This window comes from Coregonus lavaretus (genome assembly GCF_964263955.1).
Source record: "Coregonus lavaretus genome assembly, chromosome: 27".
NCBI classification, from domain to species: Eukaryota; Metazoa; Chordata; class Actinopteri; order Salmoniformes; family Salmonidae; genus Coregonus; species Coregonus lavaretus.
Genome location: NC_140014.1, coordinates 23,060,811 through 23,204,989, shown reverse-complemented (window position 1 = coordinate 23,204,989; position 144,179 = coordinate 23,060,811). Strand labels below are relative to the sequence as shown.

The window sequence follows — 144,179 nt, the reverse complement described above, 5'->3', positions numbered from 1 at the left end:
GCGACTTACAGTTAGTGAGTGCATACATTTTCTTTCATAGTGGCCCCCTGTGGGAATCGAACCCACAACCCTGGCGTTGCAAGAGCCATGCTCTACCAACTGAGCTACATAGCAGTTGACTACTCCTCTGTTATCATTAAATCAGTAGACCTATATCAATATCTTTGAAAATACCATATAAGTATCCAGGGGCGCAACTTTGGTTTTAGAAGTGGGGGGGGACATCATTATTATTATTATTATCAATTTTTTTATCCTTTCAGATAAACTCTCCAAACAGCCTACCAGACTGCTTGGAGGTGTCCACATGGTCCTAAAGCACACCGTTACCTCGTTTTGTATCACATTCCAATTATAAAACTGGGGGGGGACAAAAATGCAATTTCAGAATGTGGAGGGAACATATCCCTGTCGTCCCCAGTGAAAGTTGTGCCCCTGTAAGTATCATTAGCTTTTAAAACAATTCAATACGTTTTCTTTTATCACATTTTGGAGCAGAGTGACTGAGGCGCTCTCTCCACTAGCCTACCTGTTGTTCCTGCAGTGAGGAGGATTCTCCAGCTTCATTTAATGTTTTCATAATTTATCTGCAGATAATCACCAAAAAGCCAGTATGCAAATTAGGGAGCCAAATGCGATTACCAAGGCTACTGAAGAGTCATTCACTTTAAAGGGACACGTCAGGATTTGGGCAATGAAACCCTTTATCTACTTCCCTAGAGTCAGATGAACTTCATGGATACCCTTTTTATGTCTCTGCGCGCAGTTGAAATAAGTTTCTAAGTAGCGTTAGCACAATTGCTAACGAGCGTTAACAATGCTCATTAGCATTGGCTCACAAAACTACCTCTTAACTTCCTTCATACGGGATGCAAAGACATAAAAATGGTATCCATGAGTTTCTGACCCAAAATCCCGAAGTATCCCTTTAACGTCACTGTCTGGCAAGTCCTGGTGGACTTTATATCAAAAATACAAACAACCATTTTTGTTTACTTGTCCCAATGTGATACCACATATAATGCATTTGGAAAGTATTCAGACCCCTTCACTTTTGCCACATTTTGTTACATTACAGCCTTATTCTAATTACAGCCTTTTTCTAAAATTGATTAAATTGTCCCCCCCCCCCCCCCCCCATATCAATCTACACACAATACCCCATAATGACGAAGCAAAAACAGGTTTTTAGAAATGTTTTCAAATGTATTAAAATTAAAAATAAATGTTACATTTACGTAAGTATTCAGACCCTTTATTCAGTACTTTGTTGAAACACTTTTGCCAGCGATTACAGCCTCAAGTGTTCTTGAGTATGACGCTACAAGCTTGGCACACCTGTATTTGGGGAGTTTCTCCCATTCTTCACTGCAGATCCTCTCAAGCTCTGTCAGGTTGGAAGGGGAGCGTCACCGCATAGCTATTTTCAGGTCTCTCCAGAAATGTTAGATCGGGTTCAAGTCCGGGCTCTGACTGGACCACTCAAGAACATTCAGAGACTTGTCCCGAAGCCACTCCTGCGTTGTCTCGGCTTTGTGCTTAGGGTCGTTGTCCTGTTGGAAGGTGAACCTTCGCCCAAGTCTGAGGTCCTGAGCGCTCAGGAGCAGGTTTTCATCAAGGATCTTTCTGTACTTTGCTCCGTTCATCTTTCCCTTGATCCTGACTAGTCTCCCAGTCCCTTCCGCTGAAAAACATCGCCACAGCATGATGCTTTCACCACGATGCTTCACCGTAGGGAAGGTATTGGCCAGGTGATGAGCGGTGCCTGGTTTCCTCCCTGCCCAAGGCCCTTCTCCCCCGATTGCTCAGTTTGGCCGTGCGGCCAGCTCTAGGAAGAGCTTTGGGGGTTCCAAACTTCTTCCATTTAAGAATGATGGAGGACACTGTGTTCTTGGGGACCATCAATGCTGTAGACATTTTTTGGTACCCTTCCCCAGATCTGTGCCTCGACACAATCCTGTCTCGGAGCTCTACGGACAGTTCCTTCGACCTCATGGCTTGGTTTTTGCTCTGACATGCACTGTCAACTGTGGGACCTTATATAGACCGGTGTGTGCCTTTCCTAATCATGTCCAATCATTTGAATTTACCACAGGTGGACTCCAATCAAGTTGTTAAAACATCTCAAGGATGATCAATGGAAACAGTATGCACTTGAGCTCAATTTCGAGTCTCAAAAAAAAAAAAAAAAAACTGTTTTCACTTTGTCATTATGGGGTATTGTGTGTAGATTGATGAGAGGAAAACATTATTTAATCAATTTTAGAATAAGGCTGTAATGTAACAAAATGTGGAAAAAGTTAAGGGGCCTGAACACTTTCCGAATGCACTGTAACTACCTTGTATAATTTATGAATGGTAAGGATATATGAGATTTACTTTATTCAGTCAGTTTGACACCTTTTATAAACTAGTCAAGTTTGCCATGTGTCAATCAAACCACAGTAAATAGCTTATGTGCCACCATTTCGTGGCTGCATATGAAACACGCCATGGTCCAATGCCAATTTTTTTCCCTCACTGGCCCGGTCAGGCCAGTTGGCCAAAAATTGACTGGCCGAACAGAATTTCTACATGGTGTAGTTCTTAAATGTATTGGGGTCACGCTGGGCCTATAGGTTGGCATGCTTTCTCTATATATTCAGCTATTAATAGGCTACATTTGGTTATTATGATATGCATTAAAGAGTGGTGTAATATAATTTAGCAATGCAAGTCATTACTTTATTCTTTAGAATTGCATTGTATTAATTGCATTCATTTTTGTTTCTAAAGTATGTCATTTTGAGAAGATTTGAAAATAGGACGCTGCCCCTTTAAGACAAGATAGCGACATGGCTACAGTAGGCTAGCCAAGATCAATGCTAGGTGTCTTTTTTTAGCTTTCTTTTTGCAGACTATCAACAGTAGCCAGCATATTGCTAGTATGTTCACTATTGAAGGTTTACTTTTCAAAATCACTTTCCGTAAAATAAATAAGCTCAGCGTGTAGATTGATGGGCGCTTATTTTTGCTGTGTGAAGGCATCAACTCATGGAGTGCTCGAGAAGTTGTGACTCGTGGGAGCATGGTGGTGCTTGAATGAACGGCCAAACATATTGTTCAAATACAAATTGCATGACATTTACTTCAGTATTCTTCAATGGTTTTCAATGGTAGACTCCGACAGAGCAGGTAAATGTTGAACTGGAATGCAAAAATGCGCTGAAAAGTTAGACTGACGAAATCCACTGGCCCAACGTTTTTACTGGCCCTGGGCCAGTGGGCCATCATTAATGTTGGACCCTGCACGCGAAATAAAATAAATGCATGTGCAAGAAAACTAGCCTTAGGCATTATACCGTATACCGGGGTATTTGGAAATATCCACGGGGAGGTTTTTCTATGCTGTCAATACTGTTTAAACTATTTATTTGAAGTTTTTTAATAAATGTGAATATTTGTACCTACTTTTTAAGTAAGTACCTGCAGTCAACTTGTGTAAAATGTTAGGAGACCAGAGCCTTGTGCGTCACTCACTGTTGTGTAGCAAGCGCCAGGTGAGCTAGTTACAGTATGGAAATCACAACTAAATGTTTGCCAGCTAGATACACTATATATACAAAAGTATGTGGACACCCCTTAAAATTAGTGGATTTGGCTATTTCAGCCACACCTGTTGCTGACAGGTGTATAAAATCGAGCACACTGCCATGCAATCTCCATAGACAAACATTGGCAGTAGAATGGCCTTACTGAAGACCTCAGTGACTTTCAACGTGGCACCATCATAGGATGCCACCTTTCCAACAATTCAATTTGTCAAATTTCTGCCCTGCTAGAGCTGCCCCAGTCAACTGCAAGTACTGTTATTGTGAAGTGGAAACGTCTATGAGCAACAACGGCTCAGCCACAAAATGGTAGGCCACATTAGCTCACAGAATGGTCCCGCCGAGTGCTGAAGCGCGTAATAATCGTCTGTCCTCGGTTGCAACACTCACTACTGAGTTCCAAGCTACCTCTGGAAGCAACGTCAGCACAAGAACTGTTCGTCGGGACCTTCATGAAATGGGTTTCAATGGCCGAGCAGCCGCACACAAGCCTAAAATCACCATGCACAATGCCAAGCGTCGGCTGAAGTGGTGTAAAGCTCGCTGGCATTGGAAATGCGTTCTTTGGAGTGATGAATCACGCTTCAGCATCTGGCAGTCCGACTGACAAATTTGGGTTTAGCGGATGCCAGGAGAACGCTACCTGTCCGAATGCGTAGTGCCAACTGTAAAGTTTGGTAGTGGAGGAATAATGGTCTGGGGCTGTTTTTCATGGTTCGGGCTAGGCCCCTTAGTTCCAGTGAAGGGAAATCTTAATGCTACGGCATATAAATCAAATCAAATCAAATTGTATTTGTCACATGCGCCGAATACAACAGGTGTAGACCTTACAGTGAAACGCTTACTTACAAGCCCTTAACCAACAATGCAATTTTAAGAAAAATAAGTGTTAAGTAAAAAAGAAAAAAAGAAAAAAAAGAAATAATTAAAGAGCAGTAGTAAAATGACAATGACATTCTAGACGATTCTGTGCTTCTAACTTTGTGGCAACAGTTTGGGGAAGACCCTTGCCTGTTTCAGCATGACAATGCCCCCGTGCACAAACCGAGGTCCATACAGAAATGGTTTGTCGAGAACGGTGTGGAAGAACTTGACTGGCCTGCACAGAGCCCTGACCTCAACCCCATCGAACACCTTTGGAATGAATTGGAACGCTGACTGCGAGCCAGGCCTAATCGCCCAACATCAGTGCCCGACCTCACTAATGCTCTTGTGGCTGAATGGAAGCAAGTCCCCGCAGCAATGTTCCAACATCTAGTAGAAACCCTTCCCAGAAGATTGGAGGCTGTTATAGCAGCAGGGGACCAACTCCATATTAATACCCATGATTTTGGAATGAGATGGTTGACGAGCAGGTGTCCACATACCTTTTATCATAACTGTTAAATTAACCATCTAAAATGTGCTAAATGCTCTGCAAATGTGCATTTATTTGCTAATTTTGTAGCTTGTTAGCTATCTAGCTAGCTAGCTAAGTGGTTAGCTTCTTCCAAAATCAAGCTACACTTGGTTACAGCAGAGAATCCCCTCCTGGTTCAAGAGTGTTGCTGTCTAATATTTGTTTTTTGCGTGCAGCAAACTGTGAGTAGCATTTTTGAGTTACTTGTATGAGATGTTTATCCTGCAAATAGTTTAGGTCAGAGACTGCATAAAATGTTCGCATTGCCCTCGTTATCATTTAGTTAGCATTCTCTATGGGATTCTACATGTAATTGTTGGCATTGCTAACTTTCAGATTACAGAGGCTCAGTGGGGTTTGAAAAGAGCGCCCCTAGAGTTAAGTGCCGGTAGTACCAAATATCCTGGCATGGCACAAGGTCGGTATTAAGGTATGACAATCTGGATACCGCCCAAGCCTAAAGAAAACAATAGGCTAAGTGAATTTCGACTCGCTACCACATACAGTGGGGAGAACAAGTATTTGATACACTGCCAATTTTGCAGGTTTTCCTACTTACAAAGCATGTAGAGGTCTGTAATGTTTATCATAGGTACACTTCAACTGTGAGAGACGGAATCTAAAACAAAAATCCAGAAAATCACATTGTATGATTTTTAAGTAATTAATTTGCATTTTATTGCATTCAGAAAAGCAGAACTTAATATTTGGTACAGAAACCTTTGTTTGCAATTACAGAGATCATACGTTTCCTGTAGGTCTTGACCAGGTTTGCACACACTGCAGCAGGGATTTTGGCCCACTCCTCCATACAGACCTTCTCCAGATCCTTCAGGATTCGGGGCTGTCGCTGGGCAATACGGACTTTCAGCTCCCTCCAAAGATGTTCTATTGGGTTCAGGTCTGGAGACTGGCTAGGCCACTCCAGGACCTTGAGATGCTTCTTACGGAGCCACTCCTTAGTTGCCCTGGCTGTGTGTTTCGGGTCGTTGTCATGCTGGAAGACCCAGCCACGACCCATCTTCAATGCTCTTACTGAGGGAAGGAGGTTGTTGGCCAAGATCTCGCGATACATGGCCCCATCCATCCTCCCCTCAATACGGTGCAGTCGTCCTGTCCCCTTTGCAGAAAAGCATCCCCAAAGAATGATGTTTCCACCTCCATGCTTCATGGTTGGGATGGTGTTCTTGGGGTTGTACTCATCCTTCTTCTTCCTCCAAACACGGCGAGTGGAGTTTAGACCAAAAAGCTCTATTTTTGTCTCATCAGACCACATGACCTTCTCCCATTCCTCCTCTGGATCATCCAGATGGTCATTGGCAAACTTCAGACGGGCCTGGACATGCGCTGGCTTGAGCAGGGGGACCTTGCGTGCGCTGCAGGATTTTTAATCCATGACGGCGTAGTGTGTTACTAATGGTTTTCTTTGAGACTGTGGTCCCAGCTCTCTTCAGGTCATTGACTAGGTCCTGCCGTGTAGTTCTGAGCTGATCCCTCACCTTCCTCATGATCATTGATGCCCCACGAGGTGAGATCTTGCATGGTGCCCCAGACCGAGGGTGATTGACCGTCATCTTGAACTTCTTCCATTTTCTAATAATTGCACCAACAGTTGTTGCCTTCTCACCAAGCTGCTTGCCTATTGTCCTGTAGCCCATCCCAGCCTTGTGCAGGTCTACAATTTTATCCCTGATGTCCTTACACAGCTCTCTGGTCTTGGCCATTGTGTAGAGGTTGGAGTCTGTTTGATTGAGTGTGTGGACAGGTGTCTTTTATACAGGTAACGAGTTCAAACAGGTTCAGTTAATACAGGTAATGAGTGGAGAACAAGGAGGGCTTCTTAAAGAAAAACTAACAGGTCTGTGAGAGCCGGAATTCTTACTGGTTGGTAGGTGATCAAATACTTATGTCATGCAATAAAATGCTAATTAATTACTTAAAAATCATACAATGTGATTTTCTGGATTTTTGTTTTAGATTCCGTCTCTCACAGTTGAAGTGTACCTATGATAAAAAATTACAGACCTCTACATGCTTTGTAAGTAGGAAAACCTGCAAAATCGGCAGTGTATCAAATACTTGTTCTCCCCACTGTATGGGACGTGCAAATTCACTCACATTATATGGGACGTACAAATTCATGCGCTCTCCCTCGGTGTAAAGAACTTTGACTGCAACCACAGTGCACACAACATACACACCCAGGTACCAAGAGGCGGGACAGACAATAGACTGTCAAACCAGCAGTTTCCCTGTCATCGCTCACTTTGTGACTGACAGGCACCTGTCCTATCAATAGATCGCTAGATTATGTATATCGTTCATTATAGCGTTTCTCTACGCGTGATAAGTTATCTTAATTCTAGCAGGAGAGGGCTCAGCATACTTTTTGTCTGACTAGCAAATTGAAAAGTAGCCTAGTTAATTTAAGTGGAAAAAGTACTGACAATTAGTCTGGAATCTGCTGTATAGCCAACAGCCGGCGCTAGTGGAAAACACTGAAACAGAAGGCAAATAAATACAGAGCATGTCCACAACATAGTTGGTATGTTATGTATGATTTCATTGAGTGTACAAACACAGCATTCACCAGTTTTGAGTCTTGAGAATAAGTGCTCATTTCAATGAATTCCAGAGAGTGAGTAACAATAGATAGTGCTGCGCCTGAAGCAAACAAAGTCATTCAAAGTAAACCCCTTTGCTGTAAACAAATGCAGAGCAGGGGAGTGCCTACTAGTACCTCAGACCTGACTAGTGAAGCACCAGACACAAGGAATAATGACCCAACCCATCATGGCATCAAAGGATGCGTTGATTCTCCACCTTCTTTGGCTGTGGATGAATAGTGATGAGAAAGCGAGGGGACTGTACCAGTTTGCCAGCCAATTCAAATAGGCAAACAGCAGGACATGATGCTTCCTGCCAGACAGGCCACCGTCACGGCAACTGTTGCCACGGTACAGAGCTGCCAGGCTTGGTTTGATCAGCATGCGGAGCGGAGGCTGGGATGTGATGTCAGGATGAGAGGAGGGAGTAAGGGAGGGACGGAGGGGGGCTTAAATGTTGTGTAATTAACCTCTTCACTTCGCCGCATTCCACTTCAGAAATCTAAACGATTGACAGCTTCCTGTCAGCAGTCTACACCAATCAGCCCCTAATCACCCTGACAGAGAGAGAGAGAACACAAAGACAGTGTTGGGGCTGTCACCGCCGTGGTGTCACTGACAGAGAATGAGGAGACACACTGCTGACGTATCAACGTCTTCGTTTTGACAATAAAAGGGCTTCTCACTGCTGAGATGGAAATTTGGGGCAATTTAAACAAATGATCCTCAGTAAGCATCCTCATCATATGGGTGCATATTAAAAAGAGACAAAACAAGAGGGAGAGTCAGACAGAAAAGCAAAAGAGAGGATGGCGTAAGGGATGGTTCCACCTCAAAAAGCACAAGAAAGAGGATTTCAACACCCACCATCTCAGATTGTTCTGAAATTGTTTCTGTTGTTAGAAACAGATAAGATTAGCATTCCTGCAACATTTGTTGAAATATAATTTGATCTCCGAAATTAAGCTAATTGATTGCATCCAAATTGCAGTTTTGAATTTATAGGATTCATATAATATTAAATAATTATAGTACCTAACATGCGATTTAGACTAAACTTTTTTCTAACAATGAGTTAGACAGGAATGGTCAAAAGCCAGCCATGGACCCGCCACACCCCACGCCAATCCCACCCCAACAATGAGTATATAGTATCAATTCTCTGTGTCTGACAAGTAGTATGGAGCTGCGGCTCTGAGTATTGTTTCTTCTTCCTATGTAATGTATTCCCAGTGAATTTGGTGATGTTTCTTTTTCTGTTCAGAGAAATTAGTCATTGAAGCTGTTAGGTTTATGTCCCATCCTATATCCTGATATTACCATATTCTGACCATTAGATGGTGCTGTTTCTGCTATTAGGTGAAAAAGGTTTGAAGATTTCTCCCCCCCCCCCCCCTAATGTTAAAGAGATAGTTCTACCCCTCAACCCCCACCCCCTTTGTCACTTTGTTATACCCTAGGTTTAGCCTTGTCTATTGACAAGGTATGACAGCAACCCATGCTTTGGTTTTGTAGGCCACTGTTTAAAATGCTAACTGTGCCACAAATGCTTAGGATGCTATGGTAAGGAAACCAATATGTCATATTGTAATTTGGGTGAACTATGCCTTTAACAGGGGATTATTTAAAGAAAAACACCTAACAGCAGGAACCATGTAGTGGTCAGAACCTGGTAATATCAGGATGTAGGATGGGACATAAACCTAACAACTTAAATTAATAATTTATCTAAACAGGGGTTAAAAAACATCACCAAATGAACTGAAAATACATTACATAGGATGAAGAAACAATACTCTTAGATGGCAATTACTTCACTCTCTCCCAATTTGCCACACAGTTACTATTAGAAGTCATAACAGAATTATTGACTGTGAGAATGAATGGTGCTGGTCAAGAAACAATTGAGGCCTGGACAAATATAATTGACTCGAAACAATAATTTCACCTTGTCACGACCGTCTTCAAAGGGAGCAGACCAAAGCGCAGCGTGTTGAGTGAACATGACTTTATTTGAGTAAAGACACGAACGACAAAAACAATAAACAAAGACGGCTAGTGAAGTCCACAGTTACAAATACTGAATACGGAACAAAAACCCACAACCCCAAGGTGAAAACACACAGTATAAATATGGCTCCCAATCAGAGATAACGAGCCGACAGCTGACACTCGTTACCTCCGATTGGGAGTCATCGACCAAACATAGAAAACAACAACCTAGACACCCAACATAGAACATAAACACATAGACTGCACACACCCTGGCTCAACAATAATGAGTCCCAGAACCAGGGTGTGACAGTACCCCCCCCTAAAGGCGCGGACTGCGACCGCGCCTCAAAACCCCCAAACAGGGGAGGGCTGGGCGGGCATACCTCCTCGGTGGCGGTTCTGGCTCCGGCCTAGACCACCACCCCACCATAGTCACTACCCGCTTACGTAGCCTCCTCCAAATGACCACCCTCCACCTTAACCCCACTAGATTAAGGGCCAGCACCGGACTAAGGGGCAGCACCAGGCTAAGGGGCAGCACCGGACTAAGGGACAGCACCGGACTAAGGGGCAGCACCGGACTAAGGGGCAGCACCGGACTAAAGAGCAGCACCGGACTGAATGGCAAATCCTGGCTGGCTGAAGGCTCTGGCTGATCCTGTCTGGCGGAAGGCTCTGGCTGATCCTGTCTGGCGGAAGGCTCTAGCGGCTCCTGTCTGGCGGAAGGCTTTAGCGGCTCCGGTCTGGCGGACGGCTCTGAAGGCTCATGGCCGACGGGCGGCTTATGCAGCGCTTGGCAGACGGACAGTTCAGACGGCGTTGGGCAGACAGGCAGTTCAGGCCCCGTTGGGCAGACGGCAGACTCTGGCCGTCTGAGGCGCACTATAGGCCTGGTGCGTGGTGCCGGAACTGGTGGTCCCGTGCTGAGGACACGCATCTCAGGGCTAGTGCGGGGAGAAGGAACAGGCCGGACCGGGCTGGCGACGCGCACCGTCAGTTTGGTGCGAGTGGCAGGAACAGGCCGGGTCGGGCTGGCGACGCGCACCGTAGACTTGGTGCGGGTGGCAGGAACAGGCCGGACCGGGCTGGCGACGCGCACCGTCAGTTTGGTGCGAGTGGCAGGAACAGGCCGGGTCGGGCTGGCGACGCGCACCGTAGACTTGGTGCGGGTGGCAGGAACAGGCCGGGTCGGGCTGGCGACGCGCACCGTAGACTTGGTGCGGGTGGCAGGAACAGGCCGGACCGGGCTGGCGACGCGCACCGTCAGTTTGGTGCGAGTGGCAGGAACAGGCCGGGTCGGGCTGGCGACGCGCACCGTAGACTTGGTGCGGGTGGCAGGAACAGGCCGGGTCGGGCTGGCGACGCGCACCGTAGACTTGGTGCGGGTGGCAGGAACAGGCCGGACCGGGCTGGCGACGCGCACCGTAGGTTTGGTGCGAGTGGCAGGAACAGGCCGGGTCGGGCTGGCGACGTACACCGTAGGCTTAGTACGTGGAGCAGGAACTGGCCGGGCTGGGCTGGCGACGCACACCGTAGGTTCTGTGCGTGGAGCAGGAACAGGCCGGGCTGGGCTGGCGACGCACACCGTAGGTTCTGTGCGTGGAGCAGGAACAGGCCGGGCTGGGCTGGCAACGCACACCGTAGGCCTTGTGCGAGAGGCAGGAACAGGTCGGACCGGGCTGGAGACGCGCACCGTCCCTTTGGTGCGAGGGGCCGTACCAGGCCGGACCGTACTGGGGACACACACCACTGGCTCTACCCCGGGAACTGGAACGGGCCGGACCGGACTGGATACACACCTCAGTCTCTCACGCCGTGCCTCTACATCTCCTTTCCCTCCTTTAACCAGTAGCCCCCGTAACCTGGTGGCCTCTTGAATTCGCCCCTTCTCTGCCTCCGTTAGCCCCGTCGTCCAAGCCATGTGCCCCCCCCCAAAAACTTTTTGGGGTTGCCTCTCGTCCTTCCAACGATGATGGCCCTGCTGACGCCGTTGCTCCTCTCTCGCCAGGGCCTTGATCTTCCCCCAAGGTCCCTTGCCCCCGAGCATGTCCTCCCAGGACCACGATTTGCCCACCTGGGCCATCGCCAGCCTCTCGATCTCTTTACCAGGCGCTTCCTCCCATGTCCAGCTGTCTTGCTCCTGGACACGCTGCTTGGTCCTTCTATGGTGGGTTTTTCTGTCACGACCGTCTTCAAAGGGAGCAGACCAAAGCGCAGCGCGTTGAGTGAACATGACTTTATTTGAGTAAAGACACGAACGACAAAAACAATAAACAAAGACGGCTAGTGAAGTCCACAGTTACAAATACTGAATACGGAACAAAAACCCACAACCCCAAGGTGAAAACACACAGTATAAATATGGCTCCCAATCAGAGATAACGAGCCGACAGCTGACACTCGTTACCTCCGATTGGGAGTCATCGACCAAACATAGAAAACAACAACCTAGACACCCAACATAGAACATAAACACATAGACTGCACACACCCTGGCTCAACAATAATGAGTCCCAGAACCAGGGTGTGACACACCTAAAGCCCAACACATACAAATAAACAATCCATATATATTGTACATACACACACACATACATACAGTATATACATTTACAGTACATACACTGAACAAAAATATAAATGCAACATGCAACAATTTCAACGATTTTACTGAGTTAGAGTTCATATAAGGAAATCAGTCAATTGAAATAAATTCATTAGGCACTAATCTATGGATTTCACATGACTGGGAATACAGATATGCATCGGTTGGTCACAGATATCTTATACAAAAGGTAGGGGTGTGGATCAGAAAACCAGTCAGTATCTGGTGTGACCGTCAATTGCCTCATGCAGCGTGACGCATCTCCTTCGCATAGAGTTGATCAGGCTGTTAATTGTGGCCTGTGGAATGTTGTCCTACTCCTCTTCAATGGATATTGACGGGAACTGGAACACGCTGTCATACACGTTATTCCACAGCATCACAAACAATCTCAATGGGTGACATGTCTGGTGAGTATGCAGGCCATGGAAGAACTGGGACATTTTCAGTTTCCAGGATTGTGTACATGGGGCTGTGCATTTTCATACTGAAACATAAGGTGATGGCGGCGAATGAATGGCACGACAATGGGCCTCAGGATCTCATCACGGTATCTCTGGCGATTCAAATTACCATTGATAAAATGCAATTGAGTTCATTGTCCGTAGCTTATGCGTGCCCATACCATAAACCCATCGCCACCATGGGGCACTCTGTTCACAAAATTGACATCAGCAAACCGCTCACCCACATGACGCCATACACGCTGTCTGGCATTTGCCCAGTACAGTTGAAACCCGTGGCTATCGAAGGTGAACATTTGCCCACTGAAGTCGGTTACTTTTTTTATTTGTACCCATTTACCAATAGGTGCCCTTATTTGCAAGGTATTGGAAAACCTCCCTGGTCTTTGTGGTTGAATCTGTGTTTGAAATTAACTGCTCGACTGAGGAACCTTATAATTGTATGTGTGGGGTACAGAGATGAGGTACTCATTCAAAAATCATGTTAACTGTGACTGACGAGCAACCCTAGTTACTAGGGGGGGTGGGAAGGGGTGGGAAACATGTTTTTTGGGCAAAAATCGGATTTAAGGTACTATATTTATTGAATATTATATAAATCCTATAAATTAAAATGGCCAATTAGGGTGCAATCAATTAGCTTTATTTCTCAGGGATCAAATTATATTTCAACATTTGTTGTTGTTGGAGGAATGCTAATCTTATCGGTTTCTAACAAGATAAACTATTTCAGAAGAATCCGAGATGGTGGGTGTCATGGCTTACTGAAATGAGTTGAGTTACATGTAATTGAGTGGTTCAGCCTGTGCCAGTCTATCTAATCCAGATACTACATGTACAGTGAGGGAAAAAAGTATTTGATCCCCTGCTGATTTTGTACGTTTGCCCACTGACAAAGAAATGATCAGTCTATAATTTTAATGGTAGGTTTATTTGAACAGTGAGAGACAGAATAACAAAACATAAATCCAGAAAAACGCATGTCAAAAATGTAATAAATTGATTTGCATTTTAAAGAGGGAAATAAGTATTTGACCCCCTCTCAATCAGAAAGATTTCTGGCTCCCAGGTGTCTTTTATACAGGTAACAAGCTGAGATTAGGAGCACATTCTTAAAGGGAGTGCTCCTAATCTCAGCTTGTTACCTGTATAAAAGATACCTGTCCACAGAAGCAATCAATCAATCAGATTCCAAACTCTCCACCATGGCCAAGACCAAAGAGCTCTCCAAGGATGTCAGGGACAAGATTGTAGACCTACACAAGGCTGGAATGGGCTACAAGACCATCGCCAAGCAGCTTGGTGAGAAGGTGACAACAGTTGGTGCGAATATTAAACACAAAAGAACTGTAAATCTCCCTCGGCCTGGGGCTCCATGCAAGATCTCACCTTGTGGAGTTGCAATGATCATGAGAACGGTGAGGATTCAGCCCAGAACTACACGGGAGGATCTTGTCAATGATCTCAAGGCAGCTGGGACCATAGTCACTAAGAAAACAATTGGTAACACACTACGCCGTGAAGGTCTGAAATCCTGCAGCGCCCGCAAGGTCCCCCTGCTCAAGAAAGCACATATACAGGACCGTCTGAATTTGCCAATGAACATCTGAATGATTCAGAGGAGAACTAGGTGAAAGTGTTGTGGTCAGATGAGACCAAAATCGAGCTCTTTGGCATCAACTCAACTCGCCGTGTTTGGAGGAGGAGGAATGCTGCCTATGACCCCAAGTACACCATCCCCACCGTCAAACATGGAGGTGGAAACATTATGCTTTGTGGGTTTTTTCTGCTAAGGGGACACGACAACTTCACCGCATCAAAGGGACGATGGACGGGGCCATGTACCGTCAAATCTTGGGTGAGAACCTCCTTCCCTCAGCCAGGGCATTGAAAATGGTTTGTGGATGGGTATTCCAGCATGACAATGACCCAAAACACAGCCAAGGCAACAAAGGAGTGGCTCAAGAAGAAGCACATTAAGGTCCTGGAGTGGCCTAGCCAGTCTCCAGACCATAATCCCATAGAAAAACTGTGGAGGGAGCTGAAGGTTCGAGGTGCCAAACGTCAGCCTCGAAACCTTAATGACTTGGAGAAGATCTGCAAAGAGGAGTGGGACAAAATCCCTCCTGAGATGTGTGCAAACCTGGTGGCCAACTACAAGAAATGTCTGACCTCTGTGATTGCCAACAAGGGTTTGCCACCAAGTACTAAGTCATGTTTTGCAGAGGGGTCAAATACTTATTTCCCTCATTAAAATGCAAATCAATTCATAACATTTTTGACATGCGTTTGTCTTGATTTTTTTGTTGTTATTCTGTCTCTCACTGTTCAAATAAACCTACCATTAGAATTATAGACTGATCATGTCTTTGTCAGTGGGCAAACGTACAAAATCAGCAGGGGATCAAATACTTTTTTCCCTCACTGTAGGCCTGCTCTGTGCACATTTATACTTCCCATTCCTTACAGAAATACAGACTAGGTGTGCAGCTTGATTGGCTTCCCACTGGGCATAAATATCAAGTCAACATCTATTCCATGTTGGTTCAACGTCATTTCATTGAAATGATGTGGAATCAACGTTGATTCAACCAGTGTGTGCCCAGTGGGTTGCCTAAGTCCTTTGTTGATAAATACACTTCCACTTGCCTTCTCATAAAAACTGGCAGATATCTTATGAATTTCATATAGCCTAGATACCACTCTCCTCAAAGTGGGTATCTATATTCAGGTTTTTGTGAATGTGGATTATAATGTACTGACTGACACGTAATACAGTAAGAAAGATAATTCCCAATATAGCACTCCTGTTTGGACTTCAAGGTGGAGTTGGCACCACAGAGCAAATGAAACATTAAGGCACAGGAGGAACTATATTTGAGAGGCTGGGTGAGAAACTTGTGTGACTTGTGAAAGTTGTTTTTGTTCAGGCAGAACAGGCTATTCATCATGGAGGGAGATGGACAGACAGCAGAGTGACCTGCCTGCCTACTGCATAAGGGCTGCTGAGAAAGCAATCAAAGCTCTGTGAAATCAAATGTCTCCCTCCGACAACATGCTGCCTACAAAGAATGGTGAAAAGACAGAGTGAAGCCAAACACACTCCATTCTGCTCTGCTATGAGCAAAATGGGAAATCCAATAAATCTTATCTACTTCTATAATGGAGATCTGCAACCACAGTTAACCCAAAGAAATGGGACAAATTATGTATATGGGAGGGGCAAGCCGTATTTAAAATTACAAGGTGCAGGACACCAAAAAGTAATTCAAGCCAAATAAGAGTATATTTTTTGTACGATTTTTTCTTTGTTTTTACGGATTTAATTAGACAATAGACAAACTTACATTTTCACAGAAATAGATCCACAAAACTAGACATGACGTTGGCAAGGACTTATTGCACAAATGTCAACATTAAGAAAAAATACGAATAAGGACAAAAACACCAACTTAGACATATATTACATACATGTAGACAAACATTAATGACATCATACTTTCACAGAACATTTTAATGTATTTGCAAATATATTTAGAAATAATTATTTTTAAAAAATACACTGACTCAAATACATGTGTTTAACCCAGGTATTTGAAATAAGCATTTAAAAATCATTTTAAATACAGTTTGGTCAACAATTTGGTATTTACAAATAACCATTCAAATAAAAGTACTTTGGGCTTATGTATTTGAAAATACTCAAATACGCAGAAAGGTTATTTTTAATACCAAATATACATGTATTTGATCCCACGTCCGGTTCCAACACTCCCTCCATCTTGTACCAATATCAGTTATTTTTAGGTCATGGTTCCAATGGTTCATATTTGTTTGTAAGAGATTTCCAGTCAGATAGGATATATAAAACCTCACAGAGAGGCTACCTATCATGTTAGTATCATTTTCTGACTCAAATAGGATTCCCTCAACATTGCTTTGATGTCCAAAAGATTGCAGATCTACATTTTGTGATATAAAACTTTTAAGTTGTATGTACTTGAACATTTCTTCATTGGTCAGTCCAAAATTGCTTTTTAAATCTGTAAAGGAAATAATTTCCTATTTCCTATTACCAGGTAATTTACTCTTTCTATGCCTGTAGTTTTCCATGTGGGCCAATTTATCTGTGAATTATGCAATGCTTTCCAAGGATTGTTCCATATGGGTGTGTTTTTAAGGAGTGATATTGATTCTTGTAAAATCCAGTTCATTTTCTTCCATATTGCTAGAGTGTTCTTAACTATGAAGCTGTTAATGTTCTTAGCTTTATTTTTTGAAAATAGACACGTGAAAAGATTCTGGGGATGAGAAAGCGAATCTTCAATATGTCCCCATTGTTCCTCTTTTGTGCATTGAACAATATGTTGCAAGTAAAAGCCAAATCAGATTCTTCAACCCCTAGATGTGACAAATAATATGCCTATGTCTTCAATTCATGTCTCTACCCTCTTTAGTGTTGAGATCAACACGCATGACACAAACCAAATGGTTATCTCAAAATAACAGAATGTGACCGTGGAGCATGAGCTAAAAATATAGAATGGAGGCAATAAGGGAAAAGTATTGTCAGGTTACTATTTGAAGTTCCATTATTGCCAAAAATAGGCAGGATGCACAGCTGTTGATGAGATCCCCAGGAGTTATAGCATAGAGAGCTTATCCACAGTATTTTCCCCACACTGCTTACCAGATCTGATCTATAGATAAACATGAGGACAGAGCCAGATAAGCCTGTTACACATCTCCTTATCTGTAACTAATGCATATTGGAGTAAGGGACGCTCAAATATCATAATCTGAACAAATCCAACTGACTTTGAGTTCAGTTGAGAACATTACATCCATTCTCTATCTGTGGCCCTATGCTCCACCTCAATAACCAGAGTTGGTTCAGAAGGTAATGGTATAGACCCCAATCCTGACACGGACCCCAAGTGGCTTTGTGGCCTGCTGACAAGAAAGTCACCAATAGAGAACAACAAAGTAGGCCTCCCTTGGAGCCAGCCACTCGCCTGTGTCCTTGGACCCCTTTCCGGCTCACTGGAGTGGGAAGAACAAGTGAGCCACCCTGTAGCCCTGGTTCTGCTGTCCACCAGATGGTGGCTGCTGGGAGCCAGCTAAGGGCCTGCTTGGTGGTGGTCAATGAAACTTTATTGGGGAGGGGGCCATCCGATATGAATAAATGTCTTCAGACAGACTAATTAAAAAGGGTCTCTTCATTACTGCATCCCATCTGTTAAGGGAAGGACCTGATTGAATTACTCACTGACTAGTCAGATCCACAACAGAACAACCTGAAGCAGCCCCAACGCTGCACCTCTTGTCCAATAACATTATTTAGGTATGTATATGGGACTAATGAGATTTCTTTATGGCCACCAGGTCATAGGAGGGCCATCTACAGATCTTTAACTGGGCTGGCAACTTTTACACACCAAAGCCCTGGCAGAGGGACACAGTCATTAGCCTGATTTCCTCTGATGTAGAGCAACCTATCTGTTGGATATAATTTAACTAAATGCACACACTCAATTAGGTTTTCAGCCAATTAGAATAGTTTAATCACAAAAACCCTTGTGTATGCACTACAAATAGAAGATGACATTGACTTAACATTTACATCCGTATTCTAAAAGTATGTCACATTACTCTTTAAACAAAAGAGTATCTTTATGGAAATCTTCAGTTAATCTACATTAATCAATCTACCCAGGGATACAAAGACCACCAAACAAAAAGGGCACTGTGATAGAGACAATGGTTCCCCGCCCTCATCAACATTTTCATAAGGTCAAGAATTCTGTGGTAGTCTGGTTGATTTCTGAAAATGTTTTGTCTGTGCATAATTTGAGCGTTAGATCCCCATCGGGCCCAGTCTCTCCAACCTGCTGTAAAATACAATAATAGAGGCTGATTAAAATCCTCTGAGATGAGGAGGATTAGATATGACACTGAGGGGCTAGCAGGTGACCACACTCATTTGCTTTAGTATCTTACTCATCTATTCATGGACTGCACTGCTAGAAGCCTTATCCACAAGGTCTAGTACAGGTCAGTGGAAATCCATTGAACAATTATTATTTTAGGGGTGTGAACGTTTAAAAGAAATCGTTAAGACAAATCCCTAACCGAAAAACAAAGTGTGTGTGTCCCCCTCCCCCCACAGAAAATTAAAATCCCAGTGCAGTTATCACAAAACATTATTTTCCATGTTAAAGCCTAACTAGACGATGGGCTATAAAGGCATGGGGAAAGTTGTGTAATTGAAATGTAGACTCAGCGATATGAAGTAGATGCAGAAAGTAAACAGCATAGTGGGTCAATTTCCGCAACAAATAGCATTAAAGCATGAGGCTCACATGCTAACCAAACCGCTCACGTTGCAAAATAAATGGACACATATGTTAGTCAATCATTTAATCCAAACTGCTCGCGCGTGTCAGTGAGCATCTGCGTAGCCAGGTGCTAAAATAGAACTTGGTTCTATTTTTGACGCTTGACACGCTGCAAGTCCCGCCTCTCCCATCTCCTCATTGTTTTTTAGGAGCATATACCCACGTGGGTGATTGAAATCTGAACTGAGGTCCACACTCCAGCTCAGTTGGTCCAGAAGAGTGAAGGAGGAGAGATTATTAGAAACTAACTAGGTTTACCCTTTTATCTGTGGAATAATTGTCTGAGTAGAGGACCTTGTGCATTTCAGGTAAGATAATAACCCAAAAATTCTAGCAAAATGTATAGCGCATAGAATTAAAAAGGTATTGTCGGATATTATTCATTCTAATCAGACAGGTTTTTTACATGGAAGGTACATTGGAGATAATATAAGGCAAGTATTGGAAACAATAGAACATTATGGAAAATCTGAGAAACCAGGCCTGCTATTCATAGCAGACTTCGAAAAGGCATTTGATAAAGTACGACTGGGGTTATTATACACTGCTCAAAAAAATAAAGGGAACACTTAAACAACACAATGTAACTCCAAGTCAATCACACTTCTGTGAAATCAAACTGTCTACTTAGGAAGCAACACTGATTGACAATACATTTCACATGCTGTTGTGCAAATGGAATAGACAACAGGTGGAAATTATAGGCAATTAGCAAGACACCCCCAATAAAGGACTGGTTTTGCAGGTGGTGACCACAGACCACTTCTCAGTTCCTATGCTTCCTGGCTGATGTTTTGGTCACTTTTGAATGCTGGCGGTGCTTTCACTCTAGTGGTAGCATGAGACGGAGTCTACAACCCACACAAGTGGCTCAGGTAGTGCAGCTCATCCAGGATGGCACATCAATGCAAGCTGTGGCAAGAAGGTTTGCTGTGTCTGTCAGCGTAGTGTCCAGAGCATGGAGGCGCTACCAGGAGACAGGCCAGTACATCAGGAGACGTGGAGGAGGCCGTAGGAGGGCAACAACCCAGCAGCAGGACTGCTACCTCCGCCTTTGTGCAAGGAGGAGCAGGAGGAGCACTGCCAGAGCCCTGCAAAATGACCTCCAGCAGGCCACAAATGTGCATGTGTCTGCTCAAACGGTCAGAAACAGACTCCATGAGGGTGGTATGAGGGCCCGACATCCACAGGTGGGGGTTGTGCTTACAGCCCAACACCGTGCAGGACGTTTGGCATTTGCCAGAGAACACCAAGATTGGCAAATTCTCCACTGGCGCCCTGTGCTCTTCACAGATGAAAGCAGGTTCACACTGAGCACATGTGACAGACGTGACAGAGTCTGGAGACGCCGTGGAGAACGTTCTGCTGCCTGCAACATCCTCCAGCATGACCGGTTTGGCGGTGGGTCAGTCATGGTGTGGGGTGGCATTTCTTTGGGGGGCCCCACAGCCCTCCATGTGCTCGCCAGAGGTAGCCTGACTGCCATTAGGTACCAAGATGAGATCCTCAGACCCCTTGTGAGACCATATGCTGGTGCGGTTGGCCCTGGGTTCCTCCTAATGCAAGACAATGCTAGACCTCATGTGGCTGGAGTGTGTCAGCAGTTCCTGCAAGAGGAAGGCATTGATGCTATGGACTGGCCCGCCCGTTCCCCAGACCTGAATCCAATTGAGCACATCTGGGACATCATGTCTCGCTCCATCCACCAACGCCACGTTGCACCACAGACTGTCCAGGAGTTGGCGGATGCTTTAGTCCAGGTCTGGGAGGAGATCCCTCAGGAGACCATCCGCCACCTCACCAGGAGCATGCCCAGGCATTGTAGGGAGGTCATACAGGCACGTGGAGGCCACACACACTACTGAGCCTCATTTTGACTTGTTTTAAGGACATTACATCAAAGTTGGATCAGCCTGTAGTGTGGTTTTCCACTTTAATTTTGAGGGTGACTCCAAATCCAGACCTCCATGGGTTGATAAATTTGATTTCCATTGATAATTTTTGTGTGATTTTGTTTGTGGGCAGAACTGAAAAATCGTGTGCGAGCAAGGACAGGGAATTTTTACTAAGATGAAATGTCAGGAATTGTGAAAAACAGAGTTTAAATGTATTTGGCTAACGTGTATGTAAACTTCCGACTTCAACTGTAGTTGGTTCAGAGTTTCGTTCAATCACTTCTGGTGTGGATGGACAAAATCAACATGCGCAAATACTGTGTGTGACCATGTGAGAGCTAAGTGTTGCATCTCGCTCATCTCAATATCCTAGCCTATTCATTGATGATAGGCCCTCATTGATGATAGGCCCAATTTCTTGCAAGCCAAGAAATTGCGAGATATAGCATTCCATTGCGAGATACAGCTTTTGATTACCGATAGATGGGCCTAGTGCACGGTTCAGACTGCTTGCCTGGTGCCGTCCCCTCTCTCTCCGTCCCTCACTAGCACGCTATGAAAGATGCGAGTGTTTGTGTTCTCGGAAGTACGGCAACTAATCAGACTCCTCCGTTCCAATAATACTGAATCTTGACACAGAAATGGGAATCGACACCGGGAGTCAACTCCCCACCACAACGTCATCGTCGTTAAAAGTTGGAAAGGCAACCGACATCAGATCAATCCTGTATGGCAATACTTTGAGAAGTTAAATGACGGAAAACTGATTTTAAAAAATGGTTGTTAGGAAATGTTTTCCATTTGTCACATCCCTAGATTCTGCAGTCTACTCAACAAGCTGACTTTGTTTTCAAAAAGTGGCACACGGGCCGACTGGGAGCAGAAATCGGCCCTGGCATTTCTTAAATATATATTTTTATTTTTTTACTTCTTTTTCTCCCCAATTTCGTGATATCCAACAGACTCGGGAGAGGCGAAGGTCGAGAGCCATGCATCCTCCGAAACACGACCCTGCCAAGCCGCACTGCTTCTTGACATACTGCTCGCTTAACCCGGAAGCCAGCCGCACCAATGTGTCAGAGGAAACACCATCCAGCTGGCGACCGAAGTCAGTTTGCAGGCGCCCGGCCCGCCACAAGGAGTCGCTAGAGCGCGATGGGACAAGGAAATTCCGGCCAGCCAAACCCTCCCCTAACCCGGACGACGCTGGGCCAGTTGTACGCCGCCTCATGTGTCTCCCGGGTCACGGCCGGCTGTGACACAGCCTGGGATCTTTAGTGACGCCTCAAGCACTGCAGTGCCTTAGACCGCTGCGCCACTCGGGAGGCCAGGGCCCTGGCATTTCTAACACACCAGACCATTTTTTACCTTGAGGCACCCACACCGGCCCATTTTTTTCCTCAAGGCCCTGACACCGATTAATTTGTTTAGTTAGACAGTCCCACTCGGCTAAAGATGGACCAGCCCATTTGGCATTTGCCCGAAATGTCAGATGGCTAGTCTGCCCCTGGTGGCACATGAGGTTAATTAAATGGCCTTTGAACCTTTAATGATCAAAGAAGAACCCAAACTCCACTCTGTAGCTACTAGCTGTTGTTTATTTCCCTACTTCAAATACTTGTCAACAGGACAGATTATAAATGGAGTCCGCAAGCATACTAATGAGTTTTAAATATTGTAAATCGAGTCAAAGTAAAGTACTCCCCATCTACGTAACCATGACAGCCAATTAAGAGTCAGACACTATGTGTCCATTCTACACAACCAGCAGGTCAGTCAGGCAAAATGAGAGTGTACAGAAGAGGATGACACTGCTCTGTTGTCTGATGCCACTGCCAGCCACCTGTCAGAAGTGATCAGAATTGGGCTGTGTGTGTATCTCCATTACCTCAGCTCTGGGCTCCTGGAGGTGGATAGACACAGCAGCTTGCCAACGCTCCCAGGTCAAAACACACCAGGCCAAGCCATCCACTGACCCATGTCCAGACCAGCCCCTCAGCCCTGTCCCTGGCTAAACACAAGCTGTTGGAGGGAGGCTAGATGGGATGGGGCTGTTTTCAAAAGGCTACAAGATGTTTCACTTTGAGGCTAGTGCCAAGATGACAATCTATTATGCACGTTATCTCAATCATATTCCCATTGTCACGGAGACCTAGCACATACCCTTACCCTCACCTCACCATGCTCTGCTTCTAGCAAGATTCCATAAACAAGGTTAAGTCTTTAGTTATAGATCACTCCAGATGTAGCCAAAAAGGCAATTCATTCCCTTTCACATAATGAATTGGTCTGGATTTGATTTGATTTTATCTGGACTCAATGTCAGAGTGTTAGACCTTTATGTCTATACACCCATAACTTAGAGCCCTTAGATGGTAAATCCAATGGGACCCTAGATCTTAAAGCCCTATTTAAGAGTGGAGGTGGACTCACTAATGTAATCTGTTTTGGGGAGAATTAGTCAATAGTTACGAGCCCCCTGAAGCAGGGACGGGAGGGAGATGTGTGAGCATTACATCTCCCCTAGCCTCTGATAATTTAAGGACATTTCCCCAAACCAGCTTGCTTTAATTACTGGGAAAGTGGAAGCATTTGGTCAGGTTTATGGCTCTTCTTGAGAGAGCAGGCTTGGGTTTAGACGGTGCAATCTGTGTGATTACAGTTGCTGCTGTAAATCCAAACATGAGCTGTCACTAACACTAACAATGCCCAGGGCAGCTCCAGCCTCCAGGTACCCCAACAGAGCATGGGGACTCATTCATTCTATTGTTTTCCATCTACATGGACAATGGATAGGGCAAACAACTGGTCAGTTTACTACTACATCAGATTGAGAGTGACAGAGACAGTCAGTGCTGTTGTTGTAAACAACTCATTGGGGTATTCTCATCTCATTTATGAAATGGTTACATTCAGTCACTCCTGGGAATATGTGCCATCAGCTGGGTAATGTTCTTCTCAATAAACTAGGAAATACAGACATCACATCAGTCTGTTTCACTCATGAATCAAAGCTGCAGTCATATGGGGGGGAGGGGGGTGGATGAGAAGGGGGGAGAGAGAGAGAGAGAGAGAGAGAGAGAGAGAGAGAGAGAGAGAGAGAGAGAGAGAGAGAGAGAGAGAGAGAGAGAGAGAGAGAGAGAGAGAGAGATGAAGTGGGACAGTATTAACATACAACTTTGGTTCAGTGTGAGGGAAAAAAACATATTTATTTTCAGATGACAGTGCTTGCTAACACAGCAAAGGGAACATCTAAACTATGATGAAACTTGTTTGAAGCGAGGGGCTCCTTGACTTCTCCATTAACCAATTTTTATTCTCATAAGATTTGACTCCTTGCTCGTATGAGGAGATCCCCTAAAGGGCAAACAGAGCAGGGGAAGACTGGGTCTAGTGGCCCAGGAGCACACGGACTTAGCAGCCGTCAGTACTCAGCGGCAGGCCTGACCAACTGTCTGCATGTAGACACAAAGCACCTCATTCAGAGCAGTAGGAAACCGTCCGAGCTGTCAGGGGAACGAATGACTTATCACAAGACACTCACTGTCCGCCAAACAACTGCTGGCTTAAATTTGGGAAGAAAAAAAACTCATACACAGTTCTTACCCAATGTAAATGAAAGTGTGCTGTGTAAAATAAGTTAAAAACAATAGTTTAAGGTAGAAATGTAAGAGAATGTGGATGATTTCTCTCATTTGGAACACCTGCTTGTCGAACATCTCATTCCAAAATTATGGGCATTAATATGAAGTTGGTCCCCCCTTTGCTGCTATAACAGCCTCCACTCTTTTGGGAAGGCTTTCCACTAGATGCCATCGTATGCTGTAGCATTAAGATTTCCCTTCACTGGAACTAAGAGGCCTAGCCCAAACTATGAAAAACAACCCCAGACCATTATCCCTCCTCAACCAAACTTTACAGATGCTTCCAGAGGTAGTTTGGAACTCAGTAGTGAGTGTTGCAACCGAGGACAGACAATTTTTCAACACTCGCTGGTCCCGTTCTGTGAGCTTGTGTGGCCTACCACTTCGCGGCTGAGCCGTTGTTGCCCTTAGACGTCTCCACTTCACAATAACAGCACTTACAGTTGACTGGGGCAGCTCTAGCAGGGCAGAAATTTGACGAACTGACTTGTTGGAAAGGTGGCATCCTATGACGGTGCCACGTTGAAAGTCACTTAGCTCTTCAGTATGAGCCATTCTACTGCCAATGTTTGTCTATGGAGAGTGCATGGCTGTGTGCTCGATTTTATACTCCTGTCAGCAACAGGTGTGTCTGAAATAGCCGAATCCACTCATTTGAAGAGATGTCCACATACTTCTGGCCATATAGTGTATCTAGTACTGTACATATGGTGCTTATCACCAGGAATCTAATGTGCAAGAGATAGAGATATTCTCTTCACCACTGAGAGCTCTGAGTTGGCCCTCCTTTCCTGAGTCAAAGAGCACCTAGACGGAGCTAAAGGCTGAATCCAGTCCACCCGTGGATTTGATTTGAAACACGGCGACCAGCTGCTCCTGCCAGGCTGCCACATCTCCCTCCTATGCTTTTAATCAAATTAAACGAACAGGGAGGAGGCAAGATGGTATAACTCAGCATGGCGGAAGGTCTACCTCTACAGCTCCCCTCATCTATATTACACACCTGGAATAACACAGAGTTGAGAACCATATTTGATAGCAGTGCCATTAATCTTGCTGCACTTCTTATATCTCTTTGATGGCTGCATATTTCACAATTTTTTTGTCATTACGCAAAAATGCTTATGTATGCACCTGGGAGATTAATCATCACAAGCAGTTATTTGGCAGCAATAATCAAATGAAATGATACATCTGTGGAAACAGGTTGTTTTTAGAAAAGGGGGTGATGTGAATATTGGTTAGTTACCAGTGTTGTGTTCAAGACCACCTAAAGCGAGACCGATTCAAGACCGGGAGGGAGGGTCGAGGGGTCCGAGACCAAGTCAAAACCAGAAGAATGTCAGTCCAATTCAAGACCATGATTGTAGTGGTGTCAAATTGCCACCATAATAGGATTTCAGTATTTCTGTGTTCATATTTCAGAAGAACATACAGATTTTTTAGACATTCAGACTGGTGAAAAAAATGCATGCTGTGGGCATATTGAGAGCCACTCTACAAATTATCACCAACACAAACAGGTCTATTATAATAGATAAAAAGACAAAATATGTTAATAATTCCCCCACTCTCCGCTTACTAATAGTGAGCTTGCAACTTTTCAAATGTCCCCCACTATTCCCTACCAGCGAATCAAGGAAATTATGACAAGCGCAACAAAGTTTGAAGATGTTTTTCAACTAAGGTAAAGGACCGTAATATTATGAGTAAAGTAGGAAGCCCAGGCTTCAATAGGCGATAAAATATGAATGTGTCATGAAAAGAGTTGATATTTGGCCTGGCAAAGTGGTTTTATGGCCTGACTGAATGGAAGCTGATAATTATGAGTTTTTCACTCCACTGGTCTCCGGAAGAAATTACGGTCCGGTCTCGAGTCCAGACTTACTACAAACAACACTGTTGGTTACTGAGGAGAGAACTTGAGGGTACTGTCCACTTACCAAACACAGTGACTGTGTGGAATTGAGGTAGGCTCCCAATCAAATCAAGCATCTGAGTGTGAAATGTTGAGCAGGTGGCAGGTGAGGCCAACAGGCCACCTGACTGTCTGTGTGTGGTGGTGGTCTAATAGAGAGATAGAATAGAAACCTATTTATGCAGTACCCTTCTCTCAGTACCACTAGCATACTCATCTCTCACTTTTTCTTCTGGCCACCAACCTAACTGATAAATCCCTACACGAGCGGAGAGTTGGCTCATAGGCCTATCGTGGTAAATGTAGGCTAGGCTACTGTCACGAATTCCGCCGAGACTGCTCCTCCTCCTTGTTCGGGCAGGCTTCGGCGTTCGTCGTCCCCGGAGTACTAGCTGCTACCGTTTGATGTTCTCTATGTTTGTTTGGTTTTGTCTGGTTGGTGCACCTGTTTCATATCATGTATTGATTATGTCACCTATAAGTTTCCTTTGGTTTTGTTTGTAGTTGTGTGTTGTTGTACGCCTGTCCGTTGGTGTAGGTTTATTGTTTTCTTGTTGTTCGTGCTTTACGCACTTTACGCACTTTACACACTGTTTGCGTAATCGCTCGCCTCCTGTTTGTTGAAGCCCGTTGTTTTGTATTTTGCCTCTGTGAATATTAAAGTCGGATCGACTAGGCTTCTGTGTCCTGCGCCTGACTCCAACACCGCATCCACATCAGCCTCTGACAGAACAACACACCCATTACAATGGAGTCAGCAGGAGCAGCGGCGGCGACCGAGTCGCTGGAGGATCGGGTCAGCTGCCAGGACGCCAGGATCCAGCAACTCGGCTCCGCCATGCAGGAGGTGATGAACACCCTGCGCCGATGGGAAAGGGGAGGCGTGCCCACACCTCCTCCTACATTACCACCACCATCGGCCAGTCCCACCAGACCAGCTCCGGAATCCAGTGGGATTCGGCTCTCGCTCCCGAGGGCGTATGATGGCACAGCAGCCGGGTGTCAGGGGTTCCTCCTTCAGGTGGAACTCTACCTGGCCACCATACACCCGGCGCCCTCGGGATACGAGAGCGTTTCCGCCCTCATCTCCTGTCTCTCCGGCAAGGCGTTGGAGTGGGCCAACGCCGAATGGAGGGGAATAGACGCCGCCACCATCAGCTACGCGGAGTTCTCCCGCCGCTTCAGGGCTGTTTTCGATCACCCTCCTGAGGGTAAAGCGGCGGGGGAGCGTCTGTTCCACCTCCGACAGAGGAAGAGGAGCGCACAGGAGTTCGCCCTGGATTTCCGGACTCTAGCGGCGGATGCGGGGTGGAATGAGAGGGCCCTCATCGACCACTATCGGTGTAGCCTGCGTGAGGACGTTCGTCGAGAGCTGGCCTGCAGGGACACCAATCTGTCCTTCGACCAGCTAGTGGACATGTCCATCCGTCTGGATACCCTGCTGGCCACCCGCGGACGTCCCGAGATGGGGCCGTCCATTCCATCCCCCAGCACCTCCGAGCCGAGCCCAATGGAGTTCGGGGGTGCTGGCGCTAGAGAGAGAAGGAGAGAGAACCCGAGGGGGGCCGTCCCCTGCACCAGCTGTGGCCGTGGAGGACACACTGCGGCTAGGTGCTGGGGAGGGTCTCAGGGGAATCGGGGCAACAGGTCGCACACTGGGGAGTCATTTCAGGTGAGTAGGCGCCCCACTCACCCAGAGCTCTCTGTTGTTCACTTGTGTATACCTGTGGTATTTCCTCAGGTTGCATCTCATTCCCAGCATAAGGCGCTAGTCGATTCAGGCGCAGCTGGGAATTTTATTGATCGGAAATTTTGTTCTAAGTTAGGGATTCCCCTCCTGCCCGTTGATGCACCCTTTCCTGTCCATGCCCTAGATAGCCGCCCGTTGGGATCTGGGTTGATTAGGGAGGTCACAGCGCCACTAAAGATGAAGACGCAGGGGGGTCATGAGGAGATTATTCAGTTGTACCTAATTGACTCTCCTGCGTATCCCGTGGTGCTGGGGCTTCCTTGGTTAATCACCGATGACCCCACCATTTCGTGGCAACAGAGGGCTCTCAAGGAATGGTCTGGCCAGTGTGTTGGGCGATGTTTAGGTGTTTCCGTTGGGGCGACCACGGTGGAGAGTCCGAACCAAATGCCCGCAATGCACATTCCCCCCGAGTATGAGGATTTGGCACTCGTGTTCAGCAAGACGAGGGCGACGCGTTTGCCACCTCATAGGCAGGGAGATTGTGCGATAAACCTCCAGACAGGTGCGGCACTTCCGCGGAGCCATGTGTATCCTCTGTCTCAAGAGGAGACGGCGGCTATGGAGACATACATAGCTGAGTCCCTGAGACAGGGATACATACGGCCCTCCACTTCCCCTGCGTCCTCGAGTTTCTTTTTTGTGAAGAAGAAGGATGGAGGTTTGCGCCCGTGTATTGATTATCGTAGTCTCAATCAGATCACTGTGAAATACAGTTACCCTCTTCCTCTGATTGCGAGTATGACTGAATCATTACGCGGAGCGCGGTTCTTCACAAAACTGGATCTCAGGAGCGCTTATAACTTGGTGCGCATTAGGGAGGGAGATGAATGGAAGACGGCATTTAGTACCACCTCAGGTCATTATGAGTATCTTGTCATGCCATACGGGTTAATGAATGCTCCTTCAGTCTTCCAATCATTTGTGGACGAGATCTTCCGGGACCTGCATGGGCAGGGAGTGGTAGTGTACATTGACGACATCCTAGTGTACTCTGCTACACGAGCCGAGCATGTAGCCCTGGTGCGCCGAGTGTTGGGTAGGCTGTTGGAGCATGACTTGTATGTCAAGGCAGAGAAATGTCTGTTTTTCCAGGAGTCCATCTCCTTCTTGGGTCATCGGTTGTCGGCGTCAGGGGTGAAGATGGAGATTGACCGGGTGTCAGCCGTGCGTAACTTGCAAACCCCAACCACTGTTAAAGAGGTGCAGCAGTTTTTGGGTTTTGCCAATTACTACCGGAGGTTTATCCGGGGTTTTGGACAGGTAGCAGCTCCCATTACTTCCCTGCTGAAGGGGGGCCCGGTGCGTTTGCAGTGGTCGGCTGAAGCGGACAGGGCGTTTTGTAAACTGAAGGACCTGTTCACTTCGGCTCCGGTGCTGGCGCACCCGGACCCCGCTTTAGCGTTCCAGGTAGAGGTGGACGCGTCAGAGGCCGGTATTGGGGCAGTACTGTCGCAACGCTCCAGCACACCTCCTAAGCTCCGTCCCTGCGCTTTTTATTCTAAAAACTCAGCCCGGCGGAGCGTAATTATGACGTAGGGGACAGGGAGCTGTTAGCCGTGGTTCAAGCCCTAAAGGTGTGGAGGCATTGGCTTGAGGGGGCTCAACACCCTTTTCTCATTCTGACTGACCATTGTAACCTGGAGTACATCCGGGCAGCTAGGAGATTGAACCCTCGTCATGCTAGGTGGAACATGTTCCTGACCCGGTTCGTTTTTAAGATCACTTACATCCCAGGGTCCCAGAACGGTAAGGCAGACGCCCTGTCCCGGCGGTATGACACAGAGGAGAGGTCCATTGAGCCCACTCCCATACTGCCGGAGTCTTGTCTGGTGGCACCGGTGGTATGGGAGGTCGATGCGGAAATTGAGCGGCCGTTACGCACCGACCCTACTCCCCCAGAGTGTCCAGTGGGTCGGACGTACGTGCCGCTCGAGGTCCGTGATAGTCTCATTTATTGGGCTCATACGTCACCCTCCTCTGGACATCCAGGTATTGGCCGGACAGTGCACTGCCTTAGTGTTAAGTACTGGTGGCCAACATTGGCTAGGGACGTGAGGGTTTATGTCTCCTCCTGCTCGGTGTGCGCTCAGTTAAGGTGCCTAAACACCTGCCCAGTGGAAAGTTACAACCCCTGCCTGTTCCACAACGGCCGTGGTCTCACCTCTCGGTGGACTTTGTCACGGACCTTCCCCCCTCTCAGGGGAATACCACTATTCTGGTCGTTGTGGATCGGTTCTCTAAGGCCTGTCGTCTCATTCCAATGCCGGGTCTCCCTACTGCCCTACAGACCGCTGAGGCTTTGTTCACCCACGTCTTCCGGCAGTACGGGGTTCCCGAGGATATAGTGTCTGATCGGGGTCCCCAATTCACCTCTAGAGTCTGGAGGGCGTTCATGGAACGCTTGGGGGTCTCGGTTAGCCTTACCTCGGGTTACCACCCTGAGAGTAATGGGCAGGTGGAGAGAGTGAACCAGGATGTGGGTAGGTTTCTGAGATCCTATTGCCAGGGCCGGCCGGAGGAGTGGTCGGGGTATATCCCCTGGGCAGAGATGGCTCAGAACTCTCTCCGCCACTCCTCTACTAACCTGACCCCTTTTCAGTGCGTGTTAGGTTATCAGCCGGTTCTGGCACCATGGCATCAGAGCCAGATTGAGGCTCCTGCGGTGGATGAGTGGTTTCGGCGCTCGGAGGAGACGTGGAACGCTGCACACGTACATCTGCAGCGGGCCATCCGCAGGCAGAAGGCGAGCGCCGATCTCCACCGCAGTGAGGGTCCAGTCTACGCCCCTGGAGATCGAGTCTGGCTCTCGACTCGAAACCTGCCCCTTCGCCTGCCCTGCCGGAAGCTTGGCCGGCGGTTTGTGGGGCCATTTAAAGTCCTGAGGAGATTGAACGAGGTGTGTTACAAGTTGCAACTGCCTAATGACTATCACATTAACCCCTCGTTCCATGTGTCTCTCCTCAGGCCGGTGGTAGCTGGTCCACTCCAGGAGAGTGAGATAAGAGAGACCCCTCCGCCCCCACTGGACATCGAGGGGGCTCCGGCGTACTCAGTCCGGTCCATCGTGGATTTGAGACGTCGGATGGGGGGTCTACAATATCTCGTGGAGTGGGAGGGGTACGGTCCGGAGGAACGGTGCTGGGTGCCTAGGAGGGACATTTTAGATCCATCCCTCCTGACTGAGTTCCACCGTAGTCATCCTACGCGCCCTGCTCCACGTCCTCCTGGCCGTCCCCGAGGCCGGGGTCGGCGCACGGCTGGAGCCGCGCGTCAAGGGGGGGGGTACTGTCACAAATTCCGCCGAGACTGCTCCTCCTCCTTGTTCGGGCAGGCTTCGGCGTTTGTCGTCCCCGGAGTACTAGCTGCTACCGTTTGATGTTCTCTATGTTTGTTTGGTTTTGTCTGGTTGGTGCACCTGTTTCATATCATGTATTGATTATGTCACCTATAAGTTTCCTTTGGTTTTGTTTGTAGTTGTGTGTTGTTGTACGCCTGTCCGTTGGTGTAGGTTTATTGTTTTCTTGTTGTTCGTGCTTTACGCACTTTACGCAATGTTTGCGTAATCGCTCGCCTCCTGTTTGTTGAGGCCCGTTGTTTTGTATTTTGCCTCTGTGACTATTAAAGTCGGATCGACTAAGCTTCTGTGTCCTGCGCCTGACTCCAACACCGCATCCACATCAGCCTCTGACAGCTACTAACAGCAAATGAAATGTTAATTACTTGGTCACAGAGAGCATCGTCTTTGTAGAAACATTTATAGACATACTAATGTATTAATTATTGTAGGCTATTTAGCATAATGTATAGTGCCTTGCAAAAGTATTCATCCCCCTTGGCGTTTATCCTATTTTGTTGCATTACAACCTGTAATTTAAATGGATTTTTATTTGGATTTCATGTAATGGACATACACAAAATAGTCCAAATTGGTGAAGTGAAATATAAAAAATAACTTGTTTCAAAAACTTCTAAAAGATAAATAACGGAAAAGTGGTGCGTACATATGTATTCACCCCCTTTGCTATGAAGCCCCTAAATAAGATCTGGTGCAACCAATTTACCTTCAGAAGTCACATAATTTGTTAAATAAAGTCCACCTGTGTGCAATCTAAGTGTCACATGATCTCAGTATATATACGCCTGTTCTGAAAGGCCCCAGAGTCTGAAACACCACTAAGCAAGGGGCACCACCAAGCAAGCGGCACCATGAAGACCAAGGAGCTCTCCAAACAGGTCAGAGACAAAGTTGTGGAGAAGTACAGATCAGGGTTGAGTTATAAAAAAATATCAGAAACTTTGAACATTTTTAAAAAATTGAAAGAATATGGCACCACAACAAACCTGCCAAGAGAGGGCCACCCACCAAAACTCACGGACCAGGCAAGGAGGGCTTTAATCAGAGAGGCAACAAAGAGACCAGAGATAACCCTGAAGGAGCTGCAAAGCTCCACAGCGGAGATTGGAGTATCTGTCCATAGGACCACTTCAAGCTGAACACTCCACAGAGCTGGGCTTTACGGAAGTGTGGCCAGAAAAGAAGCCATTGCTTAAAGAACAAAATTAGCAAACACGTTTGGTATTCGCCAAAAGACATGTGGGAGCCTCTCCAAACATATGGAAACAGTGGTCCTCTGTAGCTCAATTGGTAGAGCATGGCGCTTGTAACGCCAGGATAGTGGGTTCGATCCCCGGGACCACCCATACGTAAAAATGTATGCACACATGACTGTAAGTCGCTTTGGATAAAAGCGTCTGCTAAATGGCATATTATTATTATAAAGAAAGTACTCTGGTCAGATGAGACTAAAATTTAGCTTTTTGGCCATCAAGGAAAACGCTATGTCTGGCGCAAACCCAACACCTCTCATCACCCCGAGAACTCCATCATGGCAGCATCATGCTGTGGGGATATTTTTCATCGGCAGGGACGGGGAAACTGGTCAGAATTGAAGGAATGATGGATGCCGCTAAATACAGGGAAATTCTTGAGGAAACCTGTTTCAGTCTTCCAGAGATTTGAGACTGGGATGGAGGTTCACCTTCCAGCAGGACAATGACCCTAAGCATACTGCTAAAGCAACACTCGAGTGGTTTAAGGGGAAACATTTAAATGTCTTGGAATGGCCTAGTCAAAGCCCAGACCTCAATCCAATTGAAAATCTGTGGTATGACTTAAAGATTGCTGTACACCAGCGGAACCCATCCAACTTGAAGGAGCTGGAGCAGTTTTGCCTTGAAGAATGGGCAAAAATCCCAGTGGCTAGATATGCCAAGCTTATAGAGACATACCCCAAGAGACTTACAGTTGTAATTACTGCAAAAGGTGGCTCTCCAAAGTATTGACTTTGGGGGGGGGGTGAATAGTTATGCATGCTCAAATTCAGTTTTTTTGTCTTATTTCTTGTTTGTTTCACACATTTTTTTATTTTGCATCTTCAAAGTGGTGGGCATGTTGTGTAAATCAAATGATACAAACCCCCCAAAAATCAATTTTAATTCCAGGTTGTAAGGCAACAAAATAGGAAAAATGCCAAGGGAGGTGAATACTTTTGCAAGCCACTGTAGCTAGCTAAACTAGGCTACAGTGCTTATCTGCTCACCTGGTGTTCCATTTGCATATGGTCAGTTCCTCGTGCGCAAGCCCAATTCCCCCTTCGCGCTGCCAGAAAACATTGAAAGTCTAACAGATGTTTGACAAAAGCCAGGAACTAACCATATGCAAATGCAACACCAGGTGAGCAGATAAGCACTGTAGCCTAGTTTAGCTAGCTAGAATTACAGGAAAATATTTTTTAACCCTACCCTTTTCATTTCGCTAGTACTTGACTATTTGGATAAATTTGCACTCCAATTGAGGTTGCAAAAACCTAAACAACTGTAAAGCCTTCATTACATTCTCAACCTAACATGGTGACTTTCAATCTAGTTTGATGACCAATTATTGTGGTTTTGAATTTTGTAGGCCAAACCACTGGGCCTAACAGAATGGTTTGTTTCAAGACAACCTATGAAGAAAAATGTATTCACAATGTCAGCAATAAAAAGAAACCTATTTTATTCACAGATAAAACTCAACACGAGCTGCCATATCATACATTTATACACAGAGTCAGAAAATCCTATACAAAACCAAGGACATTAGAAAATATGGGTTTTTATATGAAATATGACATACATAAACTTTCTTGAAATGTTTCAGTTTGGTAATAGTCATTTAATTCATGAAACTAACCCCACATTAGGGAGAGCCGAGGCTGTATTATAAAAATCAAAATGGTAAAAATGGAATAGAAATCATTTTAAAAAATGAATAAAAATCTCATGCAGCATCTTCAGAAAGGGCCTGAGAGTATCTTTGAAAGAAAACAAATGAATATTTTAGTTATATATCAAACACATCAAGATACAACAAAAGCTAGTTTCTTACTAGATAACCAAAACCAGTTCATCATCTTTGTCCTCACCGTTTTAAGAAAAGTAATTCAAACACACACATTCTGGCCGCTACATACAAGTGGTTGATTGATTTTATTTGCCATACAACATCAAAATCTGAAGGCTGTAATTGCTTCACTGCATGTATACACAGGAAACTGTGGTTTCTTATGGCCTTTAGTTAGGACACTACTCTTGGAGCCTATCCTAGTCTTTGATTGAGACATCGGGTTAAATTAGTTAATAAAATAGAATGTTGGAGAGAAGTGTTATATATACACTACCGGTCCAAAGTTTTAAAACCTATTCAAGACTAAAAACAAATCATTATTGTTGGGGCTTTTTAAAAATTTAGCCGATCAACTCTTCATTTTCGAGTTGTGTGTGATGAGTGTGTGTGATTAATCTGTTTTCTACATTGCAGAATAATAGTGAAGACATCAAAACTATGAAATAACACATATGGAATCATGTAGTAACCAAAAAAGTGGTAAACAAATCAAAATATATTTTATATTTGAGATTCTTCAAATTGCCACCCTTTGCCTTGATCACAGCTTTGCACACTCTTGGCATTCTCTCAACCAGCTTCATGAGGTAGTCACCTGGAATGCATTTCAATTAACAGGTGTGCCTTCTTAAAAGTTAATTTGTGGAATGTCTTTCTTTCTTAATGCGTTTGAGCCAATCAGTTGTGTTGTGACAAGGTATACAGAAGATAGCCCTATTTGGTAAAAGACCACATCTATATTATGGAAGAACAGCTCAAATAAGCAAAGAGAAACGACAGTCCATCATTACTTTAAGACAAAAATATATATTTTGATTTGTTTAACCCTTTTTTGGTTACTACATGATTCCATATGTGTTATCTCATAGTGTCTTCACTATTATTCTACAATGTAGAAAATACTAAAAAAGAAAGAAAAACCCTTGAATGAGTCAGTGTTCTAAAACGTTTGACCGGTAGTGTATGTAGCTTTGAAGCAGAACTTAGGGAGGGTTCTGAGTCATTGCAAACTGTCTGTGCTGTTGATCTACACTACATGACCATGGGTATGTGGTCAGCTGCTTGTCGAACATCTAATCTGAGAAGGCTTTCCACTAGATGTTGGAAAATTGCTGCGGACACTTGCTTCCATTCAGTCACAAAATAATTAGTGAGGTCGGGCACTGATGTTGGGCGATTAGGCCTGGCTCGCAATCGGCGTTCCAATTCATCCCAAAGGTGTTCGATGGGGTTGAGGTCAGGGCTCTGTTCAGGCCAGTCAAGTTCTTCCACACCGATCTCGACAAACCATTTCTGTATGGACCTCACTTTGTGCACGGGGGCATTGTCATGCTGAAACAGGAAAGGGTCTTCCCCAAACTGTTGCCACAAAGTTGGAAGCACAGAATCATCTAGAATGTAATTGTATGCTGTAGTGTTAAGATTTCCCTTCACTGGAACTAAGGGGCCTAGCCCGAACTATGAAAAACACCCCCAGACCATTATTCCTCCCATACCAAACTTTTCAGTTGGCACTATGTATTCTGGCAGGCAGCGTTCTCCTGGCATCCGCCAAACCCAAATTCGTCCATCGGACTGCGAGATGATGACTCGTGATTCATCACTCCAGAGAACGATTTTATACACCACAGGTGTGGCTGAAATAGCCAAATCCACTAATTTGTGTCCACATATTTTTGTATATATAGTGTATGAGATTCTTATAGTGGGAGTGAGAATGTTGGAATGCATAGAACCAAGGCTTGGCACCAGTAAAAAGAGTACAACACAAGAGAGACGTAGAATTACCTTTGCTTGTGGCATCTCATCTGTGCCCTTCTGTTTGTGTCAGTAGAACCCAGTTGAGGCTCATCTAGGGATAAAATGTACGCACTGACAAGCACCACTATGCCTGTGAATAACACCCAGCATGCTCTCTCCATCGCTCTGGGGGCACAGGGAGGGTTAGGGAGGTCTGTCAGGGTGACTCTAGACACCCCGAGCACCAGAAAGAGCTTACTGTCACACTTATGAATCATGGCGTACACACAGCCTGTTGGGAGCAGGCCCTGTATGGTGTATGATGTGTTCTGCCATTTCCACACTTTTAATTAAATAAACAAGGAGCAAACAAAGCCCAGATCCACATACTTTCCTCTCTCCTCTCTACACCTCCACCCATCTCAGCACCTCCACTGGGGCCCTTTGGGATCAAGGCAACTGGAGGGAGGAAACATTTACTAAAACCTGCTAGCTTTCACAGCTCCGCTGGCAGTGGCTGAGTGATAACAGCAAACCGAGTCCTTGACAAGATAACACAGACCTGTTTTAAAAGGTAGAAAAACTACAGAACAAGAAAGATAACATAAGGCGCAAGAGGCTGGATAAATGGGCAAAATGCTGACTGAGGTTGGTTTGAAACATGAGAAAAGGCAAAGTTTGGGAACGCAATAACATTAGCTTATTGCTCTTCCTTTTTCTTCTGACTTTTTTCTTCCTACAACTGATCTTTTTACACACAGCATAATCATATAAATACACTATACAATGCAATATAAAATTATTATTTCTTAAAAGGAATATGTTCAGGGTTTGCTTAGCTATGCTGGTTATGATACTAGCACCATACAAAAAATAATGACTCAAAATAAGTTGAGTGAAAAAGGCACTTCTGGGTGTCGTTGAATGACTCTTGGGTAAATGATGGCCTCTCTCTCATCATGCAGGAAACACAGAAACCGTTGTTGTCTGTGCACACGTTTCTCTCCCATTCCAACATGAACATGTCCAGAACAACGAGGCACTGCAGATAAGTAGGTTCAGATCTCCTCTGTCTCCATGCAAAGACCCTCATCCCGTTTGTCTCATCTTTTGTCTTTTAGTTTTTCTTGTCACTTCATTCCAGCAATATGAACTGGCTGCTACATTTCATCATCATTCCTTTCTCACTTTCTGGATTCTCCATCACTCATTTCGCATCCTTCTCAGACTTCCACTTCTCGCAGTCCCTCTTGAGTGTCAGGTGGTGATGCCACACTGATGTCGAAGCACGTCACCATCATGACACGTGACTTGCATATGTTGACACAGAAGTCCAGCTCCTCTGTGACCTGACTTAGGGCCTCCAGGTACTCCTGGGACTCCTTGTCCAAATCCTGGTCCACCTCAACTGAAAGAGAAGAGACAGGAGAGCAGACGATTAAAGTCATGGTCACCCACAGTCAACTGAAATCTGGAAGACAGTCCACAGAATCAAGTTAACTTTCAATAGGAAGATAACTTTCTATTTTGGTAGGGAATATGAAGAATAAAAAAAGGTGTAAATCCCCATATGCCCCTATCCTGGTAGAATAATGTAGCACTTACACTCTCCTATCCACTTGCATGGGTCCATCATCAGCAGGGTCTTGGTGTCCTCTAGCTCTTCCTTCAGTGTCTCGTGTTTGACCTTCAGCTCCCTGATCTGCTGCTGCCGCCACTCCAGAACCTTCAGCTTACTGTTGAAGTACAGCAGGCCCTGAGAGAGAGAGAGCGGGAGTGAGAGTGAGAGTGAGAGAGAGAGAGAGAGAGAGAGACACGATAGGGTGGTGAGTGACAGGAACTGTTTGAAATTCAGAGTAAGCTTGAAGATGATATTTCATGGCCGTCATTGACTAGCATTTTTTTGCTGCTAAAGAATTGCAGGATATACAGACACAGTAGTTTATATTAACATTTCTGGCCATTTTCCAGGTATTGTAATATAAGAATACTGGTTTCCTGTCGCAATGGACAGAAACCTAATTTGAGATATGTGCATGCAACTCAAACAATGCAATTAATTCCTGTTCTTCGCCTCTCTTCCCTCACTCCAAACTATTCCCCAACTCCCAATACACAATAATGAAGCCTCAGCCATCCAGCAAAATCAACGTACCTTCTCAACATCTTGGAATGGCTGCTAAAGAGGAGACAAGAGAAGAAGAGAAAATACAAAAGGTCAAACATATGCTCTTACTCTAGACAGATTTATGATTTCACAGTTAGAACTCAAACAAACATGAACACACAAACAGACATGAATATACAGAATACTGAACCCTGTATATATACACACAGAAAAATCCATGTGAACACAAATAGACATGTGAATATACAAACATGGAAACAAGCCTTGATGCACATATTACATGGTATTCCAAAACTGGACTGGGAATGATGATCTTCAATTTGTCTTTCCCAGCCATCACTGTCTGGGAATGAAGTGCTCACACACCCCCGTGTGAGCACTTCATTCCCAGCCATTCAGCCAGTGATGGCTTGGAAAGACAAATTGAAGATCATCTTTTCCTAATTGAAACTAAATCAAACCACCACCAGCTGATTTAATATCTTCTCTTAACAAATCCCTGTCTGGCTACCTCTAACTTGTGGGAGGAGTTAATGACCCGTGGCAAGTAGCGCCAGCCATAAAGAGCCATCAGGCAGCCAGGGATGGGCCACGGTGATGGCTGATGGGCTGTGGAGGGGGGGATGCACATTCATCACAAATTCCTAGACTGCTCTTTCCATCACCACCCCTTCCCCCTCCGTCGACCAGCACCAGCAGTAAGCCCCAGTCATATCTAAACCAATTAACCCCAGACAGTAATTGCCTCCTGATCTCTTCACATTCCTTCAAAAGCCTGGCTAGAGTAACACTGGGCTCTGACTGTGGTCACACAGACACTTAAAGACGCCGGGAATCGCCATTGGGCAGACTGAAGGTCGAACGTCTAAGACGCATATTTTCATCTTGTTCTTTAATAAGAAACTGGGAAGGAGTGAGCCAAGACCTTCCCACAACGCCATGCCTGGCTTCAATGTAGCACATTCAGAATATTGCTGAGATCAATGTGGCACATGCAGAACATTGCTGAGCCTGACATTGCTAAGAAGCATGTACGTAGTGATGAACATGAACCTAATGTCAGGACTCTAAAATAAGTTCAGTAACAGTATGGGGAGCTTGACAGACAGTAAGCGTGACCCTTCGCTCACCTCGGCTGAGTCCTCCTGACGCCGCATATGGAGCCGTTCCACATCGTCGATCTCGTACACCTTAATCTCAAAGGGCTCCTTCAGTGGTCCTGACATGGGCGGCAGGTCCACCCACTGGCCAGCTGTGCCAGTCTTCTTCCCCAGGGATGAGGTGTCTGGCAGGGGGGCCGGGATGAGCCGCCGCCGCTGGAGCCCTGGCGAGACACAGACAGACAGGCACCTCAATTACTGCAGGAAATGTACAATGGTAATATCTGTCCGGGCCGAGTTGAACGGCTCTATCTATCAGTAAATATGTATGAGGCTGAGACGGAGATGTAAAGCGATAGCAGGCTTTACACAGACCTCCTGAGCGTGCTGTTGATTGCATATGTAGAAGGCTTTCACCACTGTCTATATCATATCCCTACCACACAATATGAATTGAAAAGGTTGACTACATAAATCTACCAGAGCTGGAACATGGCAACAACGTTCCAGTGCTGTTCAACTGAGTTCAAAGTAATCTCATTACATACCTTAATTACATAAACTATAAGAATCTGATTTTAAACTGTTAGAGCCTCTATCTTTACAAGATTACCAGGGGAAGTTAGAGAAATCGCAGGTTGTACTTGATGTTGTTTGGGGATTCTGTGCTATACTTCTCTGGCCTGCTGCTTCGATCTGGAGAACTGAAGTTCTTATTTCAGACGGGAACACCACTCAGTCTGCTTTTCAGCATGACACATCTAGTTAAAGTCAACAGCAGTGAACCTTCACCCTTAACAACCCTTAACTAGTTATTGTCTAAGCTGCTCTGTGCAGGAAAACTACTTTTCAAAAAGCAATTAGGGGTAATTCATAGACGTGCTTTGTGACTTTTGGACAAGAGGCTTTTATAGAGACAGTTGGGCTTATGACCTCCATTAACGATCTTCTCCTCCATTATTTAACAAGTGGACTGTTTGACTTCTGACATCACACAGTGGCTTGTAAAAAACAACAAAGACAGGACTTAAACAAGAAGGCTTGTAAAAGGACCTAATTAATGCTTGGGATTTTATGGAACTTTCACATGTTTTTGATTCCCTAACAGTATGCTGTTGTACAGGATATTATCAGAGATAATGCATAATGATGTATACAGATTCAAAGCGCTTACCATTGCGTTTCTTGGGGGACTTGGAGGTCCTGGGGCGGCCTGAGGAAGACATCCCACTCTCGCTCATGGAGTCGTGTGCAGAGGACGCGCTGCCTGTGGCCTCGCTGTCACGGATCATGCTCTCATAACCACTGCTGCCCCCGCTGTGGTAGAAGAGGGCTGTGCGGCCCATGGCTGGGGGCAACTCTCCACTCAGAACACTGCTGTTGTCACTGCCATGGCCACTGCTGTAGCGCTGCGGCCTCCTGGGGGCTGTGATCTTACTGTAGGGGGACGGCAGCATGGCCACGGGGGACTTGTCATCACTCAGGTTCACCCCACTGTCATTACCACTGTCAGAGTCCCCTGAGCCCCTCAGATGTTTGCCTGATGTGCTGCCTGATGCCAGCTCACTGACCCGGCTGTTGGCTGCCCGCATGGCCTGCCTGGTGCCCATGATGGTGCCCCGGCCAGGCTTGCTATTTACGGCTGCGGTGGCCCGAGGGGCGGAGGTCTTGCCAGTTGGGGGAAGGTTGGCATTTGGGTTTCTGGTGGCTGGAGCTGCCAGGGACTTGGTGGAGGAGCTCAGGGCTTTAGAGTTGCTTGCTGACAACAAACGGGCCTTACTTCCATTGACCACTCCAACCGCTCTGGTGTTAACACTACCTTTGACCTGCCCAGGTTTACCTAGAGCACCTGTGGCGCCACATGGGGAAGGTGGGGAGGTAGCAATGGGAGAGCTGCTTGAGTTGGGTAAACCAAATCTGGGAATGGACCTGCTGGACATGCTGCTGCCCAGGCTGGTCCCTCTGTTCTCTCGGCTGATGGTGGGTTTGGAGCCCACCATGGACATGCTGTCACACCTCTCCAGAGACATCTGACTGCCGTAATGCTGCTGTCCAGCATCCCCTCTGGCCCCTCTGGCCTTCAGACTGGACGTGGCTTTGGCCGAGGTGTAGTCACCCCTGAGGCTGGATGTTTTGAGGCTGTTGGAGTCTCCTCTGCAATGGACCTCTAGCTCATCCTCTGACACCGTCCCCCTGGTGAGTGAGGGCCTCCCTGCTTCCCCATACGCAGACTTTAAGGCACTTTGGGGCAGCAGGGTCCTGTTCTTCTGATCCAGACTGGATTTGCGCACTGGAGGGGGAGGAGGTGAGGTACCACCAGGTTTGGGGAGAATGCTGGCTTTCTGCCCGTTGGTCTTCCCAGTTTTCCCCAGAGAGGAGTACTTGAGACTGTTGGTTGTAGCTGTGATGTCCTGGGTGGTGACCTTGGTCTCTGGGGAGGCGTGGATGACAGGCACGGTGCCCAGGGTGGTGGCCCCTCGTCTGAGCTGAGGCATCTTGCTGGGGGACCCTGCTTTCTTGCTGGCCGACTTCTCACAGCCGTCCACCACCCTCTGGGCTGAGGTAGAGCCCTGCACCTTGGGCTGGCGAGGTACGCTGTTGCTGTTGACAACACCAGCTTTCCGGCAGGGAATGCCACTCACTGGGGTTCTGGGAAGCTTGCTGGTGGCAGTGGCGCTGGGGTCTGGGAACTGAGGTTCAGAGTGGTTGTCAATGCGCTGCCAGGGGTCCTCCTGCTTGACTTCCTGTCTCTGTGGTTCACGACTGCTGCTGTTGCTGTTACTATGGGTGATGGATGAGGTAGGTTTCATTTTCCTGGGAAGACTGGAGTGGACTATGTAAGGGCCCTGGGAGGGTTGGGAGGAGGAGCTGAGAAAGTTCACTTTCGCTGTTTTGGATGGGAATCTGAGGGATCCTTTGGTTGACTCGGGAGACGGAGGGCACTTTGTCAGGGACAGTTTGCTAGACACTGCGCTGTCACTGTCCAGTTCAGAAAAGCTAAAGCCGCTGTCATTCAGGGATTTCTTGGTGTCCCTTGGGGATGATTCACAGTGAAACATACCCAGGGAATCCAGATAGAAGGTGCCTTCTGGGCCGATGTGCTTACTCTGTGGGAGGAAGACGTCTGCAGAGTGGGCCCCTTCACTCTCCAGAGTACAGACGCTGACCTCACTGAGCCAGGAGCTGATGGACGAGCCCCTGCTGCCCACACACACAAATGTGTCATCCTGTAAGGGGGTGAGCACCTCGATATTGACTGCACCCCCCACAGCTGACGTGTAGGCGTCAAACTCATCGTTGATGCTGCTGATGATGCTGACGGGCCGGGAGCCGGAGGCCAGGGCCTGTAGGGAGCAGTCGCTGTTGAAGCTGATGATGCTGGAGGGCCGGCCGTTGTCTATGATGCTGCCGATGGACAGCTCCTCCACCACAGTGAACACCAGCTCATCCTCTCCATTCAGCTCCACAGGCTGCTGCAGGGTCACTGTAGCCCGGAGGATGTCCCTGTCCAGGCACCTCTCTCTCAGGGTGGAGCGCAGCTGGCACACCTCTACTGGTCCCCTTGTCTGGGCTCTACCAAGAAAAGGGGAGCCCCCAGACTCCCCCCGTTTCCCAGCCTGATGGCTCATTCCCACGGGCGGCATTCTAGTGGTGGACATCTCCTCTGCCTCTCTGTTGCCTCTGCGTGAGTCTCTCTGCTGTGGGGGAGGGGGAGCAGGCTTGGGTAAGGGCTTCTTGTTGAAGTAGACCTTCTCCCGCACCACTGGCTCAGAGGCTGGCACCGTGGCCACATCCTGTTTGATTGGGCTAGCCTGGCTCTCTGACATCATCACCTTCTCACCATCAGCACTCGTTCTGCACACGCTCTCTGAAACCCCTCTGGAATGTTCCAGTTTAGACTTAGAGGGGCTCACCTGGGGGCTGCTGGACGGCGTAGTGCCTACAGATTTAGGAGGACGTTTGGGTGAGATACTCTCCTGGGAGAAGGAGGCTTTAGTTACAGTCTTTAGGGAAGCTGAGCCAGGGCCTTCCTTTGCCTTGCTGTCTATCTGTGGGCTGGCTTGACTTCCCCTGCCCTCTCCAACGAACGCTGTAGGCTCCTCGCTGCCGTCAATACATTCCAGGCGTTCCTGCAGCTCAGCAAACGTGTTGCACTTGAAGAAGTGGTCTCTGTCCAGGGTGCCCTCTTTCCCAGAACGCTTCCTGTTCAGAGACGGGATGATGGGAACGAAGGTGGGGGGGCCCTCGTTGTCACTCAGCTCCCTGTCAGAGATGGCGGCGCCCCCCGGACCCACGTAGATGACGGTGTCGCAGGACTGTTCGCTGCTGGAAGAGTAGTCTGGGTCGCTGAGCAGGGAGGGCAGGTCCGGGTCCAGGGCCACCGTCCGGGGGTGGAAGGGTCTGAGGTGGGGCGGCCGACGGATCCTCCCCTCCTCGCAGGAACTCTCCCCTCCAGAGGAGCTGGATGCATACTGCAAGACAGCCAGAAACACATACAGACACTTACAACACAGTGTATTTGGGACATGTCTAAAGTGCTTAGTACAAGACTGTCTGCACACTTCTCATATTCAAGATATAACATTATTACTTTAGGCTTATTGAAAGAGTCTTTATATCATTTTCTCCACATTTTTCTGCATGTCCCTCTTTCAATTTACAGTTAATTCAATTGTGTAAAGAATTCAGGAAGGAATCATTTGTAAGGCAAATATAAATCCCTTTAAAAATAGCCAGTCAATACATTTAAAAGTAAAAAATGCACATCAATAGGTACACTGAAATGTATGTCAATAATATGAATTGGTATGCGTGGCATGCATTATAATCACACCGGAGACCGATGCAAAATAAATACATGCTGTCATTCCACTTAATCATCTGGAGCAATTATTTCCCTAATCCTTAGACAGCCCTATTGATTACATGATTATGTATTGAGATGCCAAGAAAAACTAGCTCTTAATTATGGCACTAATAACATCACATTAATTTCAGGCCCTGATTCATTTCATACCATGGCCCTGAAATGGTGAACAATGCAACTTATGTTAATAACACCCCTGTAATACACTCTTGAGATCACTAAATACTTATATAACTGAGAATCGATGGCTTTCCCTCATCAAAACAGTAAGTGCTGTGTTCATCGAAATATGCTACTGTTCAAATAGAGAATACCCATGTGGCTATACCAATGTTTATGGCGTATGATACTGAAAGCTCTTTGAGTTGAGACACAGACCTTGGACTTCTTCTTCCTCATGCGGTGGATGCGTGAGGCCAGCTGGATGGTGGTGAGGGAGTCAGCGTAGTTAGCAGAGGAGTCAGAGATGTGGGCGATCATGGTGGTTCTGCAGTTAATGTTCCCCAGCGACTCTCTCAGTAGCATCGTCAGTTTGCTGTCCCTAGAGATGATACGTTCGCACACACCGTTATTAGCATTACTGCTCAGGAAACGGCAGGATTTTTCAACCAACATCCTTTACACCTAATATTAGTCTGGGGTGCCAGAGACTCATTTCATATCACATTCGAAACAACTGCTTCTTCAACTGTTATTTTTGGTTCTAACCTCTTAGTATACTTCCTCCCAGCTCATTTTCCCGATTTTACACTACAGGCTTATTTTTTCGGCTGGCGGTAAGGAGGCACAATGTCAAACGCACGTTAGTTTGCAATTTTGTCATGTAAAAACTGGTGACTGGCATTTTCCAGCCCTAATGCCAGGTTCTGCAATTTACCTGTCTAACATCAGCTGAGCTCACTTCCACTGTGGTGGGATGGCTGGCAATATTTGAGGCGTGTCCTTAAAAACACTTGCAAAAGTGACAATTCCATGCAGCGCTAATGGGAAGTTTTAAGACTCTTAACGGTAACACATCTAATAATGGCATGGATTTTGAGAGCAGCAGCGCAGCCTATCCAGCCAAGCCATGACACACAGTACCCATGGAAGAGATGTGCATTTTATGCTGGTGAATGTCGTATTTAGAAACATAAAGAAACTATTGGTTTCCCCCCCAAAAAACTATTGGTTTCCGCCCAATACCCGATACTATTTAGAAATATTGTTGTTGGTTTAAAAAGAAGATTGGTTATTAATCAAATGAAACGAAAAACGATCAAACTTATTTAAAAAATTCACCGTCCATGGGTTTATGGTGATAACGTAGGCTACATGGCTGGAATGCAACGCAATTTCGTCTGCTATTTCTGGAGAAGTGCAAATATGATCTGTAAGATGGTTCCATGATGTTAATAAAACATTACATTTACGAGCAGTATAATGGTGAATGGATATTCCCCTTCTCTTTATATTGATCTTTATCCAGCTCCTGTGAAAAGTTTGAATGTGTGTAAAAACCTCCATAGTCTAAGTTGCCTTATCTGCCTACAGGTAGCAATTATGGTGCTGTAACTGTATTTAGACAGCCTATTTAAAAACAAGTTATTGTTTAGTTTTGATTAGAATTTGAGAATAATTAGGCTATATACTGTCTTTTAGGCCTTATCAATAGCCTTATGAATTTAATCTTGGTTTTTGACTACGTTTGGCATGTCCAGACTGCAATTTTAAGTAGGCCTAGCCCCTGTATCGGTGTGAATGCTATAGCCTATGTTTAACAATGTATTTCCATTTTGAAGCAATGCAATTAGAAAAATGTGGACTGCAAACATGTTCAACATATTTAGCAAATGTGGGGCAGGCTATTTAACTAACTATAATGGACTAACATTCGAATTGGAGTTGATGACAATGCAATACATAAAATACCATGAATACACAACTTGAAGCAACCACATATTTAGTCATGGAGCACCTTCTGATTGGCCAGTGAGGGGCCAAACCTTGACACACCCATAACTGGTTTATTCATCAAAACCCACTGCAACCGCCAGCAACTGTGCCTATAATTGTGGTGGTGAAAATAGCAAAAATATTTCTGACACACCCACGAACCTATAGCACCACCGCCAGCACTTAAATGTACCATTGCGTTAGGTTTGGTAAAATAGAGCCCTCAGTCTGCATTGCATTCTCCAAATTAAATGTTATCTGTCTCTTGACCTCATTTCTGATTCCATAGTGTTGCAAACTACATGGCTGAGACTGAGCCATATCTTTAAATCTATAGCAAGCTAGATAAACACAGCCTTGATAGTCAAGGTAAATGTACATTTTGATTACATACTCGACTCCGTATTACATAATCAAGGTATATAAAGTACAGTACTAGTTCCCCTACCTGTAAGGTACGTGCTTGGCTCCATTGGCTAAAGCCATGATAACATTGCCCAGTGCGGTGAGAGACAGACACAGGCCTCCACCTCCGTCTCTGCTCTTACTAAGCACCTTCTCACAGCTCCCCAGGTCTATAAGGTGCAGCCTGCTCCGTCCGCCTGACACTGTAGATGACACAGGAGGAAGAGCCAGGTGAGGTTATATCTCAGCACAGACACAGTCAGACACTCCCTCTGAAGGAAGTCAGGGTTCCCACGTGCTGCTGCTGCTCCATACAGGCAGGAGTGGCACAGCCCAAACCTGACCAGACATGGCAGTCTGATTTATTCAATAGTAAGCCTTTCGGTCTGAAGTGATACAAATCTGGGCTGAGATTGTCTCCGTTTAACAGACAGGTAATAACGTTCCAGAAATGGAAGGATCTTGTTGTCACATACATACAAAACCAAGGGGGACAGTCACTGTATTTGGTACATAAATTGTCATCTTAGATGATGACTAGTTTGGGGGGCTGTGCTATAAAATAAGAAATTATACAGTAATTCAGTATAGACGGAAAATGAGCAGAATTTCTCCAAATGTTATTCAGCAGCGGGGCAGCACATTGTAATGTAGGTCCCTGATATGTTATTTCACATGATTGTGGGAGAAAATTACAGAGTTTCAGACTAGGCGGCGAACCATTAAACTCTTGTCAGCAAGACTTAGAAATGGAGTGCTTCAAATTCGCGCGCTCTCTCTCTCCCTCCGCTTAGCACAACACATGAATGCAAGCAAGTCACATTTTTATAGAGGCTAGTGCGCTCCCATCCATAAACATTACACATGAGAGGCTTGAGGCTTTTTATTCATTAAGATTTATTCAGACTTTAGACACCATCTAGCCCAGTGCGGTGCAGTCTCCTGTGGCTATGATGGTTACCTCTGGGAACACAGACACTTGAAGAACTATCATCAGCACCAGAACTGATGAGGGGAATTACATCTGCTACTTAACACTATCATTAAGGCATAATAAAGTCATCATCATTAAACTACTGTAGGTCATTACTTTTACTCGATTAAGTCCATAATCAGCCAGTGAAATAATTGTTCTGTTCATGTGCAGCAATATGGTTCAGTGCATTGATCTCTTGCGGAGAAATCGAAAAGGTCAGAGTATTTGTTGAATCGAGTGAGGAAATTATTAATAGAATAGCAGAATGATGAATGAAAATCAGACACAGTCAAAGACACTAGGACACACAGAGTGACACTAGAGTTCAGAGAGAGCCTCACTTCATGTAGTACTGATAGATGTGCTAAGTGTAGTAGTAATAACAGTAGTAGTAGTAGTAGTAGTAGTAGTAGTAGTAGTAGTAGTAGTAGTAATGTAGTAGTAATAGTAGTAATGTAGTAGTAGTAGTAATGTAGTAGTAGTAGTGTAGTAATGTAGTAGTAGGAGTAGTAGTAGTAGTACTCACTGCCTCCCTTGCCACTCTTCTCCATGCGGTACTGGTAGATGTGCAGTGTGAAAAGCATGTGAGAGTTGCGTCTCTCCTCCTCATCTGCGTCGGGCCTGCTGGTGCTGCGTGCTGCGATGGCCGCGTCCAGGAAGAAGGCTGCCTTCTCCGCCGTGGGTGCGCGGAGCTCGCTCTGGTTCTGGAGCTGAGGGGGGAGGAGGGAAGAGAGGGAGAGATAGGGTAAGAGGGGGGTAAAATAAAGAGAAGGGTTAGAGAGAAGGAGAGAGCATGGAGTTGGAGAGAGAGGGAAAAGAGTGAGAAGTGAACAGAGGAAGGAGAGAAAAAGGAGAGAGAGGGGGGAGACAGTTAATTGGACCCAAGCACACATTTCTTGCCCATTAGATTGGGTCTCGGGGGCAATTACAGAGAAACAGATATGCACACAGAGGGAGGGGGATTAGGGGAGGTAATGGAGGAGCAGGAGGCAGGGGCACTTTCCTCCACACGGATGTGGTGTGGTATGGAGAGAGGGGGAGAGGAGAGAAGGGGGCATCTAGTAGGGAGGCCACACCACGTGGTTACTAAGAGGAGGAGGAGCCGTGAAGAGCTTCACAGGACTCCGGCAGCCTTTGAAGTCACAGTCCACACAGAATCCAAAAAAACAACATCAGACGGCAACACCTGTCAGTGCCTTCAATCCCCCATCCCCCCAACTAGTCCCATTGTGCTGCAGAGGACCAGAGCTAACGCAGAGGTAATAGATGCTGATGGATGCTGACAGGGGAGTCAATAAAAAGGTATGGAGAAAGACGTCGATATTGTGGATGGCTTTGGTGAAAATATAGAGCAGGGATTATTGAGATGGGTAAGGCAGGGCAATATGGGCTCAGAGTACACAGAGGAAAGACCTGGGAGATGAAAGAAAACGGACAATACAAAGGCCTAAATCTTTGGGGTAGACAGAGGTAGATAGTAGTGAGAGTCAGATCAATACACAGACACTAATATATACCAGACAGAGAGAGACGGAGAGGGAGAACAAAGAAAGGCAAGAAAACAGGCAAGCGTCTAGACGCCTTTTTTTCCTCACTTGAGTGCCACAGATGGGGTCCTCACGCAGGTAGACCCCTGGGGACTGTCCATCCTGCAGGCTTCCTGTGGACACCTCAGACAGGAGGTCCTTCAGAGCCTCGTCCTTCCCACAGATCTCCACGGCAGACACGCGGACAGAGAAGCGCGTGCCCGTCTTCTCCTTGCGCTCGTTGATGAGCTTGAAGAGCCAAGAGATGGCACAGGGCACGATGCCCAGGCTCTGGGTGGAGCCGTCTTTGCCAATCATGGTGAACGTCTTGCCTGGAGACGGTGGAGAGGAAAGGGGGATGGAGACATTAATATACAAGTAATATGCATTGCTGTTGTCAACAGCCTGCTGCTCATTTCTCTCCTAAAACTGAGAAGACTTGTAATACGCTGTCCGGAATGGGTAGAGTTGATTGGGAATCTCCTGTGTCTATAAGAATTTGTGAAGGGGGTGATTCAAGGAGCAATCACTGGAGGATGAGCACAGTGGATAAGAAAAGGGAAAAGGAAGCCTGTTCTGAGAAATGACAGCCCCTCAGACTGGTAAAGAATCCAGGTCAATGACAGTGGGTAAAATTAAAGACACCCCTCACCACCATCTCTCACTAGCCCTTGCTCATCCAAACTCTCTTATCTTCTCCTCAGCTCACTCCAGTGCACCACTAAACCATTTGTGAATGTGAACATCAAACCAGGCTGTGAAAGAGAGCGTTTTTCTTTGCCAGATGAGGGGAGTAGAGGGGCTTACTTACCGAGCTTGACGTGGCCGAAGCAGAAGATGCAGCCATCCGCACCATTCACCACGGACTGGATGACCTCAGACACCGTCCCTGAGCACACCTCCGCCTGACGGAGACAGAGAGGGAGAAACAGAGAGAGAGAGTGTGAGAGAGAGATAGGGGAATTAGAGGGCAGCTCTACCATTCCCCACTCCATATGTTGTATATTGAAATATCAAATCTTTAACAGATCCTCAATTAGTTCTACAAATATTATAGGTATCAAACACAGGAGGAGCATCAGTAAGACAGGCTCTGATCAAAGATTCAGAGAGCGTCGTCATCAGGAACGTTTGTTGAAATGCGTGGCTCATCTTTACAATCTGTTTAACCACCACGGCTCCACTGAGGCTAGGCTTCTGCTGCAGACTGAGATCTCCTCCCATACATCACAAAGCAAACAAGGCCTCTTACTGCGGAACAGCTTGCTGTTACTTTTAGCCACCAGCAGTGCGGTCCCAGTGGCACAATCTAGCAGTCTTGCCTCAGCCTTGCCTCAGAGTCTGCTCTACAGGAGCTGGGCAATCAGCCCCTATCAGCTGGCTTACTGTGGAGGAGATGTATCTGATGGAGGAAGCTATGAACATAACCCAACCTCCACTGTGGAGACACTGATCCATGCTGTAGACCCTGTAGCTACTGACCATACCAAGGCTTGATCAGATCCCCCACTGCTTCTCAGCTTCTCAAACCTAAATATTGTATAGTACGATAGGGAGCAATCGCCTTGAGTAGTTTGGTTCATGTTCCCTTTTTAGTAGGCACTTAACAGCATGTTGTATCACTGCTAGATCTTCTCATCTCCTCATCAATCAGTTCAGAGGATACTGAGTGGTCAATGGAAAGCTCAATGGTTTTGGTGAGAGAAGTTTCTAAACAGAACTCAATAGCACATAGTTGTCTGGTTGTTACTCAATCACCGTCAAGTAAACATGTCCTCAGTGTCTGGCCCTTCCACTTTGATCTTAATTTAGGCATGGCTCTACTAGACTGTAAGGTCTGGACTGGGAGAGGAGAGGTTAGATATAACTGGACTATGAAAGGAGAGCTTAGATATAAGTGGACTGAATTCAATTCATTCCCCAGACTTAAAAGCCCCAGCTGTTGTGGCCCATACTGGATAGAATGCTCCCGACCCAAGACAGGCATTTTTTCACTAAGCCCCTGGACTGCACCCAGCCAGCATACACACTCTGCAACTGCTTGGTCCTTACTTGAGAGGCATCCTGGGTAAACACTGCGTCGAAGGCGAAGATCTTTGGAATGGCCACGGTGGCTCTCCTGTGCCCTGAGTTGGCGTGGTCGTTGACTGATGGGTCGTAAAGGGTCAGCTGCTTCTTCCTGGGGTCCACCTTCAGGAAGGACATGGACTCGGACGAATCAGGAGCCTCCAGGGAGGGGCAGATACGCATCATCACTTTCACCTGCAACACAAGGAGAGAGAAAAAGAGAGAGAGAGCAGAGAACATAGATGTAAGCAAATATGGCAAATGTGGGAGCATTTGCAGGCAGATAACACAGTACATACAGTACACACAGCTACAGGAGACATAGAAGGGAATTTGTAGTGGAGAGAGAACGGACAGGTTGAAATCACACCAACGCTGAACCTGGATAAACATGTCAATGATGATAGACAGTGGATGTTACCATGGAGACACGGCTACCCCTGACAAATGGATCACCATTGCATGTTAAGCTGCCACTCGTGAGTCAACACAAAGCCTAATGGTGTCAGTGTACGGCTGATATTGTAAATCATAACAGTAATGACTGTGACTCTGAGCCACCCACCATGCTGAGGGATTATCCAACCAGCAGGCTGTTCTCTGGACCAAGAGCAACTCTGTAGCTCTGCAGCATCGGAACATATGGCCCCTCTCTTGTTCCACCTCCTCGCTCTCCTTCTCCCTCTCCCTCCCACTCTCACTCTCTCTCTCTCTTTCTCGCTCCCTCTCTTTCTCTCCCTTTCTCTCTCACAGACAGAATCAGTCTGGGATCTGTCTGTATTGAGTCTAAATTTAGAGTCCATAGATTCTGTGTCGCTTCAGGTTATTTACATTTTACATTTTAGTAATTTAGCAGACGCTCTTATCCAGAGCGACTTACAGTTAGTGAGTGCACACATTTTTCATACTGGCCCCCTGTGGGAATCGAACCCACAACCCTGGCGTTGCAAGCGCCATGCTCTACCAACTGAGCTACACGGGATCTAATGATCCTAACAGTGATCCATGATCTTAACAGTATGGCAAGTCACTGGTCATGTTTAAGGCGTGGATTTAGTACACCTCTACTATGACATCTCTCATCTAGTCTAATGTTGTAACTACTGTATGTTATGGCCATGACAAATGGAGCTATTCTGCCAGCTGTGTCTGTTGGCACTTCCTGAACTGGAGAGAGCAGGGTGAGGTTTCATCTGCATGCACACCACGTTATAGGTGAAGCTGTGTATGTGTGTGTGTGGTTATGTGTATGTGTGTTTGTGTGTGCATGTGTGTGTGTGTGTGTGTGTGTGTGTGTGTGTGTGTGTGTGTGTGTTTTCATCTAGGTCAGTCTCCCTGACTAGCCCCCTCAAACAAATTCACACTCTTTTTATTCTGTGACAACTGCAATACCATTTATAAAGAACATGTAGGAGTGGATGATTCCTCTGATAAGAAGAACATCCTCACTCACTCTGTCAACATTTGACTGTGAAAACTCAACCCTGACTATCTTGTAGTATGACAGACAGGAGACATAAACATCTCTGTTGTCAGGCAGAGGAATGGATAATGGTGCTTCTCCTCGCTCTAAAAAATCCCTGAAAGCTTAGTGTGTTTACGGTTTAGCATAGTGGTAGTCAATCCACTGAACCAGTGCATCGGCACGCTCCCCCTATCCTTCATAGTTACAAACAGCTTGAGATTTAACAACCATGCGTTGATAAGGAATTCAGTCTGGGACAATAAAAATAATAAAAACCTGCATCGCACAAAAACAAAATGACTATGATGCCTGTGAGAGGCTCTGTGGTATGGAGCAGCTGATTACAACTAACTGTTCCCCCACCTCCCCTTTCTGCAAAGGCAGCAAAACTGACAGCTCAGACTGTTCCTTTCATTCTCTGTGTCTCTCTCCCGTGTCATTCGCAGCACGCCCACACAAAAGGCCTATTGTTCCCATGGCTTGTTTATAAATATTGCCACAGATCCTGGCTCTGGCACTAAGGAACAATGTGTGGTGGCTATACCATTCCGCCACAGAGGGAATTCCTCTCCAGTGTTCCGGCAGCCAAGTGCAAACTCTCTTTGTGCTCCGTGGGGGGCTGTTATCGTGACTGACGTGTACATATGTTGAGCAAATTACATTTGCTATGACATTTAAACCGGGCTTCCATATATGACTGCTGAGCCAACCGGGTGAGGGAGCGATAGCTAACGTCTAGAGCTGCTATATTTACATTGGCAGAGTAGTGATACCAGGGGCCGGCTGGAGCCTCTGCTGCATTTTAACACCTCGGGCCCCTCTGCTAATGGCCTTGTTCCCCTATCTCTTGATCCCACCAAGAAATCCATTAGCTGGGATTTTCTCCCAACCACCTCTCTACATGTCCAAACCCTCCACAAAACACATCGAATGGCTATAGTCTGGGTCAGCATTGACATCAACTCTTCATGGATGGATATGAGTGTCTTGAATAAATGCATAAGAAAACATCACAGCACCCATTCCCCTCAGTGTTTCAGTCATTTCTTCAGAAATGCATACTGTAGATTAGGTGTAAAGAAGCTGGGATGAATTGTCTACCGCAGACAAAAGAATGTTGGCAACTGAAATCGTGTTGGCTGCGGTTCCTCAAACAAGCATTGTTTCACAGCAGTGAACTCTTGGTTGTCTGAACCAGGTGACTGCAAACTGCAGTACTGTCTGAGACACAATGACAGGTTGAGTTTCCCATAACAGTGTGCTTAATGAAGAGGAACCTGGGGTTATAGACTTAGAACAATGCTGTAAAACAAGCTGATTTCCCTTTTCAAAACAACCCTGTGGCTGTCACAGATGTCTAGCTCAGTAACTCAGGTGTAGGGAGAGGAAGCTTCTTAATAACGCTGGTGTTTTATGAAGTGAGATTTACAATTTGGGACAAAATCTCAATGGTGTGGAAATTTGGCAGAGTAAGCAACGACTTCCCAACCAGGTGGGATCTAATCTTGTTAGGGGACTTCATCTGCTCTATAAATACAGGATCTCAGCTCAGCAAACAATACCCAATAAACCCTAGAGGAAGGGTGTGTTTATACAGCACTAACGCTATTGACAGACCAATCAACGCCATCCTGCTCGATTTCATCATCAGGTTTATGGAACGCAGCTAGCAGAAATTCGCTGTAGTAATGTTTGCAAACTTTTAGCCTTTAAAGTGAATTGGATTGGATTTTTGTGTTTTCTTTCCCTCAGAGGGAGGAACGTGGCCCTAACAAACTGAGTGAATTCATGACATTCGAACAGGCTTATCTGCCCGCATCTGTATGGACTGGACCAGACGACTGGCTGCCTATGGACTAATGCGTCACCACTGTGCATTCTCCCATTAAAATGTCAGTCACTCATACACACTGTATATGCGTGTGTGTGTGTGTGTGTGTGAGTGAGTGCATGTGTATGTGCAAACGTGTATGTGTGGCCTCCTGTAGCAAAGTTGGTAGAGCATGGCGCTTGCAACGCCAGGGTTGTGGGTTCGATTCCCACGGGGGGCCAGTATGAAAAATTTATGCACTCACTAACTGTAAGTCGCTCTGGATAAGAGTGTCTGCTAAATGACTAAAATGTAAATGTGTGTGTGTCTGTGTGTGTGCCTGTCACTCCTTACCTTTCCCATCCCGGGGTTCTCCTTGACCTTTGAGACGGCGCGGAGCAGGCATGGTGGGGCGGGGGGCGGCGAGAGCTGCAGGGTGCCACTGAAGTTGGTGGGGTAGATGGAGGGCTCCTGGGCTCCAGGGTGCAGCAGGGAGGGAGGCTGGTGCTTCTTCCGCTTGGACGAGAGGTTCAGCTTCTGAGCTGCCCTGGGAGGAGCAAACACAAGAAGAGTTTAGCCTAACTTCAAAAACATACAATTTAGCCAGCCATCTGTAATGTGCTGGGCAGGAAGGAAGATAAACTTCATAGGAGCCACCAGGCATCTCTTTCTTCCATAGTCGACAGGAGAAGGGCACTCCCGACTCTCCTCCACCCCCATCCACTCCCAATGCTACCTCCCCTTTAACTCCCCATTCCCTATCTGGGGCCAAGGCTTTATAAAATGCTTCAGTTCTTCACTTCAAAACAGTAACAACATAGAATTCTCAAACGCTTTAATTTCAGCACTCCAATCGCTCACGCACTGCTAAAGACACAATGAAGCCCAATTCTGCTTTCCATGTGTCTACATTTGACAAGCCGCCATGACACCTGTGTTGTCAGTGGGCCAGCAGATGCTTGTCGTGGCGCTAATGTACACTAAATGGATCAAACACAACACACCTGTCAGGAACATGACAGGTAAGGATGGCTGGCACAATGTTGCCGTACAGGTAAGGCTGTTGCAGTGACCGTTGGACCGCTACACCAGCAGTCATGACCGCAGTCAAATTCCATTGAGTCACAGTAATCTCCTCTTATGCACTCTGGACATGCGTTGGTAGTACCAATTTACTAACGACCGTCAGGTCGCTAATGGCCTGGTATTCAGTGCTCTATTGTCCCTCTAACCACTCTGACATCAATGCAAACGCAATCTAAAATCACATCAAACACTTATCATCAAAACAGTATTGTGCTTTTAAAACACACCATTAGGCTACATTTTGTTACCTCACTGTGATGATCAATTTGAAGAAAGAAGCTCAACAACAGGTTGAAACTGAGTGGAAAACATGGTCATTGTGGATGTTGCTTAAAAGCCAAACACAACAAAATGGACAGCGCTTTCTAAGGTGATTATTAATTCAAAGCATTTAAGATGTTGCATGTAGAACACCCATAAGCATATTAGAGCTTATGCATATGCCTATATATGAGTCCGAAAAAAAACACCTGAATTAAAATGATGATTGTGCTGTTATACAATACAATCATAATAATAGCCTACAGCTTATTACGTACGGCAGAAAAACATTTAAAAACAAAGATTTAAGATGTCTTTGGTACATAATTGGTCTAGCCTATACTATAAATTCTAGTAATCGCCTTTGAGTGTGGACTGTATTATTATGCATACCGGATGGACTGGTTACCTTATGTTACGCTCCAAACTTTCTCTGGGAGACAACGTATAGGCCTAGGCGATGCTGTTGGTTCATCGATTGTGCAGGGCGGCTTACAGAGTTAGCCTACAGTTACAGTGAATTAGTATTTAAAATGTATGCACGCATGACTGTAAGTCGCTTTGGATAAAAGCGTCTGCTAAATGGCATATTATATTATTATTATTTGATTTTGAATAGCCTAGTAATAGGGATTTTTTTATATTTTCATAATTAATAGGCTGACATTACCTTTAGCTACAGAGTATCTCACCACCGTGCATTTCCTTCTCCTCCTATCTCTCCTTCATTCCTTTCTCGAGTGTGCAGAGATAGGGGCTGACAACAGTTTAATTAAATATATTTCGTTATGAAAACCTATTACTATCTATGTTCCCGAACAGATTTCACTTGGTTTCCCAAATTAAGCACTAGGTAGCCCTTGGCATACAGAGTTTGGGCGGAATATCACCTGTCGAACAGCGAGAGGCTGCATGGTCCTCAAACAGTGGTTGATGTGTGAAGTTAAATAAGTGTTCTTATAAGCCCAGACATTTTGTATACGCAATCCTGTGTGAAAGCATCGTTTTGATGGTTGCCACTAAAAAGAGGAGGCACCCAGCTGCTACTATATTTATTTCTCAGCTGCTCCGCTATAAAACCGGATTAGCCTACCCGGCATGATTTAAGAACGAACTGCGGGAAAGCAGCTATTTAAGTGCATATATACGGATTACCTCTTTTTTCCACTACCCCTATTGCTGCCCATTTGATAAATGGGCCATTCTACACTGAACAAATATATAAACGCAACAATTTCAAAGATTTTACTTGTTTACAGTTCATAAGGAAATCAGTCAATTTAAATAAATAAATTAGGCCCTAATCTATGGATTTCACGACTGGGAATACAGATATGCATCTGTTGGTCACAGATACCTTAAAAAAAAGTAGGGGCGAGGATCAGTAACCAGTCAGTATCTGGTGTTACCACCATTTGCCTCATGCAGCGTGACACATCTCCTTCGCATAGAGTTGATCAGGCTGTTGATTGTGGCCTGTGGAATGTTGTCCCACTCCTCTTCAATGGCTGTGCGAAGTTGCTGGATATTGGCAGGAACTGGAACACGCTGTCGTACACGTCGATCCAGAGCATCCCAAACATGCTCAATGGGTGCCATGTCTGGTGAGTATACAGGCCATGGAAGAACTGGGACATTTTCAGCTTCCAGGAATTGTGTACAGATCCTTGGTCATGGGGCTGTGCATTATCATGCTGAAACATGAGGTGATGGCGGCGGATGAATGGCACGACAATGGGCCTCAGGATCTCGCCACGGTATCTCTGTGCATTCATATTGCCATCGATAAAATGCAATTGTGTTCGTTGTCCGTAGCTTATGCCTGCCCATACGTTTGCAACGCCAGGGTTGTGGGTTCGATTCCAGTATGAAATAAATAAATAAAAATGCATGCACTCACTAACTGTAAGTCGCTCTGGATAAGAGCGTCTGCTAAATGACTAAAATGTAAATGTAAATAAACCCACCGCCACCACGGGGCACTCTGTTCACAACGTTGACGTCAGCAAACCACTCGCCCACAGGATGCCATACACACTGTCTGCCATCTTCCCGGTACAGTTGAAACCGGGATTCATCCTTGAATAGTACACTTCTCCAGCGTGCCAGTGGCCATCGAAGGTGAGCATTTGCCCAGTGAGCATTTGCCCACTGAAGTCGGTTACGACGCCAAACTGCAGTCAAGTCAAGACCCTGGTGAGGACGATGAGCACGCAGCTGAGCTTCCCTGAGATGGTTTCTGACAGTTTGTGCAGAAATTATTCGGTTGTGCAAACCCACAGTTTCATCAGCTATCCGGGTGGCTGGTCTCAGACGATCCCGCAGGTGAAGAAGCCGGATGTGGAGGTCCTGGGCTGGCGTGGTTACACGTGGTCTGCGGTTGTGAGGCCGGTTGGACGTACTGCCAAATTCTCTAAAACGACATTGGAGGCAGCTTATGGTAGATAAATGAACATTACATTCTCTGGCAACAGCTCTGGTGGACATTCCTGCAATCAGCATGCCAATTGCACGCTCCCACAAAACTTCAGACATCTGTGGCATTGTGTTGTGAGACAAAAACTTCACATTTTAGAGCAGCCTTTTATTGTCTCAGCACAAGGTGCACCTGTGTAATGATCATGCTGTTTAATCAGCTTCTTGATATGCCACACCTGTCAGTTGGATGGATTATCTTGGCAAAGGAGAAATGCTCACTAACAGGGATGTAAACAAATTTGTGCACAAAAAAGCTTTTTGTGGGATCTTTTATTTCAGCTCATGAAACATGGGACCAACACATTTTACATATTAGTAAAGACAAGATTACATTGAGAATAGTCTGATGGGTAAAATATGATCACTTGATAAGAGAACAGCGTGTGCAGCCTGAGGCTAGGAACAGAGCGCAAGCTTTTTGGGGGACTTTTTCGAATAGTCAATAGCCTATAGTCGAATCATGCAGCCCATATATATGTTTTGATTTCTAAGACATTCTACGGTCTGTATCATTCACAACAAAATTTGCCAAATAACTTGAAATCTAGCGAATAGGACCTGTTTCAAATTATTACTTTTACGCTCAACATAGCCACTTCATATGCGGAATTGCTCCGGAATGGGAAAACTATCCTTTCTATTTCATTCAGTTCAATTATATTATTCTTAGTATAAAATCATATAATATAAAATAAAGGCACGGGACATACAGTGGGGGAAAAAAGTATTTAGTCAGCCACCAATTGTGCAAGTTCTACCACTTAAAAAGATGAGAGAGGCCTGTAATTTTCATCATAGGTACACGTCAACTATGACAGACAAATTGAGAAAAAAATATCCAGAAAATCACATTGTAGGATTTTTAATGAATTTATTTGCAAATTATGGTGGAAAATAAGTATTTGGTCACCTACAAACAAGCACGATTTCTGGCTCTCACAGACCTGTAACTTCTTCTTTAAGAGGCTCCTCTGTCCTCCACTCATTACCTGTATTAATGGCACCTGTTTGAACTTGTTATCAGTATAAAAGACACCTGTCCACAACCTCAAACAGTCACACTCCAAACTCCACTATGGCCAAGACCAAAGAGCTGTCAAAGGACACCAGAAACAAAATTGTAGACCTGCACCAGGCTGGGAAGACTGAATCTGCAATAGGTAAGCAGCTTGGTTTGAAGAAATCAACTGTGGGAGCAATTATTCGGAAATGGAAGACATACAAGACCACTGATAATCTCCCTCGATCTGGGGCTCCACGCAAGATCTCACCCCGTGGGGTCAAAATGATCACAAGAACGGTGAGCAAAAATCCCAGAACCACACGGGGGGACCTAGTGAATGACCTGCAGAGAGCTGGGACCAAAGTAACAAAGCCTACCATCAGTAACACACTACGCCGCCAGGGACTCAAATTCTGCAGTGCCAGACGTGTCCCCCTGCTTAAGCCAGTACATGTCCAGGCCCGTCTGAAGTTTGCTAGAGTGCATTTGGATGATCCAGAAGAGGATTGGGAGAATGTCATATGGTCAGATGAAACCAAAATATAACTTTTTGGTAAAAACTCAACTCGTCGTGTTTGGAGGACAAAGAATGCTGAGTTGCATCCAAAGAATGCCATACCTACTGTGAAGCATGGGGGTGGAAACATCATGCTTTGGGGCTGTTTTTCTGCAAAGGGACCAGGACGACTGATCCGTGTAAAGGAAAGAATGAATGGGGCCATGTATCGTGAGATTTTGAGTGAAAACCTCCTTCCATCAGCAAGGGCATTGAAGATGAAACGTGGCTTGGTCTTTCAGCATGACAATGATCCCAAACACACCGCCCGGGCAACGAAGGAGTGGCTTCGTAAGAAGCATTTCAAGGTCCTGGAGTGGCCTAGCCAGTCTCCAGATCTCAACCCCATAGAAAATCTTTGGAGGGAGTTGAAAGTCCATGTTGCCCAGCGACAGCCCCAAAACATCACTGCTCTAGAGAAGATCTGCATGGAGGAATGGGCCAAAATACCAGCAACAGTGTGTGAAAACCTTGTGAAGACTTACAGAAAACATTTGACCTGTGTCATTGCCAACAAAGGGTATATAACAAAGTATTGAGAAACTTTTGTTATTGACCAAATACTTATTTTCCACCATAATTTGCATATAAATTCATTAAAAATCCTACAATGTGATTTTCTGGAAATATTTTTCCTCATTTTGTCTGTCATAGTTGACTGTACCTATGATGAAAATTACAGGCCTCTCTCATCTTTTTAAGTGGGAGAACTTGCACAATTGGTGGCTGACTAAATACTTTTTTCCCCCACTTTATAAGCATATCTTGTCTGCTAAATTAACTAGCCTACAGCCTATTGCATGGCGCATAGCCAGATAACATACAATAGGCTGACACATATTCTGTTCTTCTAAAATACATTTTCTTCATATCACGTTTCTTCAGACCTGCCTAAAATAAATAATGGATTTATTGTGATGGTGTATATTAAATGGATTTACTTTTGAAGGCATGCATCAGCGGCTTGTATGCGTGGAGGCCTGGAGATGCTAAACATGTTTATTTTAATGATCACTCATTTACCGTGAGACCGGCAGATATTTGCATGACAATAACTGGCTGACACAGCCCTACTTACAGGCAATGGAAATGTTTGTTCTCATTATAGAATTGAAGTGATTGTGACAAGAAACATTGTATTATTTAATATGTTATTCCGGTATAAAGGTGAAGCTTGTTAGGGGGCTCCTGATCATATCCGATGGAATCAATGACTGATCCCTGAATCTCCCATTCACTGAGTCCCGTGATAGACAGATTTGTTGAGGAGAGTGAGAGACATAGATCTCTCCTGGTACTGTGGGCTAGTTAGACCTTGCGTCTCATTAAGTGGTTGTCTTTAAGCAGTTCCACTGTTCTGGCGTTTAGCACAGCTCTCAGGGTAAGACCCAGCTCTGTGATGGGACTAGTTAAAATCCACTGTCATCCTTCTCTCTCTCTCTTTCTCTGGTCACAAGGCCAACTGAGTGAGACACACGCGTTCCTTTCAGTCTAACTCCTGCAAGACAGAGACAATATCTCTGCTCTGAGTCCGACTGCAACTCTACTAGCTCTGTAACTCTGTAACAGTCAGCCACACTTATAACAGCCAGTGATATGGCACCACTGTGGATCAGTTACCACAAAACGTCATCTTAAAAGTCAAGGTCAGAGTAAAGGAATACACACAGGAAATTCAATGCACTGAATGCTTTTCAGTCACACAGTTAAGAATCAGAGAGACGCAAGAGACAAAGAAGCAGTTGTCAATAAGAAGGAGAGAGTGACAGAGAAATGAAGATGGTATGAGTGATGAAAAGAGGAGAAATGTGAAGAGGGAGGGTTACAGGTAGAGAGAGAGAGACAGTCCATGTGTGTCTGTCTCAGTGAGAGGCTGTTGCCTGAGAGCCCAGCATCCTGAGCTCATTAGTCCTGCTCTGGGCTCCTCTGGACAGGGTGGGCGGCTGCCAAAATATACCCCCCTCTACCCCCTGGAGTGACAGCCACACCCCTCCCCACCTTTCCCCCTCCCCAGTACAGCACAGCACGCCCCCTGCAGCGACAGCCCAAGAGCACAATCAGGGAACACACCGCTGGCTGATGAAAGAATTATTGCATCCAAGAGGGCTACAGGAGGAGGCTCTCCCCAGGGACCAGCCTGTGTGTGACAGCATGAGAGAAGGAGAGTGTGAGGGAATAGATGAATGTGAGATGGTAAAAATTCAAGAGAAACTCGGCACATACAGTGTGTGTGTGTGTGTGTGTGTGTGTGTACACATGTCAGTCTGCACATTTCAGTCTGCACATGTATGAAAGGGAGTCTGCATTACACATTAATTGTTCAACACAAAGTCTCTCTCTGTCTCAAATTATTCACATTCAAAGGTGCTATTGTAGAAATGTGAGGAATCTGCCAACATGACAAAGACACACAGCAACAAACAATAAACTACTATTAACATTTGGATAGGATTCACAGGTTCCATTTTTGCTTTTCCCCCTGTCCCTCTGGGATCCCATATGGCATTGCAGGGTATGCCTGTAACCTTGAGGGTTAAAGCCTGTCACACAATGAGAAGGAAAGGCACGTGCGTCCGCTTGAAAGGAGAGAGTCAGGGTTGTGTGTAATTCTGTTGTTCCGTCAGAGCCACTCAATGGGTGATGAGCAATAACAGTGAGCGCTCACCTCTGTAACAACGCACACACACCCTAATGGGGAAATTAATTGCTTGTCACATGGCTTTCCCTCTCTTTTCTCTCGCTCTCTCTATTTCCCTCTCACCTTCCCAGTAAGAGGGAGCTAGCTGTGATCACCCAATCGAAAATGTGCAGGGAGGAGAGGCTCAGATTCCCTCACTCACTACAGCTTGCCCACCTGTTCAACACCCATCTCTGTCCTAATGAAGCCATTTCAGTACACATCTTGGGTCTGAATGCATGCTCAAACACATGAACTGCATTTCACAGATGTGGGGAGAGAGATTCTGCAAGTTAGAGGATTATCAGGCAATACAGCACTGTAGATAGGACGCAAACAACCAGCCTCAGTCTCTCTGAAATATTTTCTACAACATGCATGTCAAATTATGAGGGATTACTTTAAATAGTACATTGTCCAATAGTGCCCAAATACCATCTAATAAAATGTCAAGACAGTGGAAAAGATAGAGAGATAGAGTACTTACAGCTCTTTCCAATCCATGATCTAGTTAGTGGTCATAGTCAAAGAGCGCAAAAGTGGTCAAGCTCAACTTTAGGGTCCATGTCTCCACTTCCAGGGTTCCCCATTCCTTTAGCATTAGAGACACAGAGAGAGAAGTAGAGAGCAGAAAGAGGCGGGGACGATCCCTTTTGGGGCAAGGGGGTCCTTGTTACTCCGATCACAATTATCGAAGGTTCCACTTGATTTCACAACGGTTTGTAAGGGGCCAAGGGGACGGAGGGAAGGGGCACCAACGTCATCCTAGCTGACTGGGAGAGGAGGGCGTGGATTGTAAAGAGGTTCCAGTGAGGGGGTCCAGACAGGTTTTCAGGACGGAGAGAGAGGAAAAGGCAGAGAAGAAGAGGTCAGAGGGGAGAAAAGCACCTCATCCTCTTTACATATTCCAGTGAAACAAACACCTGTTCTGTGTCCACGCCTCTCCACTCACCAAAGTTCAGTCTCAGTTCAGAGATCCAATACCTCCAATAGAAGCAGACTCTCCAGCACTCTGACAAGATGCTCTTACTCCTATCTCTCTCTAATTCACTCTCTCCTTTTCTGTTCTCTTCTCTTTCAGCCTCTCCTTTTCTGTTCTCTTCTCTTTCAGCCTCTCCTTTTCTGTTATTTTCTCTTTCAGCCTCTCCTTTTCTGTTCTCTTCTCTTTCAGCCTCTCCTTTTCTGTTCTCTTCTCTTTCAGCCTCTCCTTTTCTGTTATTTTCTCTTTCAGCCTCTCCTTTTCTGTTCTCTTCTCTTTCAGCCTCTCCTTTTCTGTTCTCTTCTCTTTCAGCCTCTCCTTTTCTGTTCTCTTCTCTTTCAGCCTCTCCTTTTCTGTTCTCTTCTCTTTCAGCCTCTCCTTTTTCTACCCTTTCACTTCTCTCCTTTTCGCTCTTCATCCAACAGGCATTGGTTTGTGTTTATTTCTTCCCTCTGTTTCTCTCTCCCAGTTAATCCATGCTGTTACATCTCTGCTGTGTGGCTGTAGCAGGGAGTCCTGGTGGCTGTGTCCTTCCCTGTGCTCCGTGCCTCTGGTTGAGGGGAGGAGGGGGCGGCAGCAGTCAGCAGTCAGAGACAGCCAGGAGGGGGAGAGAGAACCAGTGTGGAGCCTGGGCTGGGGGGGCTTCAGGGGAATGGGGAGAATTCCTGCTCCCGTTCCAGCTCTCAATCCTGCTCCTGCTGCCGGAGAAATGCTGCCAGCTGTCCTGCCGTGTCTCTCTCTCCTTTCCTCTCTTTCTCTCCTGCGCCCTCTCGCTCCCTCTTCTCAGCCCAGCCCCTTTTCCCTCCGACAGCCATACGAGGTGGCAGTGCTCTACTGCTGGCTGCTCGCGGTGTGATCGGCAAGTGCTCTCGCTCTCTGTCTCCACACACTGACACGAGCCTGCGCGCATGCACACACGCACTATGCCACACGTTGCATGAATACCTCATGCATAAAGGAACCCTCTCTTCTTTTGCCTATCCCAGACTTCAAACAGATTTGGTTAGTATGCCTACAGCACATGCATGCGTGTGTTTCTGTGTGTTTTTGTTTTACTATACTTGTGGGTACCAGAAGTCCTCACAAGGATAGTAAAACAAGGACAATTCGGACACGAGGAAAAATGCTATTTTAGACTTAGGGGTTAGGTGAGGTTTAGGTTTACAATTAGGATTAGGCTTAGGGTTAGGTTTAGGAGTTAGGGTTAGGTATAGTTTTAGGGTTATGGTTAGGCTTAGGGTTACGTTTAGGGTTATGGTTAGGTTAAGGGTTAAGGTTAGATTTAGGGGTAGGGGTTAGGGAAAATAGGATTTTGGATGGGGATCAATTATTTGGTCCCCACAAGGATAGCAATAGAAAACTAAGTGTGTGTGTGTTCGTGTTTCTTTGTGTTTAGCTGAGAATGTAATTAGTTAGATGAATGAGAATGTCATTTATTATAAGAAGTGACACATCGATAAGAAGCGAGATACTTAAGTGTGTGAAGACGGATAGACCATTGAATCAGATGCTGGCTGAGCGATGCTTTGACTCAATGGAAAGTGGGAGAGGAGGAGGACAGACAATGAACAGATGACAGGCAGAGAGGCAGATTTATGCAGGGCAGACAGAGACAGAGAGGGCACTCACTCACTGGTCTGGTCAAGGGGAAAAAGGGGAAAGCAATGTGTATGAATGGGCGAAGCTAGTATGAAAGTGGCCTGTATTCCCATGACTGCCAATTTACCAGTAGGTATTTTAGCTCTCCTCCGGTCTTGTTTAAAAGGCAGTCTGATTTCCACACCATTAGGGTGAGCAGAGTGGCTCTGCCATTCAGCAGACACATTCAGTCACTACAGAGCTTTCCCTCTGACACACTGCTCCATATACGAGTACAATGGATTCTGGTTTCTGGATTCTGAGGCACAAAACAAGCTACAGTGTCCCCCATAACGCAAACAAAAATCAGTATAGAGTGACTTAGTTCACATATGAAACCTTGGATGTTTTTGAAGGACAGTGATATGGCAAACCCCTCCCACCCTTGGCCACCTCCTACCTACAGATCCACAGACCCCCCTCAGAACAAGACTGACAGCGATCAATGTCTGTAAGACAAAACTAATGTGGGCATTGGTCATCGTGACAACGTTGGTGAGTAGAGAGGCGTGGACATAGAACAAGTGTTTGTTTCACTGGAATATGTACAGAGGAGGAGGTGCTTTTCTCCCCTCTGACCTCTTCTCTTCATGAAAACGATTAGTCTCTCATTGAATGACAACAAACACTTGAAGAATTGGGGAATCCCTACTGTTGACCAATCACCGACGAAGGGAGGTAGACTTCGGCTACCGACTTCGGCTTGCCTCAAGAAATGTTTTGTGTGCACGAACAGCCGAAAAAGCCCGAACTGTTTCAGATGGGAAGCATGCGGACGCCTTTAAACCCATTGGGATCATGCTCGGTGTGGTTTCATGTGTACATCAAAACAGGGTAATTATAGGGCGTCACCATTGGGCCAAACTCTCAATACAGCCTCTCAACGTCACCCTCTGTACAGACCCTTTGAACAGATAACAACTGTAATATATATAAATGAGCCAAGGTAAGATTAATGCAAGAGCAGCACTGGCAGCACAAATAAAGGATCTGCTAGGCTTTTGTTAATGACAGAATGGACATCTACATTTGGGGTTGGGCTGCAGGGGGGGGGGGAGTGGCAGGGGGGCCTGCTGCTTTCAAAGGTTCACAGTTTGGCCTGTTGTCAATATTCTCTCTGGCCCCCTTTTCAGGCTTTGTCAAATTAGCAAGAGAAATTCCTCTGGCCCGGAGAGTCATTAGTCGGTGCACCCATTAGCTTGTTTGTGCAAATTTGTCTCTGTTCCTCAGCCCAGCTCCAAAGCTCTTTAGGTAGCAGGACCTTTTCCAGTCTAATTACCATGTTGGCCCCATTTACCATCCTTGACATTTTCTTTCTCCGGTTCCCCCTCTTTTCTCACCAGACAAGATAACGGTGCTCTGGCCATTCATGCACAGATCAGATCACTGGGGCTGATATCAGACTGCATTAACCCCTCCAGCGTGGATCTGCCTCCTCTGGTGATTAGCAGCAGCCAAGCTCCTGTCTGTCTGAATGGAGATGGAAGCTCTGGGCTCCAGCCAAACTGTACATGTAAAACACACTGATAACAACCACATCACAATGAACCCAGCTCAATGTAGTAGCAGACCTACTGGAGTCTGTCTCTCCTGCTCTTAACAGGTATGCCTGGAGGTGAATGGTTATATGTTTGTAATGGATTAAAGGAATGGCCAAAACAGTGGCTTAAGTGTAGCAAACAAAGAAGTGCCACATCAGCATATGTGTTCAGGATTGATTGATCTCTAGGTTTCTTCCTAGGTTCCTGCCTTTCTAGGGAGTTATTCCTAGTCACCGTGCTTCTACATCTGCATTGCTTGCTGTTTGGGGTTTAAGGCTGAGTTTCTGTATAAGCACTTTGTGACATAATATGCTGATGTAAAAAGTGCTTTATAAATACATTTGATTTGATTGCATGCATGCGTTTGTCAATCAGGAAAGGTGTGTTTTGATTAAAGGAACCATCAATAGGATTTCTCCCTGGAGCTCAGATCTAGTGTATACATCATGCTATTGATGGGCTGACCTTGACATGGACATCTCCCAGGACGCCATAAGTGTGAGAGAAACATACTATATATGCATGTTGTATGAAGTCCTATGTACGGTGGCTCAACTGTTGGGGAGAAACAGAGGGTTTGTTGGACTGCTGTTTTATCTCACCACATATGGGCACCAAAACAAGGCCAATCGTCCACCTCCACAGAACACTGACAGTGTTGAGGACGTCAACAGCACCTTGCCAAAAATTCTGTTGGAGTAACAACATCTGCATCTCTGCAGTGGCCTGGATGGCCGGAGAACCAGGTCACGTCCAGACTGACCGACAGACAGACCATCGCTAAAAGTCTCGAGTCAAAACAAAACATCAGACTAAACAATACATTAAAAAAGAGAAGGGTGGGCTCAAAGAAGGGAAAGAGTGTGATGTATTAGTCTACGGGGAGGGGAGGGTTGGGATTTGGATACGAACCCGGTTTAGGGTAAGGGGTAGGTGAAGGGTTTGGTTTAGGTGCTGCTCAGTACGGTGGAGGGAGGAGTGTCTTTGGGAGGGGGGGGGGCTTAAGGGTAGGCCTTGTCAAAGAGGTGGGGCTTTAAGAGGGACTGAAAGATAGTGGTGGTCTCTGAGTCACGGATGACTAGAGGGAGGGAGTTCCAGAGCCTCTGAGCAACCCTGGAGAAGGCCCTGGACAGGAGTGATGTGCTGCCAGGACTTTGTGTGGGTGAGGAGTCGGGCTGCAGAGTTTTGAACCATTTGGAGCTTATGGAGGGAGCTTGAGTTGATGCCGGAGAGTAGTGAGTTGCAGTAGGCAAGTAGGCAAGACGTGAGGAGATGAATTCATGTATGATGTCATAGTGTAGCCCAGGCCTGGAAGCAGGAAGGCACGTCGCACCACATCAAGATTTAGTATCAGGGTCACTGGGTAGATCATTAAGAACGGGGAAAACACTCATACACAAAGCTTTTCACCACATGGAATGGAGGTAGCTAGCTATATGTCAGTGGACCAGAGACCCCATCTAAGTTCCATGAATCCTTGATTCCACTGAGTGACAGTTTCTCCTGATGTATGTTTGGTGATGTGTATATATACATGCATTAGCCCCAACACTGACTACATGTGGAGCGTATAGAGTGGACTCAGGGGGTTATTCAGAGTGGGCTCTTTAAATAACCTGTGGCGATGTGGGAAAATGGCTGCTTGTACAGTGTGGAGGGGGCTAGTGTTACCTGGGCCCCATGGGGGAGGAGGGGAGGCTCTGAATGTCCACTTCACAAATTGGAGGGGTGGAATGACAAGGCTGACATGTGACATCAGTGTGTCGCCCATGGTTTAGTCTGGCTGTGAGCTCTGTCTCCTTTTTAGCTGGGATGTTAACCTCAGTGAAACATTCCTCTGGTGTCTCTCGACCTTTCTTTCTCTATTCTCTACTTAACCCCATCTCACTAAATGCAACTCATGCCTAAAACAGCAACTCATCACAGAAAATTCTAAGAATATGTTCAAAGGTCATTGAGGCCACAAACTGAATGTGGCTCTGAATGTTTTTGCACGTTTGCTTGTTTTATAGCATTGAAAATAACTTCTAGTTTCTTATCTCTGTTTTTCACCCTGTCCTTATTCGTTCCTGTCTTGCATCCATATTCAGGTTCCCTTCAACAAACCAACTCAAAAGGGACAGCAACTCTAGTTCATTATCTTCTTGGTCACTATAGAGGAGTGTCTGTCTCTCCAGTCGGCTTTCTGCAGAACATTAAAATGGAGGAGAGAACTAACAGGCTAATCTCACTGTCCGTCAAATCTTATCAATCTTAAGCCTCTACCTCTTAACTGACTGCCTGCTTCCGTCCTGCAGTCTTTTAATGGTGATCTAAAGGGATGGTCCTTTCTCCTAGGCTCGTTTACACAGCATCCAGGAGCAAGTGGACAAATACCTCTAGGCTAGGATTTATTGAGTCTCTATAAAGCCTAACCAGAAATAGATAGATGAATCCCTGGCAGGCCAACCAGGCAGCTATGAATGTGATGTCCTGTAACCTGACCAATAACCTGCTTACATCATTACAAACGCACTGGACTGAAGCCTGGGAGAAAAGCCTTTTGTTCCAACAGGATGTCCAACACGCTCTTTGCGTCGACACGCTGGCTGGCCTTGGACACAGAATACCAAATGGGGCATCATTTGTGTGCTGACTGCCCGAGGCTGCGGGTATCTTTGCTGCACTGATCTCTGGCCAATTAGCCAAGTAGAATCCACACACATACAAAGACCTACAGTACAAGGTATATTCAGTCCTACACAGTCCACAGACAGTCCTACAGTACAGGGTATATTCAGTCCTTCACAGTCCACAGACAGTCCTACAGTACAGGGTATATTCAGTCCTACACAGTCCACAGACAGTCCTACAGTACAGGGTATATTCAGTCCGACACAGTCCACAGACAGTCCTACAGTACAGGGTATATTCAGTCTGACACAGTCCACAGACAGTCCTACAGTACAGGGTATATTCAGTCTGACACAGTCCACAGACAGTCCTACAGTACAGGGTATATTCAGTCCGACACAGTCCACAGACAGTCCTACAGTACAGGGTATATTCAGTCCGACACAGTCCACAGACAGTCCTACAGTACAGGGTATATTCAGTCCGACACAGTCCACAGACAGTCCTATAGTACAGGGTTTAGCTGCACTATAAAGACTGGACTGCTGTCACATCACAGCTCTTGGTTAATCTCTGCTAAAATGCAACGCAAAGCACAGAAACTGTGAAAATATGGTTGATTTATACGGCATTTAAATAATATTTCTCTCCCCTTTTTCTTGAGTAAAGCAGAAATAGCACCACTCTGTGTAAAAACACCAATCTCTCATGATCTCCTTAGCATTCATGTGAAACTGCAGTGAGGTGGGAAAGGAGGGCGATTGAAAGGAGGGCGATTGAGCGAGCGAGAGACAGAGAGAGAAAGAACAGACGATCAGCAGAAAGAAGGGGCGTGAGGGAGAGACAGTGGGAGAGAGGGACAGGGAGAAAAAGCAGAGCAAGGTAAAGGAGGGGAAATTAAATGGACATAAGAGAGATGGAATAGGTGACAGAGAAACAGATGGTAGAAAATAGACAGGGACCACAGGAGAGCGAGAGGAAGAATGTTTGAGGGGGAGAACGAATGAGAGAGAGGGAGGGAGGGAGACAAGGGAGCGTCTCAGCGGGAGGGGCATAGTGAGTGTGTGTGCGGTGGTCTATACAGCCTGGTCCTCTCTAGGATCACTGAGTTGGCCTGGTGCCAGTGAGGGGCTGTCTGAGAGGAGGTAAATCATTTTCTGCCTGAGAAAGAAACACAGAAAAATGATCATTGGGGCTCCGCCACAGTCAGCTTGGAATTGCTTTATTCCCAAAGTGCACCAAAACGGGAATCCCCTGTCGATCTAAGATAAATGGAACAGTTGGAGTCTAAATGGAAAACATTCTAATTAAAATGGCAAAACTCCTGGTTCTGTGTTGCACTGGGTGGAGGTAGACTTTGGCAGTTGCTTGTATCCACTGTGGTGAAGTTTGTCTTTTTAGGTCCTGGAGCCATTTTGTTAGATACCAGATCAAGGAGACAAGGTTTATGCCAACGATGCCAATAGAATCAATCCCAATGAATGTAGCATGAAACAGACTACGATGCCAAGTTTGACCCCTTAGCGAAGAGGGAGGGAGTGTTGCTGGAGCTGCAGCCATGTGTGAGCTGAAACACCTCCCTGCGCGTTTGTGTTTCCTCCACTGCCCATAAAGCATTGTGTCCCCAGAAGTCAAGCCCAGAACTCCTACACCCTACAGCTCTATGGTCCCCTCCTTACCCCAGCTTCCCTCCCACTCAACCCCCATCCAATTGAGAGGCCAAGCACCCCTCCAGCCAAGCCATGGGCTTAAGGAGGGTTTAGGGCAGCCACAGGAGGGATCGGAGGGGGGGTAGAAATCAGAGGCAATAATTCCATTTGCAGTACATTTTATTGTTTCCTAAATTGCCTCCTCAATGGTATCCACAAACACGTTGTGTTAATGTGGCCTCTCCGAGCGTCTGCTTAAGCCTTGTTGAGGCAGTCCAAGTAGAGGGCTTTAGCTCGGCAGCCTCTATTTTCATACAGTAGGAAAATCAATCTTCTGCAGATTGACCATAACTGACTTACTAGAGTCTTACACACCAGGAGAGGAGAGAAGCTTTGGAAGACAGGGAGAAAATACACCATGCAGATTTGGTGTAAGCTGCTGAGTTGAACTATTTGGAGAAACTTCAATTTTTTCCCCTGATTTGATGCAGGTTGTGACAGATTATAATGAAGATATTATCTTCCCTGTAGCATCCCCACCCCCTACTGCTTACAAAGATTAACAGCTACTTTCATCTCCTGCAGAATATTTTTGTACTGCTCCGCCGACGCCGTTTCCAGGTACTCCACCAAACTGTTATGTTGTCTTCACAGGTCGCAGAGGATGTGGAATAAAATTACACTCCCAACACATCTTGAGCTGAAACTCACTCGCCCACGTTTTCGCTGAAAGCCTCAAGAGCACATTTTTGCTCAGAGCCACACACTACTGTAAAGCTGAATGTGGAGTATTCATTCAATACCAAGAAGACCACAACATCAAGCTGTCATTGGCTGATAGAGGAGAGAGTCAGGGAGAGAAAGAAAGACGGGAGGGATGGGGAGGTTCTCTTGCTCCACTTCTCTCTGTCATTAATCAGAGCCTGGCAGGATAAGACACCTAGCGATTATTTATTTGCTTTCCTCCACGCCGAGGCTATCACAACAAGCAGGCCCGGCCGAGCCCCACGGGCTGCTGGGAACATTTGGGAGTGATTAATCAGAGGAGCGAGGGGGAGGGGGTGGGGGGAGGGTGGGGAGATTCAAACATGTGTTCCTTAATCTGCCATCTATATCCCAGTCAATACGCAACCCTGGGAAAACATGAGGGATCCAAGTCCAGTAAAATGGGTTAGATGGGAGGAGAGCGCATGGAAGTATGGTTGGGATTTGGGAATCCAAAAGGCTAGAGAAATTCCTAGGTTCTGAACAAAGCTATTCTAAGAGTCAGGGGTAGGGAGAAGTAGAGAGGGACTATAGAGCTGTACAACACCAACACTAGTGAGGTTTAAGATTTAGAAATGTAGAGGTGTGACTGTGCATAGTAAACAGAGCCAGAGCTCAGTGACTACTACAGTATTATTCAGGTTACTAAGAGGCTTACACACATATTATCACACACACACACACACACACACACCTTATCACGCTCATAATGTCACCTATTCACACACACATTCCCACACTAATTCACACCCACACACACTCAAAGTCACATAGTCAGCTAGGGATAATGGGATTTCTAGCACTGCAGCAGGCTCTCACGTGCTGGGTCATGAACTGACTACAAACTATAATCCTATCCATTCCAAACAGTCTGCATGGAGCCAGTGGCAGGCAGGCAGGCTGCAAACACAAACACAAGATAAACCCTGTCCGCACCAGTGTTTTTATTGATCCTGCCTTTTTACCAAGAAGAAGAGACACTGTCCCATCTCTGATTTAAAACTCCAATGATGGCCAGTGTTACCCAGCACAAAGAGGACCCTGTAGCAGATCAACAGTAGCCCCCCCCCAGCCAAGGCAAGCAAGAAGAACAGCAGGAGACATTCATGAGTGAGTTCCCATAGTGGAGGTAGACAATCACTGTCAACACTGTCCACCTGGATCCCTGTGCAGAGAACTGTGGTTCCCATTCAACTGTTGGACAGTCATCCAGGCCCAAAGCCCCGAAGCCAGGGAAGAGAAGCATGAGAACAGTGGGGAGGTGGTGGAGTAGTACAGCTATTCACCCTGTTATTGAGGATAAGGTAAGAGCTTAACTGCCTGTCCTGACAATGGCCCTCTATCCTCTGTGGTAATCTGAGCTCCATCGGTAAAACCAGGAACATCCACATTGAAAAACAGAGGGTGGAGGTTAGATTGATCAGCAACACACACAGGGAGTCCAGGGGCACTGTGTTTGTGTGAATTAGAATGATTGTGGTCTGATATATAGAGAACTACCGGTTGGGGAAATCAACTCACACTGAATAGGCCTAAGCAGCTATTAGTTATTCATATTTAGTGCAAGGCTGGGACCTGGGAGAGGCAGGCAGGCTGCCACTGTGGAGCAGAGGGGCTGGAGGACACAGAAACACAGCAGCCCAGTGGGAGCCATCTTGTTTCTGCAGACTGAGGAAGTAAAGCCAGGGTGAGCTCATGGGAGCAGGGACCACAGGCTCTGTTGTGGTCCAAGGATACAATAGGTCATAACATTCTTCAACACATATTCCATGCAGGCAGCTATTGCAATTAACTTGTATTCTTATTCCAGCCTCTCTATTGTCTCCAGCACAATGCAGAGAGGCCTGCAGTTATAATGACAATGATAAGACTCAATTTGCATGACACCTCTCACTGAGGGATGCCATAGAGATTTACAGTACATGGTGTAGGGGTAGCTGGCCTCAATCCCCACTACTGTAATGCATAGAATCCTGCCGGGTGGGAGAATATCAGCTCAGAGGCTCCAACATTAATGCCCAGATCACTGCAGCCCAGCAGGGTTCCTATGGACCTCCATTAGTAGCCTCATCGTCTGTGTGAATGAATGGGAAGTCCTGGCTGGCCGTGGGCAGAGGAGCAGCCTAACAGGCCTGGTTATGTACTGTCTACATGCTGAGGCCACAGTCTCTCTCCTGCCCACATGCCATTTAACACAACCTGGCCTTTTAGATCATCACCACCAGCACATGCCGAGACAAAGGCACTGTTATGTCAACTGACAGGCACACAGGACGTAGTGGGTCTCCCTCTAACATCCCCTCGTTTCCCCCTGCGTGAAAGGGATCCGTCACAGCTCGACCACTGCTTCCGCTGCCCCACAGGGCTGACTCTATGGCCCAGTGTTAGCCAGCGCTCAGACTTGAGTCAGCATTTCAGCCTTTTGTCTGTCAGCTCCAGCAAACGTCACCCCCAGCTATGTGAGTGGGCCAGGCCAGCCAGACTTCCTGACTCAGGGGTTTAGGTGGAATGGACACGATCCTAGTCAGCACTCTCCTCAGGGGTATCTCTCCCATCAAACAGCCAGCTCACAGTGGACCCAGAGCCCTCTCCCTCCCTCTGGTCACCTCCATACCTGTCCCTCCATGTCAGTCCTCTCTCGGTGTGTGTTTACCATGCAGGCTGACAGCCACAACCAAGTCTCCAACATGGCTGTCACAGCACTGGCCTTCACACAGATACCCAGGGGTCACAGCAGCATCATGCCTTGGCATGGTCAGGGGAGGGCAGTGGCAGTCTATACCACAGCAGTGGTGGTCTGATGAGGTAATACTATCTCTACTGTGCAGCAGACTGCACTACACTGCCCAGGACAGGACAGCCAGGGGAAATATAAGTGATTGGCTTGAGAGGTGGGTCTGCAATGTGGATACATTCAGGCTGTTCTAAGATGACTTAGAAACCAAGAACCAAAACTACAGTATCTACAGCTGCCAATACTAAATCAAGTAAACAAACTTAGCAAAACTGGAGAAATTATTTCATTAGAATTTTCTGTTCAGTTCAACCTAACTGACTTAAAAGTTAAATGGGCAAATGAGGGGATCTATCATCTGACCCATTCAATATACAGTACCATGTTGGGTATAACAGAAGAAGTGGGTCTGGGGGAGGTGTTGAGAGGTGGGTGGAGGTGTGGGCTATAGGCAGGGTGTTGAGAAAGGGGTGGAGGTTGTGATATTGGTGTAGAAGGGATGTGGGGCAATCCATCTGGTTAGTGCTAGGCTAGGGTGGTGGTAGTAGGCCCCCCAGGAGAGGAAGGGGCCTGCCTGGTGGCCTGCTGCAGATCCCTGAGGCGGCGGGTAAAGGCTGTATCTCCATCAACACCTCTCCACTGATGACGCTAGACAGGCCCCTGATAGCTTTTCACACCTGGCCTTATCTGGACGCTACAGTGCCAGAGCCCCTTCCCCATCCCCTGGCTCAGCTGCTGCTGCTACCGCTGCTCTGCTCTCCACTGCCAGACATTAGCCCCAGCAAGCTGATGACAGGAAAATAACAGCTGGTGTTTTATCCCAGAGTAAACAAATGCTTTATTTCCACTGAGGATTTACCCTGGTGTTTTATCCAAAAGGCTCAGAGTTTTCTGTTTCCATCTAATTGGTCGGCCCCGGTGTCTCACTGGGCCATGGCTCCGGCGGACCTGCTCTGATCAAAATCAAATCAAATTTTATTGGTCACATGTGCCGAATACAACAGGTGACTTGGAGCCAAGGCAAGGCAAGACTTGGAGCCAAGGCAAGGCCCTGGGTACTTTTCAGCTGGCATTTACAGTGCATAACAATGTCTAACTGTGAACTTTAACACCTTCTCACAAAACAACAGTCTTGAATGATGCAGAGGTTGTTGATTCTGCTCGTCTTTAGTGTCACACTCCTGATGGAAACACAATAACACTAGAGCTTACATGAACCTAAAACACTAGTGGCCCACTGGTGTGGGGGTAAGTCTCAATGGAATAGCAGTAAAGAGACCAATAGCATGGCAGTCTAACCACCACCCATCATCAATTCTGTTCATCTATTCAGGACCTTTTTTAGATTCTATGTCTCTCAAAAAACAACAACAACAACAAAAACAACTAAAGTTATTGATAAATACATTCCTGCCAGTCAGGCTATGCTGAACACAGAAGCTAGCGGTAACTTTGCATCTCCACTCCGCTTACTCTCCTCAAAACAAAGCTGAGGCTTAACTTGCATTTCAACGGTGTTCTCTCCCGGCTAAGCATTCTGCACACATTCTCCCATCGGTAGAAACATCCATCTCTGTGAAGCTCAACAACAAAACCATTACCCTTTCACCTTCAGGGATCACACAGAACAACTCCACCACAACATCAACACTACACACTGACTGCAGCACAAACAACAGCAGGAGTAAAACACACCCAAACACTGCAACTGCATCACCCATCAAACTAAGGTGTGTATCTCCTCCAGCCCTGGGTTGGGGTGTGTGTGACTTACTTGAGTCCCATGGTGGTGGTGTGTCCAGTGTTCCCCTCCACAGGTCCTGACCTCCTCCTCCTGAAGCTGGTGGTCTGGAGCATCACCCCAAGCATGCTGACTGCGTGTGTGTGGTGTGTGAGTGTGTGAGGCTCTCGGCAGCACTCCACTCCCCCTGCCTGCGTCCACTCAGTCCCTTTATCCCCTGGCCAGCAGGCCCAGCCCAGAGCCAGACAAACACACACTGCAGTTCCCTTCTGTATCCGGCCTCACAGTATTTCCCTTTCTCTCCTATCTCCTCTCTAGTCAAAGTGGAGGGTGTGCGTGAGTGGCCCATGGTACACTTCACCCCCCACGTCACTGCCCCCAACCCCATCCCCACCACTACACCAACCCACCTCCACGACTACACCACCCGACCCCCACCACTACACCAACCCACCCCTATACCACCCCCACCAACTCCCATCTCCACCAACCCCACCTCCAATAACAACCTCACACAGGAAAAAGGCCACTGGCACACAAACACACAAAAAGAGAGAGAGAGAGAGAGAGAGACACACAGAGAGAGAGACAGAGAGAGAGAGAGAGAGAGAGAGAGAGAGAGAGAGAGAGAGAGAGAGAGAGAGAGAGAGAGAGATTATACATTCATGTATTGTAGCCGGGTCTACAGCTTTCAAGGGGATGTTGTTGCAAGAAAACTTTGATTAAGATATTTGTATGGAGATCTTCAAAAATGTTGATTAGCGCACCTCAGGCATATTTATTCACATTAATTGGCCAGCTTTTATGTTATGAGGAGTTGTTTCTATGGTTACTTTGCACAGTCTCAGTGATGAAGCAGCACACTATATTTCAGACACAAAGACTAGGCAGGCCTTGTCTGGGGAGAGGCTGGACTGTTCTCCTGCAATTACAGGAGAATGCCTTCCCAATCCACAATCACAGTGATTACTGCAGTACACACACACTCACCTGGGCAGCAGCAGCTCCAGGGCTGCACGGGGCCGTAAAGACACTTCCTCCTGTGATGACACTGCTCCAGGGCCACATTCCTTCTAACAGCTGTTATCCCTGCCCCACGCCCCTACCCTGGACCTGCCTGTCCCGCACACTGCCTTTGCAGCAAACACTGCAAACACTCCTCTTAGCTTTAAGGTTTGCTCTCCTCTCTTACTCAGAACAGCAAAAGTAGTTCTGAGCATTGAGGAGAACTGCTCTGTGTTTAGCATTCCCGGCACCTTCCCTCTCCCTCTCTTTTTTCTCCTCCCCTCATGGGTCCTGAGGCATAGAAACACACCTCATTCCCAATCAGCAGGTGTTAATAGAACAGAGGGATGAGCAGGGCGGACGGTGTGGCGGCAGTGGCAGAGACACGTCATTTAGTCGAGCAGCCAGGGCCCCTGCTGTGAACACTGCCTGCTCTCATTACTAAACGCTGTGTCAATACACTAATCACATGCTCCGTCACAAAGCAATCAGTGTTCAGCCCGCTAGTAAGCTGAATGAGCACTCCCTCCTCCCTCACCTCCTCCCCTCCCCCTTCCCACACCTCCTCCCCCCTTCCCTCACCTCCCTCCTCCCCTCCTCCCTCCCCCCTTCCCTCACCTCCTCCCGTCCCTCCTCCACCCCTCACCTCCCTCCTCCCCTCAGCTCCTCTTCCCTCCCCTCACCTCCTCTCCCCTCTCTCCTCCCTTCCCTCCATCCATTTAACCTCCCTCTGTATACTGAGATATACACACAGTCACATGCGTGCAAATGCACATGCGCGGGCGCGCACACACACACACACACACACACTGACTGACCACTTTGCTCGGACAGACCCTGACCTTTAACCCCTCCTGTCTAGAGGATATTTTATGGTCCATCTAATAGCCAATTGCTCATTATTGACCCAGGCCAATCTTTGTTTCAGCACACTCTGGTTGATAAGGAAAAAAATAAGGGGTGACAGCAAGAGTTGAATGGGAGATTCTAAAATGTCAATACTAAACTATGTGTCGTATGTTTATTTGCTTTGACCAAAGCATTTCATTTCATTGAACATTACCTTTACATTGTGAAAAATGTCTCCTTACTGCAGCTATAAGACACCATTCTTCATGAGTTTGAGAAAATAACAGATTTATTAATGAAAAAAGTGATGGAAAAATGAAAGCTTAGAAGAGGAGGTTTGATGAGCAATCAGCAACCAGTAATGACAGCGTAGTAAAAGGGTAGTAATAGTTCAGCTTCATTTGTTGAATTCATACAGAGGCCCATTTCCTGCCTACATAATGACCAGAGACATTATGGAGAGGGTACCCATCCTAAACCATTTCTCTTGGCAGGAGTAGGGGAGCCACATGAGAGAACACTCAGATTAACTTAGAATTCTCCCGGCAGTCGACAACACTGAGAGTAATTAACATTTATAATCAAATGCTTTTTTAATGGAACAGACAAGTTAAAAATAATTTTGAATGCTTGAGTTATTTTTTTACAATCTGCACCAGAGGCAATCACTGAGAGGAACCGGTATTTTCTCTCTATTTCCCACTTTCTCAATCTCCTCTTTCCTCTCAGCATCTACCTAATTGCATTCTAATTAAAATGTCATTTGTGAGTTGAACAGCTTTCCTTCATGTCAGACAAGTGTCTGCGGAGCGTGCTTCACTCCGGAGAGGAGCAGCCACTGTTTGGTTATTCTGCTCAAATATCCTGGGCTCTCAGTACTTTCACATGGATTTCACTAATTGTATCTTTAGAGGACAAAAAGGAATATTAATCACAAATACGTTTTCAATCAGCCCCAAAACATGAAGGGCTAATTTGTTAATTCAAATGTCAGTGGGAGAGAGTGAGAAGAAGGAGCTTTGTTAAACACAGTTGTGCTTGCTGACCTCTGACCTCTGAGAACTAAAACACTGTTACTGCAATTAGCAGTGGTGGAACACAACCCTAGCCTGCACACTGACCCTGGTGCTAGAGTAAAGATGAAGATGACAATGATGATGAATGATGATGATGATTACATTCTAGTGATTGAAGCAGTGGAAGTGCTTGTGCAGGCAACAGCTGCAGTAGCTGAGGAAGTGGGTGTGCTTCCAGTCTAGCCCAGTGCATCTCCACCGTCCACCGCCCAGCCGTCCACCGCCCTGTCCTGTATCTGTATCTGTGGAATGTGACGCTGTTTAAAGCTGTCCGGGCCCCATCATCACCATACTTCTCCTCGCCAAGTCAAACAACACACATTCTTGGCAGGAAAGTATCTCTGGGATGAAATGAAAGGTGGAACCCTTCACCGCTTCCACCACGTCCCCTCCTGTCCCACCAGGACGCAAATGAAGGGGAAAAAACAAGTCCCTCTCCCTCCTTTTCCCTCTGTTTCTCCCTCACTGAGAGACACACACAGAATGGCTGTCCAGACCTCTCTTTTTGAGCACTCGTCCAAAGAAAACAGTAGAAATAATAAATCAGCCTCTGAAATTAACCCTGTCCACGTCTAGGTCACATCTCGCTGTTGTTCACGCTTGACCCGCCGACTCTCTCACAGGAAGTGACACAGGTACAGGAAGTGACACATTTAGAAGAGCGTTTGGAATATCCTCCTTGCCAAGGGAGAGGCCCCATGGTCCCAGTCCTATACTTTGCCCCGCTAAAGTTGACGAGGGGAGCTCATTTGGAGAATGCCGAGCTCCTTCCCTGTTCCCTCTGGATGTCACTGTCACACTTCACAACGTCCCCCTCGCCGGTCTTCTCTGCCTCCCAGGGTGCAATTCTCTAACAGCCCTATGCATCATCCTTACCCAGCTTCTCTCAGTTTCCCTCAGGATAAAATTCATTATGGCACACAGCTCCTTGGGGAGTTGAGGCTGTCAGGTACAGGGAATGTACACACTGACCAAACTGCCTGAGAATCTAGCAATGACATCCTACTGCATTAGAGCAGCCTACGGAGAGCTGTCTGTACCCCCAGTGGAGGCACACATATCCTCCAGATCATTAGTGTTGCCATAGCTAAATGGAGCAACTCATTGTGAATGTACACAATAGCAACACTGAATACAAGCTACATGAATATGTTACTACAACAAACTGCACTAGAAACAAAATTGACTACTGACTTTTAATAGAGCCAAACAACGAAAAACACAGATGTACATACTGTAAAAGAAAAGCACTATGTGCTTGAACCTAAGCCCTTCGTGAGACACTGTCTTTACATGTATAACATTATGTAATACCATCATCCATTCATGGGCACTGGTTCCTAGCTAAAGGTACACTCACAATCTATTCTTCAAACACCGTTCCAGCACAGCCTAAAGTATGCCATAATTCAACCATGGCAAGGACAACATCTTCATGGATTCGGTCCACATCACGCTAGACTCTACACTCTTAGATAAAAGGGTTCCAAAAGGGTTCTTCGGCTGTCCCCATAGGAGAACCCATTTTGGTTCCAGGTAGAACTCTGTGGAAAGGGTTCTACATGGAACTCAAAAGTGTTCTACGTGGAACCAAAAAGGGTTCTCCTATGTGGACAGCTGAATAACCCTTTTAGGTTCTAGATGGAACCTTTTTTTCTAAGAGTGTAGTGCAACAATGAACCATGACCTCACTGTGTGAAGACAAGTCTCCACACAGATCCCTTCCACAGCAGGATGCCATACAGAGGCGGCCAACCACACACACCCTAAAGCCACCATAATACAGCACAGCAGACCCTAACCATCATCACTCTCAGCCCTTTGTCAGACTCTCTCTTCAGGTGTGATTTGAGTGAGAGGTGGGTTGTGTGTACTGTGGACGCTGCTTACCTGATGAAGAATGAGGCTGCCGCAGATGCGCTCTGAGTGGAGGTGGGGCCAGGGGCAGGGGGGCCGACGGCACACTGTCCCAGCTGGACGGGACTCCTCTGTCGGCTGGGTGTCAGGCTACAGCTGGAGCTGGTGACAGGGGCCTCCATGGTAGGGCCAGGGACGTGCCTCTCTGACTCCTCCATCAGACCCTGTGCCTGCAGACAGACAGAGACAGGGACAGAGAGACAGACAGAGACAAAGAGAGATAGACAGAGAGAGAGACAGAGAGAGACAGAGACACAGAGACACAGAGAGAGAGAGATAGAGAGAGAGACAGAGACGGAGACAGAGAGACGGAGACAGAGAGACGGAGACAGAGAGGCGGAGACAGAGAGAGAGAGGTAGAGACAGAGTGTTAGCAATGAGGGCCTCAAGAGTTAACCCCCACTACTGTCCCTCCACACCTCTCTTCCAGTCCATTTACTCCCTTTCTCCTCTCCTCCGCCACAGACGGGCAGGCAGCTGCTCTGGCCATCCCAGTAAACGGGCATCAGCACCAACTAACTACCCACAGGATGTTAAGGGCACTGTACTGGACTGTAGGGTACTGGACTAGACTGCTCATTGAGTCTGGCAACACGGAGGCTGCACGGTTTGAATGGTAATTAAGTGATAGCCAACATCTATTTACAGTTTAGCCGTTAAATCATTGGCCATATACATACAGTTGAAGTCGGAAGTTACATACACCTTAGCCAAATACATTTAAACTCAGTTTTTCACAATTCCTGACATTTAATTCTAGTAAAAATTCCCTGTCTTAGGTCAGTTAGGATCACCACTTTATCTTAAGAATGTGAAATGTCAGAATAATAGTAGAGAGAATTATTTATTATTTCAGCTTTGATTTATTTCATCACATTCCCAGTGGGTCAGAAGTTTACATACACTCAATTAGTATTTGGTAGCATTGCCTTTAAATTGTTTAACTTGGGTCAAACGTTTCGGGTAGCCTTCCACAAGCTTCCCACAATAAGTTGGGTGAATTTTGGCCCATTCCTCCTGACAGAGCAGGTGTAACTGAGTCAGGTTTGTAGGCCTCCTTGCTCGCACACACTTTTTCAGTTCTGCCCACACATTTTCTATAGGACTGAGGTCAGGGCTTTGTGATGGCCACTCCAATAACTTGACTTTGTTGTCCTTAAGCCATTTTGCCACAACTTTGGAAGTATGCTTGGGGTCATTGTCCATTTGGAAGACCCATTTGCGACCAAGCTTTAACTTCCTGACTGATGTCTTGAGATGTTGCTTCAATATATCCACATAATTTTCCTTCCTCATGATGCCATCTATTTTGTGAAGTGCACCAGTCCCTCCTGCAGCAAAGCACCCCCACAGCATGATGCTGCCACCCCCGTGCTTCACAGTTGGGATGGTGTTCTTCGGCTTGCAAATCCCCCCTTTTTCCTCCAACCATAACGATGGTCATTATGGCCAAACAGTTCTATTTTTGTTTAATCAGACCAGAAGACATTTCTCCAAAAAGAACGATCTTTGTCCCCATGTGCAGTTGCAAACCGTAGTCTGGCTTTTTTATGGCGGTTTTGGAGCAGTGGCTTCTTCCTTGCTGAGCGGCCTTTCAGGTTATGTCAATATAGGACTCGTTTTACTGTGGATATAGATACTTTTGAACCGGTTTCCTCCAGCATCTTCACAAGGTCCTTTGCAGTTGTTCTGGGATTGATTTTCACTTTTCGCACCAAAGTACGTTCATCTCTAGGAGACAGAACGCATCTCCTTCCTGAACGGTATTGTGACGAGGTGTGAAAGAAGGAGTCAGGCGCAGGAGGTAAAATACCGAAGTCCAGAGTTTAATCTGCTTGCACCAAGCGTCAAACGAAACTGTACAAGGGAAAATATCCACCTTGGCAATAACACAGTGAAATGTAGCTCAACCGAGCTACACGCTCTCACAACAAAACAATCACTCACAAAGACAAGGGGAACAGAGGGAACACTTATACACATACAAATTAAGGGAATGATTGACAAGACATGACAAGTAGAGTGATATAGCTAGTACTCCGGTGACGACGAACGCCGAAGCCTGCCCGAACCAGGAGGGGGGGCAGCCTCGGCGGAAGTCGTGACAGGTATGACGGCTGCGTGGTCCCATGGTGTTTATACTTGCGTACTATTGTTTGTACAGATGAACGTGGTACCTTCAGGCATTTGGAAATTGCTCCCAAGGATGAACCAGACTTGTGGAGGTCTACCATTTTCTTTCCTGAGATCTTGGCTGATTTCTTTGATTTTCCCATGATGTCAAGCAAAGAGGCACTGAGTTTGAAGGTAGGCCTTGAAATACATCCACAGGTACACCTCCAATTGACTCAAATGATGTCAATTAGCCTATCAGAAGCTTCTAAAGCCATGACATCATTTTCTGGAATTTTCCAAGCTGTTTAAAGGCACAGTCAACTTGGTGTATGTAAACTTCTGACCCACTGGAATTGTGATACAGTGAATTATAAGTGAAATAATCTGTCTGTAAACAATTGTTGGAAAAATTACTTGTGTCATGCACAAAGTAGATGTCCTAACCAACTTTCCAAAACTATAGTTTGTTAACAAGACATTTGTGGAGTGGTTGAAAAACGAGTTTTAATGACTCCAACTCCAAGTGTATGTAAACTTCCGACTTCAACTGTATATCAGCAGCTAATTTGCCATGTGTGAACAGCTTTGTAACGCACAGCTTGACTTAAACAGGAAAATAAATATTTAACCCCCAACAACAAAAGAAACCTACATATCTACACACAAACCATAAGCAGTGAAATACTACAGTAGACACTTCTCTGATATACCCATGACTCTTGCTGTGTGAAGGAATGTTACAGGTTGAGATGTAGAGGGGTAACAGAGCAGAGCCTGTCTGCAGCGCTGCCTGCCAGCTGGAATATGAGTCAGAAGCAGAAGGAAGCTGCCTCAGCCTGGCCCCAGGGGTGGTAATGACTAGGGGTGATGAGGCAGGTCCCAGGCTGCTCTTGGAGTGCTGGTCTGGGGAGATGGAGCCAGGGAGGTGGGGGATAGGGGGTAGTGGGGTTCAGCTGAAGGTAGAACAGTGATCTCTCTCTCTCTATGATCCAGCAGAGGGAGTGCTGACAAAGTCCACTGATCACCCAGGCAGCCCATAATAAACAGCACTGTTCCTACCAGGGTCTCCATGACAACACAGGGTTAATCCTTACCCTAATCACTAGTATATCAAACTGTACACCGATCAATGAAAGTGTACAAGAACCAGTTTGAACAAATGGTAGAATTAAGCCTCTAGTTTTCCTTCACATTCATCCTGGTGACACCTCCACACTGGGTAACCAGCAACCTGGAGTCAAACACGGTATGTCGCTTGACAGGATATATTTTATCACCACCAACCAGTCCCTCTGCATATTTACTCGCTCAGTGTTTGCCCTCGATTCATGTTTGGTAACTAAAATAACATAATTTACAATCTTTTTATAAAGTGTGGGCCCTCCGGTGCATGCCATCTGTCAACGGAGGCGGACAGCTGAACTATTTATATGCCATAGCTGACATGCGAGTGCTATACATCAAGATGCAGGGGCATACATTCGGACATTCACATGAACTCAGGCACCTCATGCAGTAGGGCTATACCTCAGCACAAGCACTGACACTATAAGCTTGTCATGTTCACCACAACCAAACATGCTTGTTTTTAATCCCAAGGGACTCGCTCATTGACTGTACCTCAGAGACCCATTTATGCGTGCCAGTTTTATTATTAATAAGCACATCAACCTATTCTTGTTAGACGCCATACATCTGTGTTATATTGTTCCTGATATCCATGGATATAGAAGACTAAGCATTGAACATGCTTATCTAGGAAGAAATTTCCGCTCTGTTGAAAGTCCATCATGGTGGGACGGCAAGGGCCTCTTCTACATGTGCATGTCAGGGTTATGATTTGTGAAGTGCGTGATGGAGAGATGGGGCGCAAACTGAAATGAGCCGAGCGCAGATTCTTGTCACACACCTGGCGGAGCGGAAAGGTGTCCATGACAGGACATGAACTCAACACGTACAAGAGAGGTGTACCCGTGTCACATCATCCAGAAAGAGTACACTACTTCACACACTTAGGCAGGAAGCCTATCTGGACAGCTCATCCACAACCCTGTCATAGATTAAGCCAATGGTGGTGTCAGGTTTAGAAGCAAGTGGCAGCAGGTTCGAGAAGCAGGGGTACTCGTTGGGGGTGTAACCAGAATAAACAGCTCACCCTAACACATACCTGTCAGAGAGTATTACCCCAGGAGAGAGACTTTGGCAGACTCAGACTCCTGCTCTCCAATACAGTAGGCCGGTATGACCACTGCTGTCCCTGGTTGAGTCCCTGGTTAAGGGATAAGGATGCTGCTGTATCCCCTGGTCAGGTAATTGGGCACTCTCAATTGGACACACTCATGTGTCCAGGGCCATTCACACTGAGTGTCAGTAATGAGGGGACCTACCTAGGGCTGTGGCAGTCACGAAATTTCGTCAGCTGGTGATTGTCAAGCAAATAACTGTTGGTCTCACGGTAATTGACCGTTAATTAACATAAACACATTTAGCATCTCCTGGCTTCCACACATAGCCTACAAGCCATTTTAAAAAGTATAAGAAATCCATGTAATATAGCCTACACCTTCACAATAAATCCATTATTTATTTTAGACAGGTCTAAAGAAGCATGATATGAAAAAAATGTAGTCTATTTCAGAAGAAAATAATAGCATACTCTGAGTTGTCCTTATGTTAGGTCCTGATGAGGCTATGCCTAATGGCTGTGGGCTACACTAGTTAATTTAGCAGACAAGATTTGCTTATAATTCCGTGGCATTATTTTAGCCAACAAGATGAGTAGGCCTAACGAACAGCAAAAGCACTAGCCTATGTCAATCTACTATCCCCCATAGTACAAAAGTCGACTTATTCTATTCTGTGCAAGAAATAAATATTCCAAACATTATCTGGGACAGTTGTGGGATGTGACAGATCCAAAATTAATACAACCACTAGCATCCCCAAAAAATGTTTATGCAATGTGGCTGACACAACAGATCAGAAGGTTTAGCTTAAAATGTTGATAAACTATTAGGCTATTTCTTCACATTATAAGCACAGCAATGCACACATGGTAGTAGGCTATAAGCGTGAATGTTCCATTAGTGGAAAACACCATTATCAAAAATGACCGCAAATGCAATTATGCATGAAATGCTTTTATTATAAAGGTGCATTTTTATGGTGAAAATGATCTTCCCCAAACTTGAAACTCACGCGCTGCTTATATATGCCAGATACAGTGGCTTGCGAAAGTATTCACCCCCCTTGGCATTTTTCCTATTTTGTTGCCTTACAACCTGGAATTAAAATAGATTTTTGGGGGTTTGTATCATTTGATTTACACAACCTGCCTACCACTTTGAAGATGCAAAATATTTTTTCTTGTGAAACAAACAAGAAATAAGACAAATAAACAGAAAACTTGAGCGTGCATAACTATCCCCCCCCCCCACCCCCCTATAAGCTTGGCACATCTAGCCACTGGGATTTTTGCCCATTCTTCAAGGCAAAACTGCTCCAGCTCCTTCAAGTTGGATGGGTTCCGCTGGTGTACAGCAATCTTTAAGTCATACCACAGATTCTCAACTGGATTGAGGTCTGGGCTTTGACTAGGCCATTCCAAGACATTTAAATATTTCCCCTTAAACCACTCAAGTGTTGCTTTAGCAGTATGCTTAGGGTCATTGTCCTGCTGGAAGGTGAACCTCCGTCCCAGTCTCAAATCTCTGGAAGACTGAAACAGGTATTTAGCGCCATCCATCATTCCTTAAATTCTGACCAGTTTCCCAGTCCCTGCCGATGAAAAACATCCCCACAGCATGATGCTGCCACCACGCTTCACTGTGTGGATGGTGTTCTTGGGGTGATGAGAGGTGTTGGGTTTGTGCCAGACATAGCATTTTCCTTGATGGCCAAAAAGCTCAATTTTAGTCTCATCTGACCAGAGTACCTTCTTCCATATGTTTGGGGAGTCTCCCACATGCCTTTTGGCGAACACCAAACGTGTTTGCTTATTTTTTTCTTTAAGCAATGGCTTTTTTCTGGCCACTCTTCCGTAAAGCCTAGCTCTGTGGAGTGTACGGCTTAAAGTGGTCCTATGGACAGATACTCCAATCTCTGCTGTGGAACTTTGCAGCTCCTTCAGGGTTATCTTTGGTCTCTTTGTTGCCTCTCTGATTAATGCCCTCCTTGCCTGGTCCGTGAGTTTTGGTGGGCGGCCCTCTCTTGGAAGGTTTGTTGTGGTGCCATATTCTTTCAATTTTTTAATAATGGATTTAATGGTGCTCCGTGGGATGTTCAAAGTTTCTTTTTTTCTTTTTTTATAACCCAACCCTGATCTGTACTTCTCCACAACATTGTCCCTGACCAGTTTGGAGAGCTCCTTGGTCTTCATGGTGCCGCTTGCTTGGTGGTGCCCCTTGCTTAGTGGTGTTGCAGACTCTGGGGCCCTTCAGAACAGGTGTATATATACTGAGATCAAGTGACACTTAGATTGCACACAGATGGACGTTATTTAACTAATTATGTGACTTATGAAGGTAATTGGTAGCACCAGATCTTATTTAGGAGCTTCATAGCAGAGGGGGTGAATACAGTGGGGGAAAAAAGTATTTAGTCAGCCACCAATTGTGCAAGTTCTCCCACTTAAAAAGATGAGAGAGGCCTGTAATTTTCATCATAGGTACACGTCAACTATGACAGACAAAATGAGATTTTTTTTCTCCAGAAAATCACATTGTAGGATTTGTAATGAATTTATTTGCAAATTATGGTGGAAAATAAGTATTTGGTCAATAACAAAAGTTTCTCAATACTTTGTTATATACCCTTTGTTGGCAATGACACAGGTCAAACGTGTTCTGTAAGTCTTCACAAGGTTTTCACACACTGTTGCTGGTATTTTGGCCCATTCCTCCATGCAGATCTCCTCTAGAGCAGTGATGTTTTGGGGCTGTCGCTGGGCAACACAGACTTTCAACTCCCTCCAAAGATTTTCTATGGGGTTGAGATCTGGAGACTGGCTAGGCCACTCCAGGACCTTGATATGATTCTTACTAAGCCACTCCTTCGTTGCCCGGGCGGTGTGTTTGGGATCATTGTCATGCTGAAAGACCCAGCCACGTTTCATCTTCAATGCCCTTGCTGATGGAAGGAGGTTTTCACTCAAAATCTCACGATACATGGCCCCATTCATTCTTTCCTTTACACGGATCAGTCGTCCTGGTCCCTTTGCAGAAAAACAGCCCCAAAGCATGATGTTTCCACCCCCATGCTTCACAGTAGGTATGGTGTTCTTTGGATGCAACTCAGCATTCTTTGTCCTCCAAACACGACGAGTTGAGTTTTTACCAAAAAGTTCTATTTTGGTTTCATCTGACCATATTACATTCTCCCAATACTCTTCTGGATCATCCAAATGCACTCTAGCAAACTTCAGACGGGCCTGGACATGTACTGGCTTAAGCAGGGGGACACGTCTGGCACTGCAGGATTTGAGTCCCTGGCGGCGTAGTGTGTTACTGATGGTAGGCTTTGTTACTTTGGTCCCAGCTCTCTGCAGGTCATTCACTAGGTCCCCCCGTGTGGTTCTGGGATTTTTGCTCACCGTTCTTGTGATCATTTTGACCCCACGGGGTGAGATCTTGCGTGGAGCCCCAGATCGAGGGAGATTATCAGTGGTCTTGTATGTCTTCCATTTCCTAATAATTGCTCCCACAGTTGATTTCTTCAAACCAAGCTGCTTACCTATTGCAGATTCAGTCTTCCCAGCCTGCTGCAGGTCTACAATTTTGTTTCTGGTGTCCTTTGACAGCTCTTTGGTCTTGGCCATAGTGGAATTTGGAGTGTGACTGAGGTTGTGGACAGGTGTCTTTTATACTGATAACAAGTTCAAACAGGTGCCATTAATACAGGTAACGAGTGGAGGACAGAGGAGCCTCTTAAAGAAGAAGTTACAGGTCTGTGAGAGCCAGAAATCTTGCTTGTTTGTAGGTGACCAAATACTTATTTTCCACCATAATTTGCAAATAAATTCATAAAAAATCCTACAATGTGATTTTCTGGATTTTTTTCTCTCAATTTGTCTGTCATAGTTGACGTGTACCTATGATGAAAATTACAGGCCTCTCATCTTTTTAAGTGGGAGAACATGCACAATTGGTGGCTGACTAAATACTTTTTTGCCCCACTGTACATATACACGCACTACTTTTCCGTTCATTATTTTTTAGAATTTTTTGAAACAAGTTATTTTTTTCATTTCACTTCACCAATTTGGACTATTTTGTGTATATCCATTACATGAAATCCAAATAAAAATCCATTTAAATTACAGGTTGTAATGCAACAAAATAGGAAAAACGCTAAGGGGGATGAATACTTTTGCAAGGCACTGTAGGCTCTACACCCATTGTAAAGCGGATTAACGTGCTTAATTTTAAGAAGTTATTTGGACACTTTAGTTGTGATACAAACCTTATTAAAACATATAGGCCTATGGGCTAGGCTACATGAGGTGTGTGACTATGATTAGAAAAAGACGCAAAAAAAAGGGCATTGTTTCTTATGCTGGGCATTATTCACAAGTGATAATATATCATTCAAAAGTGATAGGCTAATATTGTCACCCATCAGACTATCCTTGGTTTAATCTTGTCTTTACATATACTAAATAATATATGTGTGACATTTGTTTTGATTTAGAATGGACCTTTATCGTGCACCTGTATCGAAACAGGGGCAGCAGGAAAAAATATATGTCATCTATGCACTTAAATAGTGAATGGAGGATGCTTTTCCCGTGGTTTATTTTCATGCCAGCCAGCTATACTCCTGTTGTAAAGATAAACAATGTGCTTAATATTTGGAAAGTTGAGAAATAAATATAGTAGACCTAGCCTATAGAAAGCTGATGAGATCCTCCTCTTTTTATTAGCGGCCATCACTCTGTTTTCTCCCGCAATTGCATAGCCTATAGAAATGTTACGCAACATGAGCTCATGGGCTCTCAAGTGTTTGATTAGATTTTAGAATACATTTGCATTGATGTCAGAGTGATTAAAGGGACAATAGAGTGTGGAGTACCAGGCAGTTAGCAAGTTTGGTAGGCTAATAATGACCATCAGCAGCATCAGAGCTTGGAGTAGCCTAATTACCGTGAATAAACGGTCATGTGGAATTTGACTGCCTTCATGATTTGTGACCGCCGGTGTGGCGGTAATTCAGTCACCGCAACAGCCCTAGCCCTACCACCCTTCAACCACCAACCCCATGGCCCAACCGATAGCGACTGTTTCCCGGGGAGAGGAGGGGGGTGATATAGAGAAGGAGAGACAGTAAGATTCCAATGCAGGCAGTCTCAGGCCAACTGGGCTCAGTGACTCCCTCCCCATCAGCAGTCTAAAGAGCATCCTCCTCTCAGAGTCAGAGCCTAGCAGCGATCCCCAGTGACCTCTGATCCCACTGTCCGACAGGCCATTACTGCTGAGGTGAAATAGACCCTGCTAATCTGGGCCCATCCTGTTCCAATGGCTTCATCAGCTGCTGTTATTGATGGAGGTGGCGTGTATAGGAGTGTATAGATAGAGATAAAAATTGACAACAATTTCATGTGAATAGTGGACAACAAAAAGTTATTTTGTATTTTCCTAAAATTCAGCCCAAGAAAACAAGTTTTGACTGACCAGTCTCCCTCTCCCTCTCCCTCTGTGTGGCAGGGTGCCATGCAGGCCCAGCTGTACCGTGGCAGGCAGCAGCCCAGATGGTCCACTGGGTAGCAGACGAGCGGAGAGGTTACACCGGGCCACCAGCGGGCCAACAACACACACTAAACCCCCAGGGTCAAGAGTAGCGGTTTTAGCAGATTAGTGCGCATGTGATTGTGGATTTTGCGGAGCAGAGGGCAAATCACAGACTTGGGTTAATCAATTAGTAGTTTTGTAGTGTGCACTGTTCAGTTCAGTATTTACTACCCACACTCTACTGTTGCTTAGAATGACTAAACTGTTAATCTAACCAAATCCAACATCAGGGGTTAGAAGTTAGAGGTGTTAAATGAACAATGGAGTGGGGAATTCAACAACAAATGCTGTGATTTTTCTTCGTCAGGTTTTGGGAGACTGGAGTTCTCTAGCCGACCTCACAGAGGAGGGATGTGCCGTCTCCTCCATTTAACACAATTACCATTCTCTCAGTGAGCCCATCGTCCCAGCCGTTAACTGTGATAGATTGTGTATATTCTATTGTAGTGTAAAGGGGACCACAAATGTAATTCCAAGCCAGAGCCTTTTCACTATATGAAAGTTTCAAGATGCCCTATAATGGGCTGTGTGCTGATAGACTAGAGCCTGAGGTCCCACAATAAGACACTGTAGGATTGCTGTCAAACAGGGGCCATCTCCCTTCCTTTGTATGCCAACCGCTCTGCAGAGTTTTACACTGTCCCCCCAAAGAAATCAAGTGGGTAATTGTGAATTAAAGCGCATGCCTTTCGGGCACAGCGCAGCTCCGAATCCTCCATGGCCCATGTGGGTTTTTGTCATTCTGAGGGATCTTGTTGTAATGAAAGAAATGGGCTCTAAAAAATAATACTAGGCACATTTCTGCTGTGTTTGTCAGTCAGTATCCTGAAGGGCCATTTGTGTGTCTGAGGAGGCCAAGGCTCAACCATGTGGCATTGTGCAACGCATCATCCCAGCTCCCATCGGCTCTAATTGCTTTTAGACATGTAGGAGGAGAACACAAGTCAGTCTCTCTCCCTTTATGCAAGGCCTTTTGATTTGCCCTAGATTGCACACATGCTGTTAAAAGCTTCTGGCGGCCTCACATAAACTGGCACTAAAGGCACTTGTTGACAGTCAAAGAGGAGAAAAATCTTCTCCAGAATAAGGAATAACACTGACGGACGCCGTAATTGAGTCCAATTTCCGAGTCAGCGATTTTCAATGCCATATTAAGTAGAGGCAGCAAAAACAGAAATAAAACTGAGGAGCCATAAACAGCTTCTGATTGAGAACATAAAAGGGACAGAAGTAGAAAAGATTAGCGATTAACGATTGGTGAGTTTGCTCAGTGCACTCAGACTCCCTAGTGTAGAATGTCACAGCAGTGTGTAAGACATAGGTTAGAGGCTTGGACCAGATGTCCCTCTCACTGCAGGAAGAAAACTCTTCAATATAAAGGACAACATCCCATGATGATAAGCCTGGAGTAAAGTATATTACATGGGGAATATGTCTGTATGGAGCCATATAGTATGCCTGAGAGGAGCGTTACGGGAAGATTGTAAGGTGGTCATTGTGTCTGAGATGCCCTTGGAAAAGGAGTTCAGTGCATTAATCTTGGTCTCCCCAGGTAGCCAGTACCACCCAGGAGCCATGACTCCTGAGGAATGAGAGGTCACCCAAGGTCCGTGTGAGGAGATCCATCTATTTCTCTAAAGGTCTAAGATTGTCCATTGTCACACATTGTTCTGACCAAGGTTAATGAAAAGCTTTGAAGACAACATTGACAAGAGTAACAAGCTGTCTATACAAAACATTTACTAGATGTGCTTTGTCACATACTACCCCCAGACAGTGTAAACAGTGTATCTGTATCTATAGTAATAATGATGAGTATTGAGCACGTACCGGGCTGGACTGAGGGAGGAAGTTGTTGACTCTGGAGATGCTCCACATGCCCTCCAGGTACTGCTGGGCCTGGATGGTGACCGATCCCAGGGCCCCGGTCAGCTGCCCTCCCCCAACCGTCACCTGGACACCGGTCTTGGGCCCAGCAGAGGAGCCCTGTGGACAGCCCAGCTCCTGACGCCCCCTCTCCCCCAGGGGAAGGACATTGTGGCCATGGGGGTGGGCTTTAGAGGGTTGCCTCACATGGGCACTGGAGGAAGAGAATGTCAGTTTATGGGGCTGCCCAGTGAAGGTGGTGGACGGCAGAGCGGGCATGTCGTGGCTCAGGATCAGGGCCGGGGCGCCTACTGTCTGCAGGGCCTCCTGCCTCAGCTGGTGGAGGGGCGTAGAACACACCTGGCAGCAGCCATCATGGCTCCCAGGCACTTGGAGCTGGTCGAAGAGGAAGGCTGCGTAGCCGGGGTCCTGCAGAGGAAACAGAGAGAGAGAGAAAGAGAGGGGGGGTTCAACTTAACATGGTCCCATTCAGAAAAAAACATGGTATACTACGTCATATCTCCATATCAGTGTGATTGGGGGGTTTCCTGGATGTTGTTCATATTTTCCAGGCGTGCCAGATAGTGGCTATCGGTGTGGTCACTCCCGGAGGCTGTCCTCTGGGATCATAGCTCTACCTCCCTCCCTGTCTGCCCTAACCACATTCACCTCCTCCCCCTCAGGAATTCAGTTTGTTTAGACTGAGCTGCTCTGCCTGAAACCAGAGACAGCAGATCATGTTGCTGGTAGATGTGCTCATAGCTGCCAATGAAAAGAGATAAAGGGAAGTTTGAGGCATTAGTGAAAGACTCCACCAAATCAAAGTCTGATCATTCCTCTGGAACACCAACTCAGCCAGACCCTTCTCTAACTTTCTGCAAGGCTGTTTAAGGCCCCAGAACAAATGAACCTCAAGAAGGGTTTTGCGCGGCACCGGCTTATAGAAGGAGACCAGTAGAGGTTTGTCCTTTCCCTCTGTTAAAAGACTCCCTGAGGTGTCCTCTCAGCTGGGAAGGAAAGGAGTTGTGGGGGTTTAGAGAGGGAACCACAAAAGAAAACAACAGCTGAGCCAATCCTAGGAGCTCAGTGTGGAATATTTACATATGATAACAGTCCCAGCATGAAAACATGATAAGACGCCCAGCATGAAAATACCCATCTCCTCCTGACAGCCAGAGGCTCATAGAGCACCTGACCACTCACAACACCCAGCCTTTCACTAGTGATTACAAGTCAAGTTGTCTCCGCTTTCCTTATCATGCAAGTGAGGTTCTAAGACCACTTTTACTCTCTATCACACACACACACACGCACACATAGACACGCACACACACACAGTTGTAGTCTCATAAGAGGCATAAAGGGGCAGTAACCTCCCGCCCACTGGAGCCGAGCTGTAAGACAGGAGCCCACAGATACATAATGTTTATGAGGCCTCTGTTCCTTAGAGCCTCTGTGGTGATCAGGAGTGAGATGGCCTGGCCAAACAACAACCCACTGCCTTAATGCAGTGCCACTTAATACAGCAGGCCCACCATAGCAGTCTCCACAGACACAACCCAGGGACTTTAAATCTCCTCCCTCCTCCTCCCTCTGAAGGCAGCTCAACACAGATACTTTTAGGTGACCTCTGCTTATACCTACAGTATAAATGGTTATCATTATTATGAGTATATTGCACTCTACTCCCTTTATTGCTCTTTCTTAATAACAGCCACGCCACGGCAGAGGACATTGAATCATCATCTGGGCTTGGCCCTTGGCAGGACATGGCTGTGCTGGTCCTCTTGTAAGTGGATAAGAGCGTCTGCTAAATTACTAAAATGTAAATATGTAAATGTTTCTTCAAGGGAGAATTCATAGGAGTAATATGGGTTTAATATGGTTTACTTAGTGATATACTTTGATAAATGATTAATCACGATACTGACACTATTGGTAATGCATAGTCAGAATTGATGTTAAGCTGGAATAGGCTAACTCTCAGCATTTACCGTAGATGATGTCACAGGTCTTATCGTAGTGTTGGGTGGAGTTATGTTGGCTAATGGAGGATATGTTGGCTACAATTATCTTCTTAGAAGTATTTAGGGCAAAATTCCAATGAACATGCATTTATATAAACACCATTAAGCTTTGGAGAACGATCTGAGGCTGGGAGACACTGATACATGTGAGGGACCTAACCTGAAGGCATTCTATTTCAACCTGTTTAACAAAGGGCAGTTTCTGAATTCACCAGGTCTGTGACTAATCAGAAGAGAAATCGGAGAGAGAGAGAGAGAGGAGGGGGGGATAACATATCAACACGGATATGCTCCAATCTAGAAAACGTATTTGGTTGTGAGAGGGGACATTAAAGCAGTTATAATCAGAGTAACCCACCCTGGTCTCCTGGGCTCCACTCCATCCATTTCTCACCCTTCAGTCAACCCTACCTCACCTCAGGCCATGACTACATGGAAGAAATCAATTCCTCTCTCCCTCTCTATCCCATACCTTCCTCCCTCCATGCGTTTGTTAGTTGTTGATTTAGGAGAGCCAATAAAAACAGCCACAAAGCTCCGCCCATCTGCTATTCTGTAGGGTTCGGTAGGTTAGAGAGCGGGCTTCCCATGTAAAGCTGTCTCTGAGCTTTATGCTCTGGGGTAGAGTGAGCCGGAGGTCAGGGGTAGGAAGTGGATCATGTTGATGATAATGATGATGATGGTTATGATAGTGGAGAGGATGATGCTAGCCCAGCTTTGAGGTGGAGAGTCTGAAGGGCAGATAATATGTGATTGTCTCCACATCAAGTATGCGTAAAGCAAGCCATCAATCTAAAATAATAGGATAGGGCATGACTAAGTAAGACCTTGGCTCTCTGCCTGTCTTGTTTTAAGGACTTTTTATACGATTTCAGCCCGAAGTGCAGCCTGTCAAAACTCTCACAAACACACACCTCAAATAATCATGTTGTCTGTTGGAAGGGAAGCTGTTTCCAATATCTGTTTCCAAGGTGGTAACTGATCCAATGCACAGATAACAAAATTGGATTGGACAAGTTCCGAGATATCTTTTAACACAAACCGATGCCATGAAGAGGTTGTGTAACGCCTAATGTGGAATACATGAGACATGTCACATTCTATACATGCATTGAGGCCTGACGCCATATTCCCAGCAGGCAGGAGACGTCCTGAGGACATTCGACGACGTTCCTATTAGGTCCCTTAAGGGTTTCGCGTGCGTTCTGAGACTTTCATTTTACTAGTCCTTAGGACGTCGCGTGATGGTCCCATGGGAACGTTCTCTGGGGTACCTTTGTGTAGTTCCCTGTAAGTTAGCAGCACATCACTGAGGACCATGTCAGGACCTTTTTAGGACATTCTCAGGACTTTAATTTTACTAGTCCTTAGAACATTGCGTGGTGGTCACAAGGGAACGTTCTCTGGGGGACCTTTTTATAGTTCCCGGTTTGTCCCGGGGATGTTTTTAGGACGTTCTTCGGATGTTGTGTCATGGTCCCTGGTGGTTTTGTCTAGTTCACGGTTTGTCTCAGGGATGTCCCTGAGGACGTTTTAAGGACATTCTTGGGACGTTGTGTCATGGTCCCCTGAACGTTCTTGGGATGTTGTGTCATGGTCTCCTGGAGGTTTTTGTCACGTGATAGTCCCAGGTGTCCCAAAATATTATAAGTAAAGTAATGAAATGGTATGGGGGTTTTAAGGTAAGTGGTACGCTATTCAGCTAAAATGACAATATGCTTACATTTAACATGATCACTAGTACCGACTTTTCAATATGACCCCACCTGTGATTTGAACTCACAACCTCTGGATTTGGGGTATGCTGATCTTTCTGCTGTGACACAAAGTCTGTAGAATTTCAGAAGTCCCCTACACATTCATTACCTTTAATACATCTCTGCACTGGGCAAAAGAGTGCCATCTGCACTGCTATTTTAATTATCAGTTAATCTGACTATTCTCTCATTGATTTCATTTACTTATTTCAGCAATTTGAGTTTTCAGTATAGTTGTTTAATGGTGGTGGGGCATATTATTCTGTTTTAATGTTATTCCTGAATCATTATGATAAATATAATAGTTTTTCTTCAGTGTATTTTTAACAGAGCTGAGATTTACTTTGAAGTGCAAAGTGTAGGAATAGTCCTACAGGTGAAATCAGTCATTGATACAGACATGGAGGTGTAGCAGGAAGATCGGAATTCCGTGAACCAAGTGGTGGTGAGTTCAAATGTTGAATAATAATTACTGTACGATAAACATACACAATGTACAGTATGTCAAATATGTCAGATTAAAACACTATGTTAAAGCACTGTTTGTGTGTGGGTGTCCCTAGCATTAACAAAGAGCTGTGACTGGATCAGTGGTTCACCAATTTACATTTACATTTACGTCATTTAGCAGACGCTCTTATCCAGAGCGACTTACAAATAGGTGAACATGACACAACCAATCAGGGCCTTCATAGGCTTGGCAACCGTAACAAGGGGTGATGTGTAATGAAACGAGGGTGTGCGTTCCCTGGGTAAAAATTTTTTTGGGGGGAGAACGTTTCTTTGCGACCATCAGGTGACATCCCCGGGACAAACTGGGAACTAGACAAAACCTCCAGGGGAACATGACACAACGTCCCAAGAACGTCCTAAAAAGTCCTCGGGGACGTCCCCAGGACCAACCGGGAACTAGACAAAACCTCCAGTAGACCATGACACAACGTACTAACGACTTTAGGCTACCATTTCATGACATCCCGGGGACGTCCTAACGACTCCTTATTGTTTGCAGGGTTGTTTGTTGTGAGTGTAAAGAATAGCCCAGTTTGAGAGACACTTGTAATGAGCTGCATCAACACAATACGCCAGGCCATTGAGAGGGACATGACGGCCTATGCTTCTTCAGCCATTGTTAGGTACAAGTGGAAGACCACTAGGCTTCAGAGCACAAGCACTCTAGAGAGAGAGGGAATGTGAGTTAGGGACATGGAGAGAGAGAGAATAAGAGGGGGGAGGCAGGTTGGGGTTGTGCCCCTTGCCTGAGGGCTTGTGGGTCGTTGTGTTGGGTTATTGCCTGTCAACAAGGATCTTTATTAAACTCTGGGGACGAATTAAGTCAGATGCTGTGGCCTTATTATGGAAAAGAGGCCAGCATGCAATGGAAAAGAAGTGCCTGTGGAATGGACTGTAGGTCTACATAGACTACAAACACACAAGTTTGTCTTTCTGTCAGTTGTTCACACAAACGATGAGGAGAATCAGCGGAGGGGCAGCAGGAGAAAAACTGTCTGGGTGGTGAGCGTCATCAGAAAGCCTTTGCCCAGGGGCTGATGGAAACAAGCTCAGCTGTAACAGTGTCGATAGAGAGAGAGAGAGAGAGGAAAAGATGTGCATGACTTCTCTCTGCCTGGGTCCTCTGGGTGCCTCAACGCAAATGGAGCCAGGCAAAGTCACACTGAGACGATTTCCCAAATCATACCCCATTTACCCCACCTCACTGTCTCCCTTCCTGCACCTACATGAACACCACCGATGGAGCAAGCAGGGCGGGGAAGTCTACGTTTTCCGTTCAATGAAATTCAGCCATGGATCGGCCGACCGGATACAGAAAGCCAACCCATGACTTACTTAAATCAGGAAGATGCATGAGGCTCCTCACCAAACTAAAGACTTTCAATCACGCTCCATTAAAAGTAAGACACTCTGGGAAACAGTACTTTCTATTCCATTAAGTTGCGGAGTGCCTGTCAGATGGGGAGCAGTGACCTTCACCACAGAGCAGCTCACTGTGTTGCTGTGGCCATTCACTTAAAGGAAACAAGAGGCAGTACAGCCACAGCACACTCACAAGACTTTATAAGATTAAATCGTGCAGTCTCCCATTTCTTCTTCCAGTTTCCTCTTGTACTATTTTACAGGGAATCTTTCCCCCTGATGACTCAGCAGGTCAAAACTGTGCTGTCTCTCCATACTAGAGCCCATACCCAACAGCATTATCGCTGTTAACAGTAACACAATCAATACAATACTTCAGAGTTTTCATACTTCCTACAACAGCGTAAAAAACCAACAGGACCACACAACAACACAGCTGTCGCATCTGGCGCCTTTTAAAAACTGGAAATCCTCCAATTTCCCTTCTCTTATTTCTCCATAAGGACAGCTTAAGACAGTCTGAGCCGTCTCTGTTTACTTGGCCTCTGACACCTTTGGCCCCATCAGTAGTGCTGTCCCAGTTTGTTTCAATGGGACTAGGCCCCAATAAACCACAGGGGCCTACGGACAGGTCCCACAGTGAGGACGAGAGCTGCCAACAGGGCTACTTTCCCACAGGTAGCCAGGGCTCTCCCTGACAGCCAGGCCAGAGAAACAAGCACAGCTGCATGCCTGACCCTGGATGACCACAGGCCATTAAAACAGATTACATTCCCAGGATAAAGAACCACATCTAGTGGTAATCCCTCCCAACCTCACCCCTCCATAGCCATACCCTCAACTCTCTCCCCCCTCAGCCGTCCCCGGGAGCAGCACTGGGCTGGACAGCCTCAGCTATGGCCTCAGCAGACCCATACATCTCATTTGACTTCAGGAGCATTTAATACTGAACCACCAGTAGTAGCAGTGGGCCACAGACCATTAAGTTGAACCACTCCTGTCGAGTCCTGTGTAGCTTGAGAAGACAATGAGTCAGGATCTCACACTAGCATGCTGTTTACCTCTGTGGGAACGTCTCCTGTGGCAAGCAAACTGGGATGGGTCATCAAACCACATCAAACACATGTTTACTGCCGCCTGTCTGTCTGTAGTACACATGATAAAGGAAATAAAGAAGACCTACCGAAGTAGAAACTCTCTATTACAGATGTAGGAGCTTAATTTGAGCTAGTTTGCTACAGCAGGAAAATAATCCTGCAGCAACAGGAAATGTGAAATATTTTATGGATTATAATTAATGAAAGAAGAAAAAAAATATCACCCTGTTGCAGGAGAACATTCCTGCAATGCAGGAAATTACAAACTTCAGAAGCCTTTTAAAACCTAAAATACACTACAAGTAAAAAATATCCTAAATTGCAGTAATGTTCTCCTGCAACAGGGTGATCAAATTAAGATCCTACATCTGTAGAAACAGCACTGGGATGTAGTTATTTGTCTGCGTGATAAAATAAGAACAAAATTCCAGAGATAGAATATCCATCACTGAAGTAATTAATTCACTCCTGACTGACAAAATAACTACGTTCTCAGTTGAAGTAGCCTACTAACAATATACTGCTCTAGAATTATTTTCAGCATGATTCATGATGTTGTATTTCTGGACTTCATTAAGTCATAGAAGATAAAACATTCAAATAGTACCTTAAGGCATAATCCCCAAGTATAGCCTTGCAAAATCCTCCTTATGCCCCATGAAAATGAATCCCCACTGATCAATATTGAACAAATGCTTTCATGTGTAAGTAAGTTGTTAGGCGATAACTCTACTCGCGGAAATACTGTGGTTGCCAATTGTTTTACTATATTATTTTCTAGTATAACTAATGCATGCAGAACCACCTTAAGTTGAATCATTATTTAACATGAGCGCTATCAGAACATTAATTTACCTGTGCTTTTCAGATGACAGAGCATGGAGTTTTTGAGTTAATTAATCCTTTATCCGCTTTGATGTTGTGAGCACGAGAAGACTGCTGCAAACGCTTGCGCTGAACTTTCACAAGGCGCTTCTGAATAGGAGGAGTATGGAACGCCAAAAGGTTCATTGAGGAGTAGCCTGGGTTAACGTACAACATGATTGACTGGAGTGTTTTGGGAACCTGAGACACGCGAGCCCCACTTACTCAATGGTAAGGCCTATACGATCAAGTCTACCTGGAATCGATTCTAGCTGTCAAGCAGTATCTGAAAGAGGCATATTTTAGCGGAAGGGCCTACATCAACAATTTATGGCTGTTTTGACATTTTTCAAACATCTTAGTATTTAAAGCTGCAAAATTTAACTTTTTGGTCAATGAAAGCAGGTCTAAGAAGCGGTAGATATGTTCTATGTGTGCTATTTCTATGCTTCCCGTTCTTCAGTTTCGGTTTTGTACACCAGCTTCAAACAGCTGAAAATACAATGCTTGTTTTGTCACAAATTAGGCGAACTATTAGAATTTTAGCAACCAGAAAATGGCGTAGCGATTTTTCAAATACATTATAACCTAAACATCAAGACAAATGGAAGCACTGGGCATAAGTGAGAGTTGTTCAAATAAAGACAAATATGTCAAGCTACTTCCTGCCTGTTGTGCAGTGGATATGTGTGCAGTATTTAAATGATTATTATGTACAGAATGTAGTTATAGATAATGCTACAGGATGTGTATAATGTGCTATGTATCATATTACATATGATAGCAGAGGCCTATTACAGTATTATTACAGTGCCACTCCTTTTCTATTATTTATACAACAAGCAGATGCAACTGCCTATCAAACAATCAGCCATAGATATATACTATGGATCAAGTAGAATGCATGATTTAATGGAGTTCTGTCAAGCAAGCTTCCTGCAATCAAATGACCTCACATAATGACATGTCTCGACTCCATATGGCTGGCCCATTTGTCCTTGTCACTCATGTTACCCAAGAGAGAACGCAATAGGATTCTAGCTACCTTTCATACTATAACTTTGTCATGTCAGTGATTAAAAGAATGTGCAGTGCCTTATATGAATCACTGCTATCAAGGTGGGAGGAATAGGTGAAAAGGAGAGTGACTGACTGAACCTTATTGCTCCCCATTTATGTGTGTGTGTGTGTGTGTGTGTGTGTGTGTGTGTGTGCCCCTTGTATGTCCATCTGTCTGTTTACACCACATCCATCCATCACTCCAACCTTTCCTCACTTGGCCAGTTAATTACCTTTTCCTGTTCACTCATGCACACAAAGAAAACAAGCTCCTTTCAGACTGTTTGGACAGACTTCATCCTTCCCTCGCTCCTTTCAATGTCTCTCTCTCTCCCACATGGATCCAAGGCAGCCATCAGCACACTGTTTTTACTCCAGATCAGTCAAGCTGTCATCGGCTGGGCTAGGCTACAGGCTACGGATAAGCTGGGGAGCTGGGGAGCTAGACTCCCCAGTGAGAGAGTGAATGACTTCACCAACTGACATCTTCATCAATGACATCATGGCAGTGGACACTACTGTAATTACTACACAGGCTTTCAATAGGTACAGTGGGGAAAAAAGATGAGAGAGGCCTGTAATTTCAATAGGTACAGTGGGGAAAAAAAGTATTTAGTCAGCCACCAATTGTGCAAGTTCTCCCACTTAAAAAGATGAGAGAGGCCTGTAATTTTCATCATAGGTACATGTCAACTATGACAGACAAAATGAGAATTTATTTTCCAGAAAATCACATTGTAGGATTTTTAATGAATTTATTTGCAAATTATGGTGGAAAATAAGTATTTGGTCAATAACAAAAGTTTCTCAATACTTTGTTATATGCCCTTTCTTGGCAATGACACAGGTCAAACATTTTCTGTAAGTCTTCACAAGGTTTTCACACACTGTTGCTGGTATTTTGGCCCATTCCTCCATGCAGATCTCCTCTAGAGCAGTGATGTTTTGGGGCTGTCGCTGGGCAACACGGACTTTCAACTCCCTCCAAAGATTTTCTATGGGGTTGAGATCTGGAGACTGGCTAGGCCACTCCAGGACCTTGAAATGCTTCTTACGAAGCCACTCCTTCGTTGCTCGGGCGGTGTGTTTGGGATCATTGTCATGCTGAAAGACCCAGCCACGTTTCATCTTCAATGCCCTTGCTGATGGAAGGAGGTTTTCACTCAAAATCTCACGATACATGGCCCCATTAATTATTTCCTTTACACGGATCAGTCGTCCTGGTCCCTTTGCAGAAAAACAGCCCCAAAGCATGATGTTTCCACCCCCATGCTTCACAGTAGGTATGGTGTTCTTTGGATGCAACTCAGCATTCTTTGTCCTCCAAACACGACGAGTTGAGTTTTTACCAAAAAGTTCTATTTTGGTTTCATCTGACCATATGACATTCTCCCAATCCTCTTCTGGATCATCCAAATGCACTCTAGCAAACTTCAGACGGGCCTGGACATGTACTGGCTTAAGCAGGGGGACACGTCTGGCACTGCAGGATTTGAGTCCCTGGCGGCGTAGTGTGTTACTGATGGTAGGCTTTGTTACTTTGGTCCCAGCTCTCTGCAGGTCATTCACTAGGTCCCCCCGTGTGGTTCTGGGATTTTTGCTCACCGTTCTTGTGATCATTTTGACCCCACGGGGTGAGATCTTGCGTGGAGCCCCAGATCGAGGGAGATTATCAGTGGTCTTGTATGTCTTCCATTTCCTAATAATTGTACAGGTAACGAGTGGAGGACAGAGGAGCCTCTTAAAGAAGAAGTTACAGGTCTGTGAGAGCCAGAAATCTTGCTTGTTTGTAGGTGACCAAATACTTATTTTCCACCATAATTTGCAAATAAATTCATAAAAAATCCTACAATGTGATTTTCTGGAGAAAAAAAATCTCAATTTGTCTGTCATAGTTGACGTGTACCTATGATGAAAATTACAGGCCTCTCTCATCTTTTTAAGTGGGAGAACTTGCACAATTGGTGGCTGACTAAATACTTTTCCCCCCCACTGTATATACTCCATAGAGCAAAATTCTGTTTCAGTGGACCATCATCTAGAGAGGCGCATGAGATGTGTCAGATTGGTTATTGTGATGGGGAGCAGGGGATTCAAACATATCAGACCACGTTGGAGAAGAGAAAAGGAACGTCACTGAAAATTGGCTCACTGCAACCACTCCACAACACAGACAGGGATACAGCTAGTATCTACAGTATGATATGTGTCAGTGTGTCTCCATTTCACCGGTGTAGCATTATACCTACAGTAGTTTAATCAGCTTCTTGATATGCCACTCCTGTCAGGTGGATGGATTATCTTGGCAAAGGAGATATGCTCACTTACGGGGAAGTAAACCATTTTGAGAGAAATACGCTTTTTGTGCATATGGAACATTTCTGGGATCTTTTATTTCAGCTCATGAAACATGGGACCAACACTTTACATGTTGCGTTTATATTTTCAGTGTATATATGTTTTTCTCTTACACCAGAGATCTTTACTGTTGCCTGTGTCCAATCTGGAGGAGGCCAAGAAGCAGCAGTGGCAGCTCTCACACTCCTCTCTCCCACCAGTGAGATACTTGTAAGTGTATTTATGCATGCTGCTCACCAGCTACTCTGCACTTCTAATTAGAATACCTGATTTACCGCTCCTGGAAACTCTCCAGACCAGATAATTCTTATTTTTTACTAGATTTAATTAAACAAACAAAAATAAATAAATCATGAAAAATTCAGCAGGCAACTGGAGAGTCAGGAGCCAGGTGTTGTTTTAAGCTCTGCAGGTATGGAGGAGAAGGAGAAGGAGGAGGAGAGGGTAGGGGGAAGGAGAAGGAGGAGGAGGAGGAGGAGGAGGAGGAGGAGGAGAGTGTAGGGTAGGGGGAAGGAGGAGGAGGAGGAGGAGAGGATAGGGGGAAGGAGGAAGGGGAGGAGAGGGTAGGGGGAAGGAGGAGGAGGAGGAGGAGAGGGTAGGGGGAAGGAGGAGGAGGCTAGAGCCCCCATCTCAGCCCAGGAGCACCCTACTAATGAGATCTGTACTGGTTGGAGTCCTACACACTGGAAGACCCTTGTCAAAGAACCAGTCCAACTCCATCCTGCCCTCCTTGATGGTGCTTGCTGCTAATAAAATAGAAAAGTAACTTTTTCAAGTAAATCTCTTGAAAGTGTCAAAAGGAAGACAAATAACATCTCTCTCTCTCATCTCTCTCTCTCATCTCTCTCTCTCGCTCTCCCTGTTCAGTTTTGAGTTTTTCAGATCCTGCTGCTCCTAGACTCACTGTGCCTCAGGGAGCAGCAGCGGGTTAGAGGAGAGACAGAGGATCACGTCTGCTCCCAGAATAAACTGTCTGTCAGATCAGTCTGATAGCTTTTGAGGCGAGACTCAACAGAAATGTAGTTTGGTATGGATAGTTAGGCTACAGCTGGGAGGCAGTAGGTCTTGTTCCCTTTGGTACAAGCTTAGTCTCAAGAAGAACCAACTGGAGTAACGCAGTGAGATAGAGATGTTTTATACTGTAGTACGTGGGCTCACAAAGCTGTGCATTAACTTTATACACGGAATACACTGCCCTTACATGACATAGACTGACCAGGTGAATCCAGGTGAAAGCTATGATCCCTTATTGATGTCACCTGTTAAATCCACTTCAATCAGTGTAGATGAAGTGGAGGAGACAGATTAAAGAAGGATTTTTGAGCCTTGAGACAACTGCGGCATCGATTGTGTATGAGTGCCATTCAGAGGGTGAATGGGCAAGACAAAACATTGAAGTGCCTTTGAACGGGTTATGGCAGTAGGTGTCAGGCGCACTGGTTTGAGTGTGTCAAGAACTTCAATGCTGCTGGGTTTTTAACGCTCAACAGATTCACATGTGTATCAAGAATGGTCCACCATCCAAAGGACATCTAGCCAACTTGACACAACTGTGGGAAGCATTGGAGTCAACATGGCCAGCATCCCTGTAGAACGCTTTCGCCACCTTGTAGAGTCCATGCCCAACAAATGCAGGCTGTTCTGAGGGCAAAAGGGGGTGCAACTCAATATTAGGAAGGTGTTCCTAATGTTTTGTACACTAAGTGTATATTAGAATGTGAAGCCATACACTGGGGCTTGTAAAGAGACCTATTTCTGTACATGAGGAGAACCCACTCTAGACTTTCAGTGCAGAGGAGGATCCTGATGCAACAGTTATAGCTAAAGTGACTCCAGCATAGTGTTTCACTTCCTACCCAATCTTTACAGAGTAGTAACAGCCAGCTGCCTCTCCTCTCCTGTGTGAATTGTCCCACACTTCAAGTCCCATGCCATTAGTCCCATTCCATTAGTGTCACTGAGAGTTTGGATGTTTGTGAATCTGTTAATCGTTCATATGGGTGACAATACATTCCCTCTATGTAAGATTCTGCTAGACAAACTAACTGAGAAGACAAGATGACGATGAGCAAATCTGCAATCACAAAACTAACTGGTAAAGGCTGAAGAAACAGCCCAGGTCCTTACGGCTGGTAATCCACAGAACAGCTCTCTTAAAGCCCCTGAGATGGCAAACTTTAGCTGCAGCCAGTAGCAGACTGACTGAGAGGAAAAATGCAAACACAGAGAGGAAAATATTAAAACATAATTAATTTCATGCGATTTCTCCATAGCATTCTGGTTCTCAAGTTAATCAACACATCAGCATGATCAGAATTCATAATTTACTGATGAGTTTTGCATATGAGCAAAACAATTAAATAAAAACGCAGATTGCTAAACCTCTTGTCTTTGTAAAACAACATTAATTATTTCCTTGACATCATTTTGACTTTCAGAAAAAAGCCCCAACCAAATGCATATTTCTATGTACTTGTCAGAATAAAGCTGTATGCAACTGATGATCAGGTGAAATGTTGAGTACATTCACACAATTATTCTGTCCACTCCCCTGGTGGAATGGATGGTACAGTAATTATGCTGGCAAACTGCCAGGTCTCTGTACTGTTTTCTGCTCCACTGTACTATAAAGCACTGCACTATCTCCTTGAGCTCAGGTGTGCTGTGCTGAGCCTCCCTGCTCCATCCCAGGCTGCTATGGGGGTGTTATCTCTGTGACTGGCATCCTTTGTGTATCCACAAAGCTGCAGTGTGTCAGCAGAACAATAGAACAGAGAGTGGCAAGTGACAGTATGGCAACTGCAGCACAGGTTAGCATACTGGAACACTGAGGACTGGTATAGAAGGAAATACCAATTTAAACATGAAAGAACATTCTATCACCATGCTTATAATGGCCTCTAAGAAAATGCAATTTTCACTAATAAGTTGAGCATTCAGCATCAATTTAGACTTCTCAGTCAGGGAATGACATGTTAATTGAAAATTGCAGCCATGTTGTTGGCATGTTGATGGTGAGAGAGTACTGATAGGAAAACATCTCTAGGAAAAGTGTGCTGTGGCTTACCAGGACTGGCTGTTTTCTCCAGGCTAATTGAGATGTCTAGACATTTACAATTGAATCTCTGTGAGATAAGGGGATAACGGGAAAGGCAGAACCCCCTCTATCTGGTGAGGGAAACAGGACTACTAATCCACTTAATGATTGTAAAGACTTTTCTTTCTTTTTCCCAGTGAATACTATGCTTATCATGACTGGTTACAATGGCCATTTCACCACTTTGTCTGCTAGGAACAAAGGAATACTGTGTAGCCCACAATAAAAACCAGGGAGCTACTTCCACCATTTCACTTTACATTCAAATGAGTTGGGGGTGGTCTGGTGGGTTGACGGGAGACCAAATTGGTCCTGAAGAGAGACAGAAATAAATAGGTGATTTTTGCTAAATGTGCATTATACATTTTACAGGCTCACTCATGGGCCATTAATTCAGTGACAGTGAAGATTAGGTATCTAATACACCTTTTAAAATCAACCTCTTGTACTGTACAATTACACACATAATGTAGACAGATATACTGTACGTTCACATGCAAACACACTTGCACGCGCACACACACACAATAGTGACAATTTGCTGAGGCTTTAGAGAATATCCACCTGTCTGAGCGAGCCGCTACATGTGCTGAGAGGCACTGACAAATCACTGCCACATTAGAGCCACAGTAACCGACAGCAACAGATTGGCCTTCTGTCTGCACAACCAATTACACAAGAAAAGAGTTACAATCCAACTGCTATTGTCATGGCACAAAAGCTAATATTAGCAAATAAAAGTATGCGCAACAGTCATTTCTCATCTGCATATGAATGAATGGGGTTTGGAGAGGGGTGGGAGTTTTCATCAGGTTTTAGTTAACTAGATTCTGCTATCGCCTGTCAGAACAGAGTCTGTAGGAGTCAGGGAGTCAGGGAGTCAGGGAGTCAGGGAGTCAGGGAGTGCAGGTCAGGCTGGCATTGACACAGAGAGAGCAATGAGAGAAACAGACTGGATGCATTCTGCTCAGACCTGCAGGTTCATAGCTGCTTTGTGTTTACATGGCCTTGCCTCCATAGCAGGAACATGGAACATGGCAGACAATGTAAAAATAGAAAGCCGGGGAGAAATGCTTTCCAGCAGCATGATTTATAATTTTTGCTCAAGGGTCCAGTGGTATTTGTCTAAGCCTCTGTCTACACGACCCCCGGGCCCAATACTGATGTTAGGCTTTTACTCCACTAAAGAGCATGAGTAACAGAGCAGATAAATAACAATCTTCACAACAAGAGGAGAGGAGAGCATCCCAGTCATCTGCAGTCCCCATCACTTACAATGTTGCAGTGCAATATATCTATTATATATTTATGACACCATGAGCATGGAGAACAGCTGAATTTAGCATAATGTCTAGGGTGCCTGGGCTTATGCATTTCAAAGCTGCCCGTTTTGTTCCGCTCATTTTATGAGTGGGAAATGTGAGTTCAGTGCTATTACCATCATGTCATGCCGAAACACATACCTCATCAATGTCTCCTACACTAAGAACATAAAAATTTGCCTGGAAATTACCTGATGGTACCACACACGCACACATATGCACATACACACACGCACACAGAGTGTTCAGAGATGCAGGAGCATGCTCTGTCCGTGCTCTGGGTTTGATTGTGGGGCTGTGGGGTCAAAGGGCACCTAATTGTGCGCTTCCTGGAGGTCAGCATCAGTGTGGCCTTCTGCTAGAGCCGTGGAACACCACCTGAAGCTATGTCAGGAAGACAAATGAACTACGACCTCTCTGCTGATGACATCGACCCCAGTCAGCAAACACGGGCCACATCTTAATCTGGGTCACGCCGCTACCTGCACGTTTACACAGGGCTGTGGGGCCCTCTGTGATGTATACTTCTCTGGCGATCAGGTTCTCAGTTAGTTATAAAATATTAAGGCTGAAACACGGACACCTTATGATGAGAGATTCCATCTCATCTCTCAGCCAGTCTCATCAGTGGCCGTCTATGGCTAGCCCATGACCAGCAACTCCTCTCCAGACTCACTCAGGTGTGCAGCACAGAGACAGCTATCTATCTCTAAATATGCTGAAATTGCTCTGTAACAGCCAAGCATATCGGTCAACCTGTCATCCAACTGAGCAGGTACACAGGCTGCTGGGAGGATGCAGGACCGGACGACAGGGCCCTTGGTTCAATCTGTTTAATCTAACAATGACATTCTTGAGTAGGCAGCCTTTTTAAAGGCCCATAAAACAACCTAACTAAATCTTGCCACAAACTCCTGGTATTCCACGGGAATACCTTGCAGCTATTCCAGCTGGCTCCTAAACAATAAAGTAGAACAGAGGCAGAGCAAGAGATGGTTAGCATTTTTCCACCAGTCAATAATTAGCCAGCTCTCTAATCAGCTGTTTGTGCAGCATACCTGTCCATGCCTTGTCATTTGCCCATATGAGTGCAGACGCTGTGTCATTACCCTCCATAGCGTCAGCTCTGACTGTGCTGCCTGCACTACACCGCTAGTTTAGCTCATGCTGGAATGGACACACTTAAAAGCACATCTCCCACTGGACACTAGGTGTGAGGAGTTGTCTTCCTGTTCTAACTATTAACAAATAGGTGTGATGGATGGAATACCATAAAATAACAAGACCATTCCTTACATTGTGGAAAACGTATTGTGTTTGGAGGTCAGGGGATCATCCAGAAAAGGAGGGTCCCATTTAAAAAAGGATTAACGAAATGCCGGCAGTGACTTCCTTTTCTAAACAGAGGCTGAAATCACATGAGGCTAGCCTGGCCACCCGCTCTGGCTAGGTGGAGCCTGCTCAATCTCCACTGCCCGTGTCTGCTTCTCTGAAGGGACGAATCGCTCAATAACGCGGTGGAGTATCCCGTTGTGGGTCACGCCCTTTATAGGCTTGTTTTCCCAGCTAGGATGATCACTGTCAGAGAGGCCTGCTGGACCTCCAGCCAACACACATCAAGGCAGCACTTTCCTATCCTCCCTCTAGCCGCTGTCATTTCCTGTTTGACAGGAAGCAGGGGATGATAGCAAATCGACACAAACAAGCAGAGATTACCTCCGTGCCACGGCAGCAGCTGTCCTCAGGTGGAAGTGCCTGGGTAGGAAATCTCACTCCATAGGAGAGCTCACTCACACACTAACACACACGTCAACACAGTCATCCCTGGATGACCAGTCTAGTTTCCTGGTTTCCTGAGCACAACACCAATACAGTCGTCACACAAAACATATCCCTCCAGCCTCTCAGCGGTGTGTCAGAGGAACAGGGCACAGACAAAGGAGGGTAATAAAACAGACCTCCAATGTCATGGTGGTCTGTCGCTACGGGACCCCAAGGACAACATTGGGGGGGTCAGCGACGGGGCAATGTCAATATCAAGCTGGGGCTGAGAGGAGCGCTTTGAAGGCCAAGGGAGGTGTGGATGGGTTCCGTCTCTTGTCCAACTATTTTTTTGGAATGTGTGCCTTTCATGTTCTCAGGAAGCCCCTCGCGGTGAGACACAACAAGAGTGTCAGGGGCGTTAGGGAGGCCTTTGTTGATGGAGCGAGAGCCAAAGAAGGAGCGGGACACTTGACTGCCCTCTCTCATCTCCACTTCCCTTGTTTATGAGCTAATTAAGCATTGTTCAGTTCTATTTCCACAACACCCCCATCCCTCTCGCTACTCATACAGCACCACCATAACCGTGACTTTCAATTGGCTAACTCGTTCCTTTACGGCCCCCTCTATAACATAACACCCCCTTTAGAACAGCATTCAGTGATTGTCTCTGTGTGGTTCTCTACCCTCTAACTACAGCTTACTATATGGCCACCTTTTCACTACTGGGGCTAATACACATTTATCTAACTCGTGAATGCAATATCATGTAGATTACACTGTGAAAGGCACTTTTAGGGCATATTGTATTGTGGATGTAAAAATGTAGTCTTTAGATATACTTCAGATATACAGATAGAGTGAGTGAAAACATGACAAAAGATAGAGACAGAAAAGAGGGCTCATATCCACACGTAAACAGTTCAAATCCAGTTCAAATGTGCTCTCATGTCGTAAGTGACCTACAGTCTTTTATTGGGAGTTCAAGTGTGCCCCTGTCTGACCCCACCATAGGACGCTGGGGCCCCACCAGCCTTGCAGGAACAAAGACATGAAGGCATGACGGCCCCGTGTTAGACACGGGGGGTCACTGGACGGTCAGTGAAGCGGACAACATCTCAACTGTAGGATTTCCTGACATACTGTGTAGTATCTCTGATGTTGGAGACGGCTTGATGGCCTGTAAGTCATGTTGGTGCTATATACTACTCAGAGACAGAGTAGGAACTGGATGTTGTGGCCCTGTAAAAGAGAACAGGAGCTGAATAGCTGACGACTGGGGTGTTCTAAAACAGGAACAAGGACAAACAGAGTGAAGGAAATGTTGACCTGTTTAGGAGAGGTCAGGTCCAGGAACACAGAAAGGAAAAGAAAATACAAAGTTAGTGAGGATTAACACAATGGTTTCATAATCAATTGAAGTTATAACCCTGTATGAGGACTCACAGGTATCCCTTTATATCCATTCAGAGAAAATCAAGTGAAACAGAATTGACATTGACCATGATCATTGACAACACAATAATGTGGCCTGAAAGGCTCCTGAGGTCCAGTCAAAGAACAGCATTGCTAAGTATGACTAAGGCCTCCCTTGGTAACCAGAGCAATACTTGGCTGCTAAGCTGAAGCTGACGCAACCATTAAAACACTGCGTAAATAAAAACTATGCAGTTAAGTTTGACCACATAATAGTTTTACTGCCCGCTGGTTGTCTGGACTTGCGGTGGACATTACAAGATGACCCTGGTTTTGTAAAGGAGCTGTTTCCCACCACAGACTCCAGGGCTCCAGGCCCAGAGGACTCAGAGAGGGGAGGTGGGCGGGAGGTTGCCCAGGGTCAGGGTCTATGGCCAGGCCATCATCCACCACCTCCACCCCCACCTCTACCGCTCCATCCCCCCTCCCAGCAGTGTAGTTGTGCAGGAATCCATCCAGGCCACATGCACAGGTGTGCTCCCCAAGAGCTTCCCTGCCTGTCAAGGGGGCTTCTGAAGAGGGGAAGAATTCACATTCAAAGGCATTCCAGCTATGTTATGCTGGATGCCTACATTTGGAGTGGTAAAAAAGGAGTCTAATTATCTGAAGTACACAAAACACCCTGGCATGGGAAGTTCCATAGCAAGTGATCATGAGACACAGCAAGACTGTATTGGATTTCAGCTAGCCTTGCTTTCCAGGGTTCTAGCTTCAATGTGAGAATACAGTGTTTGGCCATGCTATCAGAATCACTCTAACCACCAACTAAACGCCCACTGATACCAACTCCAATATAACCTCTGAGTAATATCTGCAGGCCAATTAATGACATCCCATTTGAAACAGAGGCTGTAATCAGGGCGTAGTGTAGCAACAGACTGGAGATAAGCAGAGGGAGGAACCAGAACCAGGGAGAGGAGTGATGGTGATGAGGAATCAGAGATACTCTCATAGCCAATGCAATGGCCACTTAGGAGAGAGCAACTTATACACTTGGGTGTTATAGAGAGCTAAAAATAAGGCGAGGAAGGCTCAAACAAACACACATACAGCGTGAGAGTGAGGAGTAGGACTTGGCTGGAGGTCCGGATGGTGTGTCCTGAGTGTTCCCAGGCTACAGGGAGATGGGAATGAGGAGTAACTGGATGGCTTTTATTGTTTGTGGAGAATTGATAGTGAGCATTGAGGAGGGGAGCAGATTGGGACTCATAAAGAGACAGAGGTGTGAGTTTAAGTGCCCAGCACAGTGAAGGGATAAAACAGGGCTCTTCAGGAGAACCATGTGAAGAGAGAGTGACATCATAAACCGGCGCCACGGTAACAAAGGGGAGGAATAAAGAATCATCCTCATTTATGTATTAGTTATGGAGAGTGTCACAGTGAAGTGTGTGTGTGTCTGTGTGCATGAGTGTGTGAGTGCGTTTGTGTGTGTGTGTGTGTGTGTGTGTGTGTGTGTGTGTGTGTGCGTGTGTGTTTGTGCTGTGTTCACGGCTTCCTAGTCACCTTGGTATGTCAGTGAGTGAGTGTCTGCCTGTCCACACACACACACACACACACACACACACACACACACACACACACACACACACACACACACACACACACACACACACACACACACACACACACACACACACACACACACACTGGTAGATAGTCCTGCCATCCATTCCCTGAGCTAATGACAGACTGATTATCTCAAGTACATCCATTCCCCCCTCTCTTTCTCCCTCTTAAAATCTGCCACGCTTTAATGTTACCCCAGCCAGTACCCCCCAGTACCCCCCAGTACCCCCCAGTACCTCCCAGTACCTGCCAGTATCCCCCAGTACCTCCCAGTACCTGCCAGTACCCTCCAGTACCCCCAGTACCCCCCAGTACCCCCCAGTACCTCCCAGTACCTCCCAGTACCCCCCAGTACCCCCAGTACCCCCAGTACCTGCCAGTACCTGCCAGTACCCCAGTACCTGCCAGTACCCCCCAGTACCCCCAGTACCTGCCAGTACCCCCCAGTACCCCCCCAGTACCTCCCAGTACCTGCCAGTACCCCCCAGTACCCCCAGTACCTCCCAGTACCTGCCAGTACCCCCCAGTACTCCCAGTACCCCCCAGTACCCCCCAGTACCTCCCAGTACCCCCAGTACCTCCCAGTACCTGCCAGTACCCCCCAGTACCCTCCAGTACCCCCCAGTACCTCCCAGTACCCCCCAGTACCCCCCAGTACCTCCCAGCACCTGCCTGTACCCCCCAGTACCTCCCAGTACCCCCCCAGTACCCTCAGTATCTGCCAGTACCCCCCAGTACCTGCCAGTACCCCCAGTACCCCCAGTACCTGCCAGTACCTCCAGGTACCTGCCAGTACCCCCAGTACCTCCCAGTACCCCCCAGTATCCCCCAGTACCTCCCAGTACCCCCCAGTACCCCCAGTACCTCCCAGTACCTGCCAGTACCCCCCAATACCCCCAGTACCCCCCAGTACCTCCCAGTACCCCCAGTACCCCCAGTACCTCCCAGTACCTCCCAGTACCCCCCAGTACCTCCCAGCACCTCCCAGTACCCCCAGTACCCCCAGTACCTGCCAGTACCTCCAGGTACCTGCCAGTACCCCCAGTACCTCCCAGTACCCCCCAGTATCCCCCAGTACCTCCCAGTACCCCCCAGTACCCCCAGTACCTCCCAGTACCTGCCAGTACCCCCCAATACCCCCAGTATCCCCCAGTACTCCCAGTACCCCCCAGTACCCCCCAGTACCTCCCAGTACCTGCCAGTACCCCCCAGTACCCTCCAGTACCCCCCAGTACCTCCCAGTACCCCCCAGTACCCCCCAGTACCTCCCAGTACCTGCTTGTACCCCCCAGTACCTCCCAGTACCCCCACAGTACCCTCAGTATCTGCAAGTACCCCCCAGTACCTGCCAGTACCCCCAGTACCCCCCAGTACCTCCCAGTACCCCCAGTACCCCCAGTACTTGCCAGTACCTCCAGGTACCTGCCAGTACCCCCAGTACCTCCCAGTACCCCCCAGTATCCCCCAGTACCTCCCAGTACCCCCAGTACCTCCCAGTACCTGCCAGTACCCCCCAATACCCCCAGTACCCCCCAGTACCTCCCAGTACCCCCAGTACCCCCAGTACCTCCCAGTACCTCCCAGTACCCCCCAGTACCTCCCAGCACCTCCCAGTACCCTCCAGTACCTCCCAGTACCTGCCAGTACCCCCCAGTACCCTCCAGTACCTCCCAGTACCTCCCAGTACCCCCCAGTACCCTCCAGTACTTCCCAGCACCTCCCAGTACTACCCAGTACCTCCCAGTACCCCCCAGTGCTCTGCAGAAGGTTCACCTAAGGATTGCTCATCACATAAAAACATTCTGTAAACTCAGCCAACCCTGGCACAACCATGCCAGGTGACAGATAAAGAGCTACATGAGACAATAAGGAGGATTTATCAGGTGTCATTTATTACTATCAAAGTTCAAGGCACATCTTTCAAACACCTTCTGTGCCAATTGGAAGCTATCACTGATTGATTGAATATATTTGACAATTTGTAAAATACATACATAAGGGCGCTCCAGCCGGTGACGCCACCACATACAATTTAAGAAAATCATCAAGGATAACACAATAAAGCTTAAAAGCTGATTACCATTGTGGTCCTTTTGAAGAGGGCAGGGGGAGTGCAACAAGGTTAGGGGGTAATTGTAATGGCAACAGACAATGACAGCCAAAAATTGTTGTTTGTTTCATAACATGACAAAGTGTTTAGAGAAATCTAAAGAGACGAGGGGAGACATAATAACATTGTAAAAAATAAAGACTTCAAAGTTTTCATAACAGCATGGTCGCCAAGGAGGGAGGGAGACTTATCAGCTCTTTATGATACAGTTAATCTACTGTTTGTGTAAGCAAAGAAACACACACTCTCTCTGAATATCCCAGTCAGTCAAATAATGATAAGGCAGTCTAGTCTTGGCAGCTCTGGAAATGGTCCAGAGACTACAGAGACTCCATAGCTACAGTTGCCAGGGCAGCAGTAGTCAAGCCTGCCACTTGGGGAAATACATTAATGTAACAACTGAGCAGATAGTATCTGATGAAAATCCATTGAACGGTGCTGCAGCCAGAGTTGGCCTCCTCACAGTTCTCTCTTTCCAATAATTCAGCTTCTGTTTCTCAGTGTATTGGTGACATTCCTTTCATTGTGAAGAGGCTTTCCACTGGCATATTGCTCAGTCATTTCACAAGGGGCCAGATTCAGAAAATGCTAAATATCCTTGAAGCCTATTTGAGTCAACCTAATCAGGGTTGCCATAGAGGTAACGACAGAATCAATCCACCTCATCAGAGCTGAATTGATTTTTAATAGAGCAGCATTGACCATTGACCTCTGACCTGCTGTTATGGAACAGAGAAGTACAGAGAGACGGGGTCCTGAGCCTGGTGAGGCATTTAGGGATTAATACCAAAACCTGTTCTAACCTCCCTCAGCCTGTCTAGTCTATTGTGAGTAATGAATGGTTCCACACCAGCAGGGTTTGTCTCTTGTCTATTAGAAGCAGTCAGTCTGCAGTCAATGTAAGTGTTGCCTGGCCCTGTGAGGAGTTGTGAGGAGCTGTGAGGAGCTGCAAGCCCGGTAAAAGCCATCACCCTCCCAGAGTCCTTGTCAAAGTGCAAGGGCAGAGTGCTGAGGCAGCAGCCAGAGAGCCAGGCAGATAGAGCCTGTTGGTATTCCCATCACACACACACACACACACATTCGGACACACACACAGGTCCAGCAGGCACAGTCGTATGGGACTGGCCTATCACCTTCCCCAAGTCTGCATTTACAGTCACAGAGTAACCAAGGACATAGCTACTGTATATGGGCATTGCCAAGTAATGTGTGTTGTCTGTCTCTATGCTACAATATCATGGACACCATTGGCAATGATACAAGCATAGACTGATAGCAGTTGGTTTTCTGTGTTCAACCAGCCAAATGGCCTAGAGACTACATGTCCTTTTTGCTCTTGTAGCGAGATGTAAGAATATTCACAGCACAAATTCATCCCATTTCTCTCTCTCTCTCTATCTCTCTCTCTCTCCCTCTCTCTCTGTATCTATTCCTGCGCCTGCATTGTACACACACATGCACACTCTCACACACACATCCACACTCATCTCTGCTCAAAGACCGTACACTCAACCATGAAATGAACAGTAGTGTGAACTTTGACTGGCATTTTCACACAGAGTAAAGATTTACGGAGCACCATATATCAGGATGAGCTCCCAACAATACAGAATATGCCAGCGTATACCAAAGAGGCATTATGAGACACACACACACACACACAAACACAATCACACACACACAGACACACACACAGACACACACAGTCACGTGCACTCACAACAGGTAAACATTGCCAAACAGGGCTGTCAGTATTGGCAGGTGAGCCAGAGACAAAGCAGCTTTCCATAAACAGATGTCCAGTTGATACTGAGTAGGGAAAACAAACACGCCAATGTCATGTCTAGATTACCCACGTGATCCTGTCTGTTTGTTCTGAGGAGGGGAGCCGCGCCGGGCTGGACTTGGAGTTTGCCGAATGCAGATCCATCTTGGCAAGGATACACAGCGCTGGCGTTCTCTTTCAGCACATTGCTATAAGGCTGGTGATTTGTCTTCTGCCACAAGGCCTGTTGTCAACTTACTGTGCTTTATGGAGCCAGGGGAAGAATGCCCCAAACTCAGCCCACTTCTCTGATAATCGCACTGGAAATTTATCTGAACAATTACGTTTTCTCCGATACTCTGAATCAGTTCCAGAGATGTGCTCCTGACAGCCAGGCTATGGTACATCTCAGTTCATTATGTCATATGGAACCCAGCAGCAGGGCAGCCTGACAGCACACAACAATCTATGTCCACACACAGACACATACACACAAACACAACCACACTGGCTGTCAGAAGCACACACACGTGACACACACACAGAGAGATACACACACACACACACACACACACACACACACACACACACACACGCTTCTTCCTCGTGAGCTAGTCATGCTGATTTGTGACTCGTTTCAGGAGACTAGGCATATGTCGAGCGTCACTACTTCACAGGAGAGGCATTTGAACGTAAACATTTTTGTACTAATGAAAATGCATTTTTTGGCAGAAATGCCTTCTGGAACATGTGAACTTTCATGTGCCTCTTAAACAAACATGTATAACATCTGTAATTATGAATACAAATGTTAAATTATGAGCCTAGTTGGCTTAGCCACAGAAAAAGACAGGAACCTTCCCGCTAGCCATAATTAGCTGAGATAATTAATGGGCTGGACATGCCGAGAGATGAATTCGGATTGGTCTGCATATGTAGTACGCTTCTGTCTATAACATGAGCTGCTCAGTATGTGTAGGTAATCTATTCTAACGGGGCTTTTTCTAAAGATATCAGGAAGAACTGTGATAATGTTGCTAATGCTCTCCACTCTCCACTTTCTGGAGGACCGAGTTTTGAAATCAGTGGAATGCCCGGTGGAAGCAGAGTATGAAAGCTAAGGAGATGGGGAAAAATTCAGGCTTTTGATTATGCGGAGGGAGTCGAAAAGAGAACACACAAAGGCTATTGTATAAAACTCCTGTCTCTGGATTACATCTTCAAACTAAGGGCAACCATAGCATCCGTGACAGAGAGGGAGAAGCATTCATCCATGTATACGGGTAAGAGAGTCTAGCTAGCTACATTTTCAGATATTATAAATTTCTAATTCTGTCAGAAAGTCATTTTCATTGCAAGTTAAAGCATATTGTTAGCTAGCTAGCTAACGTTAGCTGGATGGCTGGCTCGCTAGCAAAGTTACGTGTATGATCTGTGTAGTAATATTATTCATATCTCAGAGCCATTTGCATTGCTAGTATCCATTCTGTATCCTGTGCATGTGACAAATAAACATAGATTTTATTTGATATAGTGTGTGTTTAACAGAGATGGTAATGTGAAGAGCAACATGACCTGCACCAAAGTAAAATTAGGATATAATGTTAGGCCAATGAGACAGTGTCCAAGTTCTAAAATTGTTGTGAGTTTATTTTCCTGTAATCATGAATACAAATTAGCTAAAGTTAAGACATTGTCAGCTATATGATATGGTCATTATTTGAACTGGCTAGCCAGCTAACTTAACAAGCTAGAAACGAACCAAAACATTGTTTAGAAAGTTGCTTTTAGTTGCCTGGTTTGCTAGATGGACATATACTAAATTCATTTTTAAAAGGATGGGTTTATTGGTGTTAAAATACACCAGTTATGCTATTTTGGACCACCAGGCTGCTGATGTCATGCAGCCTGTCGTTTTTGTGTTTATACTTTTTCATAACGACAACGACAAGTTTGATGTTGGACGACAATAGAATGTTTACATTGAGGGAAAAAAGTATTTGATCCCCTACTGGTCCTGCATGGAGCCCCAGGCCGAGGGAGATTGACAGTTATTTTGTGTTTCTTCCATTTGCGAATAATCGCACCAACTGTGGTCACCTTCTCACCAATCTGCTTGGCGATGGTCTTGTAGCCCATTCCAGCCTTATGTAGGTCTACAATCTTGTCCCTGACATCCTTGGAGAGCTCTTTGGTCTTGGCCATGGTGGAGAGTTTGGAATCTGATTGATTGATTGCTTCTGTGGACAGGTGTCTTTTATACAGGTAACAAGCTGAGATTAGGAGCACTCCCTTTAAGAATGTGCTCCTAATCCTAATTTGACATGCGTTGTTTTGTTGTTGTTATTCTGTCTCTCACTGTTCAAATAAACCGACCATTAAAATTATAGACTGATCATGTCTTTGTCAGTTGGCAAACGTACAAAATCAGCAGGGGATCAAATACTTTTTTCCCTCACTGTATGTCACTGTGACGACTGTATACAGACATGTCGATAGACATAGTACTCCCGAGTGGCGCAGTGGTCTAAGGCACTGCATCGCAGTGCTAGCTGTGCCACTAGAGATCCTGGTTTGAATCCAGGCTCTGTTGTAGCCGGCCGCGACCGGGAGACCCGTGGGGCGGTGCACAATTCGTCCAGGGTAGGGGAGGGAATGGCTGGCAGGGATGTAGCTCAGTTGGTAGAGCATGGTGTTTGCAACACCAGGGTTGTGGGTTCGATTCCCACAGGGGGTATGAAAAAAAATAATGTATGCACTAACTGTAAGTCGCTCAGGATAAGAGTGTCTGCTAAAATGTAATGTAAATAGTATAAACCAGCCTTTCGTCTTGAAATCTTTAGTTGTTTATTACACTACCGTACTCATTCTGTTTAATCTCACATGTGAATCCGAATCCTTAAAGAGATGGGTGGGGCTAAAGCTTAAGAGGGTGTGAACGATGCTGAATGGGTGTAGACAAAGAAGAGCTTTCCAGTAGGTGTACCAATACGTTCAAAGGTCATTTTCTCAAAAGTGGGTTTACAAGTTTATCAACTTTCTAAGCAGAATTACTTTCCCATTGTTCCTCAACTGTAGTGTATGTTATACCATTTTCTAGTTCTGAGTCTCTACTTTTATCCAATGTAAAAAACACAATTTCAAATTTTGCTACATAAAACAGAATCGAGCTGGTCCGTCACATTTATGCATCCCAGTCACAGCTCTTTATTCTGTCTGTTGTTGACTCGTTGATATTTCTTCTCACGTCTCATGTCACGTTGTTTTCCTGCTCTGGGACAGACCACTGGACTTCCATCATATAACATATTGCTCAATAAAGCAGGACTGCACATCAATTGTTTTACTTGGGTCTGGGCTATTTCCCCAAATAATCTTTAACCCAACAGGAGCTATCTCATTGAATGACATACAGACAAGTTGGGCCTACTATTATGTATGATGTTGACCATTCAAACAAACCGACAATGAGCAACACAAAAGCGAGATGTTTCTGCCAATACTGATCCTTCCTTTTATTATGGGATGCCTCACTTCAATGGATTATGTCAAAGCATCTCTAGATAATGATATACGAGTTATGGGGCTACTTTATATACTGAACAACTGGGTGAATGTTTGTTATTGCTGGTCTCCTTCATGTTAGAGTTTTTGTTTTATCGCTTTGGTACCATTTTCACAAGTATGTAGTACATTTTTACAACTCTTAGTACAAAACTCCAAACTGGTCACACTTGTAATGCAGCCAGTCTTTCATTCAAAACCTGTCATTGTGCATTCATTTGGATTGTAAACATTTCTCACCACACAACCGTTTATTGTTAAATGTAATGAGAACATTGGTTTAATCACCAAAACACAACAATTTAGTCGTTTAACTACCAGTTAATCCAATAGCAAATAATGCAAGATACGTGTTTCAAATCGTCCTTAGAAGTGCTGAAAGTAATATGCTACAGTACTGTAAATTACAGTAGATTACACAGTTTTCACATTAGGCAATACACTTACATTACTCAACAAAATTGACAGAAAATCTATATGGTGACAAACCAGTTAAAAATCTATAGGTTTACCAAACGGTTAAGTGATGAACCATTAAGTGCAGTTGGATTAAGTGATGGTCAAATGTATTTAAACAAATGAAAAGAGAATCATATGAAACATATTGTGAGCATTGCATTGTGAAAGGCAATTACTTTATATGAAAGGTAATTCTAGATGAAACACTGATTAGGTTGGTGAAAAAGTTACTGTGTGATTTTTTCGTGTTGTACTTAGTCAATTTAAAATGTGCTTAAAGTTTTGAAAAAACTGCCTTTTTGATGATCGGTTTTGAGTTTTGTACTAAGAATTGTGAAATTTTACCACATACTTGTGAAAATAGTACCAAAGCGATAAAAAAAACAATATTTCAAAGGCTTGAGCTCTCTGAATCGATTGAAGGTCATCATGTTGAATGATTATGGGAGAGCACAGGTGGAGCTTGCTTGTCTCACTGTAGGTATGACAAAAATTCTAAGCTTTCACTAACATTAAAGACTATAACTATGAAGCAAAACCCCCAGCACTAAGCTGCTCTCCCCCTCACCAGGTAAATGGGAGAACATCTGGACTGCCCTTTTGCATCTAGTGGCAGGCAGCAGCAGTAGAGCCAGATGGTCTGAGCAAAGCACGTCTGTGTTTGTGGCCATATAAAGTCAGGTAGATGCAGTCAGGAGAGATCCTGTATAATCTTGCCCAGAGCACGTCTGCTATAAGCTATCTCAGCACAGTGAGGAGTGCTGCAGAGAGGGGAGGAATGGCAGCTATTCCAGTCCCTAAACAGATTCCTCTACCCTTTCCTGATGACCAGTGTTGAGCATCAGCCTCCATACTGTATGTATAAGCCTAGGTATGCCACACAGTCCAACCAACCAAAGTCCCCCTCGAAGGCTGTTTCCTGTGGCCCCGCCCTGAAGCGTACAGCCGTTTCCTCTTGTTGTTGCCAGACTGGAATAGAATCCGGAGGGGCAGGGGGATGTAGGTGGCGGGGGAGAGACCAACACATTATTGCTTTCTCTCAGCCACATGCTGTCCTGTTTACAGATGTATACAAACACTGTCTCTTAGACACCACAAATGTGGTCATTTGTGCAGACAATCATCCAGCAGAAGAAACAATCAAATGGCACAGTACAGGAATGATGTATTCATGAGGTGACCAGGTAATGAAAATAGCAAATCAAAAAGAGAACAAAAGAGTCACTGAGTGCAGAAGCAGAGTGTGACGAGATTGTCCTCTGCTCCAACTCTGTAATGCTGACTGAGCCACACAGATACTGCAGGGCTTGGCTGTGATTGATGCCTGTGTTCTCTCTGCTGGTTGACATCAGATTATTGCTCTGCAGTTTAATACTGCACACATGCCATAAAACACAGCAGCACAGCCTAGCTGGCCTCACCAGAGAGTACATGGAGGAGGAGGCAGCCCAGCCCACAGTGCACTCCTCTCCCCAGGCAAGGCTCTCTCTCAGCAGGCTCTGCAGGGTGGGATCTCACCCCTACACCTCCACCCCCATCCCCACCCAACCAGTTACAACCAAACCATCCATAGCTCATATGATTACTAGTGAACAAAATAATGTATGATACTACTTCTTTTCTTGAATGTGGTCATACTCTGTATCTACTTCAGGTTTTATGACTTCCCACAATCCTCCCACAACCCCTTCCTTTCCCTGTCCTCATCAGTCCTGTCCACAACCCCCCTGCGGTGGGCCTGGCAGTGTACACCTGTTCCAGCCCAGCCCAGCTCCCTGAAACCCTATCCCACCCTATCCCCACAGTAGAGGCTGGGAGAGCTGACAGACGGGTCAGAGGTCAATCAACAAAGGTAGAGGTAGAGGTAACCCCCCAGGCAAGCCTGAGAAACAGCAGCCAGCAGGTGGACAGGCTATCTCAGTCTGACCCCTCTATCTCTATTTCACTCTATTTCACTCTCTTTCACTCTCTTTCACTCTCTCTCTCTCTCTCTCTCTCTCTCTCTCTCTCTCTCTCTCTCTCTCTCTCTCTCTCTCTCTCCTCTCCTCTCTCTCTCTCTCTCTCTCTCTCTCTCTCTCTCTCTCTCTCCTCCTCCTCTCTCTCTCTCTCTCATCTCTCTCTCTCTCTCTCTCTCCTCTCTCTCTCTCTCTCTCTCTCTCTCTCTCTCTCTCTCTCTCTCTCCTCTCTCTCTCTCTCTCTCTCTCTCTCTCTCTCTCTCTCGCTCTCTCTCTCCCTCTCTCTCTCTCTCACATGTACCCAAACATACATAAACACATTATTTTATGCAAAGTCCAGTAGAAAACATGTTCCCTAAAGTTTTGACACGAATGATACCTCTTCAGAAACTTCACTCTCTTGGTTTGGATGCCTGGTGAGCCCCTGGCACTTCCCCAGTCAACTCAATGCTGAAAAGGCAGATGAGAAATGAGCATGGTGGTTGTGTAAGCGCTGAAACATCTCACCCAGGGCTACAAAGGTGGTGATGCATACATACTGAAATTGTACCAAATGGGTTGTTGTCCATGGCAACCAATAACTTTATTGAAATATCCTCTACAGAACACTTACATAAGCCCCATAGTGGGATTTAAGAGAGTGTACCTAGCCTGGAAAGACAGGCGCATGCACACACACACGCACACACACACACACACACACACGATAAATACACAAACACAGACAAGTAAACAGATGGATAAACAAAAACAAGGACATCTCTAAATACATACTGTCAACTAACTAGGCCTACCTGTTCATTGTCCGCTCTAACACTTCATTCACCACTCCACAATGCCAGCTCTATTCTCCACCTAGCTACCCACACTTCAATAGGAAAGTAAACCTGGTTTAGCTGTAGCTGTAGAGGGCAGAGGTCAGAGGTTAAGAGAGAGGTGAGGTCTGCCTGCCACTGACCTCTACCTCCAACTGCTCGGATTAATCCAAGTCTGCAAGCCCATAAACCCTGCAAGGCTTTCTCTTTTAATCATTCTGTGTATCATGAAGTCCACTTCATTGCAATTCATGAAGTCCAATCTGTATTCATATTCTTAGGTCTTAGTAAGTACCTATGTGGGGGTGTTGGCTATGGTGCTTGTTTCACTGACCTACAGTGCCTTCGGGAAGTATTCAGACCCCTTGACTTTTTCCACATTTTGTTACGTACAGCCTTATTATAAAATGGATTAAATACATTTTTACATTGTTGAATAATGGAGACATCAAAACTATGAAATAACACATATGGAATCATGTAGTAACCAAAAAAGTGTTAAACAAATCAAAATATATTTGAGATTCTTCAAATAGCCACCCTTTGCCTTGATGACAGCTTTGCGCACTCTTGCATTCTCTCAATCAGCTTCATGAGGTAGTCACCTGGAATGCATTTCAATTAACAGGTGTGCCTTCTTAAAAGTTAATTTATTTCTTCTTAATGCGTTTGAGCCAATCAGTTGTGTTGTGACAAGGTAGGAGGGTATACAGAATATAGCCCTATTTGGTAAAAGACCAAAGTCCATATTATGGCAAGAACAGCTCAAATAAGCAAAGAGAAACGACAGTCCATCATTACTTTAAGACATGAAGGTCAGTCAATACGGAACATTCAAGAACTTTGAACGTTTCTTCAAGTGCAGTCGCAAAAACCATCAAGCGCTATGATGAAACTGGCTCTCATGTGGACCGCCACAGGAATGGAAGACCCAGAGTTACCTCTGCTGCAGAGGATAAGTTCATTAGAGTTACCAGCCTCAGAAACTGCAGTCCAAATAAATACTTCACAGAGTTCAAGTAACAGACACATCTCAACATCAACTGTTCAGAGGGGACTGTGTGAATCAGGCCTTCATGGTCGAATTGCTACAAAGAAACCACTACTAAAGGACACCTGCTTGGGTCAAGAAACATGAGCAATGGACATTAGACCGGTGGAAATTTGTCCTTTAGTTTGGAGTCCAAATTTGAGAGTTTTGCTTCCAACCGCTGTGTCTTTGTAAGACGTGGTGTGGGTGAACCGATGATCTCTGTATGTGTAGTTACATCCGTAAAGCATGGAGGAGGAGGTATGATGGTGTGGGGGTGCTTTGCTGGTGACACTGTCTGTGATTTATTTAGAATTCAAGGCACACTTAACCAGCATGGCTACCACAGCATTCTGCAGCGATATGCCATCTCATCTGATTTGGTCTTAGTGGGACTATCATTTGTTTTTCAACAGGACAATGACCCAAAACACCTCCAGGCTGTGTAAGGGCTATTTTACCAAAAAGGAGAGTGATGGAGTGCTGCATCAGATGACCTGACCTCCACAATCCCCCAACCTCAACCAAATTGAGATGGTTTTGGATGAGTCGGACGGCAGAGTGAAACTCCTTCAACACTTTTGGAAAAGCATTCCAGGTGAAGCTGGTTGAGAGAATGCCAAGATTGTGCAAAGCTGTTATCAAGGCAAAGGGTGGCTATTTGAAGAATCTCAAATATAAAATATATATTGATTTGTTTAACACTTTTTTGGTTACTACATGATTCCATGTGTGTTATTTCATAGTTTTGATGTCTTCACTATTATTCAACAATGTAGAAAATAGTAACAAAAATAAAGAAAAACCCTTGAATGAGTAGGTGTGTCCAAACTTCTGACTGGTACTGTATGTAAATGTGATATTTCAGTTTTATTTTATTGTTATAAATTAGCAAACATTTCTAAAAATGGTTTTTGCTTTGTCATTATGGGGTATTGTGTGAAGATTGATGAGGGAAATAAAACAATTTAATAAATTTTAGAATAAGGCTGTAACGTAACAAAATGTGGAAAAAGTCATGGGGTCTGAATACTTTCCGAAGGCACTTCCGAAGGCACCCATTGGTGCAGTACTAACACAAGATTTACTTATCTTTTCCAGACATCAGAACAACCCTGCATAAACTCACACTGACCCTGGAACTGGCACTGGCTGTTCCACAAACAAAGACATACACACACACAAAGACTAATTCATAGACATACAAAATGTAAGCGACTGGAATCGAAAGCATTCCAACCAGTGAATATATTGGTTAACTTACAATGCTTTTACATTGAATGCAATGAGAATACACACTCACCTGAAGGAAAACATGAAGGAATGTGTGTAAGGGACATTCTTTCTTTGTACAGTGCATTTCATCAACTATAAACTTTGCTTCAGAAGGAGCTTCAAGGATACATGCTTTGAAAGCAGAGTGATGGTATACAGTACCTAACAAACAATAGCCTGGATGGTTTTCTTTCGCTGAGCCCTTTCTTCTCTTTCAAGGTTTGGGTAATAGTCAGAGATAGGGAGGGAGGATACTAATTTCAACCACCATATCAAGTAACTGTCAGCCTGTCTAGAATAGGAGCAGTGGCTTTACAAGCTGCTTCCTGGCCATGGCTGAGGAATTAAAGACCTTGTGTGTCACAATACCGCCAGGCTTTAGGCCCTATAGAAACCCAACGGCCCATTGTTGTCACTGACAGCCCTCTTACCTTTTCATGAGATGGCTGACAGTGCAGACAAAAAAAAACGTCCTCCTCCCAATCCATCACACCACGGCCAAAATATTGAGTAACCCTTTCAGGGCAGAAACCATCTAAAGGGGTGGATGAAGGGGGTATCGTTCATTAAATGCAGGTGGATCTGAGCCAGGTGTACAAGTATGGTCTTTCTATAGGCATGTTGAATGTTGACAGATCCTCTGATTATGGTTGAGGGGTAATTAGTGCTTTGAACCTGAGGTTAGCCTTCAAGAGATGATCTTTCCCCGTATTATACCTCACCTTGCCTTCATGTCCAGCCACCTGAAATATAGCGTGTAATTTCTGCTGCAGCCATCCAGACTGTCTGCCGTTTACCATTGAAGTTGTTTGTTAGTTTTTAATGATATAAATCAAATACTGTACATTAACCGGGTGAATGCCTTTGATTAAGGGTGCGAATCAAGTCTGCAGAACCTCAGAGTGTCTCCATTTCATCTGCCTCTTCGGTATCTGTCCTTTAAGCAAAGGCCATTTTACCAGGGCTTCTTTAATGCTCTGCTGTCTAACAATGTCTGGTTAATGTGTGTCCAAGTCACTGTATTTTACTTAAGAGCATTAAGTGAGGTGAAGTGGTATGGGTTATGTCAGACAAAGCACATGCCAGCTATAAATATTAAAACAAAAGATGTGGGGAACACAGGAACTGCTCCTCTGTAAATGAAACAGGCACTTAATGGCAGAGAGCGTGGAAAAAGAAAAATTGCTGCCACTGGATGTGCAGGCTGCAGCAGACCATAAAGAAATAATCTGTCACCTTCATTGTTCTAATGCTGACCCTGCATTTCCCTTGACAACACCTCACAGCAATGCAGCAACCGTCTCCCTCCCAGTCCAGCTGTACTGTATGCTGGCTGCTGCTACTCTGAGCTCCTTCAGGTTGACACTGAGCCAGTGGCCCAGAGCGTAGAGACACTAGCAGGAACAGGAGCTCTTCAAGTTCCCCAATGAGTCATAACAACATTAGACTGACCTGAGAGGGTTCTTTGAAGAACGAACAGGATAACACGAAAGCCACCTCTGAGGCAGTTCACTGTCTGTGCATTTCCCTGTAAACCCGGGCTTAGGCATAGTACACTCATTCAACCGAAATTGTCTTCCTTGAAAATATCTGCTGGCCGCTACTGCTACTGTACTCAAACAATAAGTCTACTGGAAGTGGAGGGGGGGTTGTCTAGGGAGGCAGGCTGACTTCCTCATCACAAAAAACAGGACAGCAGGAGGATATAGGGAAAGCTCTCACATAAACAGCCTCCTCTCTCACTTTCCCATGGTAAACTCAGATGGCCCCCATCCACCATGACAGGTACAGCAGAACTCTGTAGCTCTGATGCCAGGAGCTCAAACATCCCACAACAGTCATCTTTCCACCACACATCACATGGCCCTCTTCCACCAAAGGAAATCTGTGAAAGCCATCCATCTACGACCACATCCAGCTAGACCTTCCAGGTGGGCAGCACAGGCCCAACGGGACAATGGAGCCCTTTCTCCTGCAGCTGGAGAAATCCATACTATGAGGGGAGCACAATAAGAGCACCCTGCCTTGGCTGTTTACCACCTTAGAATTAGGGCCAAATTTAGCCATCAACATGTGCATAATGGGAGAAGAAAGGGGCAGCCCCCATCCCACCCTTCAACCCCTCCACACCTGGAGAGGACCACACAGGTAACCAAGAGGGGAGGGTTCAGTTCCCATGGAGAAGGACTGGCAGGTGGGATAGTGTACATCTGTTGGGGGGGCTTACCGGACGCTTGAATACATAGAGATCTGATATGATTTAGACCACCCCCACAGAGAGACTAGACCACACATACAGAAGAACACTTGAGTGATGAAGTTCAATTCCTCCAAAAAGTTTCCCCCCATGCTTTATCTCATCTCCCTTTTCCCATAAGAATAAGCTGCTGAGGGGGTTCAGAGACAGTCCCTCCAACACGACAACAAAGGAGAAGAAACTCTGGGGAAACTCACGCAGCAGCGACAACAAGAAAAAGTCTGAGGGCCTAAATTTAACAGCGGTGGGAATTGTGGGGCGAGCCATACAGGAACACTTTCAATGCATTGTGAAGGTCAACTGGGACTTGACTTCCTCCTCAGACTCCGCCGCTAGCAGCTCGCTTATTCCCCCCTCCCCCCTACTCTCCCCAACAGCAAAATAAAGACAGAAGCATTGTTTAGCAAGACAATGGGCCACTTCCAGAGACCTTTCAGTCTCAGACGCTGAGTTTTCACATCCATAAACAGCGTGCGGCTGTGAGCAGAGAAATAAAAGACTTCACAGGAAGACTGGGACATTATAATCAGAGTCATTACCCCACAGCCTCTCATGACTCCAGTGTCCACAGAGGAGAAGGACTTGACATGTATTACTTCTGCACCCAGCCAGAGGACAACTGCAGCTCTATAATAAGGTGTGTTTGTATGGGGAGTTATAGCCACGGCTCCTACATGCTGGGAATACAGAGCTCACAAGGAGTTTTACAGCCATGTCTCACCCTGCCTTTGTGTACCCATTGTAAGAGTCTAGGCTATGGCATAGGCACGTAGGCAGTGGGCTCAAACCTATTATCATTAGAGAAGTGCCCATCAGTGATGAGGGCCACAGAGCAAAGCTGGGGCACGGGTCATGACCCTGACTTTGTCAGAATCACACTGTATGCCTTCACTGCTAGCTACACTGGGAGGAGGGTGGCAAAAATAATTATTCTTAGCGTGCCATCTGTGTACCCCTATATCACCTGCTGTACATGAGTGGAACCAAGGCAGCCTGTCCCTGTTTTGCCAACAGAGCACGAGGTCAACAAACACACATGCATCTCCCATTACCACCTGCCTCATAATAAATGTAAGAGCCACCTCACTGGACTCATTTCAAGTGAGTGGGGGAAGGAGGTTATTACCATTGTTATTACCATGCCATTGTAATATCAACCAACAACACTATCAGCAGAGTCATGGTGGTGTAAATTTAAGTTGATCAACTATGTAGCCTTGGTGTAAAGTTGATGAAAATTATTACTTTGCATTATTGGTACTTGAGACTCATATTAAAGTAAGAAATTGCTTCACAAACCTTTAGTGAACTTGGGTCTGTCAAGGCCAGCGCTTGCCTCTTCAGCTCTGTCACATTCATTTGACATTGTTGGCAAAAGCTTCCTTTTCCATCCCTTCTCTCCGACTCTGAGACGGTCACCGACCCTGCGCCCTCCGGGGGTGGCCGGCTGCTACACCGCGCGTCCTCCGCCAAGTGAAGTATTTTCCTGTGATTCAGATCAACAGGGAACGGCGACTCTCCGCTAGGACAACCTTCCACCTTCGCCATGAGAGAAAAGCAACTCGGTTAAAATAAATGTATTTATTCATAGATAGAAAAATACATTGGCGAGACGCACAAGCGCAGGTGTGGAAGCCTACTTGTCTGGAGTTGTTGGTTGACTGACAACCTGCATGAATGTCAATATGAATAGGCAGACATGAGCACTACCAATCTGAAGAGGTAGGCTAAAAGGGTTCCAAAACAAAAGGTTGTGCTGCGACAGCGACAGGTTTTATTGCAAATCGGAACTGATCATTTTAACTTAATGCATAAAACACTTACAATAAATATGCGGTTGTCAGGGTCCCGTCCATGAGTTGCATTTCCCCAAAATGAGTTCATTCTCCCGGGTCTGGGTATCCCTAGTAGACGTGGTTCTCACATACACTCACTTATTTAAAAAAAATTAAGTGTAAATTGAAGTGTAGTTGTAGTTGTAAATTGAAGTGTCACTTCTAAATCTGTCAGAGAGTAGACAGACTATAGGCTAACCATTGTTGTGTCCTGCACTGGATCCGTCCCTTGATGGGACAATCCGAGAGAAGTTTTGGTACTAAGTGCACACACTCTTTTAAATGGGTGGGGAAAACTTTTGCGAAACTTTTTGGCGCATAATTGAACACTGCAATAGTAAATCACTTAAAATCATAACCTTATGTACATGGATCAGACAGGGTAATTCAACGTGTGAGTTGTATTAGGTTTATAGGTTATTAGGCTAGCTATTTATAAAGCTGAAATTGCCGATTGTATTGGCAGATTTTATCAATGTTGTAATAGTATTTGAAATATAGTGATTTAGATTTTAGATTATTGTATTCAATGGTTTTATTCATTCATGTTGTCACTCACGCGAGCAGACAGAGTTGCAGACATCGCTTCACTTACAAGATAATGGGTAGAGTACAGAGCCTACTGAGCTTTACAGCCAATGCATCCCGTTCTTGCTACTTTGGCGCCATCCTCTGGTAAATACAAAGGTTGCAGGATGGTTTACGCAAAATAAGGGGTACAACTTAAATATTTAATTACCAAACTTTAAATATTTGAGGTTGATGATGTAAGCGACGACGGCCTCGTACTTCGTTTTGAAGATCCCTTCTACCCTCACATGACCCAGTTGCAGCCTTTTGTCTGTCTGTCTGTGTCGTCGACTAGGTTGAGTAGGTTTACGTTTGACAGCGCAACTGGTTGCAAATTATAGGCATCCTTATGGGGTTAACAGAAGGAGGCCAATTTAATACTGCCAAACGTTTATTTTGTAATTACACATGAAACATAACATAAGCTATTCACCACAAAAAGCGAATAAAAAATTCTCAGAATAATATATCATAAATAAGAAAATTCTGATTTTATCTGAAACTACGGCCATGGTCATCAGACCACAGACACAATAGATGACAGATGAGCCGGAGTCATAATTAAAAAAATAGGTAGCCTAATATCATTGATAATAACACAGTCTTTAGGGAATCAGGAATCAGGGTAGGCTATTCCATTTCTTTCCCACTTTAGTTTTTTGTGACTCTCATTGCATTTAGAAATGAATCACTCTATCATATCATCAAATTAAATGTTTGACAGTGAGAGGGAAATCAAGTCTGTCATTGTGGTCTTTACTGACCCTTGCGTGCGCTTGTATTGATTACGAGTGTTAAGTTTTGGCTATAACTGCTCAGCGCCTTTAATAATATCGAATGAGCGCAGAGATTACAGCAGCCTTGTTGTCTATTAGAGCAATGAATGTTTGGGACCACAAAGCCCCATCCACCCTGCCACTCTCTACTTGGGTCAAACTTTTTGAAATGGTTTTGAAGAAGAGAAATCCAAGTCAGTGATCACGCTATGAAGTTGGCAAAGTTGATAAGGCGCAGCGGACAGTCAAGGGAGCTGTTCATGGTCCTGAAATAGCGGACGTGAGGTTGACATGGCCTGGGTCCGACTCGGAGACTATTTACTTTGTAGTTTAGGCTACCTGGAAATCCAGGTCTGTAGCTTTACTGATCACTTTGTGTATCAACTTTTTTATTTATTAACGTTATATTTTTCAAGGTAGTTGGGGGAGTGGATTTGGCTACATTTTTTGTTTGAGTAGCTTATGTTTCAGCTATTTAGTGTAGCGTGCACTCACTCACCTTTGCTTTTCTCCTTAGAAGATGACTGGTAAATCCAAATATGATATCAGAGTCCACGAAGAATGTACCCAGATCTATGAGACTGGGGTTGGGCTTGTCAGCTCCAGAGGAGCCCGAGGAGTTTGGTAAAGCCATGAGGGAAATGTGCGTAATATTCCACGCCGTAGGTTACCGAATTGACATCTACATTTGTACATTTGTTTCCATTTCAGGCGATATTTTCAGAGACCCCAAACCATTGCATGGTTTCAATCCAAAGGTATTCCGGACATCCAACAATGACTCAGAGAGAGCTCACTGTCTCTCCATGACCACTCCACTCAATGCCCTACAATTGCGGCGTGTGCGCAAAAAGATCTCTCCCGTGCATGGCCAACAGTCCAGCAAGACAATAAACCGATACAATCCATCCGTAATACAAACATTTATATCCACAGGTATAGTATTTTTTTACCCATCATTGAACTCCTCACGCCTGGTCTTTCAGCTCGCAGGTCTCGGAACGAAATCACATGCGCCTAAGGAGGACTACCTTTTGCAGCCCCACACTCCCTTTCCCTCTCTCCTACTCTCTCGCTCACTCACTCACCCAATCGTGCAATTCCTCCTTGCTGCGCTTCCTGCCGACTTGCTGGAGGCTCCAACATTCATTTATCAACGCAAACACCCACTAGAGAACAGCGGAATCCGACAGCTTCCCAATGACCCGGTTTGAGATATTTGGTGGAACTTGTGTCATGACCCATTTAACTTAGTTGGAACGTCTTGTTTTCTGGAATTCAATTATTTTGTAGAGAAAACCCTGCATTTGTCAGTGCACTGCACGCAGTCAGCTCTTGCGCTCACGTCTGTGTATGGCTTAGTATAGTTGGGGCTATTCATTACGAGGCTAATAGATGGCTTAGCTGCTTTCCAGTTCCAGATATCATTTGAGCTTTTAAAGACATCATCATTTATTATTTTCAAAGTATTTTCAAATACAGAGCTGTTTGAACTGCAATTTTAATTAAGTATATAATGTATATTTTGTGTGCTTTGTAAGCTGAACACAGGACATTAGGGCTGTTCTCTTAATAACAATCTTATCTGCTGTACACAGACCGAGGACTTCGTTTATAAGCAGCCAGTCATAACCGCGATAATGAACTCATTGGTACCGGCACCCTTTGAATATGTCATCTCTTTAAAGCATTTATATAGTTTAGTGAGTGTGAATGTTTTCAAGTATGATTTTAGATTATATTTCATCTCATCATTATGCGAGAGCAGAATACAATTCGATGCACAATGTGTAGGAATTGGGTAGGCTATATTATTCAACCTTTATTTATTCAGGTGTGGCTCATTGACATAAACACCTCTTTAGAAGCAAGATTAACCTGAGGGATATCAAGGTGTCTTAAATGATGGTTGTCTTATTAGTGTTGTGGGATACCCATAATAAACTCTATATGTGACCCTTTCTAAGGCCCAGTTATGCACCTTGCCCACCCCCACAATAAACAGACGCTCACCCAAACACACACTATTACGCACGGACACAACCACAGCTAATACTTATTTTTAAAGGATTCACTGGATCTTCAGAAGACCGATAATTGGCCTATTCTCCGTAGTAAACATGATTTACCATGTCCGACCGCCACCCAGGTGGGACTACTACCCAATACTGCTCAATATCTTACCCAACTTGCAAACCTTCGCAGTGCACAGGGCTTCATGAGAACCGTTTAGCAAATATTGTTAATGTTGTTGGCACACTGCTGAGATCAAAGGAAATAAAGCGGCGTCTTGGATGGAGACTCGAGAGAATAATCTGTGGATGGCTCTTTAATGAATGATTCATACAACAAAGCAAATGTTATTCCCTTAGAACCATTGGGATCATCATCATTATTCCTAGTGGTGTAAGATTTTATTCTGTTATATTTGTCCATCAATCTGTGAAAATCAGTTATTGAAAACAAAACAAAATACATTTTTTTGTGGTCAATAGCCTATTCATTGTACTCTCCTTTTGAAACAAAAAATATATTTATCCACCGGAAAAATTTGTAAAACTGGTTGGAATCCAATTGGCCCTTTCCTTCAGCACCTCGGACAGCGACCATGCCCAAGGCACTGTTTTGTCTTCAGGAACAGTGGGACACCACGAGGCTATATTGACATTATAACACAAGGTGGCACACGAGAGAGAGAAAGAGAAAGAGAGAAAGAGAAAGAGAAAGAGAAAGAGAAAGAGAGAGAGAGAGAGAGAGAGAGAGAGAGAGAGAGAGAGAGAGAGAGAGAGAGAGAGAGAGAGAGAGAGAGAGAGAGAGAGAGAGAGAGAGAGAGTGGATTAGGGAAGAGAGAGATAGAGACCTAGAAATGCTCACAAATAAAACAAGGTTAGGGCGAACATTAGTGTAAAAATATAGACCAATGTTGTAAAAAATATAACAAGTGAATGTAACCAACTGCTTTCAGATTTCAAAAAATGTCTGATATCTTATATTAGGCTATGCTAAAGACATAGCGTGAAATTAGCCTAATCCACCCAATTTAATTAAGAATATCATCACTTTACTATAGCCTATCAGCCTAAGCTACTCAATGATTCATGATCCTCAAAGAAGTGCAGGCTACTCCATCTATTGCCTTGGAAGTATTTGTCCGCCTGATCAAGTGGTCCTAAACATTTCACAATTTTGGCAAAGAACTGTTGAACTGTTAAGAACCACTCCACCAGAGAGACCAAACTATGAGTCATCACTTCTTCAGGTGACCACACGCAGTCCAAAACGGGCATAAAGAGCAGTGTCTGCAACCATCACTGTATGCCTATGTCACACCAGCAGAAAGCAGTAGCCTACTTCATATTTTACAGCAGTTTGAAAATAAGTTTCTTGTCACCTGAACTGACAAAGTTAATTCATAGGCCTACTATAGTAAGCTAAATACTAGGCATACGTTTTCAAAGGTTATCTCACCGTGAGTTGCGGTTTCTTCTGAGCAGTCCATGACTATGCTGTGTCTGTGTGACTTCGGTGAGCCGCGGCTCTTTATATATAGTGTTTTGGTTTAGGTTCATACAAGCCTTTCATTCAGTGAGGAATGAAGGCCATGCAGGTCCGACCGGCTGAGCTGGGTTCCACCAGCAACCTGTGCTTACAGACAGACAGTTGCCTTGATGACGAAGCCAAGTGTAGTCACTAATACTCTCTGCACATTGCTGGAAGTGTTTTATCTAAAGTTTCAAATCTGTACCAAACAACGAATAATAGTCCTTGCTAAATATTTATCAGATTTATACCACAAAAGTGTAGCCTACAGTAGGCTACATAGACTAATGACTTAAAAAATACAGTTACAGATTGAGAAATACTGCATGGATTCCATTTAACAGTGTTCTATAGGCAAACAACTTTAACTTTGAGGCACTATGGAACAGTAGAGTAGTCTTGAATTATGATTCTTTATCAATTCATAGAATATATAAACATATCTTACTGTCACACACGCAGACACACACAGTATTCTCCCCCATGCTGTTCCATCAGGGGGAATGGTTTTATAGTCTGATTGGCAGAGTATGGCTCTCTACTTTACGTGAGTACTGTGCAGCTCCAACCCCTTATTATTCACATTGATCTCCTTGGGAGAATGCAGGGAGGGATTTCAGCTAGCTAATGAAAATGACCAATAACAACATAATTCAAATACTCCAATTCATATGGAAAGCATTACCACAGGCAAATAAACTCGGGAAAGGAGGCAACCGTCCCTGAAAACTTGTCTTCTGGCATATTTTAGAAAGGCAAGTATTGAAAGATGTTTGTGTCAGGCTGGTGTATGAGACTTCATCTGAGAATGCATTGTGTGAGAGCCTGACTTCCCCTTGAAATGGTCCACCCACAAAGACAGTGTGGTGAAGAAGGTGCAACAGCGTCTCTTCAACCTCAGGAGGCTGAAGAAATTTGGTCTGTAACCTAAAACCCTCACAAACTTTCACAGATGCACAATTGAGAGCATCCTGTCGGGCTGTATCACCGCCTGGTACGGCAACTGCACTGCCCACAACCGCAGGGCTCTCCAGAGGGTGGTGCGGTCTGCACAATGCATCACCATCAGCAAACTACCTGCCCTCCAGGACACCTACAGCACCCGATGTCACAGGAAGGCCAAAAAGACAATCAAGGACAACTACCATCAGAGCCACTGCCTGTTCACCCCAATATCATCCAGAAGGCAAGGTCAGTACAGGTGCATCAAAGCTGGGACCGAGAGACTGAAAAACAGCTTCTATCTAAAGGCCATCAAACTGTTAAACAGCCATCACTAGCACAGAGAGGCTGCTGCCTACATACAGACTTGAAAATCACTGGCCACTTTACTAAATGGAACACTAGTCACTTTAATAATGCCACTTTAATAATGTTTACATATATTGCATTACCCATCTCATATGTATATACTGTATTCTATACTATCTATTGCATCTTAGCCTATGCTAAGACATTGCTCATCCATATATTTATATATTCTTATTCCATTCCTTTACTTAGATTTGTGTGTATTAGGTTTTTGTTGTGGAACTGTTAGATATTACTTGCTAGATATTGCTGCACTGTCGGAACTAGAAGCACAAGCATTTCGCTACACTCGCAATAACATCTGCTAACCATGTGTATGTGACCAATACATTTGATTTGATTTGATTTGATTGGTTCAGAATGACAATACAGGTTCCAATGCTGGCTACAATACTATTTTATTGAAGTGTATGTGCTATAACAGAACTGCAATACATTCACCATCTCTCCCCGCAACTTCTCAACCTCTCCTCTCTTACAGCAATAAGGCAGCGGTCACAGAAACTAGAACCACTGGTGACTAAGACTAAAAATAACAATAACATTGAAAAAATAGTCATTTATATTGTAACACATTGAATATACAGTACCAGTCAAAAGTTTGGACACACCTACTCATTCAAGGGTTTTTCTTAATTTTTACTATAGTAGAAAAATAGATGACAGCTTTGCACACTCTTGACATTCTCTCAACCAGCTTCACCTGGAATGCTTTTCCAACAGTCTTGAAGGAGTTCCTACATATGCTGAGCACTTGTTGGCTGCTTTTACTTCACTCTGCCGTCCGACTCATCCCAAACCATCTCAATTGGGTTGAGGTCGGGGTTGTGAAGGCTAGATCATCTGATGCAGCACTCTATCACTCTTCTTCATGGTAAAATAGCTCTTACACAGCCTGGAGGTGTGTTGGGTCATTGTCCCGTTGAAAAACAAAAGATAGTCCCACTAAGCCCAAACCAGATGGGATGGCGTATCGCTGCAGAATGCTGTGGTAGCCATGCTGGTTAAGTGTGTCTTGAATTCTAAATAAATCACAGACAGTGTCACCAGCAAAGCATCCCCACACCATAACACCTCCTCCTCCATGCTTTACGGTGGGAAATACACATGCGGAGATCATCCATTCACCCACACCACATCTCACAAAGACACAGCGGTATGAACCAAAAATCTCAAATTTGGACTCCAGACAATGGACACATTTCCACCAGTCTAACGTCCATTGCTCGTGTTTCTTGGCCCAAGCAGATCTCTTCTTATTATTGGTGTCCTTTAGTAGTGGTTTCTTTGCAGCAATTCGACCATGAAGGCCTGATTCACACAGTCCCCTCTGAACAGTTGATGTTGAGATGTGTCTGTACTTGAACTCTGCAAAGCATTTATTTGGGCTGCAATTTCTGAGGCTGGTAACTCTAATGAACTTATCCTCTGCAGCAGAGGTAACTCTGGGTCTTCCATTCCTGTGGCGGTCCATGAGAGCCAGTGTCACGACTTCCGCCGAAGTTGGTGCCTCTCCTTGTGCGGGCGGCTATCAGCGGTCGTCGTCAACGGCTTTCTAGCTGCCACCGATCTACGTTTCTGTTTTCCATTTGTTTTGTCTTGTTTGTACACATCTGGTTCCCATTGTATGATGATTATTTCCCTATTTAACCCTCTGTTTCCCACATGGTTTTGTGCGTGTTTGTTCATTGTGTTGTGTCATACACGTTTGTGAGCTGGTGTGTTTTCCCTGCGTGGAAATTAGTGTTTGTTTTTTTACGAGTAAAGTACGTTGTGTACTCAGTTCTGTGTCCTGCACCTGACTCCGTCCTACCGCTGCACATTTGACACCTGACAGAAACACGCACCTAATATGGAGTCAGCAGGTGCAGCCAGACCTCCGGTACCCATGGAGGAGCGCATCCAGCAGCACGCGACAATGCTCCAGAATCTGGGCACTGCGATGGATCGCGTGTTGCAGACCATGGAGCGATGGGAGAGAGGGGGTTTTCCCACAACCCCAGCAACTTCAGGTCAACCCATACTGATGTCCACCCCTCAGTCACCTGGACCCAGTGGGATTCGGCTCTCGCTCCCGAGGGCATATGATGGGACGGCTGTCGGGTGCCAGGGGTTCCTGCTCCAGATGGAGCTCTACCTGGCGACCATCCACCCGGCGTGTCCGCCCTCATCTCCTGTCTGTCTGGGAGAGCGCTTGAGTGGGCCAACGGCGAATGGGGCGGAATAGACGCAGCGTTGGTTCGCTATGAGGATTTCACCCGCCACTTCCGGGCGGTTTCCGATCATCCACCGGAGGGGAGAGCGACGGGGGAATGCTTGTTCCACCTCAGACAGGGGAAGAGGAGCGCACAGGACTTCGCACTTGACTTCCGGACCTTTGGCGGCCAGCGCGGGATGGAATGAGAGGGCCCTGATCGACCATTACCGGTGTAGTCTACGCGAGGACGTTCGTCGAGAGCTGGCATGCAGGGACACCACCCTTACCCTCGACCAGCTGGTGGATCTATCTATACGGCTGGATAACCTGTTGGCCACCCGCGGACGTCCGGATCAGGATCCGTCCCTTCCATCCCCCAGCACCTCCGACCCTACCCCTATGGAGCTCGGAGGTGCTGCTCCTAGGGTGACCAGAGGGGGGGCCAGTTCCTGCACCAAGTGTGACCACAGAGGGAACACTGCTGGTCGGTGCTGGGGAGGTTCCCCAGGGAGTCGAGGCAGCAGGCAGGGCACTGGTGGATCATCCCAGGTGAGTAGGCACCTGACTTACCCAGAGCTCCCTGTTGCGCACATGTATGTTTGTATAGAATTTCCTGAGTTTTCCTCGCATTCCCAGCATAAGGCGCTAGTCGATTCAGGCGCAGCTGGGAACTTTATTGACAGTTCATTTGTACGTAGATTAGGGATCCCTATTGTTCCTGTTGATGTGCCCTTCCCTGTACATGCCTTAGATAGTCGTCCTTTGGGGTCGGGCCTGATTAGGGAGGTCACAGCTCCACTATGGATGAAAACGCAGGAGGGTCATGAGGAGAGAATTAGTCTCTTCCTGATCGATTCTCCTGCGTTTCCTGTGGTGTTGGGGCTTCCCTGGTTGGCCTCTCATGACCCCACTATTTCGTGGCAACAGAGGGCTCTCAAGGGATGGTCACATCAGTGCTCAGGGAGGTGTGTAGGTGTTTCCATAGGTGCAACTATGGTGGAGAGTCCAAACCAGGTCTCCACTACGCACATTCCCCCCGAATATGCCGATTTGGCTCTCGCCTTCTGTAAAAAGAAGGCGACTCAACTACCACCCCATCGACAGGGGGATTGTGCGATAAATCTCCAGGTAGGCGCAGCACTTCCCAGGAGTCACGTGTATCCTCTGTCTCAGGAGGAGACAGCGGCTATGGAAACATATGTCTCTGAATCTCTGGGACAGGGATACATTCGGCCTTCCACTTCACCTGCCTCCTCAAGTTTATTTTTTGTGAAGAAGAAGGATGGAGGGTTACGCCCGTGCATTGACTATCGTGGGCTAAATCAGATCACTGTGAAGTACAGTTACCCACTGCCTCTCATAGCCAGTGTGACAGAGTCATTGCACGGGGCGCGCTTCTTCACCAAATTGGATCTCAGGAGTGCTTACAACCTGGTGCGTATCCGGGAGGGGGATGAGTGGAAGACGGCATTTAGTACCACCTCTGAGCACTATGAGTAACTCGTCATGCAATACGGGTTGATGAATGCTCCATCAGTCTTCCAATCCTTCGTAGACAAGATATTCAGGGACCTGCACGGGCAGGGTGTAGTGGTGTATATAGATGAGATTCGAATATACTCCGCTACATGCGGCGAGCATGTGTCCCTGGTGCACAAGGTGCTTGGTCGACTGTTGGAGCATGACCTGTACATCAAGGCTGAGAGATGTCTGTTCTTCCAACAGTCCGTCTCCTTCCTAGGGTACCGCCTGTCCGCGTCAAGGGTGGAGATGGAGAATGACCGCATTTCAGCCGTGCGTAATTGGCAGACTCCAACCACGGTAAAAGAGGTGCAGCGGTTCTTAGGGCTTGCCAACTACTACCGGAGGTTTATCCGGGGCTTTGGTCAGGTAGCGGCTCCCATTACCTCCTTGCTGAAGGGGGGACCGGTGCAACTGCAGCTGGGGCGGACAGGGCTTTTGGTCACCTGAAGGCTCTGTTTACCTCGGCTCCCGTGCTGGCTCATCCTGATCCCTCCTTGGCATTCATAGTAGAGGTGGACGCGTCTGAGGCTGGGATAGAAGCTGAGCTGTCTCAGCGCTCGGGTACGCCACCAAAGCGCCGCCCCTGTGCTTTCTTTTAGAAGAAGCTCAGCCCGGCGGAGCGAAACTATGATGTGGGGGACCGGGAGCTGTTAGCTGTTGTCAGGGCTCTGAAGGCGTGGAGGTATTGGCTTGAGGGGGCTAAACACCCTTTCCTCATTTGCACTGACCACCGCAATCTGGAGTACATCCGGACGGCGAGGAGACTGAACTCTCGCCAGGCAAGGTGGGCCATGTTTTTCACCCGTTTTGTTTTCACCCTATCCTACAGACCAGGTTCCCTGAACGCTAAGGCAGATGCACTGTCCCGGATGTATGACACAGAGGAGCGGTCCACGGATCCCACTCCCATACTTCCGGCTTCTTGCCTTGTGGCACCGGTGGTATGGGAGGTTGACGCGAACATTGAGCGGGCTTTACGTACTTAGCCCACTCCCACCCAGTGTCCAGTTGGGCGTCTGTACGCTCCGGTTGATGTCCGCAATCGATTGATCTGTTGGGCCCACACGTCACCCTCCTCTGGTCATCCTGGTATTGGTCGGACAGTGCACTGTCTTAGTGGGACGTGAGGGTTTTTGTTTCCTCCTGCTCGGTGTGCGCCCAGTGCAAGGCACCTAGACACCTGCCCAGAGGAAAATTACAATTACAGGTCACACCTATCGTTGGACTTCGTGACGGATCTTCCTCCGTCACAAGGTAACACCACGATCCTGGTCGTTGTGGATCGGTTTTCTAAGTCCTGCCGTCTCCTTCCTTTGCCCGGTCTCCCTACAGCCCTACAGACTGCGGAGGCTCTGTTTACCCACGTCTTCCGGCACTACGGGGTGCCTGATCGGGGTCCCCAGTTCACATCGAGGGTCTGGAGGGCGTTCATGGAACGTCTGGGGGTCTCGGTGATATAGAAATTAAAATATATACAGGTTAAAAGTAATGACTAAAGGGGGCGCTGTTGGAGACCAAGGATGTAGCACGCGTCTCCCTATCGCTCCTGAGTTAGTGACCAAATTTATATATTTAACTTTGCAAAATTGCATACATTTCTGTTTGCCCAGGCGTCTGAAGAGACCCATAAACAACTCAGTTCAAGTTTAATTAATTTAAATTCGTAATGACATCAACCCGACCAAAAACAGAGTCTGCAAGAGCAGGCCGCAGCAAGCCTGCAACTTCTCCCGACTCACCCCCGCCACCGAACGCTGCCAATGCCGGCCCCACGGAAACACTGACTGTGGAGACGCTGCAATCCGTGATAGGCACCCTCAAAACCGACATTTTCGGAAAAATTGACTGTCTCTCTACCAACCTCAGGTCAGAGATATCAACGATCAAAGACGAGCTTAAAAAATCTATCGAGAGTATACAGAATAAGCTCGACGCACATGGGGTGACTTTATCGGATTTGGAGCGAGGTGCTACAGACCACAGCACTCGCATTAGCGAGCTAGAGGCTAACGTCGGCTCATTGACAACCAGGGTGGCATTCCTCGATAATAGATGCGAAGATATGGAAAGTAGAATGCGGAGGAACAACATTCGTCTACTGGGAATACCGGAGGGAGTAGAGGGCCCAAGGCCCACGGAGTACATGGCCCAGCTACTTCAGGAGCTGCTCGGGCTAGAGGAGAAGCCATTGCTAGACCGGGCTCACCGCACTCTGCGTAGCCGACCCAGGGATGGAGAACCCCCGCGACCATTTGTCATCAGGGTGCATTTCTTTCACGTCCGCAACGACATACTGAGAAGATCGGGAGAAGCATCCCCTCTTCTACATAAGGGTAAAAGAGTCTCGATATTTGCGGACTACACAACAGCTGTGGCTAAGAGGCGGGCTAGCTTTGGAGCTGTGAAACGCCAACTACACGCCTGCCCGGGCGTAAAGTTCGGCCTCATCTACCCTGCGGTTTTGAGACTGACTTTACCGGACGGCTCCATGCACAGATTCGAGGACCCGGCTATAGCGGCAGATTTCATCAACAAGAACGTGAAAGCGGCTGTTGTACCGCATGGTGTGTAACAAATGGTTGGCTGGCTGGTCTTCCTAGCAGGCTAGCTAGCAGGCCGAATGGGTGACTAACGAAGCCATCTTTGCTGGGTTCATCGACATATGAATGTCATTCTCTTTTTTATCTCTTTATTTCCAGCCCAGGTTTGCCGCCTCTAATGCCAATATCTGGGGGTCTGCATGGCTGTTTCAGTTTGATCATTTACCATCTACGTCGAGGTTAAACCTCTCTTAATCGAGGATAGTTTTCCTTAGACTCTGTTGGGGACCATTTTATCCATGTTTGGCTTACTCTAGTTAAATGGTCACTAATCTTAGGTAGCACAGAGTAAGAGTTATCATGCTTAGCTCTAAACTTTCTTTGTATTTAGGGTTTTGCTTGCATCTCATTTGGGGAGATGCTTCGGCAAGGGCGGGTGTGAGGGAAGGGTTTGTTCACTCTCTATTTGTATATAGTTTGTATATGTTTTTTGTGCCTCTTCGCTTGTCTTTGTTTTTTACATTTGCGCTTTTAGGTTCAGCTAAGATCTTCAGTTTACATTGTACCTTGTCCTTTACACATCCTCTCTCTCTCTTAAGATATGACTCAGCCTAGTGTAGCCCATACTGCTGGAGGGAATGGCTTTAATTTTCTTACTTGGAACTGCAGGGGCATAAATAACCCAGTTAAACGTAGTAAGGTGCTACACCATCTTCATCATTTGAAAGCTCACATCATCTTTCTCCAAGAAACTCATCTGAAGGTATCACAACACTCAAGTCTTAGGTGCAGATGGGTGGGTCAGGTGTTCCACTCCTCATTTCAGAGTAAGGCGAGAGGGGTGGCTATTTTACTTCACAAATCGGTACCTTTTACATGTTCTAATGTGATCGCAGATCCCCATGGTAGATATATAATTGTCAGTGGTAGACTGCTCAATACAAAGGTTCTTCTTGTTAATATCTATGCTCCTAATTGGGACAATGGTGATTTTTTCAAATCGGTTTTCTCTACACTCCCAGATATGTCCACACATATGTTGATTTTAGGAGGTGACTTTAACTGTTGGTTAGACCCACAATTGGATCGATCCTCCACTAAACCTACCACCCTATCAACCTCAGCTAGAGTTGTTCGAACCTTTATGTCTGAATTCGCAGTCTCAGATCCTTGGAGAATGGTTAATCCAGCTGGGAAAGCATACTCTTTTTTCTCATCGGTTCACCACACTTTTACGCGCATAGACTACTTCCTTGTTGATGACCGGCTCCTCCACTCCATATCTTCATGTTCATATAACCCAATTGTTGTATCTGACCATGCCCCTGTTACT

At 45.7% G+C, this 144,179-nt stretch overlaps 1 protein-coding gene across 1 annotated transcript; it reads right to left on the bottom strand.

Moving 5' to 3' along the window:
* Positions 1–34,299: 34,299 nt before the first annotated feature.
* LOC311102514 (kinesin-like protein KIF26A) lies at positions 34,300–132,368 on the bottom strand (the record flags this gene model as incomplete). The annotated part of the gene is made up of 17 exons (XM_084143876.1): positions 34,300–34,982; positions 35,744–37,860; positions 38,058–38,208; positions 38,608–38,631; positions 39,711–39,904; positions 40,855–44,152; positions 44,926–45,088; positions 46,931–47,090; positions 48,390–48,573; positions 49,459–49,721; positions 50,201–50,294; positions 51,442–51,651; positions 55,086–55,278; positions 81,273–81,469; positions 93,029–93,493; positions 129,853–130,092; positions 132,234–132,368. 16 exons carry the CDS (start codon positions 132,366–132,368, stop codon positions 37,676–37,678), a joined length of 6,156 nt encoding a protein of 2,051 aa, XP_084000002.1. The 3' UTR covers positions 34,300–34,982; positions 35,744–37,675.
* Positions 132,369–144,179: the final 11,811 nt, after the last annotated feature.